We start from the raw sequence: 144,179 nt of genomic DNA, 5'->3' as shown, positions 1-144,179 counted from the left end.
TGTGCCACCTACTAACCACTCAAGGACAAATGCCCAGTACAACAAACTTCAAGAAGCCTTCAGAATATTTCCTTAAATTATTAGGTTGAACCATTTGATATCACTGCAGATGGAGTTTTTGATCTATAGAAACCGCCATTTCATTTTTTTGACATCATATAATATCTACCATTTAGTGAGTGCTTATGATGTACCAGACTTTGTGTCGAGCACTTTGGCAATGCTTCTTCCAGTTGACGAAATATTCAATGAGGTGGATATTTAGTCCATTTTATGTTGAAGAAATGAAGGACTAGAAAGGTTATGTTCCCAAGATTACACAGCTAGGGATAAAAAAACTCCGGATCCACACCCAGTGCTAATCCCAAGGGCCGGTGGTTGTCAGGATGTGAACCTCAGGCCACCATATGGGAAGTTTAAGATGTCCGTTTCAAGGTACCATACCAGACATATTGAATCTGAATCTCTAGTGTTAGGACTTAGGAACCTGTATTTTAGTAGCTTCCCTGGGAATTCGACATGCCTTATTTGAAAACTCTACTATTTTCAGACACTGCTTCCTTTCCAAGTAGATGATGGAAGGCTACTGGTATAAAAATCTAACTCAACCCAAGGCGGAGTGACCATATACCCAATTTCCCCAGGATAGTCCTGGGTAATGATGAACATTGTCATGGTAGAATTACTAAGAGCTCCTCCTCTGATTCCCAAAGTGTTTGGGAATAGATTCTATGGTTTGGATAATAGATTCTATGATTGCCCTGTGTTGGCAAGAAAACCGGATTGGGTTTCCCTGTGAGAGCATCAGAAGCTGTATCTCCCCATAGGCAGTTCTCTAGAGGTTCTCAGTGAACTGAGCAAGTCGGGGTCTACCCCTGGAATGAACAGTGCCCTGAGTCCCACACTCTCCCTTCTCTACCCTGGGCTCCCTGGGCCAGCAGAGGCATGCAGGATGCCAGGTGCACCCAAGGAATTCACCCAAATGTGCCCAAGCTGGCATTCCCTGGAAATCCTAGTTAGAAATCTTTGAGCAGTTGTGATCTGTCCTCTACTGAAAGTCTTGACTCTTTTCCATTTATTAACTTCTGGGCCACTGGGGCAGCCTTGCCTGAAACCCCTTCTCCCTGACCGTATTGGGTGTGCCCCTATTGGGCCACTAAAGTTGGCGAGGTCTGATTCTTCTCTAGACCCCAGTAAGTGATAGAACCAGGCACTGGGTGAAATTCCAACAGATGCCTGTTGAGGGTCTCAATGAACAAATTAATGTAGTTATCAGATTATTGCCCCTGGAGCAAGTTTTGACAGATGGGGAAGAAAGAACAACAACAACAAAAAACCTATCAGGCAGAGAATGTAATGACAGCGAGGCTGTGAGGGAGCTCAGGAAAGAAGCAGCATATTAGGTGTCTGTAGAGTTAGGACACAAAAAATAAACTTATCTTTAAAGAAAACATTAGCTTCATCTTCGAATAATATGTTCAACATATTCTCCTTCAACCTCTAGATACCTTTTCAAAGAAAGTGCTCCTAAATTTAAAACAATACGTCCAATTATAAATGTACTACAGAATATCCCCAAAGCCCGGAAACATAGAGAAAACAATCTATTCATTATACCTTTTTCAGATGACTTTTGGCCCATTGTTTTAAATTTAAATGCATTTTATCTGTACCTACGTCTGGAGATCGAAGACAATGTAATGTACAAACTGTTTATCCTGTGTGCGATGGTTAATTTTACGTGTTAACTTGACTGACACGTGTGGTACCCGGACCTCTGGTCAAATATTCTTCTGGGTGTGTCTGTGAGGGTGTTTCTAAATAAGATTAACATTCAAATGAGTAGACTAAGTAAAGCAGACTCTCTAGCGTGAGTGGGCCACATCGAATCAGTGGAAGACCTAAATAGAACAAAAATGTTGCACAAGAAGGAACCCCGCCTGCCTGTCTGAGCTGTGACATCAATCTCCTCTTGGTTTTGAACTAGAACTTACACCGCTGACTCTCCTTGTTTTCAAGCCCTTATACTCCTAGTAGACCTGCAACACTGGCTGTCCTATGTCTTCAGCTTGGGATTTCTCAGCCTGCATAATCATGTGAGCCAATTTGTTAAAATAAATTTCTACTCCTACATATAGGTATATGTGTGTATATATATGCGTGTGTTATGTATGTGTGTGTGTGTGTGTGTATATATATATATATACACACACATATATATATTAATTACATAATATATGATTACTATGGGGTGAGTTAAATTTTTATACCAGTGGCCTTCCATCACCTACTTGGAAAAGAGGCAGAATATTGCTGTATATGTATGAATATGTACATATATTCCTGCACATCTGCTAGGATGTGCAAGGTAGAATTCAGGGCCTTCAGGTCCAAGGTAGAATTCAGAGTTATTATGCTTCAGCCTCGTCCAGTATATGTTCGGCCAATCACCGTATTACCTACCGACCCCCAAAATGTTTTAGTGGTCAAATAAATGAGGGAAATGCTAGATAAAGGCAAAAAAATAAGTTTGGAATCAGAACCTTCAGATGATTGCATGCATTACATGCCTCAAAGAGAGTAGTTTTTCTCTGTGGTTGATCGTGTATTCCCCATTCCTCCACCACCACATTCTTATTCTTGAAAGACTGGTATTCTAAGAAACACACTGGGGAAAGGCTGCACCCAATCTATTCAAAGTGGCCAGTTGTGATCATAAAGAAGCCAGTGGCAGGTAGGGCTCCAAAAGAGCTTTCCATGGATGGTAGCCTAGGACCTTCCTGACTGTTTGTATTCAAATCCCAAAGATCTTACACCTGTCTGTTGGCTCCACTTTTGTCATCATAAAAGAAAGCTTTGTCTTGTCCTATAAAATATGCTTCATTTGGGACTGAAGATCAGTATAAGCATAATCGCTGTGATTCCTGGCTCTGATGCTTACTAGCTACATGACTTTAAGCAAGTTGCTAACCTCTCTGTGCCTCACTTCCCCATCTACAAAATGGACATGGCAATAGTTATTGTAAGGATTAAAGGAGTTAACACACATAAAGCCTTAATATAGAGTTGTGTTGTGTTGTCTAATAGAGTAACCACTAGCCACATGGGGCTATTTCTACTGGAATTAATTGAAATGAAGTAAAATTAAAATTCAATTCCTTGGTGGCACTGGTTGCATTTCAGGTGCTTGAGCGCTATGGGTGATTGGTGGCTACCATATTGGACAGTACAGAAGCGCTATTTCCCTTGCCGCACAAAGTTCTAGAGCCTGAGCACTTAGCAAGCGATGAATGGGAGCTAGATTTTATTTTCCAAGGCCCAGATAAGTTCAGGTGCACTGACCAGATCCTTAACCCCTCAGGCACATTTCCTCTAGGAGACAAATACAAACTGTAGTTTTCTCTTTGCCTTCTCTTCATCCTCCCTCTCCCCCTCCCTTCCTTCTTCTCTACCTCCCTTCCTCCCTCCCTCCCTTTCTTTTCCTCCCCCTGTTTCTTTTCCCTTTCTCCCTGCTTGTCTTTCCCTCAAATAGAAGGATCACCAGAGAATTTCCTGCCCCTTATATTTGATAACCTGAACCTTTGCTGCTGTGTTTTCCTAGTAAAATACCCTGGTTCTCCAAGTTCACCCTTCCAGAGTCACTGTCACATTTGAGCCTGAGGGTTAAGTTACCCTCCTCCCACCCTCTGGAGAGGCCCCAATTTTGTGAGTCAGAGAGCTGAGCCTGTCTTTCCACCAACTTCATCCTTCCTCTCTATCAAAGTGAAAGATCTTGACATAGATAAATGTGCACCTGCTAAATTATTTGTAGTAGCAAATGTCGCTGTAATGAGATCAACCAAGCTATTGCCATGGGCGGCCGCTAGGCCTTGGAGAAACAGGCTAGAGGGAACTTTCTGTGGCTAACGCTCATGGTAACAAGATGCGACCACTATTCCTTTCTAAAAGGATCATAATGGATATTGATTTTTAGTTTTGGAGTTTGGCTCATTAAAATACCACACAGAATTCTATGGGGGAATGGAGCTATATTGATTGGTTCATTTTGTTTTATGGGTTTGTTTCCTATGTAACATGTAATTGTATTTTATAGTTGCTATAATATGCAAGAATTAAAGACCTAATTTGGCTAAACAAGAATTGGCTTATAAATTATGAAACACACTCTCTCTCATCAAACTCCTAGATAATTAAACAAAATTTTAGCACATGCAATCTTGCTGGATTGTTTTGTACTGGCAAAGGAGACGGGAGAGTGCGGGAAAAAAAATCTTTTCTCTTCTGTCACTTTTTAACTTTCTTTTTTTTATCATCAGCCACCAGTAATTAGGTTAGGGATTTCAGGCGAGGCTGTTAAATTTTCTCGCTAAGGCCTATTAGACTGTCTTTTCTTTCACATTGTTTCGCTTCTATAATCTCAAAATGAGTTGCCATCGGCCATGTGGTGGAAAGAACACAGGTTCTGGAAGTATTCAGACTGGAATGCAAGGCCCTGCCTCCTACCTTCTGTTGGAACCAGGGCAAGCTGTTAAATGGGATGTTTTGAGATTTTTAGAAAGCTGTTTTTCCCCACACAGGTACGTTAAAAACCACTCATTCTGCCCTCCCTCCCCATTTCATCCACTAGATGGTACTTTCAGGCACTTAGATTTTGCACATGACCACGTAACGTGCCTTGGTGGATGGGAAATCGGCAGATATGGGACCAGCAACGGCTTGAAAAATACTTGAAATATTTCATCACAAAGCACTCAGCTGGCGAGTTGAGTGCTACCCTTGATACGCGCAACAATATAGATCAATCTCAAAAACATGATGCTGAGCGAAAGAAGCCAGACACAAGAGTATATACCGTATTGATTCATTTTGCCCCTGTTTTTTAAACTGTACCTAGATGATTCATATACTCTTATAGTATGATGTATTTCCCAATTTGAACAATTCTGGAGGTTCACTCTTGCAGTATTTCTGGAAGATAATAACTTCCACCTAAAAAATTCTATCATCTATAGAGATCATTAACATTTGCTGAAAACCTACGATGCCACACCTACTTTATATATAGCATCGTCTTAATACTAAAAGTCACACCGAATTGGTTACCATTGTTCTAAATTAAAGATTAGAAACTTGAGACTCCAAGAGATGATAGAACTTTGCCCAAGACCTAGACATGCACCCAGATCTATTTGATTCCAGGGTCCTTGTTGTTTTGACGTCATCAGATTGTGGCTAATTCTGTTCTTTTAAGAGGCATTTCTAAAAGGAAACGAGATTATTTGACATTGTGTGCAGAGTATTTTCAGGAAAAGCAATTAAAGCTCTTATCTCTCAGGAGTCTCGAGGTCTCCGAAAGATTGTTGCCTCCCCAGAGGGCACCTTAGAATCTACCTTACCATCACTCTGCCTTCCTTCGTCTTTCTTTCTTCTGGAGAATTAGACGACCTGATGTTTTGAGAAGTCCCATCCTAGCAATAAAGTTCATCAATGATACAGAAAGGCTTGCCTTTCCTGGTGGGACACCGAGAAAACAACTGATCACTGAGGAAGAGGAGATAGAAATTTACAAAACTTGCAAGTGAAGGTTCCATCTGCTGGATGCATTAGATGAATTATAGGATATTCCTAATGAGTTGCATTAGAATTTGACTCTTGCCAAAGAAACTAAGTAGAACCTTGGTGATTTATTTAAGACACTGTTTAAATTCACTTGATCAATGGTTGAGGCTCCAGAGGTGATATGACCTAGCCGGAATCGCTCCTCTTGCTGGAGTGAGAAATGAATAAAAGGAAAGAGAGGGAACTAAAGTTCCATTCTGATCCCAAAAGAATGTCTCACTCTGATTCTTTTAGAAATCTCCTTAGGTTGGATAAATGGCAGAATACAGAATCTGCCCTCACCCCAGCCAGTTTTCTTATAAAAAGCCTCAAAATGAAGCCTTTAGAAGGGAGATAAGTACTGCAGCAGACAGCTGCAAACAATTACTTCTTAAAAACAAAACTGAAAAGGGCTAATTAATTTACAAAGTGCAGAGTGTGCCAAGAGTGCAATAAAAATCCATCCCACTTAGCGTCCACTCGTGTTTCGGCAAAACAGAGCATTTGCAAAGTGCTGGAAATTGAATTATAAGGCAAAACTGTGCTGCATAATCCTCAGACACTCAAACCCATATGTAGGGACAATTGAACTAAAATCATTCTTAACGTAACAAATTCCTCGATATCTGATGGGTAAACTCCCACATAGCCCCTATTACTAGGCTGATGTCTGGAAAATTCTTAGTAGTTGGGCTGTAGCTAGCAGTCGGTGGCTCAGACCAGGGTGGTTGTGGTAGATATCATGAGAAAGTCAGATTCTAGATCTATTTTGAAGATAGAATCCTCCAAATATTCTGATAAATTCATGTAGTTTATTGGAAAGAGAGAGGCGTATCAGGTGACTCCGAAGATTTTTGACTTTGAAGAAATGGGAGATGGAATCACCATAAAGTGAGATGAACAAACCAATGGGGGGGGGCACCTGGGGAGCTCAGTGGGGTGAGGATCTGACTCTTGATTTTGACTCAGGTCATGATCTCATGGACGTGAGATCAAGCCCTGCGTCAGGCTCTGTGCTAATAGCACGGAGCCTGCTTGGGATTCTCTCCCCACCCCCCAACCCCTGCCTGCCCCTTCCCTGCTCACACTCACCCAGGCTCCCTGTCTCAAAATAAATAAATAAAACTTAAAAAAAAAAAAAAAGAAAGAAAGAAAGAAACCTATGGGTGGAGCAAATCTGCGAGGGAGAGGGAAGCTCAGTTTGGACACACTGAGTTCGAAATACTCACTAGACCTTTAGGTATGGAATAGACAGTAAGAAGAAATGAAGGAAAGACTGAATATTTCTTATATGCCTATTTGGTTGAAGGACTTTTTTTTTTGCATTACCCCATTTAACTCTATGGAGGCCCGTGTTAGATATCTTACCTCTGTTTTCTTTTATATCGTTCAATTGATAAATATTGAGTATCAAAGGATGCGAATAACTTTGTCAAGGTCATGCGGCTGCTAGAGGGAGAGGCTGAAATTCAAATCCAGGCTGTCTGAGGCCACACCGGAGAAGTCGGTGCCTTTTTTGCTAAGCCATGCTGCCCCAGGCAAATGCTCTCTGCATCTTTTCACAGTTTGGAGAAGTGAATATTTTACTTACTTTCATTAATTAGAATACAAGGCGCATGTTCTAAAGACTCCAACTAACAGTAGTTTCAACAAAACCATTGAAGCTCTGTCTCTTTTTGTGAAGCAGATTGGAGGTAGGCAGCGTAGGGCTATTGCAGCAGGCCCGGCTATAGAGCACCACTGTGGGACCTCGGTTCCTTCCATCTTCTTGCTCTGCCATGCCCACGTTTCCCTTTTCCGAATGGATCAAAATAGCTGACTTCCAAGGCCATAATCCGAGCAACAGGATGGAGGAAGAGAGAAAGGTAAGCCTAATGTGCAAATCGTATACATCATTTCTATTCTCATCCCGTTAGCCAAAACTTAGTCATGTGGCCATTTCTAGCTGCAAGGAGGACTGGGAAACATTATCCTTATTTTAGGCAACCAAACGCCAAGCTAAGAAACCAGAGCTTCTAGTACTTAGAGAGAAAGAGAGAGAATAGAGATCAAGGGATACCAAGCATTGTCTGCTCCACAGATTGGGCTAAACCTCTTCTTAATGCTTATGAAACGAGTTCATTTTATATGGATTTGAATTTTAAAAATATTATGAAAATCTCAATGCACTTGGAATTTTTAAAAGGGCTAATTTCTTCATATAAAACGCAAGGAAATGTGATGTTTCAAAGGATGGTGTGAGATAATAGAAAATATATACATTGATCTCTGGCCCTGGTTCCTGGCACAGAGCTCCTAATACCATTGTAAATTTCCTAAGCGGTAAGAGCATTAGTAGCCTCTTTTGTACTAATATTTGCTCTTTGACCCCAATTCCTGACATAGAGTTCCTAAATCCGTTGTAAGTTCCTGGGTGAAAGCAGGGTCTGTTGTTCTAAGGAGGTTAACTCTTGGCAGACTCCCGGATGGAGTCTGGTCACCAGAGAGACTAGGCCATGAGGGGCCTTGGCTGGCGCACCCCAACTCCACAGGGACAAGAACTCCTGTGTTCAGGATCCTTCTAGACCTGATCACCCCATGGATCTCTTCATGTGGTTGTTCCTTTGTACCCTTTATCATTTTCTTCATTATATAACAAACCAGCAAATGTAAGTATGGGTTTCCCTGGATTTTGTGACCTGTTCGAGCAAATGATAGAACCCGAGGAGAGAGTTGCAGGAACGTCCAGTATGCAGCCAGTGGGTCAGAAGCAGAGGTGACAAAGTGGGACGTACAACTGACAGTTGGGGTGGGGGAGGACGGTCTTGTGGGGCTGAGCCCTTAACCCGTGGGGCCTGCGCTAACTCTAGCTAGTGTCAGAATGGAATTGACTTATGGGACACCGGCTGGTGTCGCTCGTTGTGGGGGAAACCCACCCAGCTGGGGTCAGAAGTGCTCAGAGTGCAGCGGTGGTGTGCAAGGAGAGCTTCTTCTGCACAGATGGGGACAGGAGTTATAAACTGTATTTACACTATTGGCACACAGAGTCACCACTGTAGCTGGTAAACCAAAATACTTGTCACTCTTGGCCAGGATGACTTGAATGACATAAATTTTGAATTATCAGATGCTTTCGGTGATGCATCCGTAACATAAAGTGTGGCCATGCAATAATTCTCATTTGCCTTTCCGTGATCCAATATCAAGACAGGTCTTTACAGAAAAGGGACTCTTGTCAAACTAGCTGTTACTTCTCACATCAAACTGCCAATTTTAGGAAGCTGGGGCCAAAGCAAACAAGATTCCTTCTCTACTTCTCTCCACTTCTGTTATTAAGTAGAATAACAATGAGAGTAGTGATCGTGAGGAATGAGAGAAAAGATGTGAAAACGTAAATCCCAACTTTACATTTCTCGCTTCGATTTCCAGCCCAAACTGAGCTCCAAATTCATACAAGTCCTCCGCTTGGAAGTCTAATAGATACTACAAGCTCAAGATGTCCAAAACTGAATCCTTAAAATATTTGCATCATGCACACCCCCTCTCTGTTGACGGCGACTCCATTCTCCCAACTATCCAATCCTTCCACAGGACAATTGGGAACTTTTCTCATTTTCTCATGCCCACAGACAACCTGCCAGAAAACCCTTTGGGTTCCACCTTTAAGATATATTCATAATCTGACGACTTCTCACTGTGTCCACCATTACTGTCGCAGCACGAACCGCCATCTTCTTTCTCCTGGGCTATTGCAATATTCACTCCCTCCACCTGTGGCGCCTGTAGTCTACTTCCAGCAAAACAGCCAGGTGACACTTTTAAAAACATTACTCAAATCATCTTCTTCTGCCCAAAAGCCTCCAGCGGCTTCCCATTTGTCTGACAGTAAAGGCCAAAATCTTCACAATGGCCTCCAAGCCTTTGAGGACCTCACCTCCTACCGTGCTCTCCCTTGTCACTTGCCTGAGCCACACAGGGTCTGCCTGCCGTTCCTGGAACAGACAAGGCTTTTCTGCCTGAGGGGCTTTGTGCCACTCGGTCCCCTGCCTAAAATGCCCTTTCCTCCTTATCCCATTGGCATACCCCTTCACCTCCTTTAAGTCTTTGTTCAAATCTCACCTCCTCAATGAGGCTGACCTTCCCCTATTTCATACCTCAACCACTCCCTGACCTTGACACTCTAGATTCTCTTTTCTTCCATTCTACCATTCTTTCTTTCCTTTTGTTCTTTCTTTCCTTTTGTTCTTTCTTTCTTTCTTTCTTTCTCTCTTTCTTCTTTCTTTCTTTCTTTCTTTCTCTTCTTTCTTTCTTTCTTCCTCCTTTGCACACAGTGTTCACAGTGCACACAGTTGCACACAGTTGTACAGTGAGTACCTTTACTCATCTGCCTTGCTTATTCTTTCTCCCTACCTAGAACACCAGCTCCGTGTGGACAAAGGGATCTGTATCTGCCTTGTTCATGGCTGTATGCCAAGCCTAGAACAGTGAGAGACGCACAGAAGACCCTCAACACATATTTGTTGGCCAAAGAATTTTAAGTAAAGGTAGCTCATCAAACCAACCAGAAACATTTCACCCTCAAGACCCTCTTGGTTTTCAGAGCAGAAGCATGAAACATAGTGCCAAGAATTTCTGCTGAGTTCCAACCATGGACCTGACCTTATATCCTTAGTTCTGCTGACTCTCCCACCTACTAAGCTCTCCTTCTCCTTAAGTTCCAAGCAGCATAATTCCTTTGATATTTTGTGGGATTTCAGTTTAAATTTCTGTTGGTGGCACATTCTTCCTTGAACTAGAGGTACCTTTATACTTGTCACCTGCCCCTATTTCAGAGTTTTCAAATTCTGGGTCGCACTCCATTAGTGGGTCATGAAATCGTTACTGTTTCATCATCATAATTTTTAAAATGTGGAAGAGAAATAGATTAAAAATAGAATAAAATAGAAATAAAATAGAAATAGAATAAGAGAAAATGCCAAATTAATTCTATCAAAGAGGCAAATATTTATTTTGTGCTACTTTTGTTTCATGTGTATATCCACGTATTGGCTTGTGATATAAATAGTGTTTCTAACACTGGATTTCTGTCAAAAAGTTAGGAAAACACTCTCTTATTTGACTCTAAGGTCCATGAGGGCAAAGAACGGTCTCCTTCATTTTTCTCTTCATCATAGGGCCATCATGGTGCCTTATAAAGAGGCTAAGAATATGATTTGAATTGAATTGATCCTCTAGACTTCAGAAATTTTGTTTTTGTTAAAAAATGTTTACATACTAATATGTGGCCGACATAAACACCCATTTAAATGAAGCTACCACCCCCAAAGTGATGATGTGGAAGCAATTCCAGATACCAGCCTTTTATTAGAAGTCCTTGAGTCCTCACCACCATTGTTCCTTGCGTGGTGGTAAACCAATCATGGTGTGCAAGCATTTTTGTAACTAATCTACAAAGAGATCATTGAGAGGAAACATTTAGACATCTTTATACAATTAGATACAGTAATTACGTGTCTGCCAAATCTAAAAATAAACAATGGAGATTTTATTTTTAAATTTTCCTTTCATTTTTCTGGGAATTCATTTTTATTGTGTTTACAAAAATATGGGTTCATGGCGGTTGGGAAAGTAACAACAACAACAACAACAACAACCTGATGCTTCACAAAGAGAATGAGAAGTACCATTCAAAAATATAAGTGGAAGATGTTTATTTTCAAATTATCAAAAGCACGTATTTCTTGCCAACGTTCTGTGATGTTACTGACACTAAGTGTCTCATGTAGCCTGGCCCTTGTTGAAGTCACAATATGTATTTGCTATCACTTGGTAGGTTATAGTCATGTATTTTTTCTGGAATGTCCATGTCTCTTGTCTGTTCACCTACAAATCTGTGTTATCATGGCCTCTGTACTAGTAAAAACTTTTGAGAATCTGTTTCCATATATGTATATATTGAGATAAACCACATACATATTTACTGGGCTTAAAACATGCTCCGGTTAAACATTTTTCTCCTATACCCTTAGGGTGCATATTCAGAGATCCCTACTCTATACCTGTGGCAGCAAACTTTTTCTGGAACGGTCCAGACAGTAAATATTTTCCACACTCAGTCCATGTTGCAACTACTCAGCTCTGCCTTTGTACTATGAAAGCAGGCGTAGACAATATGTTACCAGATGGGTATGGCTGTGTTTCAAAGATCTTTATAAAAAAAAGGTAGCAACTCAGACTTGAGTCAAAGGCCATAGTTTGCTGATCTTTGTTCTGGACTCTAGAGAAAACTGCAAACCCAGATCCACTCTCCCAGGAAGTACAGGTTGCTCTATACTGAGCAGCAGGAGAAATAGAATCCCAGTTTCTGTTTTAATTTGCTTTAGACCCAAACAAAATCATTTTATACATAAGGAAGCTAAGGCCCCGAGAGATGACATTCCCTACGACCCCCATAAGGAAATTTCGCTCTGTACAAGTGAAGGTTTTGCCCACTAACCATGTCACCTTGCACTTGCCATAGAACTACGACACTTAACGGTAACCATATTAAATTGTTTTATTGATAAAGAACGTCCTGTCTCAGCAAATTGTGGCTTCCTAACGATGGTATTTTCCTCAGATTTTGCTTCATTTCATTAGAAAATACTACATTCATGGCTCAGAAAGCCTAGCTGAATTACTTCTAACTAGTTGTATGGTTGAAAGAACTCAAAAAGAGAGGTAAAAAGAACACCAGCCATTTGCTCTCAGGAACGGCTCAGAAACTGGCAAGAATTCAGACTACAAAGGGAAGAAATTCTCAGGAGCTTCATTTCAGTAACTGTACCTGGTATTAATGATCCGCCTAGGTGTTGTTTAAACATGCACGGTCAATACATTATGCAAACAACACCCTGGCCAACGACAGAGGGCTTTCACGCACGCTGCATTTAAGACACAAAGTCATGGTTAATTCATGGCCAAGGATAGAACTTATGTGAGCGGTAAATAAAGTCAGGCCCTAAGGGTCAGCAGATCAAGGATGATGTCGTTACACTGGCAGCAAGGACATAAGCTTGCACCTCTTTATGCGTTCGGCTTCTGAACCCAGGCCAAGATTTAGCACAGTGTGGACAGTCAATGTTTGTGGTATGAATGAATGAATGCCAGGGCCGCTAAAAAGGATTACAGAGAGTTCTTAAAGTTGTCCTCATTGTTTTCACTTTTACATTTCTTCTTCTATTTCATTAAGGTGATTAAAGAGGAGGGTGAGAAGGAATCTCATGGGAGCAATCTAAATAATAATCTGTGTCATGGAAAAGGAATTGAAGTCCAGAGACACAAAATTACTTGGCCAAGACTACATCACTTTGTAAAGACTTCACAGATAAATAAAATTTAGAGAGGTTTTCTCACAGTTTTGTAGTATCTTTTCAAAAGCCACACTCATTATCCTAAGCCTATATCCAGACTATGGAAGATTTCCGAATGCACTCTATCTTTAAAACCAAGACTAGGAAGCTTTGCTTTGTAACTCTATATATCAAATTCCAAGGATATGGGAAATACAATTCACGTGTGACCCATCTCCAAAGAGCTCATAGACTTTCCGGCTGGGGTACCCCATTCTCACCCTTCTCCGACCCTAAAAAATTCCCCAATGAGAACTGATTTTGAGTGGGTGGGAAGAGGAAAGACTCACTTGCTCCTATTTTCAATCTGTCTAATGAAGGATAGTTTCTTGAAATTCCTTTTAACCAAAGACCACAACTTTTATTCCATAAAAATACTTAAAATGCAAACAACTCTGGAAGAGAAAAAACCAAAACTGTTGACTTAGAGTCACTCTAAGGGGTAAATAGTTTATCAGATCTTTTCCAAAGAGTCGGTTCTCACAGCTACAGACTCCATGGAGAGAAAAGGGTACCGGGGGGAAAAGCAAAACAAATGTTGACTAATTTACATTTTTTTTGCTGGAGGCTGCCCTGTCTCTGAATTTAGTGGAGTCTCTACCAGCTCAATTTCCAGGGATTTGTTCTGAACACTCGCAACTCCAGCACCAGTGCCATTTCTGGGACTCACTACCTGAGTTTTCCTTTCTCCTCTACCAGCTTGCTTCATGCTCCCAGAAGTCACTCCCGCAAATGCAATTCTGGCTCTTTCACCATCTGTCTCAATGAAGGGGTATCATTTCTGGATGGGATAAGAATATTTAACAAAAATCTTTTCAGGTAACTGTAACCCAATTGACTACTAAAGGAGTCAGGCTTTCACTGAAACTGGTGGTTTTAGTGGTCACTGGTGGGTTGCACTGGCAGTTGGCTCTAAAATGGGTACCTACAGCAGGAGGCTTATCAGAGAGTATTCTCAGAACCATCAGCCCTGAGAGGTCAAGGGGAGCAGGGTTGGGCGGAGAAAGAAGCTGAGCTATAATGGAGTTATAGCAAAGGTCTCAGTCGATCTGAATCAATCTCCAGAACAAAGCTGGACCTTCAGAATTGCCCTGAATTCAGGCAGGAGATCCACTTCACTCATAACCCAGCCTTGACCAGTCATTGAATGAAGCCTGTGCCTGAGAAGGATGTACTATGTTGGGGAGATCTTGGGCAAGGTAGTGCTCTTCAGTTGAGGGAAAGTCCCAAAGAGACATATCAACTGAGGGCCATCAGCAATCGGCATTCCCAGCAGCTGAGGAAGTAAGTGCTTCCGTTCTGGAGGGGGATCTTTGTGGGGAGCCATGGCATCTGCTACAATAAGTCACTGTCCCTTTAAGTACATGCTTTGGACCAAGGCTCAGCAAAATGGAAAACCGTTCATTGTTTTTTTTAGAAATTTTACCAAGATTCATTCTTTTCGGCAAGTTAGGTCACTCACAGTAGTGTCATCCATGGTGTTTGAGTTACCAGTTCAACGCACCTGGATCAATCTGCATTCGGAATTGTCATGTAGATAACAACTCAATGCAAGCATCTGCCTGCTTCACTGTAAGTGTGGTCAGACCCACAAATTAAAATGTTTGAAATGCATATTATCATAAATTACTTTTCTGTTCTTCCTCCTTTATATTTCAGTTAAAAATATGTGCATGAGTAATAATATTCATATAAATTTTGTTTCAGGACAGCAAAGGAAGCATTATATTTGATATGAAAGGAGAGAATTAGATTTGAAAAAGCAATTTAGGATGAGAACTTGCCCTAGAGTAATTTTCAGCCCTGGCTACCCATTAAAATCATCTATGAAGCTGCAAAACATCCTGATGTCCAGGCCATACCCCAGAGCAATTAAATCAGAACCTCCAGAGGCAAAACCCAGGCATATCATTATTTTTGAAACTCCCCAAAGAATTGCAATGTACAGATAAGGTTAAAAACTCTGTGCCCTAGCACAGTGGTTCTCAAGCTTGAGGTGTTTCACAATCACCTAGAGAGCTCCTTAAACTACAAATTGCTGGACTCCACCTCCAGAGTTTCTGATCCAATAGCTCTGCGATGGGGTTGATAATTTGCATTTCTAATCAGTCCCTGGGTGATGTGAAAGCTGCTAGTTCCAGGACCACACTTTGAGAAACAGGGTTCTGGAGGCTTGGTCTGTCCAACCAGAGTTCCCACCACGTTTAGGAACTCCCCTCCACTAAACCCTGGTCCCCCGCCCTTCCCCCCTCCACTAAACATGTTACAAAATCTTTAAAAATTTCCCTTTATCAGCATTTGGGAAGACGCTTTCTTACCCTCTACACAGTTATTTCCTAATCCTACATATCTCCATTTCCATGAGCAGCATCCACTAGCCGTAAGGTAGGATGACCTCCAACTTCTTCCATTAGTTTTTCATCTCCTTTTGTCTTGAATTTCTCTATGATTATAGGTGTGATTCTCCAGATTACCAGACTAGGACTAGAAACATTCCTTTGAAACAGCAAGCTAATTGCTTCTATTGCACACTTCAGTCTCAACATCTACACTGTTGGAAAGCCCATGCACTCACCTGTGTCTTTTCACATTTGCTATTTTTTATCCCGAGTTGGGCCAGTTGCAGCGGTCCTTCTCTACTGCACAGCATTTTGCTGCCAGGACCTAGAAATGCATCACATTTGTCATGACTCACATCAAGCAACGTCAGTAAATGACACAAAGGCGGGCAGCAGGGATTTGGCTATAATCTTTTCTAAGTGCCCCTTAAAATCAGAATATTTCACAGGTGGATTTAAAATAAGATTTATTTAATTCCTGCCGCCTTGCAATTCTTTCAATAGGAGAGTTTCTAAAACTTGCATTAAGACTTGTGAAAGAAAGAAAGAAAGAAAGAAAGAAAGAAAGAAAGAAGGAAAGAAAGAAATCCAAAATGGAGCCACTTGTGCTAAGACCCAAGTCAGCAAACCAAGACTTAATACCTAACCTAACTGTAGTTTCAGCCTCTCCCAGGAATGTTACCTTCCACCAGTTTATCTGGAATTACCTGGTCAGCATTAGTGAGGTAATCTGCCTGAGAGACCCCCTGCCCCAGCTTCCTCCAAAGGAAGGTGAGCTTGCCACAAAGGATCCATTCTTTGTCTCACCCCTTTCTGCCTATAAAAGTCTTCCATTTTGCATACATTTTTGGAGCCCCTTTCTATCTGCTAGGTGGGATGCTGCCCAATTCATGAATTGTTGAATAAAACTAAGAAGATCTTTACATTTTATTCAGTTGAATTTTATTTTTTAACCAATTCATACCCTCCACTCCAAACACTAAATCTGAAAAAGCAGTTTGGAGGTTCAGATAACAACTAACTTTCTTCCTTAAGAAAGCCTGAAGAAAAAGGAAACCAAAAAAGCCCTCATTTTCTCTAGTAAAAGAAAAATATTCACACAATTTTTCAGTTTGGCTAAGATTAATAACTCATAATCTGAAGATATTGGCTTCTGTTGAAGTGAATATCAAGATTTATTGACCTGCGGAGTAAATATTAACAGAGGTGAAACTGAGGTTAATAACAAACCTCAAGGGATAATACATCTTTATATTTGCTGAAGTAAAAAGTCAGCCCATATATTGCTCATACATACATTCAAAAACCTCTTTAACCAAAAAGCTCTGGAAATCTCTTTGCTGTGACAGGTTGCTTAAATATATGACCAAATTTCCATTTGTATTAACATTCTCTGGGTATGGAGGCAGCCAGAAAAGCAAAACATTAATCACTTCCTCTGAGGATCATCAGTAACCAATCAAAGGGCAGCCACTTATTTACATATTAGATCTGATTGGAAGAAACTGATCCTAACTAGCATCTCATTCTCTTCAATCTTGCTAATGCAGGCGGTATGTGGATCTAACCGGCACTAATATTTGGTCACCTGATAAGCCCATCTTTCCCCTTGCATACAAAATAAAAATAATCCAAACTCCTCATTTCATACAAATCCAAATAAGTATGCTTATTATCAACAACAAATTTTGTTGACAAAATAAACTGTTTGTTAAAGAGGCATTTTTTTAACTTTATTTATTTTGAGAGAGAGAGAGAGAGAGAGAGAGAGAAAATGCATGTGCAGGGAAGGAGCAGAGAGAGAGGCAGAGAAAGAGGGAAGAGAGAAAATCCCAAGCAGGTTCTGGGGCTTGAACCCACAAACCGGGAGATCATTACCTGAGCTGAAATCAAGAGTCTGACACTTAACCAACTGAGCCACCCAGGCACCCCTGGTGAAAAGGTGTTTTTTTAATATAGGAAATATAATTTTACCTGCATAAAGAGATATTTCTGGGCTATGGTGTTAGAGGGCCAGTGTTGAATTCTGGCTTTATGACTTATTTGCTCTGTGACATTAGGCAAGTGATGAAATGAAATGAAATGAAATGAATTGAAATGAAATGAAATGAAATGAAATGAAATGAAATGAAATGAAATGAAAGATAAAAATAAATGAGGTAAGGACTTCCAGGGAAGATGATGGTATAGAAGGACCCTTGGCTCACTCCTCCCATGGATTCAAATAGATAACATTCTCATCAGTGTAAATAACCCAGAAAATGACCCAGAGACTTGCAGAATAAACCCCACAACTAAATGTAGAGAAGTGGCCACGCTGAAGAGATCAGGAGGGGCAGAGATACTGTCAGGAACTAAAGGGAATCAGAGGACTGCCCACAGAAGGGCGGGTGCTGCAGGCATGGGGAGGGGAAAGAAACAGACCTCCACACTGGGGAGCCTGCACAGGGAAGATGAATCTCTACGACATTTGGCTTTGAAAACCAGAGGGGCTGAACTTCATGAGTCCTTACAACCAGCAGGGCTTAAAATCTGGAATTTAAAAAATTCAGCAGGCTCAGTTCTGGGAGAGCTGGGAGGGGGAGAAAAAAAACCAAGTCTCTGCCCTTAAAGACAACAACGAATAGCCCATGAAGGTACAGCATAGAAGCAGCAGTTTGAAAGGTGCCTGGGGCACATGAGAGGCAGTGTTACTTACTAATCTCAGTGTCCTAGAAGGACAGAAGTCATGGGGAACTCCTCCAGGAACAAAGGAACTGGAAGGCACCATTTCCCTCCCCACCCCCCAGCATAAACACCCTGCCACCTGCAGGACTCACTAAGTTTTTAGCACTGCTGTGCCCACCCCTCACCTCCACCGTGCTTCTGCCAATCCACCCCTTTGGACATCCATCCAAGTGATGCAGGGCCCTTCTTGCAGAGGAATGAATGCACCCAAAGCTTGCTAGCCCCCCCCCCCCCACCCCACTGCATAACACCCTCTGCTGTGCTTCCCCAGACCCATCCAAATGGTGCCTCAGTCCAGGCACTGCAGGAGCCCTCCTGCAAAGGAACCAGGAATGGCAGTTCAAAACACAGCATGCCCCTGCCACTGTGCTTCTTGGGATCTGCCCCCTCCAATAGGCTCTTGGCCAGAGTTTATTTTATTTTTTTAATGTTTATTTATTTTTGAGACAGAGAGAGATAGAGCATGAACGGGGGAGGGTCAGAGAGAGAGGGAGCCACAGAATCTGAAACAGGCTCCAGGCTCTGAGCTGTCCGCACAGAGCCCGACGCGGGGCTTGAACCCAGGAACTGTGAGATCGTGACCTGAGCTGAAGTCGGACGCTTAGCTGACTGAGCCACCCAGGCGCCCCTCTTGGCCAGAGTTTATACAGGGTGGTGCTGCAGGCCCGGCAGTGTGCAAACAGCCCCCACAGTGGCCAGTACCACTCCAAAGTGACTCCTTCCCTGGAGAGAGGAAAAGTTCACCACCACCACACACACCAGTCAGAAGGAAGAACCAGCAGTGGCCTGGGTGCAGAAAACTGGTCTGATTGTAGGCCCTGCCCACCAAGGAAAGCTACTCAGGAGACAACACAGGGAAAGTACCTGCAGTTCCATGCTACCATATTTCAGTCAAACGCCTGGTCTGAATCAACTCAAGCCAGAAGTGTCCACTAACTGGCCCACTGACAACACAAGAAGCAAACACTGCTCACCACAGGCAAAGAGAGCCAATGCAGATAACAGGACTGAAGGGAAAAGCAGCCCAGGGGCAACAACAGGGTGCACACGTCATGCAAAGGAAACACTCCTGAGGTACTGGGTTCTGCTGAACAGGGAACACAGCACTGCAGGGCACTATAGGACCTCTTCCTCAAAGACCATTATTTTCTAGTGCAGGAGATGGTAGCTATCTTGCCTAAAACACAGAAATAGACACAGAGAGTTAGACAAAATTAGGACACAGAGGAATATGTCCCAAATGAAAGAACAGACAAAACCACAGCAAGAGACCTGAGTGGAATGGAGATAAGTAATATGCCTCATAGAAAACTTAAAGTAATGATCATAAAGATACTCACTAAACTTGAGGAAAAAGGGGAGGACAGCAGTTAGACCCTCAACAAAGAGATAAGAAAGAACCAATCAGAGATGAAGAGCACAATAAATGAAATTAAAAATACACTCGATGGAATAAATAATAGAGTAGATGAAGCAGAAGAATCAATCAGTGACCTGAAGGACAAAGTAATGGAAAGCTGAGCAGATGAGAGAAAAAAAATATGCAAAATGAGAATAGACTCGGGGAAATTAGCAACATCATCAGGTGTAATAAATTTTTTAAAAAACATTTATTCATTTTTGAGAGACAGGAGAGAGACAGTGCAAGCAGGGAGGGGGAGAGAGGGGAGACACAGAATCTGAAGCAGGCTCCAGACTGAGCTGTCAGCACAGAACCCAACATAGGGCTCAAACCCATGAACCATGAAATTATGACTGGAGTCAAAGTCAGACACTTAACCAACTGAGCCACCCAAGCGCCCCACTCTCAAGTATAATAACATTCACATCATAGGGATCCCAAAAGAAGAAGAGAAAGACAAGGGGCATAAAATTTATTTCAAGAAATAATAGCTGAAAACTTTCAGAATCTGGGGAAGGAAACAGAAATCCAGATCAAGAAGGCACAGAGATCTCCCAACAAAATCAACCCAAAAGGTCCACACCAAGATACATAGTAATTAAGATGCCAAAATATAGTGATAAAGAGAGAATTTTAAAAGCAGCAAGAGAAAAGGAAGCAGTTACATACAAAGGAAACTCCATAAGGCCATAAACTGATTTTTTAGCAGAAACTTTGCAGGCCAGAAGGGAATGGCATAAAATATTCAAAATGCTGAAAGGAAAAAATCTGCAACCAAGAATACTCTATCCAGAAAGTCTACCACTCAGAATAGAAAGAAACATAAAGAATTTCCCAGACACACAAAATTTAAAGGAATTCCTGACCACTAGACTAGCCTTACAAGAAATGTTAAAGGGGACTCTTACCGGAAAGGAAAGACCATAAGCAGGAGTAAGGAAAGTAGGAAGCACTAAAGCAGTAAAAATAAGTATATTTGTAGAAACCAATCAAGAGGCTCTCAAAATATAAGGATATAAAGTATGACACTATATACCTAAATTGTGGGCAGAAGAGGAGTAAAAGATGGGTTCAAATTCAAATGACCATCAACTAAATATAGACTGCTATATACAGAAAATGTTATATACAAACCAAATGGTAAACACAAATCAAAAACCAGTGATAGATATGCAAAAAATAAAGAGAAAATATCCAAGTATATCACTAAAGAAAGCCAACTAATCATGAGAAAAGAGAGCAAGAGAAGAAAAGAACAGGAAAAAACTACAAAACAAGCATAAAACAAGTAACAAAATGGAAATAAATACAGGCCTATCAGGCAAGAAAAAGAAATAAAAGACATGCAAATCAGTAAAGAAGAAGTAAAACTTACATTATTTGCAGGTGAATTGATACTATATATAGAAAACCCTAAAGACTCTACTACAAAACTACTAGAACGATAAATGATTTCGGTAAGGTAGCAGACTACACAATCAATGTACAGAAACCCATTTCATTTCTATACACTAATAAAGAAGCAAAAGAGAGAAAGAGAAAGAGAAAGAGAAAGAGAAAGAGAAAGAAAGAAAGAAAGAAGAAAGAAATAAAGAAAGAAAAAGAAAGAAAGAAAGAAATTTAAAAAGCAATCCCATTTACAATTGCACCACAAACAAGAAAATACCTAGGAATAAACCTAACCAAGGAGGTGAAAGACTATAAAACTATAAAACATTGAAACTATAAAACATTGATGAAAGAAATTGAAGACAATACAAATGGAAAGATATTCCATGCCAATGGATTGAAAGAACAAATATTGTTAAAATACCCATACTACCCAAAGCAATCTACAGATTTAGTATAATCCCTATCCAAATACCAAGAGCATTTTTCACAGAACTAGAATAATTTTAACATTTGTATGGAACCACAAAAGACCCTGATTAGCCAAAACAATATTTTCTTTTTTTCTCAGTTTATTAATTTTAAAAAAGAGAGAGCATGAGTGGGAAAGGGGCAGAGAGAGAGGGAGAGAAAATCCCAAGCAGGCTCCACACTGTCAGCATGGAGCCCAACACAGGGCTCAAATTCATGAACTGTGAGATGATAACCTGAGTCAAAATCAAGAGTCAGACGCTTAACCGACTGAGCCGCCCAGGTGCCCCCAAAACAATCTTGAAAAAGAAAAACAAGGCTGGAGGTTTCAAGTTATACCATGAAACTGAAGTGTTCAAAACAGTATAGACGTATAGACATACAGATCAATAGGACAGAAAACTCAGAAACAAACCTATGAGTATATGGCCAATTAATCTTCAACAAAAGAGGCAAGAATATACAATGGGAAAAACAAATCTTCAACAAATCATATTGGGAAAACTGGATAGCTATACACAAAAGAATGAAACTGGACTGCTTTCTTACACCATACACAAAAATAAACTCAAAATGAATTAAAGACCTAAATGTGAGACCTGTAACCATAAAAATACTAGAAGAGAGCACAAGCAAAAATTTCTCCAACATATGGGGCACCTGGTGGCTCAGTCGGTTAAGTGTCCGACTTCAGCTTAGGTCATGATCTCATGTTCTGTGAGTTTGAGCCCCACATCAGGCTTTGTGCTGATGGCTTAGAGCCTGCTTTGGATTCCGTATCTGCCCCTCCCCTGCTCATGCTCTGTCTCTCTTGCTCTTAAAAATAAATAAACATTTAAAAAATTTTTAAAAATTAAAAAAATTCTCCAACATAGACTATGGCAACATTTTTCTAGATGTGTCTCCTGAGGCAAGGAAAATAAAGGAAAACTAAACAATTGGGACTGCATCAAAATAAAAATCTGCACAGAGAAGGAAACAATCAACAAAACTAAAAGACAACCTACTGAATAGGAGAAGATATTTGCAAATGACATATAGGATAAAGAGTTAATATCCATGGGGTGCCTGGGTGACCCATTTGGTTAAGCTTCTGGGTCTTGATTTCAGCTCAGGTCATGATCTCATGGTCGTGACATGGAGCCCACGTCAGGCTCCACACTCAGGGTGGAGCCTGCTTAAGATTCTCTCTCTCCCTTTCCCTCTGCCATCACATGCTCTCTCTTTTCTCTCTCTCTCTCTCTCTCTCTCAAAATAATAGTCTGTTTATAAAGAAAAGAGTTAGTATCCAAAATATTTAAAGAACTCATACAACTCAATACCCAAAACACAAATAATCCATTTAAAAATGGGCAGGAGACTTGAACAGACATCTTTCCAAAGAAGACATACAGAAAGCCAACGGACACATGAAAAGATGCTGAACAACATTCATTATCAGGGAAACACAAATAAAAACTACAATGAGATAACACCTCACACCTGTCAGAATGACTAAAATCAAAAACACAAGAAACAACAAGTGTTGGCGAGGATATGGAGGAAAAGGAACCCTCATGCACAGTTGGTGGGATTGCAAACTGGTGCAGCCTGTGGAAAACAGTATGGAGTTACTTCAAAATATTAAGAATAGAACTACCCTACAATCCAGTAATTATGCTAGTAAGTAGTTACGCAAAGAATACAAAACACTAATTGAAAGGGATATATGCACCCTTGCATTTATTGCAGCCTTACTTAGCCAAATTATGGAAGCAGCCTGAGTCCATCAATAGATGAGTGGACAAAGAAGATGAGGTATATATATATATATATATATATATATATATATATACACACAATGGAATATTGCTGAACCATAAAAAAGAATGAAATCTGGGGCACCTGTGTGGCTCAGTTGGTTAAGTGTCCAACTCTTGATTTTGGCTCGGGTCATGATCTCGTGGTTCGTGGGATGTAGCCCCCATGAGGCTCTGTGCTGACAGTGCAGAGCCTCCTTGGCATTCTATCTTCTCCCTCTCTCTCTGCCCTTCCCTCCTTCTCTTTCTCTAAAATAAATAAATAAACTTAAAAAAAAGAATGGAATCTTGCCATTCGCAACAACATGGATGGAGCTAGAGAGGATTACGCTAAGCAAAATAAGGCGGTCAGAGAAAGACAAATACCATATGATTTCACTCATATGTTGAATTCAAGAAACAAAATAAATGAGCAAAGGAAAAAAAAGAGAGAGAGAGAGACAGATCAAGAAACAGACTCTTAACTACAGAGACCAAATCGATAGTTACCAGAGGGAAGGTGGGTGGGGGGTGAGTGAAATATGTGAAGGGGATTAAGAGTACACTTATGATGAGCACTGAGTTACGTATAGAATTGTCGAATTACTATATTGTATATCTGAAACTAATATAACACTGTATGTTAACTACAATGGAATTAAATTTTCAAAACTCAATTAAAAATAAATGAATAAAGAGAATTGATATGAAATCATAATAGTAAATGAAGTAAAACAAAGATAATAATAGCACCTATTTCTTAAAGTTGTTGGCAAGATTAAACGAGTTAGAACATGTATATAGTGCCTTAAAATATACGCTTAGAATGTATCAAGGGGTATATAAATGTGTGTTGTGACAAAGAAAGTTCCAGGGAAAAAAGAGCTTCAGGGTCATTTGGCCCAAAGTCTTAAACCTTTTAGTGCATGTGATCTAGCTTGTTTGTTTGTTTGTTTTTTGGTTCAGCCTGATCTATTGAGAATATTCAGTGTTACTACCATTGATATTTGTTTCAATTCAGTTGCCAACATATAAAATTCAGGAAAATTCCATGCATAATAATCAGAATTTACAGCTTTGACAAAACCTCGGGAGACACGCCTGTACTGGACTCATCCTCAGAGGCCAACAATCAACGGTGCTGAGGGGCAGGTGCCTACTGTGGAAAGGGCAGGGGCCCCTGCCTGCTTCACAAAGTGCAAGCTGTTGTCCATTTGCCACAGTCCCCACCGCTCTCTATTACTCCCCATCCTGAGGCTAAGTGTCAACTCGCAGGTATTATCCCATTAACACCACTGGCTGCTCCTGTAGTAGGATAAAACCGAAAGAAAATTGTATCCTCACACCAGAGACTTTTTCCAAAATGGAAAACCAAACCAAAGAGCCACGTGTTTTAAGAAAAATGTCATCCAGACATATTTTCTCGAACATTAAGAGGATTTCTGGGTTTACTATGCCAACAAAGTGTGTCTGTAGCAAAAGAATACAACTTAATCTGCCATTAGGAAAACCAACCATGAGAAGAAGCGTGGCTAGCGTGTGGAAAGGATGCTGAGGGAAGGCTTAATGATCTGTAAAAAGAGCCTGAAATTTCAACAGTTGTTTCTGGGAGCGTGAGGAAAATAAGTGGTGATGCTCTGATAGGCAGTCATGTGCACTTTTTGCATTCACTACCTGTCCTGTCCAGGTGTCTGTCCTTTGACCCAAGTCAAATGCGCCATCGTGCAAATGGAGGAACGGATGCCGGGGAAGTGTAGAGATGTGACTCTTTGTAGCATGCTAATGAGAGGCGGAAATAAGACTGCAACCTGGTCCCTTGGCTCCACTCCACATCTTTTCTATGATTCAAGTCCAAATGTAAATGGCTTCCAGTGTGACTTCATAAGGACATCAGTGTGAATACACACCTTCCTGTGACTCGAATTTCCACTTTCTCCTCCTCTCAGGAGACTATGGGGAAAGGGAGTTAAGTAAATGCGAGTGTTAGCTCTCCAGTGAGAAAACACTAACTGCGGTCCTAGAATTGTAATTGTCCAGAGGGTTTAAGAGATGGAATAAAACATTTGATCCGCTGGTTTCTGGATGAACAAACTATATAAATGAGGTTAATACTCCTCTAAGCCTTAATTACCAAAATGAAAACCTTAAGAGCAAAAATATAAAACAAACAAGCAGTAAAGATACATTTGGTGACATGACATCTCATCAGTTGCCAGAAAGTTCTCCATTTTCATACCTTAATGCAATAGAAACAGTCTTTTTTTCTTTTGAAGAAAATGTAGCATCGTTTTACTTAACTTTTGCCAAGTCTCTGATTGACCCTAATTTGTTATATTGTTTCATTTTCTACAATCCCATGAGCCCACTGGTCAGATACCTTCAGAAAGACTGCAAGATACATGCCTGAAACTATAAAAATAAGAGCTGGGACCAAAACACAAACAAACAAAAAAAAACTAGCCCTCCCATACAGACAGTCATGCAATTTATTAACTTCAAAGGCTCCACTATCAATATCTACAATTATTTACTCCAAATGCTTTTTGTTTTCTACGCCTTTGCTGTCCCTCCTTCAGCCAATGGCTTTCCCCAAATAGGACGAGAAAATTCTTATCCCATTGCTTATTTGGTGAGGTGAGTTTTTTTTCCTTTGTTTTAAGATAGTACCTGATCTTTTTCTTCAGTATTGCTCTCTTCCCAGGCCCCCTGCTCCCATTCAAGGTAATGAGGCTTTGAGAATTGCCTCAAGGGAGAAATCTAATGCCTCAAGGTGGAAATCCCTTAGATGGTGAAAACCAGTTTTTCAGACTTCGGTTTCCAAAATTCTAAACTTTGTTAGTCAAACACTAAGAGAGTTTAAGGAAAAGTACTGAAGAGAGGGAGACTGTCTTGAGAGAATTAAGTAAGAGACAAGATGTGACGTGAGGACTTTAAGATCCCCCAGGAAAAAGACGTTCTGCATCTTCTGGGAGAGATCGAGACAAAACCCCAGGGAGGAGGTATGAGGAAAGTCGGGGCAGGTGGGATTCCAGGCTTTCCTCAGAATTCCATGTTATTCATCTGAGACCTCCAGACAGAGAGGAGTGTGAGTTCAAGAGAAAAGGACACCCCAGCTCTCCCGAGTGTAGACTGATGTCCGAGATGCATCTTCATAGGTAGACCATCCCCACTCACTCCCAGTGCCTTGGCCCTAAGCAGTCTGCATGGGATTACAACCCCTTGCACAGGTTAGAACTTTGGAGAAGCCAATGGGAGCTTCCAAATGGACTGAAGAGAAGGGAGGGATAGTCCAAATGCAAATAAAATTGTGAGGCTTTTATATTGTTTTTTTTTTTTCTTGCATATGTAGTTTGTGAACTCATTTAAGGACAACCCTCAAGCACCAGAATTATTCTGACTCAAAAATAAAGTGAACAGCCCTATTGGTTTTCAGTTATGAGCTTAACTCCCTTTCAACATCTCTGAAGTCCCCTTACTAAAACCTGTCTTACCACCAGTGACTCAGGCATCCAAACCAGAAACAAGGGTTTCTCTTTGCTTCTTTGGTTTCCTTTACTCTCCAACCCACCTATCGCTACCCTCTCCTTTTTCTTCATCAGTGTGGCTGCCAAGTCCTTCAGATTTTGGCCCTTAAGTTTTGCTCTGGCTTATCCTCTTGTGATGCTAATTTTATATGTCAACTTGACTGGGCTAAGGGATGCCCACATAGGTAGTAAGACATTTCTGGGTGTGTCCGTAAGGGGGTGGCTGGAAGACATTAGCGTTTGAACCAGTAGGCTAAGAATGTCCTCCCTCACCTATGTGGGTAGGCATCATGCAATCCCTAAGAGCCCAGATAAACAAAGGGCAGAGAAAGGGTGAATTCTCTCCCTCTTTTCTTCAGCTTAAGTGGCAAATTTCACCGACCCTCTGATATACAGCTCCTGCCTTCCTCTTTCTCCAGCTTGCAGACATTAGGCTGATCACTGGACTTCTTGGCCTCTGTGACCACGTGAACCAGCCAATTCCTCTCTTTTGTCTCCCTCTGTCTCTGTCTCTCCCTCTCCCTCTCCCTCTGTTCCTTGGAGGGATTAAGGGATTGCTCCTGGAAGATATACCTTATTGACTAGCTAACGCCCCAGTTGAATTGATACCCATGCCTGCCCAGAAAAGAACTCAGATTTAAAGGGCTGGATGAAGGAAGAGCAAAAGGAAATTGGAAAGTGACATAAGGTTATTTGCAGTAGCAAAAAAAAAAAAAAAATACAAACAACATAGAGTCATGGATTGTGTAGATGATGACAGAAAGGGAGAGAAATTGGCATTTATTGACCTTTTTGACCACCCAGCCAGGTAAGTGCTGTATCCCTTAAGTATATTGACTTCTTTTTAATATCTCTAAAGTTCTCCTGAAGTAGATATTATTGTCCCCTCTAAATGAGGACACTGAAGCTGAGGGAACATAAGATACCCTGGTTTGAAGAGCTGAGGAGAGAGGGAACTTGAACATAGGTCTGTGTGACTTTAACGCTGATGTCCTTGTTGCTTCTAAAGATACAGAAGAGAAATTCCTGCTTTTTCCTCAGTTCTTCCTGGGGACAGAGAAAGGGAATGGAGGTTTAGTCACCATCTCCTGACTACTATAATGATAACAGTATCAAATACAGCCTTTAAAGTATACTCTGCATTGTTGTAAATGCACTAGATACACTCATTTTATCCGCATCACCTTCCTGCGAGGGAAATCTTGTCACGTCCCTCCCCATTTTCCAGATGAGCAAACAAGGCACAGAGAGTTTACAGACATGCCCAACACCATGCAGCTAGTAAGGAGCAGATCTGGGATTCAAAACCACACACGGCTACTGGATGGATACCTTTAGTTATTCTGCCTCAGTTTCCCCCCCCTCCCCCCACCATGGGACACAGAAAGACCAATAGGGCTTGGAAGAAAAGAAATCCAGATTTCTCCTAGCCACTCCAAGGGTTTTCTCTGCAACTGTATGAAGACAAGGTTTGTATCAGTACCCCATTACGTGGGTGACCTTCAACGACCTTCAACTCAAGGCTAAGTTTTACCCTGGAAGAAAGCTACAAGTCATGCCATTTTAAGTTAAGCTCTTATTTCCTACAGATAAAATGGGATACATTAGGTCCTATTTCTGGAAAACCATTTGATTCCACAAAAATACACAAATCACAACAAATCCACGAATGGAGCAAAAATATAAGCTTTTATAAACACTTCTTATGTTAAAAAACACTTAATGCAAGTTTGGTTGCTGCATGTACTAGCCTCCTTGAAGTTTGTTAAAATACAAATCAATGAAGTTTGGATTGAAGATAAATTATTTTTCCTAGCAGATTTCCCCCTAGCAGGCACAGGCATATGTCACTGCTCTAGGCATCTCAGACTTGAATTCAAAATTAGAGTGATTTGTCTCAAAAATTTTATTCCAAGCCAGTGTGAATGAATGGAAAATTTTTGCATAGTAAAAGCTGGAAGAGAGACCGTTTCCATGATGTCATTTTCTTCAATGATCTCTTGTTCTTCTATGGCAGTAGGTCTGTTGACAATGACCTCTGCCTGATCTGTCAGTATTGCTAATCATTACAGTCATTATTGATTACCCTCTTGGTTTTGCTATTTTGGTGTTCGTATATGTGTTACTAAAAATTCAGGCATTTTCACTGATGTAACAACCATTGTTTTGGAATTTAAATAAATCTGGAAATTATTTGCATATTGATGGCATATTTAAAGAGCTCTCTGCTGCATTCAAATTTCATATCGAACAAAGCTTTCTTGTTGAGAAAGCATTTTTCTAAAGCTCCAGAATCCTCAAGAAGAGGAGGAAAATGACAATTGATAAAGTAAAGCTTCATTCACAAGAATAATTCTTATCTAGTTCAAAGGCTTTCTGAACAAGAGGGATATAAATCTGACAGTTTTGAAACTGGAACAGGTAACTCTGCTTTGGAGTATCACAAGTACAAGATAAAACCAAAGAAGACATAGATAAACCTGAAATGCTTTCTCTGAGACAAAAAAATACTGCACTTTCTCTCCCTCTCTCTCCTACGTTCCTCTCTCTCTCTCTCTCCACCTTCCCCCTCTCTCTGCCCCTCCCCTGCTCACACTCTCGCTCTCTCAAAATAAAATAAACTTTAAAAATCACTTTATGAATCCTGCGCACGATTTTAAAAGATAGTAAGAACGCCAGTATTATGCAAGTTAATTGCCAAAATTAATCAACCAGCAAAAATCAGAAAAACTTTATCAGTACAAATTGTTGAGTTTTTAAGATAAGCGATCATGGTGATGTTATGCTTACAAATAAAGCTGCTGTCATTTGTATGTCACTTAGAATTAGACTCACACTATCTCTTTAGAACCATTTCCCAATTTAAAATGCACCAGAGTCACCTGAGGATCTTGACCTTCAGGTTCTGCTTCAATAGGTCTGGGTTGGAGCTTTGGAATTTGCACTTTATAACAAACTCCCAGGTGATGATGGTACTGGTCCAGGGATCACACGTTGAGTAGCAAGGTTCTTTTGGTCTACACCACATCCTACCATGTGTGTTCGGTCATTCCCAAACGAATGCCTGTGATCACTACCAAGTAGGATCGTTTTAATGCCTGTGATTTGAATGAATGGAAGGTGCATGCTGGGAGCTAGTCGGTAGGAGAGGTGGGATGATGATGGCCTTGGAGATTGTCAGAGGGTTAGATTTATGTGGAAGAAAACTGGAAGTCACACGTTCCCGTGAAGAAGGATCCAGGAAGCATCCTGGTCATATGTGTACAATGCGTTGAAGTAGAGGAAACTGGTCCAGACTGTTTCCAGTCCTCTTTCAATCAATGGCATCAAAAAACCATGAAGGTAGAGCCAGCGGTATCTTCCTGGGATGAACTGCCTGCCCCTCTAGTCCCGGAACCTGTGCTCACTGCCTGCTTCGCCATCTCTTCCTCTAGGGAGCTCCTTCTGAGTGTGCCCGGCTGGATCAGGCGACCGTTCTGCATGCCTGTGTGGCCTCTGTGCCGCCCCTTTCAAGGCACTGACCCACAGCATCCAACCGTCTGGTCACCTTCCATCTCCCTTTTGAACCCAGTGCCCTCTGAGGGCAGGGACTACTCGTGCCTGTCTGTTGTGTATCTGGCACATCGCAGACTGACTGTCCAGCCTCCGGGGGACACTGATCGCTAACTATTGGCTCAGTAAATGAGACTTGAGCAAGTCTCTCCTCTGAATGTCTTTTTCCCACTGTTCAATTGGTCCCACTGTGCTCCTGCAGCTGCCCAGCTGGTTTTCCTTTTGCTTTGACCTCTATGTCGAAACAGGGGGTTTTAAGGCTTTCCCTCCACCCAAGACTCTACTTAATCCGCCCTGGCTCGCCCTGGGCTCTCTGATTCAGTGCAGGTCTTGTTCCTGGATTACGGGACAGATTCTATGCAAGTGATGACAGCAGATAATCTCCTACCTTTTCATTGTCTTCATTACGCATTTTGCTCAGGTAGTGCTCAGGTTGCCGAAGGGAATGTGGCTTGGTGTAAGGCAGCAAGGGGAGGTGAGGAAGTCAGGAACCTTCCTGGGCAGTGGCAGGCACTCTGGTCCCTGAGTTTCCCAGTAGAGACAGTCTGCAGCAACATGGCGATGCTCATAATCCCTCAGATGCGCCATTAACTCCAGAGTCCCAACTCACTTGCTGCACCCTCCCAAGCAGAGCCCAGGGCTCCTTGCAGCTTTTGCTGTGTTCAGTCAGTGGCAAGGGCAGGAGGTTCACCTAGCATAAGGAGTAGCCCCTATACGCAGAACCACCTGATAGTCATGGTCAACATTACTAAATTAAATCATTAGTGTTGTAATGAGATATGGGGCACAAAACCCACTCAGTGGCCTTTCAGATTGCCAATGGCTCACCCTCCAACCTGTGGGCCTTCCTCATGCCCATCCTCTTGCTCCAACCAGCAGGAGTCAAAATGGTGCTTTCTTGGGTATTCCAAATGTCCTCTCATGGGCAAATGCACCCTGCACAGGTTCCCATTTCGTGGGACAGAGCTACGGCCTCCTATCAAAGAATGTGCAGACACATTCTCTGGGGCCTCTCAGTGCTCTACGAGAGTATTTTAAATGAACTCTAATTATTATACTTTCATTTTGGGGTGCCTGCATGGTTCAGTCAGTTAAGTATCCAACTGTCGATTTTGGCTCAGGTCGTGATCTCAGGGCCATGAAATCGAGCCCTGCGTACAGCTCTGTGCTGACATTGAGGAGCCTGCCTGGGATTCTGTCTCTCTCCCTCTCTCTCTATGCCCCTCCCCCACTCACTCTTTTCTGTGTGTGTGTGTGTGTGTGTGTGTGTGTGCGCGCGCTCGCGTGCACATGCACGTGGGCACTCTCACTCTCAAAAAAATTTAATTAAACAATATTACACTTTCATTTCAATGAAACTATGTATGTTACAGATGATTTGCTTCCTGAGGATGGCTACAGCATTTAAGTGCCTGTGTTTGCATTTTGGTTTATCATCACAGTGGTACCAAGATGAATGCCTTTCATTATTGTGAGCTAAGAACAATAGCAGAGACCAATTATATGTAAACGCTAAATAATTCCTTCCTGCCCAATGAAGGTTAGGTAACCTCATGACCTCTACAAATTAGGGTTTGCAGAAGTTCTATTACAGAGGAGTGGTGGGAAGTTGGTCGTTCAACACAGCATCTTGTAACATAGGCTGTGTGGAGCAGGGCAGACAATCTGGGAATGCACAGTCTCTATTTATCTTGAAATGGGAACTTAGTTTCGGCAAAACACCATCACCCATCACACTGAATTTATGTTGCTTTGATTCTTAATGGTCTTAGGCTTTTAAAATTTTAATTTGTAATTTGTTATGATTTCATGCCTTTTTTAAAAAATTTTTTTTTCAACGTTTATTTATTTTTGGGACAGAGAGAGACAGAGCATGAACGGGGGAGGGGCAGAGAGAGAGGGAGACACAGAATCGGAAACAGGCTCCAGGCTCTGAGCCATCAGCCCAGAGCCTGACGTGGGGCTCGAACTCCGGGACCGCGAGATCGTGACCTGGCTGAAGTCGGACGCTTAACTGACTACGCCACCCAGGCGCCCCGATTTCATGCCTTTTTAATAAATGGGAGCATAAGAAGTTTATTGAAACTTTTAGGTTTATGTATATTTAAGTAAAGTTATTAAAAACAATTTAAGCCGGTGTTGGAAACTAAGAAAACTTTCCCCTCTTAGGAGAGTCCGTATGTTAGTTGAACTTGAGAAACAATGAACATCCTATTTAGAGAACCTCCTCTTTAAACTCTCTGTTCCAAATAAATTTAGTCAAAGCAGCATGAAGAGGAACATAGCTGACTTCAAATGAAGGCATTATCTGTAAGAGATACCATTGGTCCCTTTTTTATTATACCAGTGCACCTGCCCCAGCTGGAGTGAATGATAGCTGCTATTGGCTCATAGCTACCCCCTCCTCTGGAGAATTGCCCTCAGACAAAAGAGAGCCCACATGAAAGATTTTGCCTTTCACTCCCAACTGGGGACACCCCACAAACATTAACTGGCTGACTTGTAGGTATAAAAGTCCAGTCCTCTTGCCTCAAGATGGGCTCAACTCTGTGAGACACTTCACACTCCAGAGCTCTCTGTGGGATCAAAGAGATCAGACTCCAGATGAGACCACATCCTTGCTTATCATCTTTTATTCTTTCTCTTGCTTCTTTTACTCTTTGTCCACTGAGGGCACAACCTCAACACACAGCCAAGCTCCTGTCTCAGTCTCTGTTTCTAGAAACCCACACCTAAGATACCCTTCCAATCCATAAGAAATGCACTTGGCACAAATACAAGGTCCGCTGTTTGAGCACACATGAACTTCCTGTGAAAATTCTTTTTTCTTCTCTCCTTATTACCATGAATAGGAGACATATATCTTATTCTTGAAAACATGAGATTGAATAACCAAAGAACTCTGGCAGATTTAATTTGGAGATTTTTGACTCATAGTTTGTGTGAAAATACCCAAACCAAAATGATTCTTTTAACATATTTCTAAATTTCAATTTTCAGGATCCAATTATATGAAACTTTTTTTTCTGATCTGAGAACTCGGCATCTCCCCAGGCACTCACTGCTATAGCTGACTGAACCACCTCTCGACCCTGGAACAAATATACCTGCAACCAGTTAACCATCTTTATCCACAGTGATAACTTCTCTCTATTTGGTAGAAGCAACTTAAGTCTCCAAGTATGGAAAATGGAGTCTTTGATTATCAACCTCTCCTATATGTGTCATTTTATGAAGCTTATAAAATTAGACATTTTTATGCTTCCTGTCATTCTATAGCATCCCCACTCACCCCCCTGCCCTGGCCTAGAAGAAAAAAGAAACTCATGCCAATTAATCAGCAATACTGATCAGCCACTGAACATTTACTAAGTACCAACTACTACATAAACAACTTTATGATTATTACCTTATTTAACTCTCACAAGTGCCCTGTGAGGTGAATATTATCTCTATTCCTCAGGTAAATAATCTGAGACCTGGAGGGATTAAGTAAGGTGTCTAAGCTCACATGACTAGTAATGACCTCCGGTCTTTTCAGTCTATGCCTTACTTTCTCCTTGCTGGGACAAATCCTGTGAAAATGTTTGGTTTTTAGCCAAGATTTCACATGGCCCAGCATTACCTAGAGTCAATAATCTGTGAATCAAACGCTCACTTCTGATGATGGTTCCTTGTTACCGTAGCAAATTATTTACAAATTTTCTTTCTGTCTCTCCAGTTGTACATAAGAGAGGGTATTACCCCATTTGTAATATGTATCCTTCAATAGAATGTTAATTTGCTTAACACAGAAACAAACCCACAATAATAATAAAACAATAATTACTGAAGTTTGGTTATGGGCATATCAGGGTTTATTCCACTATTCTGTGTACTTATGTGTGTGTTTGAAAATGTCTATAATTTAATAAAACACTACCAAAAAAATACTTAGAATGTCTTCTCAACCAATGTAGTTTATTTACCACAGAAAAGGAATTAATGTGTTTGCCATATAAGCATACTTACATTATGGCTCTATGTCTCTTTTTAAGATTTAATTTTAGTAATCTCTGCACCCAACGTGGGGCTTGAACTCATGACCCTGAGATCTAGAGTCGCATGCTCTACTGACTGAGCCAGCCAGGCGCCCCAATGGCTCCATCTTAATACAAGCTAACATTAAAAAAAAAAAAAAAACCACATATCAGCAAAATTTGCACTTGGGTCTGAGGTACAGAAATCCTATTCTAATCTATAGAAATCCTATATCTAATCTATATTCTAATCTATATTCTATATTCTATATATAGAATCTATATATTCTATATATAGATCTATATATATATTCTATATATAGAATCTATAATCTATATTCTATATTCTAATCTAATCCTAATCAATCTATTGACCTAAACAAGTTAGGGTTATTTTTTTCCCTCTTATAAGAAGTCTGGAGGTGAGCAGACCAGGCCTGTTCAGAAGGCCCATGAAATCATCACTATCCCAGTTCCCTCCATCTTTTTCTTCACCAACCTGGCCACCGGCTTCCACCCTAATGCTCGCACAATGGCTGATGCATCTTCAGATGCATGTAGTCCAAGCAGGAGGAGGGGGACAGAGCCATTGTTCTCCCTAGTGTCAATTTAGCAAGGAAGGTAAGTCCTCCTCAGGGATTCCTGCCACCAAATCATAGATCACAACTCTGAAGCCTGACCACCATAGCTGCAAGTGAGGCTAGGTGCTTGCATACCTCACTTTCCATTTTTATCGCAGCTTTTCTAACTAAAATTTTGTATCAAATATTGGCATGAATCTTATTTTGCCTGGGGTAGTCCTGGTTTACACAGGCAGCACCAGCATAATCATTGCTAGGGTCCCCTTTTAGTCTCCAATGTCCCTGTTTGGATGACAAATCATATGATTCACCTTTCTCTAATAGAGAATGGCCAAAGAAGTGCTGAGCACACCAACCCTTAGAATCTGTCGTCCTCCAGCAACCAAAATACCTGAAAATCCATGTAAATCTTAATTTACAGTCATTCATGAAAACACCAAAGGAGTGTATATTTATGACAGAGCTAAACTTCTTTCATATTTTCCTTCCCATTTCTCTTGCTGTCAATATCTTACACATGCGTGGCTGATGCCCAAAAGTGCCCTTCCTCTTCCGTTCTAAGTCCAGGAAATTCTCTTTCTAACTCAGTCTGTGCTGCCTCCCTTCTCTCCCTTCCCATCCCCTCTCTGGCCCAGGACTTTATTGGGCCAGTTCTCTTAGCCTCTCCACCACCTGGTATTTCTTTTTGCCTCACCTCTGTGGTACTATAAGTAGAACTTTCACCTCACCTTCACCCTTCACCAAAGAAGCAATTGCCACTGTCACTATTGATAACCACCTTGTAACAGTGAGAGTCGGTCTGCAACAGGGCAGAGAAGATCCCAGAGGGATGGTGCTGGAGCCCTGAGTGTCCTACCCTGGAGTCCAGCCTACCCACAGAGCTCCAGAAATGGGAGATAACAAATCTTGTTCAAGCCCGTGTGAATCAGGTATCTCCTCCTTGTAAACAAAGACATCCTAACAAATACATGGGATTCCGTACGACTGAGGAAGTCCCACCACAGCATCTTCATGGATGGTAGAGGAAGGGAGAAGAAAGATTCACAAATTTGTAAGCCAATATTTTGTATTCCCATGACATAGCTCAATATATATTTTTTGTTCTTTTTTTTTTTTAATTTTTTTTAACGTTTATTTATTTTTGAGACAGAGAGAGACAGAGCATGACCGGGGGAGGGTCAGAGAGAGGGAGACAAAGAATCCAAAACGGGCTCCAGGCTCCGAACTGTCAGCACAGAGCCTGATGCGGGGTTCGAACTCACGGACCGTGAGATCATGACCTGAGCCGAAGTCGGACACTTAACTGACTGAGCCACCCAAGGGCCCCTCTTTTGTTCTTTTTAAAAATGTGTGATAGGACTGTTGGTGGGAATACAAATTGGTGCGGCCACTCTGGAAAACAGTGTGGAGGTTCCTCAAAAAATTAAAAATAGACCTACCCTATGACCCAGCAATAGCACTGCTAGGAATTTACCCAAGGGATACAGGAGTGCTGATGCATAGGGGCACTTGTACCCCAATGTTTATAGCAGCACTCTCAACAATAGCCAAATTATGGAAAGAGCCTAAATGTCCACCAACTGATGAATGGATAAAAAAATTGTGGTTTATATACACAATGGAGTACTACGTGGCAATGAGAAAGAATGAAATATGGCCCTTTGTAGCAACATGGATGGAACTAGAGAGTCTTATGCTAAGTGAAATAAGCCATATAGAGAAAGACAGGTACCATATGGTTTCAGTCTTATGTGGATCCTGAGAAACTTAACAGAAACCCATGAGGGAGGGGAAGGAAAAAAAAAGAGGTTAGAGTGGAAGAGAGCCAAAGCATAAGAGACTCTTAAAAACTGAGAACAAATTGAGGGTTGATTGGGGGGTGGGAGGGAGGGGAGGGTGGGCAATGGGTATTGAGGAGGGCACCTTTTGGGATGAGCACTGGGTGTTGTATGGAAACCAATTTGACAATAAACTTCATATATTGAAAAAAAATGTGTGATAGGAAACCCCAACGTAACTGCTTTTTGTTTTGTTTTAGTGCTTGGGAGCAGGGCCCTTTTAAGAAATTTGAGGAAGGAAGCAAATGTGTTTGCTGTTCTTTAAAATGGATGGACAGGGGCGCCTGGGTGGCGCAGTCGGTTAAGCGTCCGACTTCAGCCAGGTCACGATCTCGCGGTCCGTGAGTTCGAGCCCCGCATCAGGCTCTGGGCTGATGGCTCAGAGCCTGGAGCCTGTTTCCGATTCTGTGTCTCCCTCTCTCTCTGCCCCTCCCCCGTTCATGCTCTGTCTCTCTCTGTCCCAAAAATAAATAAACGTTGAAAAAAAAAAAATTAAAAAAAAAAATAAATAAAAATAAAATGGATGGACATTAGCCCTTCTATACTAGACCATTTTAAAAACAAAGCCAGTGCCTCAGTATGTTGATGCTGATGGGGGGGAACAGTCTCCCTCCTGGGGAAAAATACAAAGTTGTGTATGTGCATGCTAAAAATGTGATATGGGAATACACATACATGTGGACATGCGGACCCGTGTACACATGTACAAGGGACAAGCAGAGCAGAGTGGCAGAATTTGGTCTCAGAAATATGAAACTTTGGCAAGAGGCCCCTGTGGAGGCCAAACACCTTTGTAGGCAGCGAGTAGCGACTACAGCTCAAGGAGGGATTGAAAAATCATCCTTCTGATAAAGCAAAATAATGGAGGGAAGGGGATCTGGTGCCCAGAGGTCACAAGAAAACAGCAGAAACATGAGGAATAGAGCCCAAATGACAAATCCTCATAACCGAACAGGTCTTTTGACTGTGGACAATCCTTCAGAAGCCATGATGGCACAGGGATGGAACGTGAACCTTGCAAAGAGCACTGGAGAAAGATTATGGCAAACTTCGAAAACACAATCAAAGGTAGGTTGGGAAGGGATAAATCCCAGCGGGTTTTTGGAAAGACCATGTCAGCCTGTATCCAGGGCTGTGTTTCTTTAAATCTCTTTGTGTATTGTAATGATCATTTTTTTTTTTTTGCTATAAACATATGTACTAGTATATGTTTGGGTTCTTATGCTAAACTTCCTTTTTCTATAACAAGCAACACCGATGGGACCTTCTTCCTTACCTGACCTATATATGATTTATACATTCCAATGGGTAGCACAGCTATGAAAGCTGACAACCAGAAACCAATGCCTAGTTCCCTGGTAGTGCTCAGCTGAGGTGCTGGCATGGGACCTGCCCAGTAAGTCAAACCCTATTAAAGGAGGCGGCTGGGGTGCCTGGGTGGCTCAGTCAGGAGTCTGACTTCGGCAGAATGGCTACCATTAACAACTCAGGCAACAACAGATGTTGGTGAGGATTTGGAGAAAGAGGATCTCTTTTGCATTGTTGGTGGGAATGCAAGCTGGTGCAGCCAGTCTGGAAAACAGTATGGAGGTTCCTCAAAAAATTAAAAATAGAACTACCCAACAACCCAGCAATTGCACTACTAGGCATTTATCCAAGGGATACAGGTGTGCTGTTTCAAAGGGACACATGCACCCCCATGTTTATAGCAGCACTATCAACAGTAGCCAAAGTATGGAAACAGCCCAAATGTCTATCGACAGATGAATGGATAAAGAAGATGTGGTATATATATATACGATGGAGTACTACTCGGCAATCAAAAAGAATGAAATCTTGCCATTTGCAACTATGTGGATGGAACTGGAGGGTATTATGCTAAGTGAAATTAGAGAAAGACAAAAATCATATGACTTCACTCATATGAGGACTTTAAGAGACAAAACAGATGAACATAAGGGAAGGGAAACAAAAATAATATAAAAACAGGGAGGGAGACAAAACAGAAGAGACTCTTAAACATGGAGAACAAACAGAGGGTTACTGGAGGGCTTGTGGGGGGGGTGGGATAAATGGGTAAGGGGCACTAAGGAATCTACTTCTGAAATCATTGTTGCACTCTATGCTAACTAATTTGGATGTAAATTTTAAAAACTAAAAAAAAAAAAGGAAAAAAATGAAAAAAAAATTAAAAAAAAAAAAAAAGAGTCTGACTTCGGCTCAGGTCATGTTCTCACAGTTCTTGAGTTCAAGCCCCGCGTCAGTCTCTGTGCTGACAGCTCAGAGCCTGGAGCCTGCTTCAGATTCTGTGTCTTCCTCTCTCTGCCCATCCCCCACGCACACTCTGTCTCTCTCAAAAGTAAATAAACATTGAAAAACATAATAAAGGAGGTGGCTGTTCCAAAAAGAAAACGACAAAGGAAGATAGGAGGAAAGTGAGTAGAGAAAAAGTAGGAAAGTTAGTTGTGGGAAGTGGGGGGCTAGAGGACAGTCAGGAATGAGGAGAAAAGGTCAATGGAGAAAAACAGAGGGAACTACTCCAGAAAGCAGGATTATTGTGCCAACCCAGGGATGCTGAGATTAATGAAATGCACGTAGCTTGCTTTGAACTGACAGCTCAGGAAAACTGACACCATATAAGCACAACATTCTATTTATTGTATTTCTCACAGGGCACGTGAAAAGGGTACTTAGTCATTTCATCGTTGAACAATGCTCTATTATCCAAATGAAACTAGCTTTAAACTATTAAATAACTGCATTTACCCAAAGCATTTCTAAATATGGCAAAGCTATTTAAGCCAATGGGTATAATGTTGAATGGGATTATTATGTTAATTATTTCACTTTTTTATTGTGAACGGCAGTCGGATGGTGAAAGCAGCAAAGCCAGTGACTACTTGAGTTCTAGGTCACAACCCAATGCTCCAAAATGGAATGTTATTTTTCATTTATTGAACACTGGCAATGTGGTCAGCATTGAATGCAAATTTAGATAACATTCATGACTGACCACTTTATAGTTTAAATAGGCAGAAACAAGCCTTCCCAGGAGAGAAGGGCCGGTGCCAACCAGCAACAGGCAGAAAGGTATTATTTTCTCCCCATGTCATTATGTACACAGAGCCCACTTTGGTGTGGCTCTGCTAAGAGGACTTGAGAGGTCAGCTGTCTTCAGGCAACCAGCCTTCATCTATCGGTCTGAATTATGACTCCCAACTAAACTGGAAAAGAATAAGGCTTTTATTTTAATACCTAGAGAGAACCCTTGCTGAATTTGTATGCAGTTACTAGAAATATTGCCCCCCTCACGATGTGCAAGTATCCACTGGGGACAATCAAGGCTCCTGCTCGATGTCAAGGACATTCCTGTAACATCTGCTTCCTGTTTCATTCTCCTCTGTCCTTCTAGCAGTCTTGGAAGAGAGGGCCCTAACAGAGAGGCATTCCAGGTGAACTAAGAGTCACTTCCAACTGGGTGGTGTTTTCACTTGGTATTATCTGTGTGAGACGTGTTTAACATCAGTCGGCCTGTGTGTGTTTTATCCACGGGAGGTTAGCACAATCCCCGATCTGGCAGGCTCAGAGTTCCTCAATCAACAAACAAGAGTCAAAAGGCCAAGGAAGTCCTGGATATTTGGACTGGGAATTTTAGTTCAATAATACTGAGTACCTGTTATGTGCTATAGAAGTGAAAGAATCAGATGGGGTTCCCACCCAGAAGAATCTGTCTTGAGAGGATGCCAACACGTCAACTTATGTCATGGGTGAGGAAGAAAGGGTAACTGAGATACGGTGAATATATGAGATGTGTCAGACCATGTTCTTTTCCGTTCAGTTGTACCGTAATAGCATGAGGTACACACTCGTTGCCCCATGATACAGATGATAAAACCTGAAGCTCAAGGGGAAAATTCCTTTGTCCCAGGCACTCTGCCAACAACTTGTGGGAAACCAATCATACTCAGTTTGAAAAGGTTCCTCAAGACATAAGGAATGAGGAGAGAGAGAGGGGTTGGGGGGAGGTAATGTCAGAAGAAGGGATGAACCAGACAAGGAATCCTGTGTCTTAATCCCCCTTCCACCACCTGGATCCCTATCATGTCCCTGCAGGCTGAAATCTGGAAAGGGAGTGAGGGGATGGTAGAAAGGAAAAGGAAAAGGAAAAGGAAGGGAAAAGGAAAAGGAAAGGAGAAAGAAAAGAAAAAGAAAAGAAAAGAAAAGGAAAAAGAAAAGAAAAGAAAAGAAAACGAAATAAAACCAAACCCGGAGATGTTTGAAGAGCCAACAGCCCTGGGAAGAGCCTAACAAGATGACAAGATCCCACCATGAAAAGAAGCGAAAAGAAATGTCTGAGAATATGCCTCAGAGATGGTATCTACCAAACATTTTTACCATGATTCATAGTAAGAAACATGTATTAGGCAACAATTCAGTATGTGTATATATGTATGTGTATATACATGTATATATACACATACATACATACACATAATTATACACACACACAGTATATATATATATATATATATATATACACACACAATGAAAATATACCATATATATATATATATATATACTGAACATATATATATACACTGAACATATATATATACACTGAATATATATATATATATATATATATATAATTAAAAGCACAAATTCATGAAAGAACAGCTACTGTATTAGTCAAGGTGCTACAGAGAAATGGAACTAATAGAGTGTGTGTGTGTGTTTGTGTGTGTGTGTGTGTGTGTGTGTGTGTGTGTGTATCAAATCTGCAGGGTAGGCCCAGTTGACATTGCAGTTTGAATCCAAAAACTGTCTGCTGGCAGGATTCCCTCTTCTTCAGAGGAAGTCAGTCTTCTTCTGAAGGTCTTCAACTGATTGGATAAGGCCCACCAGTTAGGGGGTAATCTGCTTTGCTCAAAGTCTAATTATTTGAGTGATAATCTCATCTAAAACTACCTTCACAGCAACATCCATTACTGACCAGGTGTCTTGGCACCGTGGTCTAGCTAAGGTGACATACAAAACTAACCATCATAGCTCCCTTAACTACTCTGATAGATTCCTTTCAATTCTATTCTGCCCTTTTAAAATTTGTTTTAATGCTGGTTGCAAGCTACCGGATTGATTTAAGGACTCATCCAGGGGATGCAACCCGAAAATCTGAAAAATACTGGCTTCGGAGCCCATCTGGAAGAGTCACGCAGACACTCTTGTGCCACACCGCATGGCAGGAACAGCAAAAATGACCTTCTGCACTCAAGAGACACGGTGCTATGGAGTTTCCAGAAGCCCTAAGTGGAGTGGTTAAATGTGTCCCCTGAGCCTGAGTGTAGCACAGATACGGTTTCAAAAGTTAATAGACTAGAGAGCTCTTATGTTCACGAAGAAGGAAAGAACAAAGTGACCAGTGCAGACTAGACAGGAACAAGGAACCCCAGTGGACACAGACTATGTAGATGGCGGCCTCAAGGGCAGCATGACCAGATAACCCCCTGACAGCATGACAACGTAATGTCTCCCAACTCAGACAATTCCATGGAAAGAATAGCATGGGTGAAATGGCTGAGCCCTATTCCTATCACCCAGTGGCACGGGAACTTGGTAGCCGTTGTTCAGTCGTACATTCTGCCTAAAAAGCCACCCCAAACTAGTGGCTTGAAGCGACACCAATGATCTCGCTTTTACCCCATACCCACCTGGGAGTTTGCTGGCCTCGGCAAGGTGGTTGGCATTTGTATCTGTCATGTAGTTGCAGGCTGATAATGGCTAGAGCCGGAGTCATCAGAAGGCTGGCTCACTCATGCGACTGGTGCCCAGGCTGCAGGACTCCAACAGCTGGCAGCTGGCAGGGCTGGGGCTCCTGGGACCTCTCTGTCTCCACGTGGTCTCTGCAGCACAGAAACCGGAGTGAGAGAGCCAGGCAGAAGCTGTTCCGCTTTGAGGACTGGGGCTCAGAAGTCACTCAGAAAGTTGAGACAGTCACAAAAGTCTGCCTCGTGCCGCCAGGAGGAGACAGAGACTCCACCTCTTGATGGAGGAAGAGTAAGTCCTGGTACTGTATATGGAACCAGAAACATTGTTGTAGTCACGTTTAGCAAATAAATTCTGTCCAAAAAAGTTCACTTGGAGGAACAAAACAATGTCTTGCAGATCCACGCGGAAGTAGTGAAATGTGCGTCTACCATACTGATAAACACTTGGGGCTTATTCTCCATACAGAGGCTGCAGACCACTGATGTGGCCCAACGCTCTCATTTACAGCTGTGCTGTGAGTGCATTGACGCTAAGGCATCAATGGGGTCCGTGGCTTGCACAGGGTCCGACAGTCAGATACTATCAGAGCAAGGCCAGATCCTAGACCTCTGTGCCTCAGCTTAGTTCTCTTTCCCCAGTCTCTTTGCCACCATGTTTGCCAGTGACCTTCACATGTTCATTTCCTGAGCAGAGCTAAGTAGGCAAGGGCGTATGGAGTTCTTGCTCCTACATAACCGGCGAGAGTGGCGGGAGAGGTCTCTGCCAACAAGGGCCACGCTGCATCCAGACATGATAAAGAAGGAGACACCACGAGGTTTTCCAAGTACGAAGATGGCCAAGTTCCCGAGCAATGATGTTCTAAATATGGCGGGAGAACCCACCCATCAGAACAGATACCACATAAATAACTGTTAACAGTACTGGGGCGTGCCAGGTGGAAATTACCTTTGCCTACTTTCTGAGCCAAGTTAAGAAGACCTTTTGCTCTGTTTAAACCCAAGACCAAAGCCCAAGCTTTCATAGCTTTGGGCTAGACACTTAAGTTTAAAATCCATTTGTTCTAGGGTAAAAAAAAATAAATGTGATTTTCTATTTGCTGGCAAAAAAGAATGTCGAAGTTACTTCTTAAATACTTTTTGGAAGTTAAATCACTTCTGCTGAGGAAAAATGATGAGTCAATAGAAACTAAATCATGATCAGATGGATTAAACTGTTCTCAAGAAAATACTTTTTTAAAGGAAGGGCAAAGTGTTCAGAAGAATGGGTTTCCAGTAGATTTTATATTAACAATAATTACTTTTCTGTATCTAAGGCTTATCCAGTCTGTTGTTATGGAAATACGGGACATGGTCCCAAATGCAACAGGATAATTTCATTGCGAGATTAACCACAAGGGCAGTGAAAACGTTAAAGTATAACCCTTTGGTGTTCTGTTAAATACAAGAAAGTATAAAGTATACAGAAAGGAATTTACATGAACATCTTACATTTCTAAAGTTTTGGTTCCAGTTGGGAAACTGTTTGGCTGCCTCTCCCTTCTAGATGGGCATTTGACTGAACAATAGGGGCATCAGAGAATCATGGCATGTTCGAACTGGGAAAGGTCTTAGAAGAGATTGTGTCCAAATGTCTCATTTTATAGATCCCCCCCCTCTGAGGATCTGAGAAGAGAAGGAACTCACTCAGTTACAGCTGGTGCGGGAGGACAAGAACCCAGGACTCCTGATTCCAAAGCCAATACACCGTCCACATTATCCCCCATTTAAACCTCGCTGAAACATTTTAGCAAAAGCACAGACCATAGTTACAAACCAGAGACTGTCAGAGGAAAAAGGGATTTTCAGAGACATGTGCTCTCTGCCCCTCTAGCATCCATCCCACCTGCCAGCAACAGCCTACTTTTTTGGGATGATCGCATCTCCCTCACATCAGCCCATGAGGTTATGTAGGGCAGTCCTACTAGCCTGCCGGCATGTGACCGGGTTAAGCCAATCACACATTACAATCACTTCCACTGTGATTGGTTCGCGGATGGGCACATCAAGCAATCAGAACCAATGGGAAAGAATCAGATTCTTCTTCTTCTTCTTCTTCTTCTTCTTCTTCTTCTTCTTCTTCTTCTTCCTTCTTCTTCTTCTTCTTCTCCTCCTCCTCCTCCTCCTCCTCCTCCTCCTCCCCCCCCTCCTTCTTTTCAACTTGGAAAAATGTTTAATTCTCTTCCTCTTTCAACTTAAAAGGGAGAAAACATTCAGCTTGAGGCCACTGCAGCCATCTTCCTACAACTTGGATATTGAGAAGAAAGCCAGTATATCAGAAGGCAGAGAGCAAAGATGAGAGAAACCATATACAATAGACATTGTTTGAACCCTGAATCCAGTCATGTCTGAAACCCGTTCTAACCATGTGCCTTTTAGTTACCTGAGCCAGTAAAGTTCACTTGATCATTCCAGAAAGTAGTTAATTTGGAAGGTGATCTCAGGAATCATCAAGAGAGGAGTGGAGAGAGGAAGTAGGGAAAGAAGAAAGCCAATAAAAAAAGTATGCTATCTTACAAGTTACCACTGTGGACGAGGCAGCTTAATCCTATGGTAAACAGCATAGGGCTCTTCCCCTTCTCTCCCCAGAGTTATCCCACCTAAGGATCAAGGGAGCTGGGGTATTTATATACTAATCCTCATAAGTCATTGTTTGAGGAATACGAATTAGTTTGGGGACACTTCTGGTACTTTGACACATGTGGGCAGAGCAAGCTCAGGGGGGGCCAGAGAGAGCCTCTGGAAAGAGGTTCAGGTGATGGTTGTGGAAGCTGAAATTGAATTGGTAGGAAATAGAAGGGGCCAAAGGGACATGGGTAGGGCCCTGAGGACACAGCCATATACCCTACAGACAAAACCACAGGACTGGATCCCAATATGACCACTTGGAAGGCTGCTTGCTGTCCAGGAACACCCAACTGGACTTTCCATTAGCAAGACAAACAATTGTGCCAAGCCACCCAAATCCGGGGATTGTGTGCTATGGCAGTTAGCCTACCCTAATACAGGGAAAGCAGATATTTTTACAGCCAGCCATACTCGTGGCTTAAATCCTGGGATCAGTAGGTGACAGATGATGCTGCTAGATCACTACCTTGTTCATAAAAATCAGTGAGATGCCAGGTGAAAAGCTCTTGAAGCTACAAAGACATGACAGGCAGGCAGACAGAAGAAAGAGCCTCTGGCTTATACACCACAGAAGCCCTGACTCAGAAATGTGGAGGGTTCCTGGGCTTTGGGCTTTGTCTGAAACAGGAGCTTTCTCTCCAAGAGGAGAACAGATCTGATTGAGTCTTTCAGGCACACTGGCCTTTAGGTGTCACAGACCCATCTAAGATTGCAGAATGAAACTCCCCATGCGGTAGAAACCGGTACTGAATTTGTACCTAAGTTCTGAGCAGTCACATGGGAAGGGCACACTGTCGTCAATGGCTCCTGCTCAAAAGGGAAGCCAGCCTCGTGGTTACCACCCCAGGGGGGGCCAATGAGGACAAGGGTGTAGGGAACTCCAAGAAGAGAAGAATCAAACGGCATTGATTATGGAGGGTTACCTGATACCATGAGAAGCCACCAGCCTTCACAAGAAAGGACGTTAACATTTGTTGACTGCTCATCGCTTACCAAACATGGTACGGAAGTCCCATCCGGTCCCCTGACGGCCACAAAGTATCATTACCCGCACTGTTCAGATAGGAAAATTGAAGTTTGAGGAGGAGAAGTGCCAAGGTCAAGATCCAGGGCAAGACAAACAAACAGACACCACAAACAACTTTACCCTGCCACATCATGCTTCCTCCTCTGAACTGTCCTCTGCGTGGTGCACAAATGCAAGAAACAGAATGTCTTGGGAACTTGTGAAGTCGGCAAACTTAAAGTAAAATCCCGTATTTATCTTAATTTTCTAAGTATCCGTCTAAACACTTTATTTCTATAGTTAATCAAATTAATTTTATGTCAACAGGTATCTAAATATTCTGTTCTAGTAACTCATGGGCTATGCACAGAGCAGGCATCTAAAAACATTTTGTTGAAGGAATAAATGAAGGCCTGACATGTACTTTGGCAAAGATGTTTTTTTTTTCCATTCTCATATACAATTGGCAAGATTTTACTGTCTTAATAGCTGTGCTTTTTCATCTCTGGTGCATCAGTCCAGCCTCACTATCCCGCCCTGTCCCAACAGTAATGACTGCAACCAAATAGCACATCTCAAAAATCTTTCCCAGCAGCTGCAGTCTTCAGGAACCTATCTACCCCTCCTCCACTGTGCAATCCCCTTCCTATGTGGCAGCCTTGTCCCTGAGGGACACCAACCCTGCTGATCATCCCTGATAAAAATGACCAACATTTTGTCAAATTTTACACTTCACGGAGCAATCTCCCCCAAGGTTAAGTCATTTGATTCCCACAGTGATCAGAGAGGAAGGCAAGACAGGTATCATTAAGTCCTGTTTCAAATGAGCAAACCGAGGGTCAGGTTTGCCCAGGATCATGCAACCAGCAGACAGCTGAACGAAGACTCATGGCACAGTCCTCTCTCTCAAAACCTCACGCTCCTTACGGCTGACAATGCTGCACCTCCCCTCCTCAGGACCCCCAAGAAATGGCCAAGGGACCACATACCAGCTGGGCCACCTGCAGCTGCCAACCTCCACAGCAGTAACAGCTGGGCTCTCACAAGGGGGAGCCACCTCAACACCCTCTTCTAGGCAACAAGACTGTCATAGAGGCAGAGAAGCCCTGAGGGGGAGCTGGTGGCCAGAGTAGAGCCTGTGGGGACAGAGGTTGCACATACAAGTACTGTCGGAACTTCCTCCACTCCTTACGATTACGTCTCGAGTCAGAGAAAAGCTCCAGGCTCTTAGAAACACTGGAATCAGTCATGAGAGTGTTCGAACCCCGCTCTTCTGCTTCTGTTACCTTGGGTAAAATTTTAATCTCTCTGAACCCCCCACATGGGGAAGAGAGTATTAACATAGCAGAGTTTCAGCATCAGCTGAGGTGGGTAAAGTGTTTAGGACGAGACCTTAATAATAGAAATAATAGAAGCTCTCATCAATGTTTATAACTAAGGTAACTGTTCATGGTCATAATAATATACATATAGTATACGATCATAAATACAAGTCAACTGAGTACCGTAAACAAGACATGAATGGGACAAGGAAACGAAAAAGCTACCTAAGGAAGCTTGGCAAATGGCTCCTATTTTCTGTGTCACCACACAAGCATCTGGTATTGGTCCTGCTTCATCCTGCCTAAAATTTTTTCGAAATGGGATGGGAGGAGTCCTCACTCAGCGTCTTGCCACAATGCACTGGCCAGCGCCCTTCAGTCTAATTGCGACTGCAAACTGTGTTTAGGGACATCTCAGATTTGTTCTCTAGTGAAGCAGCTCCAGCAAATCTTCAGGGTGTGCTGGTTGCTAGGGTGCCATTCAGAGAGAAGGGGAAGAGTCTTGTGGCTTCCGAGGTAAGGAGCTATGTGATTCTGGGGAAAGTCAAGTCTGGGGTTTCAATACAGCAGAGTATCTAGACCCGCATTGCCCTGGGGAAGCCTAGGTTCTATTAAAACTTTAACCCTTCAAAGGATGCTGATATGAGGCGCCTGGGTGGCTCAGTTGGTGAAGCATCCAACTCTTGATTTCGGCGTGGGTCATGATCTCACGGTTTGTGGGATCGAGCCCCACGTCGGGCTCTGTGCTCACAGCACAGAGCTTGTTTGGGATTCTCTTTCTCCCTCTCTCTACCCCTCCCCCCACTCACACTCTCTGATTCTCAAAATAAATAAACTTAAAAACAAAACAAAACAAAAACAAAGGATGCTGCCAGTTTTCATCTGGCAGGCAGAGTCCTCAAGGTGGAGATGTTTCAGCATGAGGAACCAAAGTACTTAGAAGGACTATGTGAAAAAAAAAATCAATTTTGTGTCCATGTCAAGTTTCTATGCAACTTTTAGAAATTTGACTTTGACAGCTAAAAAAAAAAAAAGCCTACTGGATACTTAGAAAATTTGTTATTTTGAGAAACTAAATAACCCTTGCAGAAGTATTCATTATCTTAATTAAAATAATAGATAATAATTTCTGTTTATAGAATTCAGGATTCTCTGAACCTGGAAGAGAAAAAAATGGAGAACTCATTGATTAATTCCATGTATATACTGAGTGACTTCTCTCTTCCAGATGTTGTGCTGAGTTCTAAGAATAAATAATAAGACCTAATTCATGCCTTCAACAAGCTTATGGTCTAGAGAGGGAGGTGGGCTTGCATTAAAGTTTGGCAAGTACTAGAGGAAACCATGGCAGTCTTTATTTTCCAAAACTGATTGTAATGACTTCTCCTGTGTCACATGCTCTTCTAGAACTTTTTATTCTCCCATCAAGAGGTAGAGCCTAATTCCCCCGTTGTTAAATCTGATCAGGCTGGTGATTCCCTTCTAACTGAGACAATGCAAGAAAAGTGACTGTGCAATTTCTGAAGCTAAGTCCCAAAAGGCAATATAACCTCTGCCTTGCCTTCTGGAATACTCACTCTGGGGGTCTTCAGATGCCATGCAAGCAGTCAGACTGCCCTGAGGATGGCATGCTGAGAGGAAGCCCAAACTAGCCCATGCAGAGAGACCATACAGAGAGGCTCTGAGCCCACATTAAAGGAGACAGATGCTTGGCAAACTGATGTGTCCCCACACTCTGCCCTCCTCTGTTGTTCCAGCTGCAGTCACCATTTAACCGCAACTCCACGAGGACCCCAAGCTAAAAGTACCCAGCTGGAGCCTTTCCTGAATTCCTGACCACAGAAGCCACATGAGATAAGATGGTTGGTTGCTCTACACTGCTAAGTTTGGAGGAGATTTGTCATGCCGAAATAGTACCTGGAACGGGGGCCCCTTGAGGCAGAACCCTATTTGCTCTGTTCACCAGTATTCACTCTGGGGATCACAACACCTGGCTCACAGCTAGTATTTCGGAAAGATTTGTTGAAATTTTGTTAAGTAGCAGGAAGTGTTAGGCACATCAGTAGATAAAGGGAAAAGTGACTAATGGCATTGATGAAATAGGAAATGTTTCCCAGAGGAGGCAGCAAGTCAAGTGAACCTCAAGGGATGCATCAGTCCAATAAGGGACAGGAAGAGAATGTCAGGTAGAAGGGAGAGCAAAGGCTACGACACAACGGCATAGAGTAGCTGAGGAGATTTAGGGAAGCATCAGTAACTTACTGGGGCTGAAATGAAGGCAGATGATGGGGAATGTGTCAGGGGAGGTAGTCAGGAACAGAGCAGGAGATGCCTTGCGTGCTCAGCGGGCCTTAGACCACGAGTGAGCACCGCCATACTCTCCCCCAATCCCAGACAGAAGGGGCCAGTGAGGCCTCTCCTCCACGCGCCTGTGTTAGGCACATGGGTCCCTTCTCTTGACCTCCTGTCAGTGAATGGGAGACAACTCCATGAAGCGACGCAGCTGTAGACACATTTCAAAGACCTTATCTGCTCCTCATTGAGTATGTGCAGAGTTTTTCTAGACGGGGACCGGAATCCCACCAGCTCTTACATCTCCAAAAGCATCTACGGGTTTGCGAGAGAAACTGCCCACCTCGGAGAGGCACGGGCGGGGAACGTGGACCCAGGGATACACTGGGGTCTGAGCTCTTTGCTTCCTCCCTGGTTTTCCATATGTCGTTTCTCTAGGTCCAGAGGAGGTCTTGTATCTCCAGCTGGTATCTCAAATGCATTGTCTGCATTCCTGGGCTTTAGGCTTCGGAATAGAAAGCCACGATTAACTCCTTTGTTATCTGTGCTCTGCAGGGACGTCCTGGAGACAGGAGATCAGTCAGAACAGGCCATGTAGCGCTGTAGAAACAAGTATCCCAACACTCAGGGGCATAACACCACAAACCTCTCCCTGTCTCACGCCACACATGTGACCCGGAAGGCGCTCTGCTCGTCTGGTCACTCAGGACCCAAGGCAGACGTAAGCCGCTTCTCCACACGGGCTTCCACAGTTGGCCTGGCAGGATGAAGAGGAAACGGTGAACTGTGCACTACCCTTCAGAGCTTCCACCCAGAAGAGAACACATGTCACAACTGGGGCCGAAGGGCAAAGCTGCCATAGAGGTTACCGGACAAACACCAAGGGAAAAAAGCCTTAGCTATTGTCTTTGTCTACTCAGGCTGCCGTAACAAAATACCACAGACTAGGTGGCCTCAACAAGAGAATTTTATTTCCTTACAGCTCTGGAGGCGAGAAGTCCAAGATCAAGGTGACACCGTGGTTGGCTTCTGATGAGGACCCTCTTCCTGGAAGCCAGCTGCTCCTTGTGTCCTCACACGACCTCTTCTTTGTGCAGGTAAGGGGATGGGGGTGGGGGTGCCGTGTCGAAAGCAGTCCAGACTTTGAGGTTATATATTGTATATATAATACCTATGTTTGTGCATGTGGGTGCACATGGTCTCAAGCATCTCCATTTAAACCTAGGCTACACGGCAGCTGATGTGCGGCCATAGCTACGTTTGGGCACTTTCTCAGGCTAGCACGGCTACCTCAGGAGAAGCCAACTTAAGTGAAATGACTCCGATGAAAGCTTTTATCTCATCTAAAAGGAGCAAGAGCAGGTTCAGTCCTGACCAACCGGGTAAAGAGATACGGAGCAGAGAGCGAGTCTTTCCCACCTGGCCTCGTGGACCATAGGCTCCGTGGGAAAAACATTTTCTTCCTCTCCCTGAATTCCTGGTGGCCCATAGCATAAGCTCTTCTCCTCCCCCAGAAGTATTTCTCTCTGGGCTCCTCCTCACAAGAGGAGAGGTGCCGTGTCCGGTTATTGAGATGAGGCGAGTATCATTGCAGCTGCATGAAACCTTCCGGGTCTCTCGCTGTCTCCTCACCTGCCCTTCTCTCCATGCGGTTTGCCCCGTAGGGAGGACCCACTCCTGCCAGGAAAGGTCTGAAGATGTGCAGGGGTTTGACCTACGACCAGATGTGTAAGTTCAATTCAAAGGAGAAAGTATGGGAAACCCATTTGGCCCCTTGTCTGTATCTTACACTCAAATCTAGCCCTACAACAATTCTGATATTCTTGACTTTTGCTTGAAAAATATCAGTAGCCGACTCTTATATAATGCTCAAGATGTGCAAGACTCTGTTCCAAATGGTTTACATACATTAATTCATTTAATCATCATAAAACCCTGTGAGGTAGATGGTAGGCCTCACAAAGATGTCCACACCCTAAGCCCTGAAACTAGGGAATATGGCGGTGGTTACACAACAACGGGAAAATTAAGGAATTAAAGTTGTGAATCAGATTATCCCAGATTATTCAGGTGGGCCGGGTATACTCATAAGGGTCCTTTAAAAAGGAAGAAGGAAGCATAAGAGTTAGTTGAAACAACATGAGAAAGGCTGGGCTTTGAAAACGGAGGAAGGGACCATGCATGAGCCAAGGGGTACAGGTGACCTCCAGAAGCTGGAAAAGGCAAGACAGTCGATTCTCCCCTAGAGCCTCCCGAAAGGAACAGAGCTCCCACCAACACCTTGAGTTCAGCTCAGGGAGGCCCATTTCAGACTTCTGACTCACGTAACTATAGGGTAATCAGTGTGTGTTGTTTTTAACCACCGAGTCTGTGGTAATTTGTTACAGCAACAGTAGGAAACTAACACAAGGTGGGTGCTATTATTAATCCCACTAAGCCACCGATGAAACGGAGACAGGGAAATGTTAGGTAACTAGTCCCAGGTCACAGCCGGGCCCCTTGCTCCTAGAGTCTGCCTTCTGGATCACTGTGCCTTCTTGATCTCCAGTGCTCTCCTCAGTTGAATCAGAAATGGGTGAGAAGAGGGATGTAATTAATTATTACCTTTACAAATCTCAATGCGGTGAGAAGACAGTAACCAACATTCTGTAAGTATTTACAGCTCTGGGCCTTTGGCAAGCATTCTCTCATCTGATCCTAACAACAACCACGTAATGTACACAACCGTTATTCCCATTCAGCCGGTGAGAAAACCGACTTCCGCAGAGGTGAAGCAGCTTGTCCAATGTCATGACGGGACCAGCAGGCTATCTGGGACTTGTCTTTTTCTGCAACAATAGTAGATGGACAAGGGGAACTAGGATGCCTCTTCAGGATGAGGCTTGGAACTTGCATGTTGCAACTGCCACCCTCTTGAGCTGTATCAGGTCATGTGGCCCAACCCAACACCCCCGGGACAGTGAAGTGTGTTCTTCCCAGGGAAGTAACAGGAGAGATTGAGGATGGTTGCCCCCCAATCATCAAATCTGTCACAATTGTTGCAAATCCAAGCCAGGGAAGAGACACAGGTACCCTTAAAGTGAGATCTGCAAACCTCCTTGCCCTGCAAACACACAGGCTCTTGTTGCGGTTCGACACGCACTAGCGATCTGTGCTGTCGGAGAAATGCAAGATGGCAGCCTATACCTCAACTTCCAGTACGTACGGGGGTCCGCTGAGCCTCTAGTGCATCTGCATCCCAATGACACAATGTCCCTGAATGGGATCTAAGCTCCCAGCTGGCGTGGAGTCCACTCACAGCGATAGGAAACCCTCATATGGAAATGGTGCTGCTCTAATACGCCTCTGAGCCCGTCCTGCTGGGCGTCCTCCAGCTACCCTGGCTGACGCGTGCAGCCCACTTGAGCATTGCAAACTCGTTCCCCGGGAAAGAACTTTCGAGGTGTGCTGAGCTCGAAGGGAGAGAAGGGAAATGTGTTTTCGACTATCCCCCCTCTCAACCTAAGACTGAACAAAACAGCCGAGGAAAGCTGCAGCTGTCAACTGTATCGTTCTCAGAATAAGTTAGAAAAATGTAACTTAACAAAAGTTGACAAAGGTAGAGAGTCTGATCTTTGAGAGAGGAAAACAAAAATCAAATGACGATTTTGCAAAGCACGGACATGTTCGTCACCTATGGTTAGAAAATACATTATCGGAAGTAAAATGTTGGGTTTTCTAGTTTGTTGGAAGCTGTTGGAAGGCTTCACTCTCCTGACTCCCAGGAACATCATCTGAGGAAAGAACTGGAATTTCTAGAGCAAATGAAAAGCATGGCTTTTGCAGCTTTGTATTGCTCTGATTTCTTCTCCCCATGTACTGTCTTTTACCTTCAAATTAAAAACAAGTGAAAGTAACAGTAGCCTTCGCCCTGGGATTTTCTTCGAATGAAGAAGGATGTCTCTAATTCTCTACTAATTAGTTCTACTAGTGCCTATGTTCTGCACCCATCCAATTTCTGCTCAGGAGGGTACAACAGAAAAAAGAACATGCTTTGGAATCAGACAAACCCTTAGCCTCAGTTTCCTTTTCTGTAGAATTTAGATGTTTATTCCTCGTTCAATTCAAGGAGTTATTATTTTTTTAATGTTTATTTTTGAGAGAGAGACAGCGAGTGCAGGAGCGGGGGAGGGGCAGAGAGAGGAGACAGAGAATCCAAAGCAGACTCCACACGGTCATCACGGGGCCGGGTGTGGGGCTCGAACTCACAAACCGTGAGATCATAACCTGATGGGAAACCAAGAGTCAGATGCTTGACGGACTGAGCCCCTCGGGTGCCCCCCCAGAAGTTATTTTGAATGTTAACAACTAAATTCCAAAAAGGAATGATAACACTGGGAAAATTTTCTTCTCTCTCTATGCCTATTCTGCAGGGTAGACCCTGACTTAGAGAGAACACACACTTCACCCATTTCCTGCACGTGTCAAATAACAGGATCATGGCGAATCTGTAAATCCTTTGTGTTACAATCCTTAACCAGGCCCCCGGCAGCCACCCTCCATGCGGAGATTCAACAATGCCATCGGCAGTCACAGACGAAGGGGAGGAGAGCTGGGGCTGGGCGCAGGAGGGGATGCACACTGGCTGTACGTGCTTCCCCGGGGAAGTGACACGCATCACTTGTACTCATAGACCATTGGTCAGAACTAGTCACATGACCCAGACGCCCTGCAAGGGAAGTGAGGACTGTGAAGGAGCAGAAGCCTATCAACTAACCTAGCAGCAAATATCTCTGCCACACATGGGTTCAAGAGAACCAAATCCAAGTCTTAGATCCTCCTGACCACACATGACTCTGGGTAAACCGAGAAGACAGACACATCCTAACGCCTCCGTCCGATGTGTCACCATATCAGAAGCTCAACAACAAGACTGATACTAGAGTTCAGGGGCAACTTTCGAGCATTAAGGATACACACAAAAGATAAAGCACGGTGCCGTGGGCTGAGATTAAGGGAGGAACCCTGAAAATCTGGTGCCTGGAAATCCAGTCAAGAGGATGCCAAGAAGAAAAGAAATATTGAACAGCGTGGAGGTTTTAAGAAAAATCTAGAGCACAGCCATGAACTGGTAGTTTCCAAGGCACAGCCATCCCACAGATGTGTTTTGTTTCACTTACACAAGGTCTAAAAAAACGTTTTAATTAACCGGCAACGTTTCAAAATGGCACGTTGTACACAAAAATCGAGATTTCCTGCCTCTGTTGAAAACTTGGAAGCTGTGAGTCAGCACCAGTTTTTCCGCAAAGGCTGGCAACAATTAGCTGGAGGTGAGGGGCAACTGTATCCTGTGGAAGCCTGTGTCACTCACCAATCCCTGCGAGCCCTTTTCACTCATTGGTGGTTCCTGAGGACCCCAGAGGTGTCTGGGTTCCCAACTTCTGGTCTCAGTGAGCTCATGCAAGTTCTTCCCAGCTCTGTGCACGATCATCCCACGTAAGTTACAGAGAAATACACAGACAGAGCTCATCTCAAACAAGAATCCCAGGCAGCCGTCTCCAAGCACCATGATGGGCCAGCACAACTCGTGTGGAAAGCAGTTTCACAAGGCGTCAGGACTTTCCAGATGTCCACACTCCTTGACTCCTTTCACCCCAGAGACCCTCCCTTAAAGAAACTTTCCCTTCAGTGCTTTACGTAAAAGTTCACCATGACTTTATTTATAGTGGAAAACCACTGGAAGCCACTGGAAAGTTTATGCCGAAATCTTTAGGTAAACTATACTCAGCGCACCTAGTGGGCTCTCAGGCATAGATACAAGTATCAACCGAGGGTCATGCTATTAAACCACAAGCCCCTACTCTGCAAAACGTTCATTCATACGAATCAAAAGTCAACTGAGGAGCTGTTGTGGAAGGGCGTCGAGGGGACATGACTGCCGGTTGACCTGTGAGCCATATGTGGGCACCAGGAGCTCCTGGCTTCTGCCCCTGTCCTTGGAATGTGGGTTCCACTTGCCTTTCCTGCTCCCAGAGACTGTTCCAAGGACATCGCCTTGAGATGGTGACGTGCTGTTGAGAACACCTGCACGGTATACATGACTGAAACCAGTTAAGGATTCTTTACACACTTTTAAGGTTTGGGGGGCTGGTGTGGGGCTCCGCTTGTCTTTCAGATGCCCAAGGCATGCCTTGTGTATAAGGTCCCTTGTTCATTCTGCCACCTACCAACTGGGAATGGCCTGCATTATCTCCCCTCATATCTCTGCTCTCTGAGTACTGCCTGGTTCCAGACTACACCCAGTATGCTTCTGAGGAGCCCTTTAAGATGAAAGGAAACTCAGGAGATATGTCTGCTACGTTTAATATATTACCCTGGATAGAATCTAGTTTGGAAAAAATATTGCTCTATAAGACATTGTTTGGAGCAAAATTGGCATAATTTGAATAAGATAATCCAAATTAGATAATTCTATTGGATCAATATTAAATGCCCTAAATTTGATCATTTTGTTGTGATTATAAAAGCGTGTCCTTGTTCTTAGGAGATACTCTTGAAATACTGAGGAATAAAGGATCATAAAATCTTTGACTTGATCTCAAATGATTCAGAAGAAAATAGTAATATTATTAATATTGAATATGTAAGACAGGGGAGATAATACAAATGTGGCAAAGTATTAACAACTGATAAAGCTGGGTAGACGATAAATGGGTGTTCATTGTAGTATTTCTTGAATTTCAATTGTCTTGAAAGTTGACTGTGGTTTAAAACTTTTTCAGTTAGAAGTTAAAGGGTGCTCATCTGGAAAATGCTATGGCATCATGACAAATAAAAAAATTCAAGCTAGATAATCATGTATCCAGTGTGATCTTAATTAAGTTAGAAAAATCCCTCCACATAGAAGACCAGACTGGCAGGAAAATATTGAAACATTAATATCTACACTTGGTGGGTAAACTGGACTGGGAATGCTTTTATGCTTCCATTTTTCTATATTTTCTTCACATTTTTAATAACCATCTATCACTTTTATAATGAAAAAAAAACCTTAAAAAAAAAAAAACTAACTACCAAGCACCATGGGCGAAAACAAAGTCATTTTTTCTACCTCCTCAACTGTGAGCCGGAAGCCAAAATCCAGAGCAATGACAGAAAAAAGGGGTTCAAGCTCTCAGCTATTACGGTGTCAAAGACTGTGTTTCAGGGGTTGCCGAGTGACCTTTAATGAACACCTGTCTGAGACAGAAAAATCATAGTATTCCAGGCTTAGGACTCAATGTATAATTTAGCTTTAGTATCACAGTGGGACCTCTGGGTATATCCCCAGATTTAAGATTTGTGACCAAGCCGAGGAATATTTTTTAATTTGGCTGATTCTCCATGGACTTCACTTCAGATCGGGGGCCCAGTGGGTCAGATGGAACTGATTCATTAGCCCACAAGCCTTTTTCATTGCTGGCAAGGTCAGCATCCTCTCAGTTCCCGGCCGGGGTGGGGGGAGGGATACTAGCCTAAGACACCCCAGCGACTCTCCCCCACCTCCTTCCAGCTACCTTCTTCTACCTGGGCTTCTGTTCTGTGCCTGTTCTCTGGCTCCTGTTCTCAAAACCCCACTTCCTCCTCCAGACTTCTAGGAAGGGAAGCTGTCTCTTGTCTGTCCAAACTATCTCTGCACTCTTAACAGCCCTCTTCCTTCCTCTGGCCTTGTAAGCCTGCAGTAAAAGTCTCCTTGCCCTCTGTTCCAAGGTCTCCAGGAATTCTCTCCAAGCTCCATCCACTCCTGCCTCTCCCCAACCCTGTCAGTCAGTCTTGCTGGAACCACATCTGTCTTTGGAATCACAGCCAGCAACTTGCACCCACATAGGCTGACATTTCTTATGGTCCTCTCACTGTCACCTTTACTGGCTGCAACAAGGGCTTCCATTCTGACCCTGAGACCTTGCCTTGGCAGAGTCTAGGTTCGAGTTGCCTAGACCAGAGAAGCAGCTATCAACATCGCCTAGTCCCCTCCAGGAGATCAGAGACCTTCTCATCCCCCCTGGTGGTTATGATGATCCTTAGTATTCCTCCGGTAGAACTGACTACTCTTAACACTGCCGCTAAGCCCTCGCCTTGCTGAGCTGGCAGAAATATCAACCTCAGTCATGCTAGAAAGCTCCCCACTCCCCAGAGGTTTTGCAGAGGTCCTACATGATGCCAAGGCATTACGTTGAAAGCCCGGAGTAAGACTCCTTGAGATCAAATCCTGCCTCTGCTACTTATGAGCTGTGAGCACTCATGGGAGCTACTCACCCTCTCTCTGCCTCAATTTCCTCATCTGTATAGTGGGAATAATAGTCTCTGCCTTGTAGGGATGTTGAGAAGATGGCATGACTCGAAATGTGTAAAATGCAAAAAACAGTGCCTGGCATATAACAAGCTCTAAGAGTTTGTTTTTGCTACTGTTCGTGCATCTGTATTGATTATGGCCATTGTCCTGGACAAATCACCTTGGAATCCAATTGTCCCATCACTTCCCTGATACATTCGGGGTTTAGGAATTCTTGGAGAAGCAGGGGGCTCCTGTGCCTGCGGCCCAGTCCCCTGGGAGGCATCTTCAACCTTCCCTGCTGGAGTCCTGCCACCTCCTTGAGGGACTCCAGGGAGCAGGGCACAACCCTGGGTGCTCCAGGAGCCTCAGAACACCAAGGTACAGAGCAGAAACTCAAAGCTTTGCTGAGTAAATGAATAAATGAATCTCTAATGACCGGGAATTCACACTGCAAAGGGATATGAGGGGATATGGGAAAGAGAAAATGTCAAAAGACAAGTTGGTTTGACAGAATGGCGGTCCTATTCCATTCCTTCTGCTCAGTGTGAATTTGTGAGAGTTGGGCCTCAGGGTTTAGGGGAGAAAACATAGAGGGATGCTTCCCTAAGGAAGGCTTTGTATCGGGGCGCCTGGGTGGCTCAGGTGGTTAAGCGTCTGACTCCGGCTCAGGTCATGATCTGACAGTTGTGAGTTCGAGCCCCGGTTCAGGCTAACTGCTGTCAGCACAGAGCCTGCTTCAGATCCTCTGTCTCCCTCTCTCCGCCCTTCCCTCACTCTCTCTGTCTCTCAAATAAATAATAATTTAAAAAGAAAAAAGAAAGAAAGGCTTTGTCTTCAGCCAGACCCTGGCCAGCCTTTGCTTCTTAGATGGCTGCTTATAGATTCTTGCTGAGACGAGGGCTACTGGCCAGGCTCACCCGTGGGCACCTGCCGTGGGTACCTGGTGGACATGCAGGGCGTGGGACATCAAAAGTGGTACCCTGTTCCATTCACATGTGAGAAAGTTGTCACTTGCTTCTAATTAACCCCTTTTGCTGGCACATCTCATCCTTCATGCTTGAATCCAAGGAAGATCCCCATAATGGATCTGGAATCATACTGGAATCATAAACGGAATAGGAGATACACTTCTGGTTTGGAGGCAGGGTATCTCATAATCCTCCCCAACTAACAACTACCATGGAATATCTGTAAGTTAGTGAGATTCCTAAGAACATGTATACAATTTATTACTTACAATAGATTTTTAAAAATGTTTATGATAATTGTATTCCATATACATGACAGCCACATGCTATGTGACTTCAGGAAGGTTACTCAGCCTTCTTGTGACTCTGTGTGTGTGTGTGTGTGTGTGTGTGTGTGTGTTCATAAGATGTGGCTAGTGGAGCACCTGGGTGGCTCAGGCAGTTAAGCATCCAACTCTTGATTTCGGCTCAGGTCATGATCTTGCAGTTCGTGAGATCGAGCCCTGGGCTGACAGTGGGGAGCTTGCTTGGGTTTTCTTTCTTCCTCTCTCTCTCTCTCTATTCTACCCGTGCTTGTTCTCTCCTCTCTCTCTCTCTCTCTCTCTCTCTCTCTCAAAAATAAATAAATAAACCTTACAAAATAAAATGGGGCTTGTAATGTCACTCAGGGAAGATATCCCGACTCCTACTCAGAATGTGAAAAGTCCCAAGAAATAATTGATGCTACCACTCGAATAGGTCAAGAGAAATGACCAGACTGAACCCCATGGAGAAAAGACATTGAAAAAGTAGAAAGATTAACCTAACATCTATAAACCAATACCAAATGTTCTAACCTGCATGCAGCTGGAGTCTCAGAAGGTGAGGAGAGAGCGAACAGGGCCAAAGAAATATTTGAAGAGATAAAGGCTGAGAACTTTCCAAAACTGATAGACGACACCAAACCACTTACGAACCAGTACAGGAAGCTCAGAGAACCCTCAGAAAAGAAAGACAAAGAAAACTCCACCTAAGCACTTCGGAGTCAAACTGCTGGAAACCGAAAACAGAGAAAGATCTTACAAGCAGTTGAGAATAAAAGAGAAATGACATCAAAGGGGAAAGGGGAGACTTACTGGAGACTTCTTAATCAGAAAAACTCAAGCCAGGAGGACAAAACATAGGCCGCGTGAAAGGAGCAAAGTGAAAAAGAAACCATCTTACAATTTTGTATCCGGTTTTGCTCCAGGACATCTGGAGGTACTTAGCCAATAGCAGGTGGTACTTTTACTGTGTACTCCCGCTGGGGGATGCAAGGTCCTGGGGAGCCTTCCTTTCACATTTGCAAAGCCCGCTGGATCACCCACAGGACCACCTTCAGCAGCACGAAACTCAGTAGAACTCCCAGGAGGAGTCGGGGTGCCTGGGTAGCTCAGTCGGTTAAGCATCTGACTCAGTTTCAGCTCAGACCATGATCTAGCAGTTCATGAGTTCAAGCCTCGCATTGGGCTCTGTGCTGGCAGTGTGGAGCCTGCTTGGGATTTTTCTCTCTCCCTCTTTCTCTGCTCCCCCCACCCCGCCCGCCCCCTTGTGGCTCTCTCTATCACTCTCTCTCAAGAAATAAACTTTTAAAAATTTAAAAAAATAATAAAAAGAACTCCTAGGAGGAGTACGTCCTGATCAATATGGTTTCCAGCCTTGTTGATATCACCTGGGAAACCACCTGGGGTCCTTCAAAAAACTAGGCACATCCAAGCCCCGGACCTTGAGATTCCTGTTTCATTGTTTTGGGGTGTATCCTGCCATTTTCTTTTTAATTCAGCAAGTTAATTACAGTGAACAGCCAGGTGGCTTGCAACCTACTTTTTTTTTAATTTTTTTGATGTTTTATGTATTTTTGAGAGACAGAGAGAGACTGAGCACGAGTCGGGGAGGGGCAGAGGGAGAGGGAGACACAGAATCCCAAGCAGGCTCCAGGCTCTGAGTGGTCAGCCCAGAGCCTGACCCAGGGCTCGAACTCACGAGCTGTCAAATCACCACCCGAGCCCAGCTTGGATGCTCAACCGACTGAGCCACCCAGGCTCCCCGCAGCCTACCGTTGAAATAAGACTGTTTCTCCTTTAAAGTCAGATGTGATTTAACTACCAACACGATTTCTTCTGTTGAATATTAGCTAACCGTCTCCTAATTGTTTTAAAAATTAGTAGCTAGAACTGTCTCGGGCAAGACTCCTACACAGCTGACTTGCTCCCAAATTTGGATGCACATTGGTAACACCTGGAGAGTTTTAAATCGTTCTGCCTGGGTCATGGGAGATTTGGATTTATTCGGAATAAGCTACCCCCCCCCCCCCCCCCCCCCCCCCCCCGTATCTGGAGTTTTATAAGCGCCACTGCTCTTCGGATTTCTAGAAGGCCCCAGTTCCCAGTAAGAGGTTGAGGAACTTGGGCCAACGAGAGCTTGCTGTGGAGAGCAAACGAGAACAGACGGAATCAGGTGAACTCCCAGGCCTCTGGCCTGCAGACGCTGCCCCCCTGTTGGCTCAGCCACCACTTTGCTCCCTCGAAGGGGCACCCTGGGACCCCCTTTGGCCCGCTGCACGTCAGCGTCCAGCTGGCTGCCTGCCTACTGCCCAGAGGAGCGCCCTGCAGGGACCTCACACACGCTCCCCTGCTCTCTAGTGCCCGGTCCCAAAATAGAAACCTCGTTACCTCCACGTTGAGGGGGGGGCTGTCCGAGATGGTCGCTGCCGCCTGGGTGCACGGAGGGCCCGGGGGAGGGCGACTCCTGAGCAGCTACAGTGTCCGAACCCTCAGCAACTGTTACTACGACAGGAAAACCGGCCACCTGACGGATGGCTGAGCTGGGCCGTCCCCCGGCCCGTCCTCTCCCGGCCCTTCAACACGAATGTTGCCTCCTGGGTTTAAGCAGCCTCATTAGCAGGTTCATAGCATTCAGCCACGGGGAGCATTTCGTGGCTGTGCGATTTAAATGCCACGTTCCACTGACTTCTGTGAATCCAGTTTCTGTTTTCTGATATTAACGCTTCTCAGGCTGAGCATGCAGCCACAATGCTCACCTGTGTGTTTTTGCTTTTTCGTTAGTGCCCATTTCTTCTTTTACTAAGGTTCAGAGTTTCTCAAAGAATGCTCCCTGAATCATACATGGCTGTCACCTGGGGAATCCGTGAAACTCTCAGATTTCTAGACCTACCACAACACCCCCCCTCCCCCCCCCCCCCGACCCTGATGAATCTTCTCTAAAGGAGGAACAGTTACTGTATTCTTACCAAGTACCCCCAGGTCATTGTGAAGATTGAGAAGCACTTGAGTACCCTGGGAAACCAAACTTTGGTGCTGGTCCCAGTGTGGCAGTTTACTGGTTCATTCCGTGGCCTTGAGCGATCTCTCCGGTTTCCGCACCCTCCTCTGGAGAGTGGAGCTGACGTGTTATCTGCCCTGCAGGACGGCTGTGAGGACAAAATGAGCCAGCATGGGTAACATGCCCAGAAGGGTGCCCGCACACAGTAGGAATTCACCATCACCAGTCCGCTCAGTAAGAGGAGACTGACCTCACGAAGCATCAAAGAATAAAGCTGGGCAGATGTTGTCAAGTGCCAAAAGTATAACAGAAATATGACCAGTAAAGCACTGCAGAGGTTAATATACCACCAGCTCACCCGAGGGAGAATGAGCTGCAGTGTCAGATTGGGATGGACACAGACTTCACCTTCACCTGAGAAAAATTCAATGCACCCATCTAGAGATCGGAGTCAATGGAACTACATAGCTGATTATTATTTTTCCTTTCTCATTATATATGTGATATATGAATGTTACACATTCTATATCATGTGTACCATATCATACACATAATCACATTTATACGTAATTGAATGTGGAAAACGAATAAAATTATTCACATGCATTAAAACAAAGGTGTATAGAAAAATTGAAGAGATAACACAGAGTTCCCACACACCTCCTGCTCATATACAGTTTCCCCATTGTTAACATCTTGCATTATTGTAGTACCTTTGTTACAATTCATGAACCAATACTGATATATTTAAAAAATGTTTTTAATGTTTATTTATTTTTGAGAGAGAGGAGACAGAGAGAGAGAGAGAGAGGGAGAACATGAGTGGGGGAGCGGCAGAGAGAGAGAGAGAAGGAGACACAGAGTCTGAAGCAGGCTCCAGGCTGTGAGCTGTCAGCACAGAGCCTCAATGCGGGGCTCGAACTCACAAACCGTGAGATCATGACCTGAGCTGAAGTCCGACGCTTAATTCACTGAGCCACCCAGGCACCCCACCAATACTGATATATTATTAACAAAGGTCCATAATGTAGATTAGAACATTTTGTGTTTTCAGTACTTTCCGCTTATTTTTTGATTGGGTAGTTTGTTTCCTACTGTTTTGGGTTTTATTTTGGTTTGTTTTTTTGGTTTTGAGAGAGAGAGAGCGAGCATATGCGTGTGAGCTGGAGAAAGGCAGAGGGAGGGGGGGATGTGAGAAATCTGAAGCAGGTTCCATGCCCAGCCCAACGCAGGACTCAATCCTCCAACCCTGAGATCATGACCCGCACCTAAATTGAGAGTTGGATGCTCAACCAACTGAGCCACCCAGGCATCCCTATTTCTTACAATTTTAAGGAATCTTTATATTTCCTTCATTAGGGATGTATTTGGATACAGGTCCTTCATTGGGTATTATATTTTCTCCATATTTTCTCCCAATCTATGGCTTGCCTCTTCATTCTCTTCACAGTGTCTTTCAGAGAGCAGAACTTTTTAATTTTAGTGAAGTCTAGCTTATCAATTTTTTCTTGAATGGATTATACTTCTGTTGTTGCACCTAAGAACTCACCACCAAACCCAACATCTCCGATATTTCCCCCATATTATCTTCTAAAGATGATATAGTTTTACATTTAGATCAAAGGCATATTTTGAGTTAATTTTTGTGAAAGGCGTAAGGTCTGTAAAACCAATATGCATTGTATTTCTGGGGATGTGTTCCCAGGATTGAAACTTCAGGGTCAGAGGCCTATGTAATTTTCATTTTCGTGGGCATCGCCAGAATGCATGTTCAGAAAATGTATTAACACTCTATTTTGGCATCATAAAAGCATGGGAAATTTTAGCCATGTTCCCGCTGCTAGAAATTACTTTCATCACTTTTTCAATCATTTTCTCAGTCTGATGAGCATGAAAAAAGATTTCTGTGTTACTTGTATTTTCTTTCCCTATTAGTTGAATTTGAGAGTATACTGTATGTTTATCAGCCATTTGGGTTACATCTTCCATTAATTATTGATGCATATATTTGGAATTTTTTTCAAATTGTTTTTTGTTGTCGATTTGTAAGAACTCTTTATATATCATAGATACTACCCTTTGCTGTCTTCCTTACAGTATGTTTTCCCCCCAAACCTACCCTTTTAATTAATTTTTTTATGGGCCACTTATTACTGACTTTGTTTCCACTTGAAAGTATCAGGCATTGGCTAAAATATGTGGGGGAATATTTTAACTAGAGAAATAAGAGTCAAATGAGGGGCACCTGGGTGGCTCAGTCGGCTAAGCATCATGATCTCAAGTCATGATCTCACAGTTCATGGGTTCGAGTCCCACATCGGGCTCTGTGCTGACAGCTCAGAGTCTGGAGCCTGCTTCAGATCCTGTGTCTCCCTCTCTCTCTGTTCCTCCCCCGCTCACACTCTGTCTCTCTGTCTCTGTCTCTCTCTCTCAAAAATAAATAAACATTAAAAAAAAAAAATAACAGTCAAATGATTTACTGGACAATTCACTCTTAGAAGGCGATAGATACGAGAAAATCACAGAGAAACTAAGGTCACACCGGCTAGAGAAGAGAATATTGGGCAGGAGGTTGGCAGGTAGAAGGAAATAAAAAGTTGTTTCAAAACATGAATGATTGCCATGTGGGAAAGGGGTCACATTAATTCTGAATGGTCACAAATGATAGAACCGCATCAAAGGAGAATGACAAGTAGGAAGAACTGGGCTTGATATAAGGAAGAAGCGTCCTCACGGTCACGGCCGCCCCGGAATTAAATGGTTGCTGAAGATTTAGCGTTCCGTGAAATTTCCGAAGATGGTCGCCATAAACATGGAGAACTGGGGGAAAGTATCATGCACAGGCTGCTATCGTTCAGAAAAACTGAAACCAAGCTCCAGTGCTTCAAAGAAAATGGGGCTTTAATACAGACAATTTGGTGATCACAAAACTGTGGGAAGGGTTGGAGAAGGTAGAGGCAGGAAGCAGGTATTAGCCTTCAGCTTCACGACTACAGTTACAGCCTTGTAAGACGGAGAAACGCTGCTGTCACGCAGGGGTCAGTGACGTGGACCTCACTGCTAACTTCCCATGTGACCCCTTTCCCACATGGCTCCCCTGTAGCCTGGAGTCAGGTGAAGACCAGGAAAACTCAGAAGCCACTGAGAAGATTAAATTGCATATATACAAAGCCCGTGTCTGTCTACTGTCCATACTAAAGGAAGGAGAAATGGCGTCTACCTCTACCCCACCTTTGTGTGAGTGCCTTTCATTGACAGAATGTAAATGACATCCATGGGGCTGGAAGCAAGAGGTTCTGAGAAATCCAGCTCCTAGACTTCTAGACCCTGAAGTACAGAGGAGAGTTAGAAGGATGGGGCAGGCAATAAGGTTGTCCAACAATATCTAGTGCAGGGTTCCAGCATCTGTACAGCCCTTTGGTTCTGAAACTGTTTTTAAAAGTCTTGTCTACTCCAAAGAGCATGGGTGGCACCTCCTTTCTCAACGAGATGGAAACCCACCCACTCTATCGCTCTTATAGATTTTTGTACAAACTGTACCTTAAAGAGATGTCATTTCATTGAAGATGACCGTCTTGGCGACTGCTGAAAACTAACCCTGTTATTTAATTCAATTAGGGCATATTGAGTATCACTTTCTGTGAGCGGTTGGAGTGGTTCGAAAGACCAAGAGGCCCAGTGGATCACTGGTGCTGTAGTCACAACCATGTACTTGCGGGGCCTCTCCTACCCAGACACCGCGGTGTCCTCCGGAGAGCAAGGAATTGAGGACCCGTGACCTTCCTACTTGGGCCAATCACATCATTATACGTGGATGGGCCTCCCGTTTACGCACCAAATATCAGGACTAATTCTACAAGGTCACGTCGTGAAGATTAAGGAATAGATCTTATTGAAGAAAGGCAAAGCTCACAAAGGCAAGGTCAGCAATACGGAAGTTCATGGTGTACTCCATCTTTCGTTATCCCATCGAAAGTCACGCCAGGGCCAGTGAGGCAGCCAGGGAGGGCCACCTCTCAGACCTCATTCAAGAGTGATTTGCCATGAGGAGTGCAGCTAGCTGGCAGCTTCCTCTTTGAGGGCCTCCAGAATCTACAGTAAGGCCATGCTGTCCTCGAGCAGCCTCCAGCCAATGATGGGCATTACATAGGTAGTAGGGCCTTGCCACTTTTGTCCAGCATGGAACCCCTCTATAGGCAAGCTTGTCCTGGCCCCTTCCACTGGGCTGGCCAAAAGTATCTCAGAGCCTCATCAGGAGATGCTCAGAACAATTCTTCTTATGCACATATGCAAGATCTCTGGGGACCTATGCATAAAATGCACATTGCTGAATCGAAAGGAATTTCTTTACATGGCTTCCAAAGCTCCCCTTATAGGTCACCTCATTTGTTCATTGGGCATTACAATTTAAATCCGTGGTATATCACAGAGTTCATTTGGACCCAACTGTATAGGGATTTATAGTACTTCTGAAGCAAGATGAGCCTTCAAGGACCAGCCTCCCACCACCATTCAGAAATTACAAATACGATAAAGTAAAGATTACTCACCAAGCTTACAAACCAGACGAGTGAACTCATGTGGAGTTTGGGAGAAGATGACAGATTCCTGTTTGAAAGCAGACAGGACTCTAAAAGCAGCTAGAATCGCCAATGAAACTGAAATTGCATTCTTTTGTGAAGAAGATTATCAAAACTACAAAGCTAATTCCATTTAATCCTGGTGAAAACCTAAGAGGGGCTTCCTTTTTGCATACGATGTTAAGCCCTTCATTCCACTGCTGAGTACAATGCACCTGCCTGAGGTTCTTCCCCCCCCCCCCAAACATGACCACCTTCCACCCCTCTTGACACAGGAGTCTGGTCCAGAGTGTGGCCTGAGCTTTCCCCACTGACTCCCTTCCACTTATCTCTCAGACCTTATCCCCAATAAGTATTTTGCCTTATAACTGTGTCTCAGTGTATACTTTCTGGATGACCTAACAAATACAGCTGTGACATCTTCTAGACACAGTGTGGGCTTTGCTCCAGAGGAAGCAGCCCTTCCCTCTTGTCAGCTCTCCATTTTCACGTCGCCAGAGTAGCGGGGAAGGAGGTAAAGAGTGCTTATCGCCAAGCAGTCTGGATTTGGGATGCAGCTGTTTATAAGAATCTTCTGAGACAGCCAGCCCCTCTGATTCTGTGGGAAATTTGGTCTGTGAGATGATCAAAAATCCTGATCCTGTAGAGTACGACAGCTGATCTTAGATGTAGCTTCGTCCACTAGGAAAAAGGAGGTTCTGCTCCCAGGGGAAGTAGGATAAACTCCAGGGCTACTTGGAGATGTTTCTGCTCATTGAATATTGTACAATTAATATCATACATTTTATTCATATGCCATGATGGTCCTTTGGAGCAGGAGTTAATTAGGAGATCCTGGATTTTATAGCTCTCAATTCCTAATTTAGAGCTGGGATATATAGGCATCCTTTGATCTTAAAAACTTCCAATTAAAAAAATAATCCCAGCTGGGGAAACACACCGTCACATGGGCACCACTCTCTGCTCCAATTCAGAAACAAGTGTTGCTTGTGAATCACAGGGCTGTTGGGTTTTGCAGGGATTTATTTTCCTCCATTTCCCTCCCAACATTCAACTCAACCCCTTTCCACCCCTAACCCCATATAACCATCCTTCATCTCTCACCCTCCTTTTGTTCCTTCTGATGCCAAGAAGAAAAAAAAACTAGCACAATTCCTTGTTTTGAAAAGTTGATTTATTCCAAGCAGCAATGTGGAGTTCACGTATCTATACCTCTTTGAGACAGGAAAAGAGACAGGAGAAACTGAGACGCAAACAAGGTAAATTGTATTAACCAAAGTTACATAGCAGCTTTTTGAACAAGAGAATCCAGTAGTTGAGTATCTAATTTGGGTACCTCTGTCCCTCGCCCAAAGTCTAAATGCACAGTTGCAAACGGGAGACAGAGAAACATGGTGGCCTCTAGGTTAGCAGAAGTCACCGGGGTCATGTAAGGGCTTACTTGGATCATAATACCTAGAAGGCAGCCAGACATTTATTTGGTCCAACATTTCCACCCACAGATGAGGAAACTGAGTTGCAATAATACGTCCTTAGAGTGGTCCAACCAGTTGTGGCCCATCAGCAATGGGACCCAGCTCTCCAGACCCCTAATCCAGGGCTCTTTCTTCAATGCCTGATTGCCCCTTGGTCATTTACTGTTTGGCTGCCTCACTTTTTCCAGCTGCTTTTGTGTAACTCTCACCAAGGAGAGACATAAACAAGGTGGCCTCTTTACTCACAGTGAGGACATGACCTAGTCCGCTGGCATCACATGGATTGTCAACAGCAGTGTCACCTTCTACCTGTGGGCATATGTCTTACATTTTTACCGCCAACTTGTCCTCTTCGGTCTAGCAGCCCCGCTACAATCCACGTGAATTGCTTTTCTCCAGAGAGGAAAGAAGTACAATTCATAAAGCTGATGAAGGGCATTGCACGCTTCCATTTCAATAAGCAGGAACTGGTTGTGGCAGACAACTACTCCTCACGTGCACTGAGTCAGTTTCTCTATGTTATTACGTGTGGTCATTCGCATCATGGACCCTGATATTTTATCCCTTCCTGAAACCATGCCCTTTTCCACATGCCGTACCTTTGTTTTGTCATCGTAGCTAAGCTGAAACTACATTTCCCAACATATTCTTCTCTGTCTAGTCCCGCATTAAGTTTGCCAGAAGAAAATTTCTGTGAGTTTCGGAAAAGGGAAGGAAAGCAGCCGCTATTTTTTTTTAATGTATTGAAGGTTGGGGTGTGGGTTGGCACTGTTGAAACTCCTGTGTGTTCTTGTTGACCTGTTGGCTCTCCGTGTTGACATGGAGTGGCACCTGCCCCACAGAGCCTCCAGCTCCTGCTGGAGATTTTCCTCCACCTTCTGTAGCTCTCGAGCCGGGTATGTGTGCACCTGGCCAGACACATCAGCAGAGCACCAGCTTCTCCTGCGGGCCACCCATGTCTGCATATTTGAAAACAGAGACCGACGTGGGTTCCAGGTGGCTCTTGCTCTCACCACATTGTGTCCCAACCACTGGCCCTTCCCAACCACTGGCCCTGATTACCCTAGTCCCAGCCTCAGATACAGACGCAACAGCCTTATGGTGACTTTTTAAATAGCTCCCATGACTGCATAAGGTGTAATCCCTCTAATAAATCCTTTATTCTATATCACTCATAGTACTTCTGCATGCCCAGTTAAAGTGTGAGCGATATGCCATAGACTTGGCAGTTACCCCCCACCTCCACTGGAACAGTAAACCTGCTCACCTCTTGACTTTGAGTCTGGCCAGGTAACTTGCCTAATATGACACAGACAGGGACTTGCCCAGTAAGTCTTTCCCCTCAGCAGGTGTGCTGTCGCCAGGAGAAGGGAGCATGCTCTGGCTGCTTGCCCCCCCCCCCCCCCCCAGGAAGATGAGACCCACGTGCAGCATAGCGACCCCAGCCACAGCAGCCTGAGGCTCAACCGTCCAGGCAGCTGCACACCCACAGGGCAAAGTAGAACTGTCCATCCCAGCCCCACCTAAAACCCTGGCTGACCCACAAATGCAGGAATAATAATAAAAAAAATTACCTCTTCTTAAAGTCACTGAGTATTGAAGGGCTTTGTTATGCAGCAATAGCTAACCCATATACTGTTACAAAACGTCTTTTACCAAAGATACACTTAGATGTGTTTTCAGGTAACTTTAGCAACACTTCACTTAAAAATCACCCCACCCCACCCCACCCCCCCCCCCCCGGGGCACTTGAGTGGCTCAGTCCGCTAAGCGTCTGACTCCTGGTTTCCGCTCAGATCGTGTTCATGAGTTCCAGCCCAGCATCCGGGCTGTCAGGGCAGAGCCTGCTTGGAATTCTCCCTCGCCCTCCCTCTCTCTCTGTCTGTCCCCTGCTGGCTTTCTGTGTCCCTCTCAAAATAAATAAATGAAAATAAATAAATAAAAATCACCCTCCTTCCATTTTGATTCATTGATTGATTGATTTAAATGTTTATTTTTGAGGGAAAGAGAGAGAGAGAATGACTTGGGGGAGAGGCAGAGAGAGAGGCAAGCACAGAATCCAAAGCAGGCTCCAGGCTCTGAGCTGTCAGCACAGAGCCTGACACGGGGCTAGAACTCATGAACTGTGAGGTCATGACCCGAGCCAAAGTGGAACACTTAACCGACTGAGCCACCCAGGCACCCTTATTTATTTCTGTAAATTTTATTATTTTTTAAGTAGCACCACACCCAATGTGGGGCTCGAACTCACGACCTAGAGATCCAGAGTCACACACTCTGCCAACTGAGCCAGCCAGGCACCCCTCATTTTATAATGTAATTGTAAAACGTTGGAGGTGGTTTGGGTGTGAAATTTTGGCTCAATTCTTATGACTTTTAAAAAAAATTTTTTTTTCAATGCTTATTTATTTTTGAGAGACAGAGAAAGACAAAGCATGAGCAGGGGAGGGGCAGAGAGAGGGAGACACAGAATCCGAAGCAGGCTCCAGGCTCTGAGCCGTCAGCACAGAGCCTGACATGGGGCTCGAACTCATGAATGGTGAGATCATGATCTGAGCTGAAGTCAGACACTTAACTGACTGAGACACCCAGGCACCCCATGGTTCAATTCTTCTGACTTTAATGAGAACTTATTTAACTTCTATAAACTCAGTTTCCTCATCTATACAATGGGGATGAGATATTACCTACCTGGTTGTAGTGAAGGTACAGTCCTTAACAATAGCAATTGCATCTAATAATCACTAGCTATCACTCTGTGTGTGTGTGTGTGTATGTGTGTGTGTTTTGCTAAGTATACTGCCCCCAAGTATTCGTATTCATTTAATATTTTAGTTGTCATTCACTCACCAGCCGCAGAATATTGAATATCCATCTAACAGTATTGTGTAACAAGCTTCTGTGATGGGCTCAGAAAACATCTAGATGAACAAGACCCAGACTGTGCCCTTAAAGATTCCTATCACCTGTGCTGTATTTCAAGCTACTCTCTAAATAACTAAATCACTCCTGAAAGGCAATATTTCTAGCTTCTAGGCTACTGAAGCTATAGTAGCCAAGAAGATACACATTTTATGATTCTGGAGACGATTTCAGGAGGTGGCCAGAAAGATGAAATGTTCAGTGACAGTGGCCGGGGGGAGGGGGGGAGGGGAGCTACTTGTTCTGTTTAAGTAAATTATCATTATTGCCATCATTATTTCTATTTCATTTCAAACCTTTCGACTATTATATGGAACAATGGTAGGATTTGCATTCTTATTTGTGGCTTCTATTTTACCCCAACTATAAATCTTTCTTTTGAATGTGTGACCTGAAAAAAATAGCAGGGGCGCCTGGGTGGCTCAGTTGGTTGGGCTTCTGACTTCGGCTCAGGTCCTGATCTCACGGTTTTTGAGTTCAAGCCCCGCGTCGGGCTCTGTGCTGACAGCTGAGAGCCCGGAGGCTGCTTCAGATTCTGTGTCTCCCTCTCTCTCTGCCTCTCCCCTGCTCGCTTTCTGTCTGTCTCAAAAAATAAAATAAACGTTAAAAAATATTTAAAAAGACAACAGAAGTCTCAAGTTGTATTTTCCTAGGTAGTGGGACCATTTTATTTCTGAAAGGAACCTCCCGAGTCTTGTAATTCATAAAGCGAGATTAACTCTTTGCTGTGCACAAATTTATGTTACTGACGTCATTTTAGGCTAATAATAGCAACAAATATTTATAAATGCTTGCTATATTCCTCCCATTATTTTGAACATGATATTCACTTATTATGATAAAGTGATATAAGCAGATTTTATAAATCTTCCCATTTTGTGGATGAGGAAGTGGAGGCAGAGAGGTTAAGTAACCTTCCCAAGGCCACACAGTTAGTCCATGGCATAGGCAAGATCCATCTGGCTCCAGAATCCGGGAGCTTCACCTGCAAATTCTACTGCTTCTTCCATCTGTCCCATGAAGCAGGGAGTCTCTACAGACAGAACATATTGATGCCTGATACAAATCCCCCCACACCAAGCATTCCTCAGAGTAATTCCTTTGTTCTTCTGAACCCTTGGCCTTGAGGGATGCTCTCTGCTGTCTTTAAGCACAATTTCCATTTAACAAGTGTCCTTTCTTCATTGACAAAGGATTGCATTAATTTGGTCCTCTCTTGGGCCTGACAGAATTGAGTATCACGGTCAGGAAATTGGAGAGAAATGGGTTATCACTTTGGAGGCAAACAGAGCAGGGAAGAAAGAGAAAAGAGGAAAGGCGAGGAGAGTGAGGTGCCCAAAAGGTGCCAGGAGAGAGAAAGGGGGAAGTGAGGGGTCGGGTGCAAGCACGTTTCTCTGCTTCTGCCCTCCCTCCCTGGGGCCAGTGGTCAGACAATTACCAGAGGGCCCATGACATCCCATCAGGGAGCAATGAGACAGCAGCAGCGACTGGGGATGGGGATGGGGGGAGGTGAAGGAATGTGTCCTGTGTGTTTCATCTCCAGGCTCCAGGAAACTTCCCTCTGCTCTGCATTCCTCCCAGGAGCCCAGGAGAAAGACCGAATGAAAAGCATCCTTCAAACAAGCCCAGGAAAGAAAGCCAAGTCCTCCCTGTGGGGTCCCTGGGAGCAGGTGCGCTTCCCAGAGACACAGCATTCCTCCTGGTTACGTGGTGACTTTCTGTGAAACTGTTTGACACAGAAACACCTTGATTCAAGTCTTTCCAGCTGGAGAAGACTGCTTCCTTGTCCAAGCCACGGGGGCCAACCAACTTCTCCCCTGCTGCGTGAGACGGTTCTTGGCAGCCCTGTCCTGGCCTTGTCCAACTGCCCCTCCCTGGCTCTCGGGATTCCTTTATGCCACAGGGAGCTGATGCCCGCAGCTGCCTGGCTGAGCAGCTACAGCCCAGCACGTACGCTTCAAGGGCCTCCTAGCTGGCCTCCTCATATTTTCTCCCCTCCCTCCCATCCATTATCAGTCCAGCAACCGGAGTGGCTATTTTAAAAACATAGAGAGGGGCGCCTGGGTGGCGCAGTCGGCTAAGCGTCCGACTTCAGCCAGGTCACAATCTCACGGTCCGTGAGTTCGAGCCCCGCGTCAGGCTCTGGGCTGATGGCTCAGAGCCTGGAGCCTGTTTCCGATTCTGTGTCTCCCTCTCTCTCTGCCCCTCCCCCGTTCATGCTCTGTCTCTCTCTGTCCCAAAAATAAATAAACGTTGAAAAAAATAAATAAATAAATAAATAAATAAATAAAATAAAAACATAGAGAAAATGATGTCATCCACTATCCTTGCTGAGAACCCTTTTAAGATAGTGGGCAAAGTAATTCACACGGCCTATAAGGAGGTGCCAGGAAAGGTCCTTACCTACCTCTCCACTCTTGTTATTGACCCGTCTCGCCGTTGTTCTCTGTCTTCCTGTCACACCAGCCCATTCTCCCAAGACAGCATGCTGCCTTCCACCCAAGGGCCTTTGCACGTGCTGCACTGTTAGCCTAGAACTTACTCCCTTCACAGCTCACTTTTGCTTATCTTTTTGGTCTCTGAGCTCAGTAGTTTCCCGCTGCACCACCCTATTTTCTGCCCCAGGGGACTAATCTATATGGACTCCATTAATGGTCTTTTTTTTTTTTTTTTTGCCTTCTAGCCTCTGGAAGGCTCTTGAAGGGAGAGAAGAGAGTGAAGTCAAGGCATTAATTTTCCTGGACCGTTTCTTGTGAAGGTCAATTCTTTGCAACTATCGAGGTTACTCTATTGGTCAGCTGTGGTTGTGTAACAACCCCAAACTCTCAGTGGCGGTACAACCATGGCACCCATTTCTCAAATACCTTCAGGGGGCCTGCTGATCAACCCTGCTGTAATAATAAGTCCTGATTTTCCGTAATTGATGTTTTGACATCTTCCAAGCATGGGCCAAGCTAATGGCTGAAGCTGTTTACATCCGTATGACCCCTGTGTTATTGCAGATTACATAGATAACATATTATGAACCCTCTCATGCCAAACCCCAATATTGCATTTTGCTCCTACCCACTTAGAGGATGTCCCCACCTCATGACTTTTCACGGCTATAGTATTAAAGATTCTCACCTACGCTTGCTCCCTCTGCCTGCCGACTGACCCTGCTCCTTCCTCGTGTGGCCCTTCGTGACATAGCATATCCCCTCCTCCTGGAAACTGTAAGTAATAAACTCTTCTTTTAATGGCATTGACCTCTCCATGTTGTCACTCAGTCATACCTATAAATGAAATCCCAGGTATAGTTTCCAATAGCTGTGCTCAGCTGGACAGCTGGAGAGCAAACCCAACCCTTTATGTCCTTTGATAATTTAGTTGCCTTTCTCTCCTACTACGTTGTTAGTTCCATGTTTGTCTTGCTCATCTTTACATTCTCATCACCTAATAAAGTGCCCAGGGCACCGTAAATCCTTGATAAACATTTATTGAAGGAATGGATAAAACAGGCCGCCCACATTCGATGCAGCCTGGTGCCCTAATGCAAACGGGGGCAGCGGAGCTAAAAGAGAGGCTGTTCTGTTCTTCAGGTGGAAGAAGAATTCTGAAAGGACATCGATTTCCCGTGAAGGCAGAGGCGACTGTGAACTGTCACCACACGAAAGTGACGATTTCTGGCTAAAAGCAGCCAACCGAATGGGTACAAAACCACCCTAACACCATCAAAGGCCGACCCAGGCAGTGGTGACCAAGGCTTCAAACACGCTGAGGATGCTTTGTGATGCTCAACAGATTCTCACTGATTGGGAGGGGGATTTGGAATGAAGTGATCGGGGGGCTTTCTGTTTGTATGACCTCTTTGAGCCCTGGTGTTCTTCTCTATAAAAGGCGATGGCATTACCTGCCTTAAGAGCTGCTGTGACAACAAAAAGCCCACGTACGAATGAGCTGTGCAAAAATTTACACACCGTGATTCATGCGCATTATTGGCTGGTTTTGGTGGTGGCTGTAGACGTGTTAGCTGTTATTATTCACTGCTGTGACTGAGGACGGTTTGAAATAAAATAGCTCATCATTCTAGTTGTGTGGAACTCTCTTAACAGCGTGTAAATGGTCTGTGCATGAAGGAGGAAGAAATGAGACGATTTGGATGAGCACAAAGTGTGCCTATGCCCTCTGATCCCTCCGCCTTAGGGGTCTCCAGTGCTCATAGAAGGGTGGGATTTGGGGCAGAAGAAAAAGAACCAGAGGAAAAGGCAGAGCACGCCTGCCATTTCAGGATACCTGAGCTGGGAGAGGCAGTGTGGCGTGTCAGTCAAGGTCAGACTTTCATGTCCCAAAGACCCAGGTTTGAATCTCAGCTCGACTACGTTCGAGCTGTGTAATCCAGACGTGTGCTTAAGCTGTTTGAGCCTGAGTTATCTAGAAACAGGGCTCCATGACATTCCCCTCACAGAATTATTGCATTGATTTAGATAATATATAAGGTTCCTGGCACACAGCAAACTCTCTGGCAATGCGGTGGCTACCACTCGTGCTTCGAAGAGGAGTTCGGAGAAATAATGGAGTCTAAAATAGGTTGGAGAGAGTCAGCCAAATTGAATCCACCCTCCTACCCTCCGTGCCCACCCAATGAAATCTAGCTTTCATATGGAACTCATTCATATTTAGAAATCTAAAAATTGCCGGCAAAGGATGACTGCAGAGGAACTTTGAATCACGCCAGACACCTTCTGCTGGGTTCCTAAAACTAACGCCTCAGAGCTGGGTTGTCTGCTTTCCCACCTCAGCACCTGGGGTTCCGTGGCCATGACCAGGTGAGCTGCCACATGGTCCATCGCTGTTTTGCATGGACCAAAAGTGGGACCTCTTTCGCTTTTAGGTGTGATCCTTATCATCTCTTCTCCCTTAACCAACCAGTCAGTCCAGCCTCTGTCGTGCGGTTGGCCGTATCTGTGAATACCCACCATAAGCCTTCGCCAGTGACAGGAATGTACAAATTGGAACTAGGGGCAAGAGCAAAACAACATCTCCACACGAGTCACGTGACAGTTCATCAACCGTCTGGTACAACTTGTCAAGCCGCTTCGGCAGTTTCGGGACCTTGCATTCACTGTTTCCTATTGGCCGCTATAACAGATGACCACACATTTAGTGGCTTTAGAGGACACAAATTTATGCTCTTCCCGTTCTTGAGTTTCAGAAGCTCCAAATGAGTCTTACAAGGCTAAAAGGGTCCAACTCTCGATTTTGGCTCAGGTCACGATCTCATGGTTCACGAGGTGGAGCCCTGCACCCACAGAAAGGTAGACTCAACTACAGCCAGTCATTTCCTTCCCTAGGGAGGGATACCACATCACTTCTCACTCATACCCACCACCGCCCGTCTGCTTCAGTTCCGAATGCTCAGCGACAATCAGCCCAAGTCTGTGGCTCTGTTAGGTCCATTTAGCAACAGCATGATGGGAGGAAGGAGAGAGCACACAGTTCCCCCGTTGAACCATTTCAAACAATTGGAAAGAGTTCCCTGGAATCAGGTGAACCAACGGAGGTTATTAACCCCAAAAGCATTAAAGAACAAAAGCAGAGGGGAATTTGTACTATATGGGCAGGGCCATGTACATGGCTTTATGTGTCTAGAAAGTAAGGAAGATGACGTTTTCAGGAGAGAAACATGACTTGCAACTAAGACGAGATTCTGCTTAGACAGTAGTCCCCATTGTATGCATATTTAACATACATGATTTCAACTGTAAGCAGAGAACATAGGAGTGTGAGAAATGCCACCATTCTTTTAAATGCGTCTTTAGGGGGATTCTCGCTAAGTATACCGTGAGACAAGGATTGGATGCATGTAATTTATTTAGGTGGTGATCCCAGAAAGCATCGGTTGTGGAGTAGGGAAGCAAGAAAGGCAAGCAAAAGAAACTAACAGAAGATGCATTAATCGGCCAATGTTGCTGTGAGCTAATGGGGCTCATTCCCCTGGGGTTCCTCTGGGAGACTTGTCACAGACGTTTCAGAGTGTCTCATCCAAGCGAAGAAGCACTTGGGATATTGATCCTCCAACCTTGGTCCATAATCGGTACAGGGCTTACTAGGAGGGCATGAAATCTTCAGTGCTTCCAGCCTCTTGCAGTGCAGGCTGAGTTTGCTCCCACCACCAAAGAGAGCCCTTGGGCAAAGAGTCCCAGATGTCTGCAGAAAAAGTGATCCTTGGGCACAGAAACTGTGAGCGATGGAATTGGGAATTGGGAGGGCACGGTGGCTACCCCAAAGTTAGTGAGAGATGGGAGGTAAGAATTAGTTATTTACTCAGCTTCTCTTCCTGGGGGAAACCCATTCACATGTTTAAGGTGCATATTATTCCATAAGTGCAAAACATTTACTCTATCTACTGCCCGACCGAACAAACACAAACTGTCTTGGCATTTGGTGAGACCCTTCATACCCAGACCTTTAGGAAAGCCTCGGCACCCTCAACTTCCCTCGGCCAAGAAATCAGGTGAAAGGCCGGAGAGAGCCAGATCAGAGGCGGTCAGTAGAGGAAAGTAAATGTTGTTTTAAACAGATTAATAAAGGAGACCTGAGGCTTCAGTCGTGTTACTCGGTAGAGAAACAGAAAGAGCATATTTTGTAAAGTAAGAAAGAATCCCAGAATTAACTTAACAGAAGACCATGGGGGAAGGAAAGGGGAGAAAATTAGTTTCAAACAGAGAGGGAGGCAAACCATAAGAGACTCTTAAATGCAGAGAACAAACTGAGGCTTGTTGGGGGGGGGGGTGGCCAGGGAGGAGGGCAAAATGGGTGATGGGCATCGAAGAGGGCACTTGTTGGGATGAGCACTGGGTGTTGTATGTAAGTGATGAATCATGGGAATCTACTCCCGCAACCAAGAGCACACTGCATACAGTTATGCAGTTAACTGACAATGTTAGCTAACTTGACAATAAATTATATTTAGAATAAATAAATAAATAAATAAATAGAATTAATATTACTAGATATATAACATTTAATAGTTGCTTTACCTTTTTAAGTTTTCACCTTATCATAATCCTTTCTTTTTGTCCTTGTGGGACTTCTACAAGCCAGAGTGTATCCAGAGCTAACATAGTCCTGGCACGTGGTGGGCACTCCGTGCACTTTAATTCTTGCTTTCAAAACTGGGATTTGCTGGATAAACTAATGTCATCAGTGTGGACATCCTGGATCCTAAAAGTCAAAGCACATCTGGTTTGGATACCTGACATTGCCTCCCAACTACTCCCAAGGTCAAATCAATCCTGTAACGATCTTTGCCCTAAGAAACACTTGCTAAATCTGGGACTAGATCCTGGACTACAAGTCCTCCCTATGCCAGGGAGCAGTTGAAAAAAAAATGTGGGCATAGATAGAACTATGAGGTAAGGAGAGTTGTGATACAAGTATCTTGTGTCCCAGCCCCTTGACCAGCCTTCTGAGTTTTCTCATCCAGCACTAAGAGGGACCAAGGTGGAGGAGGGGAACCTGGAAAGGATTAGGATCAGTGTGGCTGAGGGAGGCTCACTCCTGTCTGAAGGCTGCCATAGTGGCATGGTGCTGAAAGTTTAGTCATCCTTCATCTCTGCTCTTGCCCAATCCTTAAAATCCAAAATCCGGATGGTAATTGCCTATAGAGCTTCTTGACTTGGGTGTTTTATAGGTACCTAGACAAATAGCAGAATAAATCCCTTGACTTTCCTTCATCTGTGCACCTCTGATTGATTGATTTTTGTCACCCTGCCATTGTAGTTCCAGTTGATAGGAGCTAGAAACCATCGGATTGCTACTTATTTCTTCTTCTTATTCAAAGTCCCTTTCATATAGCCAGTACACATAGCCTCTTTCTACTAGGATATTCTTATCTGGCCAGTATTCCTTCGTGCGCATGAGTAGCAGAAAAACAATTCAGCCATGCTCATGGCCAACTCATTTCTCCTTGTCGCATCAAAAGTAGAGGTGCAGGACATTCTGTGGCTGCCCTCTCTCTTCACCCTGCAACCTCTAACTCTCTTTTCTGCTTCCTTGAAATAACACAGGATAGCAAAATCAGCAAATGGGCTGCAGACAGACTTTCAACTGCACATCACCCTAATAAAGTGTCCTGCGGGTATGCGAACGCACAGCAGTTGTGTGATGAGGCCAGTGACTCATGCATGACTTCAACGACTCTTCCTGTCCCTGTCCCAGTTTCCTGCTTACATAGGATTCGCAAGAAAACATGGGTGGAGAGGAAGGCTGGGGGTATGGTTGAGGGCAGCAGAAATTTTTTTAAATTTGCACACAGTTAAATTCGCTTTTTGTGGAACATACAGTTCTATGGTTTTGACAAATACCTAGAGTTGTATAAACATCAAGACACTCAGGTTCAGAAGAGCTTCATTACCTCCAAATATTCCTCCATGCTTCACCTCTATACGCAAACCCTCCCCACCTTTAATCCCTAGCAACTAATAATTTGTTCTCTGGTCCTGTAGGTTTACCCTGGAATATCACATAAATGAGATTGTATGTAGCCTTTTGTATGGAAGAAAGGCTTCTTCCACTTTGCATAATACATTCAAGATTCATCGACGCTGGTGATTGTTTCAGTATTTTGCTCCTTCTTACTGCTGAATATGATTAGACCACATTTGTTTACCCATTCACCGGCTGAAGTGCATCCGGGTTGTTCCCAAGTTTTGTAAATTTTGAACAAAACTGCTATGATCATTCATTCGCAGATTTGCAGGGGGTGGGGCGCAGATTTTTAGGTCAAATGTAAAGATAAGTTTGCCTTATAAGAAACTGCCAACCAAACTACTTTCTAAAGTGGCTGCACGACTTTTCATTCCTACCAGCAACGTCTTAGGATTTCACGTGCTCCGTATCTTTACCGGCACCTTATACTTGATAATATTGTCAGTCCTATTTTTTTTTTTAATTTTAGAAATTTGTATAAGTGTATAGTGGTATCCCATGATTCTAATTTTCTTAAATTAAAATTACTAGCGATGTTAAGATCTTTTCATGTGTGCTATAGCTCACCTGTAATTGAGGTCAAGTCGAAGTCCTTCAGGGTAACCTCTCAGTGGTTTGTATGGATTTGTCTGCTTTTCATCTCAGTTCCATTCGTTTTTGTCTCATGTAGTTTGAAGCTCTGATTTTAAGGACGTATGTATTTAGGGTTGTTTCTTTTTAGTAAATTTGTCATTTTATCATCACGTAATGTCCCTCTTTATCCCTAGTAATTTTTCTGGTTGTGAAGTCTATGATGTTTGATATTAATACAGTCACTCTAGCTTTCTTTTTATTAATATTTTCATAGTATATTTTTTCCATGATTTACTTTTAACCGATTTCATATCATCCTATTTGCAGTAGGACACTTGTGCATAGCTGAAAGCTGGGTCTTCATGTTCTGTTGGCTTTTTGCTTGTCCAATCTGACAATTATTATCTATTAAATGTGCTTAGACCATTTGTGGTTAATGTGATTATTGACAGGGTTTGATTTGGAACTACATTTTTATTATTATTTTCTGTTTGTCCCTTATGTTTTTTTGTATCTCTGTTTCCCTTTTCCTGCCTTTTTAAGAGATTATTGCCATATTTTAATGTACATTTTTATTCATCTATTTGCTCTTCACCTACACCTCTTTGAATTATTTTTTGTTACAGTGGCCTAAAGATTAAAGTACACATACATATTTTCTCACAGTGAATTTAGTATTAATATTTAACAACCTCCATAAAATAATCTTTACAACATAAAGTTCACTTTATCCTCTCTCTTCTATGCTATAGTAGTCATATGTATGTATTGCATCCATATACCTTGTACATAAACCAGATGTTGTAACATTTGCTGTCGATAATTAAGGAGACGAAAATAGTCTTATATTTCCCCAGATATTTACTATTTTTGTTGCTCTTCTTTCATTCCTGAAATTCCAAGCTTCCCTCTGTATCATTTCCTTTTCATCTAAAGAACTTCTTCTAGCGTTCCTATGGCCAAGTCTCTGGCAACAAATTCTCCTCTTCTTCATTTGAAAATGTCTTTATTTTGCCTCCATTTTTGAAGGACATTCTTTTTTTTAATTTTTAATTAAAAAAATTTTTTTTAATGTTTATTTTTGACAGAGAGAGAGAGAGAGACAGAGCATGAGTGGGGGAGGAGCAGAGAGCGAGGGAGACACAGAATCCAAAGCAGGCTCCAGGCTCCGAGCTGTCAGCACAGAGCCCGACGCGGGGCTCGAACTCACAGACCGCAAGATCATGACCTGAGCTGAAGTCGGATGCTCAACTGACTGAGCCCCCCAGGCGCCCCAGGTGAATGTTTTTAATTTCAAATACTATGCCTTTCATGTCGCAACTTTATGTTAGCTTCTTTGTATAGCTTCTTATTTTATGCGGAGATCTTTTTTCTTTCCACTCATTTCGAGTGTGTTTGGCTTTACCTCATTGAGTATGGTTATAACTGTTTGAAAGTCTGATGATTCTAATTTCTGGGTAATTTTATGTTTGACATCTGATCGTCTTCTTTAAAGTTTGGCAAATCTTTCTGGCCCATTTTTGTGGAGTCATTTTGGATTGGATCATATCTGGACATTTTGAATGTTATGTTTAAGACTGTGGGCCCTATTCATATTTTCAGGGGACAGCGGAAGGGGACAGATGTTACAGCAAAGCAATCCAACTCAGGTTTAGACTGCAGGTTCTTCCTCACCTTCTGTGTATGGCGGTTTCAGTGTCGGCTGACTTTTCAAAGACTTCATTGTGTTTTTGGGGTCTGACTCACTCGTGATTGATCTGGGACTCAGGGATTTATACTGCGTCCAGGCCTGAGAGGCTTTGCTTTGTTTCTTTGGGTCTATTCTACCCATGTACTTACTCCTTGAGGAGGAACCTAGGATTTATGTCAGTTTATACGCAGAATTAGGGAATTGCCTTCTCTAGCAGTTTCCTGGAAGGAATTTCCCACCCTCCAGGTCTCCAAGGGACATCCTTTGGGCCTGGGAAACATGTTTAATCTCCCTACATTTCATAATATATAAATAATTACAAGCCAAGAGAATAACTATTTCTAGTGGTTTCCTAGCCCCTAGCCCCACATTTCTCCTCATCTCCACAGAAATGATTCATCCCAGCAGAGTGTGACAAAAAAGGGAAGGATATAAGAATAAATGATAATTCCGGATTAGAAAAAAAAATGCTATTTTACCTTGACCACTGCCAGAGAATGTTTCCTAGACCATAAACATAGTAGGCAAATTCATCTGTGACACAGTTATTGTCTCCACCTGCCCAAGGCCCTCAGAAACACTCTGCTAGAGGCAACTGAACAAGACGTGTGAACAAATTTATATTATCATTGGAGAGGTCTGCTCATGATCAGCTAAAACAAGGAGCACAAATATCCTATGCATTGTTTTCAGTTTCCTGTTTGCTTAATGCTATAAAACAAATACTGTGCTTCTAAATACGGGTAAAATAAATTCACCTACTACAAACAAAATGGGCAGATCTTTGGAATTTTATAGAATGAAAAATCACTTCTTATTGAATATCCTTGTGGATTTTTCTAGAATGTTGGTTTTTTTTTTTTCCCAGCACCCAGTTCCACATCTTATTGTACTATGACCTGAACTAGAACTCCCTTAGACAACATTGAGATTTGTGATATGGGATATTACCCTTAGCACTGATGAGCTTCAGGTTAACGGCAGAGGGCTTGCTAAGAAATTTGAAAAGTAATGGTCTTTGTAACATTAAATCCAAGAGCACTGAAAGGCCAATGGACTTTCTTCAGAGTTCCTAGACACCAGAAACCTTCCTAGAAATGAATATTTGTATCAGTCACCTAGCACAGACATCTATTCACTGTGGAGGGAAAGGAAGAAAATTCAAGGTCATGGCATGAAGTGCTTTTTTAAAAACTCAAAAACCAGTAGTTAAGAAGACAAAGAAGGCAGTACAGAAAATTGTACGTGTCCACACATGGTCTTTGAAGTATTTTTATAGTAGAGAAGAAATTGGAAACAACCTAAACTTTTAATTACAGGGAAATAATTAACTTAATTATGGTACATCCACACAAACAATTAGTATGCAGCCAGTAAAAAGTAGTTACAAGAGGCTTTATTGGCATAGCATAGTCTTTATTTTCTAATATAAAGTGAAAAGGATACATATATACATGTATACATATAAGATGTATTTCCTACGTACACATCTAGTGTGTGTGTGTGTGTGTGTGTGTGTGTGAGACGAGCTTGCTTTACAAAATAACTGGGGAATAACTGGCAGCTTGGTGATATTTTAAGGGCTTTATGAATCAGCTACTTAGCTGAACTTATCCATTTCGTTATGATATCATAAAACACAAAAGTTAAGTGTAGGTAGCCAAAGAAAGATTATTAAATGAGTCACTTAAGCTTTGAGTGAATAACTGAGCTTGACTATAACGCAATAGATAGCAACCCAGAATCAATGAAACCGCCTGGGGTGAGCAGTGTCTATGAGTTCACATAAACCAACAGCTCTGGGAGCTTAGGAAAACAGATGGTATGGCTGGGTCTTTCCCTTTTATGTCAGGAAGAACAATTTGACTAGGTGCCCAATCACTACTAAGTATGTTACGTGAACCCAACCCAGGAATTCATAGAAAAATTGGGGTTCTGGTGAAAATATCACCTTCCCTGTTTTCACTAAAAACTAGCTATAGGAGAAAAAAATGCAGAAAGAAGTACCAGAAAAAATGGTACCAGAATTAGGTGAACGGATAAACAAGTGGTAGTATATTCAAAGACCGGATTACTGCTTAGCAATAAAAAGAATGAACTATTGATACATACAACAACATGGATGAATCTCAAACATGTTATTCGTGCAAAAAAAGCCAGACACGAAAGGGTGCATAGAGTATAATCCCAAAACTAATCTATGACGACAGGAAGCAAATCATTGGCTTCCTGAGACAGAGGGTTGGACGAGCAGGAGGGTTGACTCCAAAGGAGGGCACAAGAGAACTTTCTGGAAACGTCCTATGTCTTGATCGTGGTGGTAGTTACATCCGCATTGTAAGGGAGGCAACTCATTACCTCTACCTACCACCTTAGGGTTTTTCAGTTAGACATGAGAATTAAATTGACGTAAGACAGATTAACAGGAGAAAAGCGTACAAATTTATAGAAGCTTTACCTGACACGGGAACCCTCATAAGGAACGAAGACCCAAAGAAGTGGCAAAATCTGCAGCCTTTTACAGTAGGTTGAACAAAGAAAGCAATTATGGAAAAGTAACTAAACTATGTGGGGAGGCCAGAGGAAGATAAGAGTAATTTTAACAACGTCTGCTTGTATAGAATTCTCTAGGCCTCCACATCTCATCTTGGTAAGAAAAATTTACTTTGCTTTTGGAGCTGGGAGAACACCTCTCACGTGGGAATCTCATCTCTTGCTTTTAAGAAACAGAAAGAAGATTAGGGTGTTTTTCTTGTATTTGCCATTTTTCAAGTGCCTCTAACTCAAAATAACACTTGGACCAAAGTGACATATTTTGGGGTGGCATATTCTGCCACTCGTCAGTGTGTAGATGTATTTGTTGAAAGTCATCGAATTATGCATTTAAAAGACATGCATTCTTATTCTATGAAAACTAATGCCACCATAAAATTTGTTAGAGTTTAAAAATACTTGAGTGGCACAAAAAGTCAGAACATGATAGCACGTGTTAACTAGAATTATGAAGTTCCATTATATTTGAGAAGTAATGGTCATTTTATCTAAAAAAGCATTCCCCTGTCATGTGAAGGTCTGAGTGGAGTTGCCTAAGGTGGTTGTTCTCAGTCTTAACCGCACATCAAAAGCACATGGATTTTTTTTTTTAACTCTGATTTAATTGTTCTGGCACGCAGCCTGGGCACAGGAATTTTTCAAATCTCCCAGGATGATTCCAGTGTGGAGCCATGGTGAAAGACCCACCGAGGTCATCTGATCCCCCTTCATATGCTCAGGGCTCCTCCAGCAGAGAAGGTGGCTCTATGGCTGAGCTTACTTAGCAGGTGTCACATGTGCTTCCTAAGGTCGGGGAGGCCCCTGAGTTCAAACCATGCGGGGTCAGATGAGGCGGTGGCTGGGACTATCCTATTCCAGGACAAGGTTCTGAGAGTCACCCCCACAAGTTTACCTGGGCACATAATGTTCACTGAAATTAATTAGCCAGACTCAGTGGTCCGGAGAGCAAAGATGGTCACTTCAACTCCATGATTTGAGGGTTAGTGATATGTTAATCCTTCCCCAGAAGAATTAGGTAGGATGGGGTCCAAGGGAATCATGGATTTGATCTCATTTTATCAAAACAGGGGAGGAGGAGAGTGAAATGCGTCAAGGACAAAGAAACAGCTGTAAAGATGCAAAACCCAGTGTCTCTTACTGGCCCTCTAAAAATGGAGGAAGAAGCTGATATGTACTGAGACCTGCATTGTATACATTGTATACATAATCTTATTCAGTCCTCACTTTCCTTCTCAAAGATCCTGTACGGGGAGTATTGTTTCACCCATCTGGTGATACAACTCCTGGGCTCCTTTACCTCACCCAAGGTCTCGCAGTAAGTGGCACAGAGCCTTAGCTTAAGAATTCAGTTTCTCTAAAACTTGTGTGTGTTCTTACTACTATGCCATAAGGCCCTCTAACTATCTTGAAAACTGAAAACAATAATAGTCATGGTAGCAGTCCTACCAAAAATAATATTTATTAAAAGTTTCCTAGGAGGGCACCTGGGTGGCTCAGTTGGTTAAACTTCCAACTTCAGCTCAGGTCATGATCTCATGGTTTGGGAGTTTGAGCCCCATATCTGGCTCTCTGCTGTCATCACGGGGCCCGCTTTGGATCCTCTGTCCCCCTCTCTTTCTGCCCCCCCCCCCACTTACACCCACTCTATCTCTCTCTCAAAAATAAACAGACATTTAAAAAGGGAAGAGTTTCCTATGTGCTGGGAACAGGTCTAAGATTCTATCTATATCTATGTAACTATATCTGCATCTAGACTTACACTTGTACCTAGATAAAGATTTATAAAAGGCCATTTAACCTTAACGACTCTAAGAGGTAAATGCTATTATTATCCTCATTAAACAGGATACAACTAAGTTGCAAAGAGGTTAAATAATTTTCTCGAGGGCACCACGCTACACGAAATAGAGGTTATTTAACGATAATCGTCTCCTAAAAATCACCCGACCTAACAAGGCAGCCAGGAAAAAAAAGAAAATTTTGCTAACTGCTCAACCTCGACACTCAGTACAACTATGATTTTTTTTGTTTGTTTTTTTCAACGTTTATTTATTTTTGGGACAGAGAGAGACAGAGCATGAACGGGGGAGGGGCAGAGAGAGAGGGAGACACAGAATCGGAAACAGGCTCCAGGCTCGGAGCCATCGGCCCAGAGCCTGACGCGGGGCTCGAACTCACGGACCGCGAGGGACCGCGAGATCGTGACCTGGCTGAAGTCGGACGCTTAACCGACTGCGCCACCCAGGCGCCCCCAACTATGAGTTTTAAATCGCGCCTCTTTTCCTTCAGACTTTGCACACTTGTGACTGTCCATTTTGACCTGAGTGATTACAGTGTATGGGAAAGGGCTAGTTATTGCGAACCACTATTTGCAAGATCGATGGGAGTATATTATGCATCATTTTAAACATCGTGGATTAGCAAGCTGGAAAATAGTTCTGGCAGCTTCTTCGGGGGGGAAAAAAAGAGGCAACGCATTGTGTCTGACATGGTGAAAGGGACCAAAGAAAGTAGAGCTTAGAGCAAAGATTGTCAGCTGGAATCGACTATGGAAAAAATGAGCCCTCCCTTCTGTATCAGATCCGCGACAAGCAGCAACCCATGCGTCAGGCCTCCCATTTCACCGACATATGCAAGTTCTTACCTCGCTAAACCCTGCGGGGCAGATGCAAGCGTGGAAATGTGAACGGGGTCCCACCCTCCCTCGTACATCATCAGCACAACGGTCGGCTGAGTTTTCACCGAGGAACTTTTATTCGTAAGAATGCAATCAGAACTGGAAGAGAATCATGGAATCCATCACACTGAAGGCATCTGTACGTGAATGTATTTTTATGTGCATATACTCCGTGGTATTGAATATAAGCAGAAATTATTCCAGTACCAAAGAGAGATGGTTTAAAGGATAACTGGTCCAGTTTACCAATTTACACTTTTATTGTCTAGAACCCTCATTTAAAAGTCAACCATGGGGGCGCCTGGGTGGCGCAGTCGGTTAAGCGTCCGACTTCGGCCAGGTCACGATCTTGCGGTCCGGGAGTTCGAGCCCCGTGTCGGGCTCTGGGCTGATGGCTCGGAGCCTGGAGCCTGTTTCCGATTCTGTGTCTCCCTCTCTCTCTGACCCTCCCCCGTTCATGCTCTGTCTCTTTCTGTCCCAAAAATAAATAAAAACGTTGAAAAAAAAAAAAAAAAAAAAAAAAAAGTCAACCATGTTCGTTCGGTTATTCACACACTTCCAAAGCCAGACCCAGGCTCAGTCTGAGGGGTGGTCTCAGGGAGATCTTCCCCCGCCTGGTTAGTGCATGAGGCTGGGCCTGGCAGTGTGCCTTCCAGAAGGAGAACTCTCCGCGTGTCTCCAGCCTGGCAAGCGTGCCCTTCTCCCTGCCCGGCTCGCCCAGCATGCTCATCAACGCTCTACCCTCCCAGAGGCCCAGCTGTCACATCACCAGGTGAATCTGCCTTTCTGGGGATTCTGCTTTGCTAGATGGCATTGGTTTAGGAGCATTTTTATACTCATTGGAGTTAGGCCTAAAAGAGTTTTTTTTCTTGTCTCTGCTTTTATCCCCACTTTATCAAATCCACATTTTCTCTTAACATCTTTGGGAGATTCCAAAGTATTTAGTCAAGTTTCATTATTAAAATTGGTTTGGATGAGTTTTAAATTTCAATCTTATGTGCCATTCAAAGCTCTCCACCCCCCACGCCCAGTTGGACTTTTGAATGAAGACACCGTGGGTGTGGGTGTGGGTGTGGTTTACACACGCCACTCCCCCTCTGTCCTAGGCTCCACCTCTTCCAAGGAGGCACACAGGGAGCAAGAGGAGGCAGGGAGAACAGAAACTCCATTACCTTCTTGGCCATTGAGGTGCGCTCTTCCCGCTGGCTGTGGCTGCCTCTCCGGCCTTGACCTTCTAGCCCTCGGGAGCTGAGTGTGTTAGGGCTCCAAGTGCTGGTTGGCACACGGGTGGGCTATCACGGAACCTTGTGACTCCTCCCTCCCCCACAGTCCCCTGAAGTGGGGGAGTCCAGCTCCCTCTCCACCCTACCACAACTCCCCTGCCTCTGACCAGTGCCATTCCGCATGGCCCCTGCTGTTACCATGTCCCCTTGCCTAGCACGCGTCCCTCGAGGGGGGTGTATCAGAACACCAGCTCAAGCCCAGCTACCTTGTGCAGCATCCCCTGGCTGCGTGGGCTCGTCTTTGCCAAATGGTGGAAGCCCCGCCCTCTGCTCCCTACTCCCTTTCCCCCGCTCAGTGGGCACGGGGCTCGTCAGGGAGATTCTACCCAACCTGAAAACCAACATCTCCTGTCCTTGCGGGGCGTGTACCTCCAATCTTTGCAAGGGCACTGGAGGATTTGCATCCTTCTTGCTTTAGACAGAAAAGCACAACCCTCCCTCCCTCCTCTGGGGGGAGGGAAGGAGACAGCCTCGCTCCCCAGAATGCTCTCTCTCCTCCCAAAGACTCTCTCCTCCCCCAGCCTTCTGAGTATGTAGAAGGGGGAGGCAGTGGGGCTGTGCTGCTAACAGGTGAGAGCAGATCTCCACCCCATCTGCCTTCTTCAGAGCAGGACTCATTCCTCTTAGGGCAAAGCCATACCACCCATGTAAGCCGCCCCGATGGGACGTGTTAGACCTGAGGTCGCCAGATAAAATACAGGACTCCCAGTTAAAGTTACCTTTCAGATAAAAGGCAAATTGTTTTTGTAAGATTGTGTCCTAAGTATTGCACGGGACATACTTAATTAATAAATAATTATGGGTATGCTGCAATATTTAGGACCTATTTATACGACAAGTAATTTATTATTTGGCATTTAAATCTGGTCCAGCACCGCATCGGGCCTTCCGCGCAAGGCCTTTTTGGGATTCTCTCTCTCTCCCTTTCTCTCTGTCCCCCCCCCCCAGCCCCACCCTCTGTCTCTCTCTCAAAATAAATAAACATTAAAAAACATTTAATCAGATATCTTATATATTTTTTAATGTTTATTTATGTATTTTGAGAGAGGGATTGAGAGCGTGATGTGGGCTGGATTCCGCGAACCTTGAGATCATGACCTGAGCTGAAGAAATCAGGAGCTGGACACCCAACCGACTGAGCCACCCAGGCACCCCAGATGTCCTACAAATTGACTTAATATTTTATGTGTCCAGGGGAGCATTCAGAAGGAAAATGAAGAATTTAAGACGCCATTAGACTCAAAAGCTTATAGCTCTTTTTACATTAAGAACAGTTACGTTGAGGGGATGTCACCAGACAGAGGGGCTCAGGCTGGGGCAGTAAATTGTGGGGTGGTGACCAGGAAGTATATGGGGGCAATTAAGGGAAGGGAAGGGTTATTTTGGTAAATTTGCTTGTACAGGCCCATTTTGGTATTGGCCCCAGTATCTGGTGATAAGAGTGTTCTTATCTTCCCGGTACAGGAAGGGCACCTTCCTCACAGGAAATTCTATGTCTGCTTTTCAGTCGAAAAGGTGAGGGCAGAGAGCCCTTCCTGTATCTGCTGTTTCTCAAGTGCCTTCAGCTTAAAAGAATCAATATGCCGAAGCGGCACATTTAAGGACGGCATGACCTGGTTCCTTTGGTTCACAGCTTTGTGAATCTTCAGCCTCTCGCAGGGACACTCAACCACGGTCACAAGCATCCATGCCTACAATAGGTGTGATTTGTCCACCCGCAACTGACTGTAGAGAAACCCGATTAACTGAGAGCTGTCTGACAACGGGCCCCAAAGGAGTTTGGCCATCGTCACCATAAGCAAGCAGGGCGGGCTGGGACATCCAGAAGCTGGCGTGCAGCACAGAGCACGTTCTTTGGCCTAAACGCCTCAAGTTAAGATCTTCTTGGGCCAAACACCCTACCTTTCTGTATATTTTCCTCCCTGAGATGGACTCTCTCATGCCTGCACCCGGATCTCCTCGAGTCCTTTTATTGTTTCTCTGTGTCTCTCTCCCGGGTTCTGATTCAGTTGACTTTGAACACACCAAACCTATGACTGATTTCAGACGCCTACTCAGGCTGCTGGAGCTGTTTTGCCCATGTACCAAAAAAAAAGCAGAAATGTCAGTTTCCACTCTGCCCTTGGCTATGAAGCCCTCGATCAGTGACTGGTAGGTGAGGAGACTGGATCTCAGCCCTGTCCACTCCTAAATATAAAACTCTGAGGTCCCCTGAGCATTGAGATGAAGCTGCCCTCTGTAGGACTTGGCTTCCTGTCACCTGTTTGACTTCTCCTCCCTGCACTTCTGTTCCCACTGCCTTACTGTTTCTCATCATAGGACTTCCTTAATAAGTCATTTGCATATAAGTTCTCCTCTCAGGGTGTGCTCCTTCAGAAGGAGCCCAATCTAAACATTTCCTTTTGAGCAAGCGACGGAATAATACGGAAGGCATAAAACTGGAGAAAGCCACTGCCCCTCGAATGTTTCCATTTCCACCAGGATTTTCCACTCGTGCACTCAAGCTCCCTCTCACTCGTGTCAGATTAAACCACTTGGAATAAAAGCCTTACAGGAAACGAAATAAAACGTGCTCATTTTTTGAAACGTTTGTGTGGATAGATTTTTTGCAAAGGAAAGGGTGCTCTAATACGCTTACAGAAACTAGGATAATGAGTTCTAAGAGGAAACTCAAGAGTCTCAAAGACACGATTTTGGCAGAAGGAACTGAAACGCATGGGGCGAACATCAAAATTGTAATTTTCTAGAGTAGTTAGATAATTGTGGACGTATATTGGGGGAGGAGAGTCACTTTCTAATTAGTAGGAAAGTTCCAAGAATCCGGTGCTATACTGACTAAGCATTCTTATGAAAAAGTCCAACTGAGATCTAGTGCATAGGCAGTGAAGGTTTGTTGCTTTTAATTTTTTACTGAAGAAGATCATACTCAGGCAACCAAGAGAGCCATCCTATGAGGAGCCTCCATGTGGCCACAATTTAGCTGAAATCTACGCAGAGGGCCTTGTGGGAGAGAGAACGGAGGGTGGTACTTCACATGACCTCTGACGAAGAAGCCAGTCAGCTCTCAGGTTGCCTCCTCGATAAGCCAGGTGTCTTACGCGGGGTTCTGCAAATGCAGAGCCTGAGGCAGGGATTCTTAGGCCTGGATTTAGTGAGGGAGCACTCTCAGGTGAAACTCGTAGCGAAATGAGGGACACGGGATAAGGCAGACGAAAAGCCTAAGCAAAAGTGTGGTTTTAGACGAAGTGTAGTCCCAGCCAATCCCACAGTGAGCTCTGGGAAGGAAACTGCACCATGGCTGTCCTACCGAGAAGCTGGGATTTTTACCCTCAGTGACAGTCATTTGTTGCCAGGGGCTCCCTGGTGGGGAGGGGGTGGGGTGGTGGGTCTGATCACCCATCATCACTGGGCATGCTGCTGCAGGTTACTTTTTCACCTCAACAGCCGGGATTGATAGTCTCACCGCTTTGAAGAAAGAAGGGGTAGACACAAAATAAAATGAGTGGGCAAAAGTTTATTAGAGTATAAGATTCGAAAGGGAGAATAGTATGAAAGCTCTCTTTACGGAGAAGGGGCATTCGAAGGTGAATACCCGTGACAGTAGGCAAGGGCCTCTGTTTTATAAGGTTTTGCCCCCCCCCCTTCCCTCCCTCCTTGTTCCTTCCGGGTTCTACCTTCATTGGCTTGAATGCTGGGGTTGTCCATTCCCGACTGGCTCCACTCCATTGTGTGAGGAGTCAGACTACGGTCATACTGTGCCTCGTGTAACGTAAGTTTTATGGTTTATTTTAGTTAGGTATGTTGATTGTCCAATGCCTGAGGGGACCCTGAGGGGGAGTACGAGGTGTCTGTTATATTCTTAAGAGGAACCTTAAACCCCAGGGAGTTTGCTGTGGTCAGATGCTCCCAGCATTGTTCCCAAATCTGTGTTTTCCCCCACCCAGCGACCTGAGGTCCTGATCTTTCCCTCTCTGCCTATGTGATCCTATCTTTTCCCTATCATAATGGCGGCAACAACCAAGGAGAGACCTTCTGTGGAGAAGAGGACAGCTGTGCCACCCACACCCGCAGCAGCTGCGGGGGTGAGGTAGGCTGGTCTCCTAAAGGAAGGGGCTGGGGAGACCAGGAATGCCTACCACACGAGGTTACCTCAAAACCGTGGTGTCCCAGAGGAAGTACCACTGTAAGGCGCCTCCCTAAGCTACACTGGCCTACAGCGTGCCTCCACATTCAGTGGAGTTTTCCAGTAATTTTCTAGAGAAGGAAACCAAATCCTCAAATCGTTCTGTTCTATAATTACCCAGTGCTAGCACCCAACTGAAACAAAATGATTTTTTTTTTCCTCTTTTGCAGTGTAACATTTCAGCCTTTATTAAAAGATGTGTAGCTCGTCCTCTCCAAAGTCCTCATCTCCGCCCACTGGAAACCTCACCTGGGCGGCTACGTGTGCGGTATGGTTTTGCCCTCAGTGGTTGGAGTCCTGCTCTGAAGAAAGCACATGGGGTGGATTAATGAAATCTGCTCTTCCCCAGTTCACCTGAGGGGCTAAGTCCCTGAAGACAGAGATGAGCAGTCCCAGGGCTTTGCCATTTTGATACGGAGGAGATTTAGGAGAGGCCTTTCCAGCGTTTGGGGATTTCTGTTAAGTATCTGAAATCACGCGGTTTGAGCCTATGGGAGACGTTTAGTCCCAGGAGGTCAAGTTTGAGAGCCGCAGCCCTATGGCTGCCTCTGATGAGGAGAGGAAAACCGAGGGGCTGTGCACACCCGTCCAGCCTCACTAGCAGCCCTGGGGGGGGGGGGGGGGGTGTGCACAGTGTGGAGGCAGGTGTGAGGACAGGTGTGAAGGCCCCGTAAACAGCTTACCTCTGAATTGGTCCCGGATTAACAAGAAAGCCTCAGGCATACCCAGAGAGCCCAAGAAAAATGCCACATGAAGACATCCTAGTCAATTCAGAGGCTTTTTCAAACTAAATAACCACTCTCTGAAACACTGCATTGTGAACTGGCCAGCTGAGGAATCAGCCAGCACAGACTTCAGAACGGAATGAAAGAGGGTGTGTTCCCTTTTGTCATCCTTGCCAGACAAGACAATGGTGCCTATTTAGCTCAGGTCTGTGTTTAAGGATTCACATCGCCATCCTCCCCACTGAGCGGCTGAGCGGGGCAGGAGTTGTGTGTGTGCAGGACCATTTGCACGGTCAGGAGCATGAAAGGGAGGCGAAGTGGGTGGTGACTTTTGTTTGAAATCAATTGTGTTTGGGAGCCTTTTGAAGAGCGAAAAATAGACCTACTTATTGACCTAAAGCCATCCATGAAATGGGATATGATCTCTGGCACAAAGAATAGAATAGAAACTCCCCCAATATTGTAGCTATCGAGAGATGAAAAAAAATTTGTCCGGAGCTGAGAAGATTATTTCTTCATCCACAATCCTAATGCCAAGCTTCCTGCAGAATCCTGAACAGTATTACCTGTTTCTAGGCCTCAGACGGATAGATAGTGAAGGGGAACAGAACGTACCATTCCCAAATGTGCCTCCTTGCTGTGAAAATTATTTTAGGCTGATTATTTTTAAGAAACAGCAGACCTAGATGAAGATCTGAAAACCAAATAGAAGTTATTCTTTTGTGATGGCCATTCATACCTACAAGGGAAATCTCTTTGTGCAAGAGTGTCTCCATCTCTGTACCAGGAAGGGAAGGACAACACTAAATCTCTAGAAGCTCTTATCGGTAGAGAAGCAAGGACTTCAATCTGCATAACAAACTTATCCTTGCTTACTGTGCTTTTCCTGGTCGCCTCCCATAACTGGCCTCCCCAGGCCCCCATCTTCTTTTGCCTTTAGCTGGAGGTGGTATTTAAGGCAGTGGCTTGGGCCACTTCAGGGAGCCACTCAGTTTTCCTGGGTCTTTCCCAGGTAGACAGGCAGTACACATGCTCTTAAAGTTCTGTTTTGTTTTCTCCTGCCAATCCGCCTTGTATTACATGGGGTTCTCAGCCAAGAACCTAAAAGAGTGGGGGGAAAATTACTTCTCACAACAGGGATACAGACATTGATATCGATATCAATTTTGTTTCTTTACTTTAATAGTCCTCTTTTCTTATGGCCACTGCAGGGTGAGACAATTCATCCTACTTTGATAGGAACAATCAACACCATTTTCTGAGCACTGACTGGGGTGCCCTGCGCCATGATGGCCCCGTCCACGCATCCTCTGGTTCAGTCCTCCAAGCACCCTCATAAAGGAAAAACTCCTATTATCCACGTTGAGAAGCTAAGGAAACCGAGGCTCGGGACAACACAAAGCTTGCTCAGGGCCTCAGTAGTAAGATTGAGCCCTGCTCAGTCTGACCCCAGCCTCAGCTCTTCACCACCGGTTCAGTTAATTAAAGAAAAGTGCACTCGGGAGAGGAGCTGCCATTCAAAAGGAGCTCGGCGTGGCCTTCGGAAGGAGAAGTGGAGAGAGCCAGAAACCGAGTGCACTTTAGCATTGGAAGGAATTGGTTTCTGTCAGCCTCAGCAGCCTGTCATTAGTGCTGCTCACGGCTCGAGGCGGAGGGCTTGTGGGCTGAAGAGAGCAAGTCACCACTGACTCATCTCGCCCGTCCTTTGTTGCCAGTCAGCCACTAAATACAACCGATTCTCCTTTGAAATGACTCACGGTCCATCATCCTCACTGCGTTTTTCCCCCCACGTTAGGTTCAGCCGTCCTCTCTTCCTATTTTGATCACATGGACGTCTTCCCACTGGCTTCTCTGACTCAGCACCCTCCTTCCCGGTCCTATCTGCCTGCTCCCGGCCAGACACAGCCTCCAAAAATAGTGCATCCGACGGTTCCCTGCCCTGCTCAAACACCCGGGATGGCGCTCCGTTCCCCGCTGACTGTGATCCTTTCCCTGCGTCGGCCTGATCTTATCACCTGGGACCAAATTCCACCCCTCATTTCGTCGCCCACCCCCCCTGCATATCTGCCCACCTTCGCCCGCCCTGTCTTCCCCTCCCCACCAGTTATCCCTGTGGACAACTGTAGCCTGATCCCGTGGAGAGTGGTGGAGCCATGATGGGACACACACTTATCAACGATCCCACCCAAGGGGCGAGGGAGTTGGGGTATTGATACACCAGCTGTCAGTCTTCGTTGCGAGAGAGAGCTGCCAGGTGACATGAACTCCCCAGCTGTTGGCAAGGTCAATGACAAGAGAAAGCTCCAAAGGAAAGAAACGCAAGTGCCTCCGATGGTGCACCCTGGGATGGCAACTGAGAGGATGTGAATGGGGCTCTGCCAGCATCTGCTACAATAACCAAATAGTTTACCATCCAAACCAGGGCACTTCTGAGAGGGAAAGTGACTACTATGAATTCGATGCGGTCCAGTTGTGTGTTCTTGGTTGAAACTAGTGCAGCCCTTAAGACACGTCCGCAAAATACTGGGCTCCCAGACCTAGGATGGGGCAGCCAACCAGAAATTCACAGTCTGGTGCTCTGTAGAGAGCAAGGACTCTGAAGTCAGACAGTCCTGAGTTAACCCCCAAGCCCCACTGACCCATTGCTAAACCTTGGCGTAGATATGACGCATCTCTGAGCTATTTCTTTACCTGTAACGTCAGGGTGATGGTAATACCCGCCGTGCAGAGTTGGCGAACATCAGAGATGACCCACCAAAAAAATCCAACCTGGTTTTTAGTAAATCCAGCTACGGTAAATTGAGCGTCAATTAAATGATGATTACACAAGCTAATAATAATTTTATTGGTATCATCTCGATCATTACGCCCCAGGCACTAGCTTGGGACTTGCACTGTGTTTCTTTCTCCCATCTAACATTCTATTTTCTTCTCTGTGGCTGTGGATCATTTTCACACAGTGATGAATTGAGCATTCACATCATGCACTTCCATTCACTGAGACAAGAAAGCTGGAATCGAAGGGACATTCTCTAAGGCAGGGGTGGATATGAATTTGGAAAGGGGGCAATATTCACCAGCAAAGAAGTTGAGAGGATAAATCTGGCAGGAGCTATTACCTGGACCGGTGAAATCAGAATCTCCAGATTAAACATCACTGTTTTTGTACAGTTTAAGAGACTATGAATTAAGAGGAAAGTCACAGTAGAAAGATGCCTAGCTTCCCAAAAGGAGGTGTCTAACACCCTGGAAGCAAACAGATCTTATTTAAGCTTCTGAGATGTGTCACTGGTTTATTGCCATTATGATTGCTTTTGATGTCTACTGGGAAGATTTTCTTTGTATTCATAGGAAAGCAAGAAAAGTAGAGTAGATACAGGGAAGACTGCGTAAGCCCAATTATTCTCTCTCTGTAATTTGGAATCATAATTTTTCAATTTGCAATGAGGCTTAAGAATGACAGATTCACGGGGCGCCTGGGTGGCTCAGTTGGTTAAGCGACCGACTTCGGCTCAGGTCACGATCTCACAGTTCGTGAGTTCGAGCCCCGCGTCGGGCTCTGTGCTGACAGCTCGGAGCCTGGAGCCTGCTTCGGATTCCGTGTCTCCCTCTCTCTCTGACCCTCCCCTACCCATGCTCTGTCTCCCTCTGTCTGTCTGTCTCTCTCTCTCTCAAAAATAAACATTAAAAAAAAAAAAAAGAATGCCAGATTCACTTTATGTTTAGAAATGAGGAAATAAATATGAGGGGAGAATGGAGAGAAATATACTCCCAACCTGCACACCCTGCTATCACACCCCATGCCGGACCCCTTATGGTTTAACTTTATCATCAATATAATACATTCATATAATTTCTTAAAGAGTTAAAAGAAAAAGGTACCAAAATTTTGTAACAAAACATTGAAAGATTATGCATCACCCCTCTGCATTCAAAAGCTTCATTCTCCAACCAGTAACTAATTTCAATAAATTTAGATATTTCTCCTGGAATTGACTCCCACATGTCCAAACAATATGTGTGGAAGAAACAGCCCGTTTTTCCATATCTGTTCTCCCATTCTCCCATAGAAACACAAACCCCAATTCTTAGCTGAGTTCATGATTTCCGGAATAAAAAGTATTTTTTCAAGTCCCCCCTTTCAATGATATATAGTAATGCAATTAAATCCAGGTCGAAGGGATGTAAAAGGATTATTTGCAACTTTCAGGAATCTTCCTTAAAATACAGCTGACACATATCCTTTGACTGCTTTCTCCTTCATTCTTTCTTTCTTCTGGATGGCTGGAATGCAGACATCATGGCTGGAACCTAGGCAGCCACACTGAACCATGAGGTTAACTTGGGAACGGAAGCCGGCCTCATCAGAACCATAGTGTCGGACACTGGGTTACACTGAGGCTATTATGGAACAAGCTATCACGACAATCCCGGACTGTTTAGTTACACTGAGTGAGAGAGAAATAAAAATGTTCGCCCAGTTTAACTCATTGTTATTTCATGTTTCTGTTTTCCGCAGCTATGCAAAGCGTATATTTTATTGCTATTTCTTCACTTGCCAGTTTTAGAAATTATCTACCGATGACTTATAATAATAGGTAATTACTTAGCTTTCTTATAAACTTATCCCTCTGCTTACAGGTCCTACATCTCATTATACTTCTATTATAACATGATAACTATGTAATAGTCACTGCCAAACTGAGTCGTATACCAGTAACGTTTCCCTTCTCGTAAAACTTTCCATTTTATCTGGATTTAATTGTTGCCTTATTTTTTTTTCGCTTAGTTCCTTTTCTCTATAGCTATTGCTAGGTGTTCTACACCGTCCTATAGCATCTCAATTCATGTTTCCCCAGGGAAACATATCCAGTGATCTAGCAGTTCTATTTTTATTTTTTTAAACTATTTTTTAAGCTCTCATGTTAGAGTCCAGGGCCCTAGGTCGCCGTACAGCTGTCATCCCCAGGGCTTCCCTTCACGCTGACGCAGGGGCTCTCCGGCACCACAGTCCTCTGTGGGATTCTCAGTTTCCTTACTGCCAAACCTTCCCCTGCCTTGGTTTCTCATTCCTCATGGAAAATTGCTTCTGGTAGCTTCCTAAGAAAGGATGCTGAAAAGTAAATTACACTGAACATCTGCTTGGTGGGATATGGACCCAATGGGTGGCCTTGGACTTTCTGCAGGGCTTGCAGGACCCATCAGAAGCCCAAGAGGAAGGGACGCTAGCAAAATGTCACCTCTTTTCTCCCCTTCAGGTATAGCTGTACTGCCGCACAGCAGCCTGTAAAAGAATATAAGCAAGGCAGGGAAACCCACTCTCCACAGAGACCTTCCCAGCAAGAGAGAAAGGCACTACCAATACACCTGATGCAAGAAATCCAAGAACTCCAGACGCTCCTTTCGTGAACGTGCTGCATTTCAAAATCCGACTCTGGCTCTGTTTAACTCGCTCCCCAAGGGCAGAAGATGTTAGGTGGCCCTTTTTCCACTTGTCACCTAGAGTGAGGGAGTCTGAAAGCCAACTCCCCAGAGCTCATTAGCTGTATAATTAACCGCCTAGCATCTTCAACTCAAAATCCTCCAGCAAGGCGCAATGAAATCAGCAGATAGAACAGTCCTGCAGGGACAGGGCAGCCTGTTAGCCCAGGAGATGAGGGGCAGGTGCCTCTTAGAAGCCCAGCCTTTGCTTGCTCCTACGCAGACTCCTCAGCCCTTGACTTCAGACTGCCAGTGAGCTACCTCACCGAGCCATGAGAACTCCAGCCCGGGGTTTTGTGCCATTTCCTGTGCGAGATCGGATGGGTAGCTTGGAAAGCCGGTTTTGCTGCAGGTAGAAAAGCAGCCATGATGCATTAATCCAACACCCTTTCTTGTTTTGTAATTTGAAATTGGATCTCGAGGTGTATTCGCTGAAGGCGAACACACAGGGATCCAGAGAGTCAGGGGAGAGGCTGCTCCCCGACTCCTTGGCTCTGCTCGACCCAGAAAATCAGGCTCATGATGTTACTGCAGTGTCTTAGTGGCATCAGCTGACCGACGGAGAGGTCACTCCTTAGTGGCCACAATCGCCCTAAGGATTCCGTCAGCAGTGAGGGACCCGCGTGCTTCGGCCCTAAGGAGTGTGCAGGAAATAGTGGGACGTTTTCACGGCCTTTGGGCCTCTGCCTGTTTCCAAAGGAGGAAACAGTAAACGGTTTTTTTCTCTTTGGCTTTATCTCTTCCTCTTTCTACCTCTCTGGCATCCCCTTCAAAGCTGGGCACTGCCCGGGTGCCAAGGTGGTGTTCCCCCGGAAGCTGAAGCAACGGTTCTCGTAAAGACAACGTTATGAGTGTGAAATACATGTGGAAAAGGTGGGCTTGACCTAAGTAGTCTTCATTGTTGGAGGTTTTTAGGTCTTCCATATGCTAATGCATGATAACTCTCCAAGACCGGGCTACTAAAAGTGGCTTTTCCAAAAGTTATTTGACCACAGAACCTGTTATTTGGGGAGAGAGGAAGGGTGTGGATGTTACCGATGCATCACAGACCATTGGTCCAAGGAATATAGTTTAGGAAACTGAAGGAAACGCTGGTAGGATCATCCTTCAGTGCCTGCAGCCCCCGTGGTATATTTTTGAACCAGAGTAATGCAGGCTTTGGGGAAACCAAGAGACCAGGATATGAAAATGCCGTTCACCGTATCCTCGCTGTTTTACCTCGGTCCACTTACTTAACCTCTACGAGATCCATTTTCCCATCTGTATAATGGGGACAGCTGTACTTAGAGTTTTAGTGTTATTTAGAAAGAATGAATGAGATACGATACATAAAGCCCCCCACCAAATGCCTCACCCTCGGAGGGCTCCAACAAGAGTTAATAGCATTTCTATTTTCTTTTCAAGGTCTCTTTTCCTGCACACATCCACCTCGTTGCATCAAAGACAAGACGATGGCCAGGAAGTGGAGAAAATAGTAATGTGATCAAGGGTGAAAGCAGTTTGGAGGCTTCTGAGGCTCACTGGCAGGACCCATCGGTCAGCCATACACTCGGACTTGGTAGGTAGCCATGCTCTTGGCCCCAAAGTCATTTCTAGTTCTGCCAGTACCATTAACCATACCAATTACAGAAGCCAGGGGTCATGACCAATAGTCCCTGACAAGAATTTTTAGGGACCTAGGAAAACCTAACTACTGAATTACCTAAAACCCCAAGGTCCTTAATGACCAGGTTCGACAGTTTCCTCTCCTGGTATCGTGCCAGGCTTCGTGTGTCTATCTTTTTGTGAATGAAGCCACCAAATGGCCCTCCCATTTTGCTAATCCAAACCTAGGGTGCCACTGTCCATGAGAATGGCCTGAGAAACGAGGAGAAAATCACAGAAAGAGGAGCAAAGGGGCCAAAAAGTAAAAAAGCTCGCCTCTAAATTTCAGGATTTGGTAAGGATTTAATAACTGATATATAGTGTCTGTCAGGATGTGGCCCATGGTCTGGAATGTATTTTTAAATTTAAATTTATAAATGGTTAATAGTTAACTATTTTTAAACTTTAAAAAATTATTTTTTTATTTTAGAGAGAGAGAGCGCGCACGCACACACTCAAGGAGGGGAGAGGGGCAGAGAGAGAATCTGAAGCAGGCTCTATGCTCAGTGCAAAGTCCAATGTGGGGCTCGATCCCACAACCCTGGGATCATGACCTGAGCTGAAATCAAGAGCCAGATGCTCAACCAACTGAGCCCCCCAGGAGCCCGGTACTATTTTTAGAATCAGGCTGAGAATATCTTCAGTCCAGGGAATATGTTTTTACTTCCGTCTCTCAAGTAGGCCCAGGGCATCCCATATCATGGGAACTCAATAAACTTTAGCTAGCCGACTAGATAGCTGATACAGATTCTAGCAGCAACCATCAAATCACCAGGGTTTTATGACATATTTACTGTGTGGCTCCCCCATGGTGGCTCGAAAGAGGCAATAGATCTCATCCCAGCTTAGGTATTTATAATTTTGCCCAGCAAGATGAGTGCACACACACACACACACACACACACACACACTACACTATACTCCGAATACTCTAAATAGTATACAATCAAGTAGCCTTATTAGGGAAGAAAGACTCTTTGTGAGGTAGTGGAGGAAATACTAGCTTTGGAGTCAGACAATTACTGGCCCAAACCCAACTTAGTTTCCTCTTCTGTCAAATGAGAATAATAGCACTCGACTCCTAGGGTTCTTAGGAATATAAGGAATTAGAACATAGAGCAAGGTAATATCTTGCGATATTTTTAATACATTTTTTTCATTTTGGGTAGTGTGGCAGGCTGAATAATGATAACCCCCCCCAAAGATGCCCACATCCTACTCCCTGAAATCTGTGACTGTTACCTTAAATGGTAAAAAGAGCTTTAAAGAGGTAATCGAGTTAAGGGTCTTGAGCCGGGAAATTATCCTGAGTGTTCCATGTGAGCCCAATGTAATCACAGAGGGTCCCCATAAGGGGGAGGCAGGAGGGCAGAGTCTGAGAAGGAGATGTGAAGACAGAAACAGAGGTTGGAGGAATGCAGGCCACAAACGAGGGAGTCCAGACAGCCCGTAGAAGCTGATGAAGTTAGGGAAAAAGATGCTCCCCTACAGCCTCTAGAAGGAATACAGCCCTGCAGACAGCCGAGGCTCTAGTCTAATAAAACCCACTTCAGGCTCCTTGTCTTCAGACCTGCAAGACAACGAATAGGCATGATTAAGTCGCGACACTTGTGGCCGCTTATTAGAGCAGCAGCAAGAGACTCATACGGGTGGTTTTTGTAGAGCTGTTGCTCTCCAGCCTGGAGGGTGACGCGTCCACTGCTTCAGGAGGACAACAGAACTCAGATAAGGACAGAACGCCAGGTGGCCGGCTTTGGACGTTCCGAATAGACTCCCCAAGCATATTGGGAGATATGTGAAAGCTCTGACTTTCATTTTGTAAAATTTGTGACTTTTGGAGAGCAAAAGGAAAAAAGAGATTGCTGCCTCTGAAGGTCAAAAGCTTATAAACTTTTGAAGATGAAGGTAGAGGATGTGTCCTAAGAGAAACTCAGCCACCCCACAGGGAGGAGATAAAAGCCTCGGGGTATGGGGAAGAGGGCAAGATTACACGTAAGGTGTGGTCCTCCTGTCCCAAAGGGAGAGTGGTTCAGAGATGTGCGTGAGATACTAGAAAAGCCAGATGTGGTGAATCCCGGGCACGTTAAACATGAAGAGGCTTCTACCTCAACTCACTTCAATAGTTCTGGGGGGAAAACCCCTTGGGACCCCACAGGAGAGTCAGCAAGAACACCTGAGACAGTATTTGCGGTTCCCATAGAGATCCATAATTCTTCGTGCTCCCGCGGAGGGACCCGGCACAAGGCTAAAGGATCCGTGTGCTGAGAGGGGTCTGGGGTCAGGAGGAGGAGGAGGAGGTCAAGTCCACAGACATCACGACTGCAGTCCACGACTCGGTCCACGGACAGCGGTCAACACAGCCAGCACGCAGCAGGAATTAAGGGCCACTCCCCATGATCGAGAATGTGTGGGCTCAGGGGAGGCCCGTGGGGGCAGCCAATGGATTACACCCTTGCCCTGAGGCTGTGATGCTACTGTCCAAGCTTTCCCTTGCACTCGGGCAGCATCCTGGAGACAGAGGGGGGAGACCGAACCCCTAGGAAGGGAGATCAACCTTGAAAGGGAATTTCGACTTCGCATTAACCTAGTTTAAAGCCCGAATTGATTGAGGACTGACTCCAAAAGAAATTAAATTTTAAGCCAGAAGAATCTGAATGATCTTGATGTGACAAATATTTCCCCCCACCACAAAGAACAAGTTGAGTTTGATTATGGAGCAATAAATTGAATTCCGCTGCTGTTCTTGCAAGCTGTGACTATGCATTTTAAATCCTGTAACACGGATATAAAGCCCTTGGCACACAGTAGCTGCTCAGTGATATTAATTATCCCACCTACCTACCCTTCTTGAATGAAGGAAGGGATTTGCCTAGGGAAACATGAGGGGGAAGAACATATTTTTACAGAAAGAGTTAGAACCCAGTCTTTAAAAAAGGAGCAGGTTATATGTTGTTTTTGTCTGCCCGTTATAAGAACCATCCTGCTGATAACAGTAACGTGAGTTTTCTTTGAGGTGAATGCCCTTCCCTGTTCTTTCCATGTGATTTGAGTCTGCTGACACCATCACCAGCCCCAAGACTGGCACATTACCCAGGCCCGTTCCGTCAGAATATTCTAGCTCCGTGACTGCAGTCGTCAATTCAAGGAAAGCAAAGGGACCCAAACTTCATCCCATCTGGGAACTCCGAGGGCTTTTCTTGGTACCATGTAGGATGAGAGTCTCTTTCAATTAGGATTGGTAGGCTGAAAAAAAAAATGTAAGAAAGCCTGGATTTCCAACCCTATCTTTCCATAAAACGAGAGGTCTTACCTGAAATTAAAGACCAGTGCCAAGAAGAGTCAAGAGACTCTGAAAGCCACCAGGAAGCATTATTTGTGCTTCTATCCATGCTTGAATCCTTTTTTGCTTAAGCAAATGATATTTCTTTCCTGGGTAAAACATACAGGTGTGTCCGTCCTGTGTTTCAAGATAGCAAAGCAGTCACCCAGCCAGGGAGCAGAATCCAAGGTGAGTGATGGCACCAGAAAAGTCTGGACAGGTAGGGTAGCAAGTATTATGAAATTCTCCTGAACGCCAGGCTCAGTAATTTGATTGTGGTCCAATAAGCAACAGACCATCAGAGCAGGTCGAAGGAAGAAGTGACACAGTGAAATGATTGTGTGCAGAAAACTGGCCTGGCAGCGCCACACAGGACTGATTAAAGCGGAGGCTTCTAACCTGGGATCCCCGTACCTAGGTGGAAAAAAAATTAACCCTTTTGCTTATACTAATCTTTGACGGGAATGTGGCATTTTCTTCTACTTTGAAGGTAGGTACCAGATGGCAGGCGTATCATTATTACTTGTATATTCGCCAGCGTAAAAGTTATGGATAACTTCATATCCCAGTACAACTGTTGCAGATATATAAAAATATCATTTATGTTCCTTACAGCTTTAAAATTACATGGGGCGCCTGGGTGGCTCAGTCGGTTGGGTGTCCGACTTCAGCTCAGGTCACGATCTCGCGGTCCATGAGTTCGAGCCCCGTGTCGGGCTCTGGGCTGATGGCTCGGAGCCTGGAGCCTGCTTCCGATTCTGTGTCTCCCTCTCTCTTTGCCCCTCCCCCGTTCATGCGCTGTCTCTCTCTGTCTCAAAAATAAATAAACGTTAAAAAAACAATTTTAAATTACAGTTGTTCCTGAACCTGCCACTCTTATTGTCTGAGGCATTAGAGAAACACAGGTAGGACTATAGTAGATGCTTGCATGACGGGGGGCGGGGGGGGGGTTATGTTTCAGTGGCTATATTTTAATATAATTGGTTGACTTTGTAATCCTAAGTATTCTACTTTGGGCATCTAAAATCCTTATTTGGTGGAACCCGTAAGTGGTGCCGAGGGGACACCAAAAAGGAAATGCCACAAAAAGTATGACGAGTCCTTGCATTAGAGGAGGAGGAGAGTCCGGAAGCCAGAAGGCTAGCGGTGAGGCTCTGACACAACCCAACACAATCCAAAGCTTCGAGTCAGGAGGAAGCTCGGGAGGGAAGAAATATCTCCAGGAAGTTTTGGAAGAATTTCAGATGGACGCCACGGAGAAAATGAACCTGTGCAACTCAGGCAGTAGAGGAAGATCTGTGAGAATGAGGACACCAAGTTCTAGGTTGAATGAATGGGGTAAAACAAGTACCCGACAGAGGACAAAATGATAAAAATAGAATTTTAGGGCACAGAGCTGGTGTATGGGCAGCTTTGTGATCTATTCCGACATAATGCTGGGACTTTCCAAAGGAAATATTCCATGGGAAAAGCAATACATCGCCTAAGAGCTCAGCTCAGGGGTCAGGGTGGGGCAGGGCTACAGGAAGGCTTCGGTGTGGAGGAGAAGGTAGGACAGAAATGTCCTCTCCTGTGGACAGGGTGTGGAGGAAATTGGGGGCGAGGGTCATGGCGGCTCCAGCTCTGGTTCCCTGGGAATCCCCCCTTCCTTCTGCCCTCCTCTGTGTGTTGGCTTTGTCACCCGTAGGGAGCAGATGACAACACAGACTGTAGCAATTTCCAGCCCGACGCCCTCACGTGGCATCAGGCAGAGAGAGTGCTCATCTCCTCTAATAGTCTCTGGGGAGAATGCTGCTCCTTTTCCAGGCATTCCCAGAAGCTCATTCTGCTCAGAAGGCCTTGGCTTAGGTGGCCCCTCTGAACTAGGGGAACCACATATCCAGGTGTTTCTGGAAGAGTCCCCGTCTCCCTGTGGTCCCAGCATAATTATTAATAGTGCCCCCTTTCACTGAAAGCACTTCAGTTTGGATGACAGAGAGTATGGCCACCCAGTTACCGGACAGTCACAGGGCTAGGGGAGCAGAGAACAGATTCCATTGGTCCCGGGTAAGGAAGGATTCCCAGAACAAAATCAGGATCAGTACCAGAAAAGCACATGGAAGCTGGATAGAGAAATCCACAGGTGCCCACTTTGGCAGGTGCGATGCAGCAGATTCCTTCAAGTTGGACAGGAATATTTACAACAAGGCGAAACTTAGAAAGCTGCTGAGGGAGGACACGCCGAAGCCATTCCGTCCTAGAGATGGAAAAGAGGGGCCCTAAGAGAGGTGACTAGCTTTTACTAAGTTGTGAATGGTCTACCGCCCTGGCTTATTTATCCTGTGTCTCCTGGCCACCTTCAGCAGAGTGCCTGGAAGTTTTGAAACCTTTTCACTGCAAATAAAACCTCAGAAATGATTGGCCCTCGATACAGAGAACGCTTTAACTTGAGAAGACTTTCATTTTTCAAAATCGATCACACAATGCAGTCTGGGTGGTTTGTGGTGCAAGATGGCAGGCGGCTCCTGCAGACCGCCCTTATCTGGCTTCTCCGGGAGAAGGCCTGTGAGGCCACACAGATGCTGACGTTGGCGCCTCTGCCCTCAAAGAGCCTGCACGTGATCGGCTATAAACGTCATAGGAGCTGGGGTACAAACGTCTCACTTTTTTTCTCTGTTTCTTAATTTAACCAAGTTTCCAAGCCATCACTGCTGACCAGGAAAAATAACGTCTTCTTTTCCACTCAAAAGTAACTCTGAATCTCCTGGATTTGAACATGGTCAATTCGGGATTTAAATCTAGTCCGTTAACCATCCCTATTCAGGGCCGGCTGTGTCATTTTCGGGCCCTACTGTGAAATGATCATGCAGGGCCCCTTGCTCCAAATTATTAATAATTGCAAGACACCAACAGCAGAGTATTGAATCAAGCATCAGCCCTTCTGAGCAGGGGACCTCATACAAATCGCCGGCCGCGAAGCCAGCCCGGATTCTTCTCCGCTTCCTCCTTACACCCCTTAAGTTAAGACCTGTCACCTGTTCCTTCTTTTTCCCTTTTCCCAGGTTGATGAGGACATTTTGATATTTTGACTTACAGATCATCACCCAGGCAGAAGGCATTCTCTACCTCAGAATCTCCACGTAGAACTCACGTCACATATTCCCGTTCATTCTATCATTGTCCATTGCTTATCACTCTGGGGGCTGCTCATTTAGAGCTCTGTCAGTTGTTTAACTCGTAGGTACGTTTTCAGACTTATTGCAAATCCAGAGATTTCAATCTTTCCCCCTGGCAGGTGAATAATATCCTGGCTTCATAGAAGATTCTGCAGGCACAGATCTTTCCTCTTACAAATGTATATAGACATTCTGCTCTCTTCTCATATGCAGTGTTGCCAAAATACAGTCAAACGACAGTGATTCTTTTTCCTGCATAACTTTTTTTTTTCTATCTTGCAGCATAGAGGATTTTTTCTCTCTACCCTTTAAGTTCAGGAATTATGCCAGGATATACTGAATTATACTGCTTTTTTCCTGAACGCTGCTTGTTACTCAGAACATTTTTACTCTGCAGACTAAGGGTTTTCTTTTCACTTCAATTCTCTCATCGGCTCACATAGATTTCTTTTTATTCTGTGTTTCCAAACAAGCCCTCCCTCACGTGTTCCTGTGCCTTCCAGAGCTGCTGTTGATCATACGTTCGGTCCCATGAATCTGTACACAAACTCACTCGAGCGCTCCCTCTGTGATTGCCTTCACTTTGCAATTTGGTTCCAAATTCCTGCCCTTGAAGTGTGGGTTAGGTTCCTGCCTCAATAGCCACCAGCCTCTTCCCCATTCATCGATAACACGTTTAGATGAAAAGATCATGGGTTTTATTCCAGAGAATTTTCTCTGTGCTGTGATCAAAACACCTCTTGTGTTCTTACCACCTTTTCCACTTGACGTCGTGAAGGTGTTCTCCAGCACCTTCTTTCCTCTGAGGAACTGCCACCATGGAAGAAGTCTGGGACTGGGGACAGCTCCATGGAAAGAGATAGAAGCTTGGGCAGTCCTCACTGGGCCTGCTCTCAGCTGTTTGCCTTTGCAGCCCAGGAGTTTAAAACAAGCCAATTCATATTTAAGGCAACCCTGGTCCCAGCTACTATCTGCAAGCCGTGTCAGAGACCCCGAGCAAGAATGGCTGAGCTGAGCCCAGCTACCCGCTGCCCCAGATTTGTGAGCGAAACTAATGGTCGTTATGGGTTTACAGTTAAGCCAACATTTCAAGGCGGATTTTTTGTGTGTAGTTAACAGATAACTGGAACACAACATTTGCTGCTGCACCTCACCACTTAACTCTCCCGGCAGAAGCAACGCTCGGCAATCGATCCAGAAGCTTCACGTCCTCTCTCCGTGGACGATGCTCTGACACTTGGCTATGTTCGCCACTCAGTGTCTGGCCGGGGATAAGCAATCCACAGCTTCTTTACGAAGTGCCCTCACTTAGTGCCACAGCAATGCCCTGGCTATCCTGCCAGCTCTCAGCTCTCTGCCAGCTTCGTTGTCCCCCCCCACCAACATGGGAGGTAGGAGAGCTACCTCCCAGCCCTTCTTACCGACAGGTGGTTGCCTCTTGTTGACATGAGACAAAAAGCTGCCTAGTTCCAGGTGAGAAATAGAATTCTAGTCCCCTGAACCCTCAGATTCCCAAATAGCTGAGGGTCTCCATCATTCCCACCTCCTAAGGAAGATGCACTAGGCATCTTTGAGAGACAACAGTGTTTAAGCTCAGTATCATTCCTGTCTCATTTCTTCCTCTTGCTAGATGGTTTCTCTTTTTGTGTGGCATTCCAAGACTCCTATGTCACCCCATATTTTCCCGCCTCTATTGTGTAAGTACTGTATTCTCAAAATCCTCCAACCATATGGTTTAGGCTTGCCGCTTAGCCATGTGGGATTTCATGACACCTACCCCAACAAAGTCTGTCTGTTGAAAATAAAATCTATTGTATCTTTCAAAGTATTGAGAACCAAAATCACCTATGCCCATCCAACTTACTGTCTATGTTAACATGGCTATTCCAGGATTCTCCTGCCCAGGAAGATGAAATGCTGAATACCTTTTATTGTTCATTTCAGAGATTTCCTGAAAGTTCTCAACAGACAGCAATAGATAAGTCAACTAGGCTCATCAGTAATGAAGACCAGTTTTGAACCCCTTGCCTTGAAATTCTCACCTTGTTGTGTCAACCAGTCCCAAACTACTTCATCATGAACTTTGCCTACTTATCATGGAATCATACATATTCTGACTTTACCCACACCTTCCTGAGATGGTATTGAGGCCCTGTCAAGGTGGCACACCTGGGTGGCTCAGGTGGTTAAGCGTCTGACTCTCGATTTCAGCTCAGATCATGATCTCATGGTTCGTGAGACTGAGCCCCATGTCAAGTTCTGCGCTGACAGCACAGAGCCTGCTTGGGATTCCCTCTCCCTTTCTCTCCCCCGCCCCCACATAAACAAACAAACATTAAAAAAAAAAAGACTGTCAAGGTAATTATCTCTCTTATTGTAGTAAGCAATAAATTCAGACGTGCTTCATCAACAGGTTGTCTTGGGTAGCATTTTGAGAAGTCAGCATTCAGCACTATTATTTCTGCTATAAATTTACAGAAGCTTATTTAAGAAATTTAAAACTAGGGGCACCTGGGGGGGTTCAGTCGATTAACCTTCAGACTCTTGATTCCAACTCAGGTCATGATCTCACAGTCTGAGATCAGGCCACATGTCAGACGCTGTACTGGGCATGGAACCTGCCTAAGATTCTCTCTCCTCCCTCCCCTCCTCCCCAGCTCACTCTCTCCCTCTCTCTCCCTGAATACAGAAAGAAAAAAAGAAACGTAGAATGAAAAAATCAATGATCCTACTCTGCTTCTACCATCCCCGAGGGCAGTTTGTATACAGGGGAAAAATACTAGGCATAGAAATGAGGTATATAGGGGCACTTGGGTGGCTCAGTTGGTGGAGCATATCCAACTCTTGATTTGGGCTCAGGTGATGATCTCACGGTCATGAGATTGAGCCCCACATTAGACTCTGTGCTGAGCATGGAGCCCGCTTGGGATTCCCTCCCTCTGTCTTTCTCTGCCCCTCCCCACTCAAAATAAATAAATAAACATAAAAAAAAAAGAAATGAGGTGTAAAAAGGCAGGAGGAGAAAGAGGAATAATGACAATTCACTTGCTCCTTAACACCAACGTGCGAAGCACGTAGGATCATTATTCCCCTCATTTCAGAGATGGGGAAACTCACGTTTAGAGACCAGGTAACTTGCCCAAGATTACACAGCTAGTAAGTGATAGAAGTGGGACTGAGCCTAGGCAGCCTTGCTTCGGAATCTCTGCGCTTAAGCACTGAGACTATCCTATTATGTAAGAAAACAAGAACTGCAAAATGGTATCATAACCACGGCAACGTAGGTACAAATAGAACTTAAGGAAACAATGGCAGCTCTATCTAGGGGTGGTATGAGATGGAAGGGACAAGCCTCTGCTGGGCTCGATACGGGGGTTGAGGCTCGACCTGGGTATTGAAAGATGGTCACATGTTTGTTTCCCCACGTAAACGGGCCCAGAGAGCAAGCGTGCGAAGGCCCAAAGGGACCAACCAGCATGGAGTGTTCGGGGAATGGCGAGGAGCTTCTGTATGGCCGGGCCAGGGGGAAGTCTGAAAGGGGAGGCAGTCACTGTAAGAGACAGGACTGGTAGGGATGCAAAGGCTAGATCCCCAAACATCTTATGGGTTCGGCCAAGGAGTCTGGTCCAGAATAGAAATTCCTGGATATAGCCACCAGCAACCTGTTTCACCATCCTTCCTGTTTCACAGCAGAGGCTGTGAACTCACCGAAGAACCGGATTCAGGAGCATTTGCTCCCCGGCAAAAATAGAACACCTCCCACCCCCCACCACCCAAATGAAGGCAAAAGGCTACTATTGTGTGGAGGCATTCAGAGGAAGCAGGTGGAATTCCATCTGGAGTGAAACTCCTCCATTGAAACAAACACCTCATTGCCAAATGCCAAAAGAGCACATTATAGGAGGTCATTGCTGTCTGTAGGTAAGTAAAGTTTTCCACTTCACCGTTCTCCATCAGAATTCCTCCCCTTGGGCCTGAAGCGAACAGAGTGACAGATGAAGAGCTAGCATGTGTGACGGATGAAGTCAGCAGAAGGCGAGGTCCGAAACACACACATTCCCCCAGGCACCTTTCCCTCTCTCGGAGTGCCATCCTGTGTTACCAGGTATGAGCACAAAGCAAAAGAGCAAAGAACAAAAAGCTGAATTGGAAGAGAAAGAAGAGAATCCATTATCATCAATTCTCAGATCTAGGACCGAAGAAAGAGTCATAAGGGAGGAAAGCAACAGGCAACATTTCCAGCACCTAATGAATACTTCTCAAGAGACAGAATAAAACTAGGACAGAAGTCGTCGAGACTTCGGAAACTTCATTCTCAGGGTGGGAGCCTACCCTGCTTAAACGAGAAAGGGGGGGAAGAACAGAAGCTTCTATTTCTGAATTCCAAAACCACTACGGCAATCCTTCCCTTAAAAATTAGCAAGGACCTTAGCTCTCAATATTAACTCAGAAATTAGCATTCATTTGCATCCATTTCTTACGTCCCCAACATTATGAATAAAATTAACTTAATGAATTAAATTGCAGAAGTAGCAAAACTATTTATTATTTGGAGCATGACAGAAAAGAAACTCATAACATACACCCACACCACCACCACCACCCCCCCCACACACCACATTGTGTGGCACTCAGATGTAGCTTAATAGGGCATATCAAATAATAGGGTGAATGAATGAATGGCCCCCTAGTGGCTCTATGACATAGTCCTTACCTGCCCTGTGACTCCATTTCCGGCGTGTAAGAAGAAGTGTGAAGGAACTGACGCAGTTCAGCTGACTCAACCCAGGTGTTGAATCAACGGCACGGTCCACTCGTATCATGTCAGGTCAAGGTCTTGCATGATCACATCATCACCCGTGACGCATCGCCTCTTCTCCACTATCCCAGAATCCGAGCCCCGCTTTTCCCCGGTGCCATGGTCAGCGTGCTGAGGGGAAATCGCTTCCTGGGCTTTGGTCTCAGAGGGGCACCTGCAGAACCCTCAGGGACTGAACCCTGCGTTTGGAGGACCACGCATGAGGGAGGACTTTTACCTCTTCCCTTCCTTTTGCCCGTGACAGGGAAGGAAGCATCCTAGACACCAACAGACGCCTCATAAAACTGAGAGTGAGCAGGACTGCAGCTAAAAGGCCTTCAGACACCTCACAAAATGGTGATTTCGGGACTGCAAACAGACATTTCTTTCACTTCCCCACACTGCATATGGAGAAAGAGCGAGGAGGGGGTTTTACGTTACGCTCAGCTGAGAGCCAGAGAAGTAAACTGCCTTCCACCAGCTCAGATTTTATTTTCAGCAAATGGGTGCCTTCACATGTAGACCAGTGAGTATGAGACGCACGTGTCACAGATTCACCTGGAAAGCTGGTTAAGACAGAGACTCCTGGGTCTCGTTGCCAGAGTTTTTGATTTAGGAGGTCTAGCAGGGGCCTCAGAATTCGGATTTATAATGAATGTCCAAGAGCTGCTGCCGCTCAGGACGCCGCACTTTGAGATCTGCTGATTTAGATGGTCGGACATTGTATTTAGGTGCTTGGTCTATGTGCATTGCAGGCGATGCACGCTTCTATGTAAAGTTCTATTGCCAGGCAGGGAGATGATGAGCGAGGAGAGAGGCCAGGGTAGAAATGGAAGGAAGGAAGAGGGAGAGGCAAAGAGGAGGAAGGATGTGGTCACTATGGAAGAGGGTACCATGCTTATAGACTCTAACTCAGGGCTCAGAGAATCAATGATGCATGGGTTCCACGGGACCATATAAATGAGAAATGGCCAGTGTACGATATGAGTGAGACAGCAGTGGGTGAGGTGGCTTTGGGGACTCGGAACTCCATGCTCTCTCTAAAGGAGACAGTCCCCACCCAACTCCAGCTGCCTGTTGTTACTCAAAGAACGGGGCCCGGAGTTTGCCAAAGTTGTTAGTTTTTCAAAAGAATAAAATGTTTGGATTTTTGTAAGATATACCTAGCAAGTAATGATAACCAAACTCCTAATGAAAAAGACAGCATTCCGTTTGCTACCTAAGGTGACCCCGGAAGAGACCAGGCAGGATGAAGCAATTTTCCAGAATTCTCCTGTGAATGGAGGATCCGAAATTTGGGCCCTTGGCCATAAGGCAAGCAGATCTTCTTAGATTTAGTAGCCTGCCAAGGACATTGAACCTCCCTGAGATCTGGCTTCTACAAGAGATCAATGCCTGTTTGTGCTGAATGACAAACATCGTTCATACCAGGCCAAGAAACCGTGTGGCATTTTCACCTCACTAGAACTCTAGAAACCCAGTGGGTCTCTCCTGACATGGTCACAGTTGGGACAAGAGGCCTCAGTGTGGATTTCCAGTTGGACCTACCCCAATGCTACCCTCCCAGTTGCCCAAGGTTGGAGTGGAACTCACACCCCAGACAGTGGCCAGGAAAGCAGGATGAGGCGTTCCTAGAAGCAGGGCTGTGTCTCACTCACCCAAGTGTCTTGGGGCCCCACACAATGTGGAATCTCAGTAGTGTTGACCTAAATATATGGCCTTCAAAATGAGACCCTTTTAGAGAATTGGCCCATTTTCTTAAAAATCTTTATTTTCTTGGGGCACCTGGGTGACTCAGTTGGTTAAGCATCCTTAGGTCATGATCTCACGGTTCATGAATTCGAGCCCCGCGTCGGGCTCTGTCCTGACAGCTCAGAGTCTGGATCCTGCTTCGGATTCTGTGTCTCCCTCTCTCTCTAGCACTCTGTGTGTGTGGGTCTCTCTCTCTCTCAAAAACAAATAAACATTTTAAAAAGTGGTTTGTTTTTTTTTTAAATCTTTATTTCCCTTTCCCTCTTCCTTGGTCTCCACAAACTTCTTTGCTTTTCTTCCTCCCCAGGCCTCTTACCGCAGGCTCCTTGTCTGTGTCTATAAAACACTGCCATTGTAGATGTTGAGAGTCATTTTTAGAGCCATTATAGCAGGGGACCCATCCTGCCCTTCACCTCTTCTCTTCAGGGGATTCCAGAAAAAGAGAACAGGTACAAGGGAAAAAAGCCAAATGAGAATTTCAAAAAAATTTTGTTCCTTAAGTAGTACTTAATTAATACCTGAGGCAGCCTCCAAAATCCCCAACACAAGACACCCCAGTAACAGTTGAATTGGAATATGCAGCTTAGTTTGGAGGACGAAATGGGGTCCAGGGTGAACAACTGTGTCTGTTTACTTGAGACTGAGGGGGTTCTCGAGGTATTAGACTTTGGTGCTAAAACCAGGATTTCCGGGGGCCAACCAGGACAAGTTGGTCATCCTAACCTCCTACTTCTCCCCCAAACCTAAATATTTGGGATCAGACAAGAGGGGAGAAAGGGATACTTGGGAGAATAAACACCTTGACCAAACCCATGCTATTGGAGACACAAGATAAAAGGAAAGAAACAAATCCAGAAGCCTTTGTTGACCTTTAAGTCACCGTGGCCCAACCACAAGTTAAATCCAACCCAACCAGATCAGGAAAGTGCCCTCCCTTGGAAGTGAGGAGTTACGAGGGGAGTAAGGAGGGAGGCAGGAGACTCCTGGACAGGAGTGGGCCCTCCACCCCAGGGGAATTCATTCTGAGGTGAGTTCTTTCCTTTCACTTTCTAGAATCCCTTCCCGCCCGGCCTTTGAGACTCTTGTTCGGGGACCTGCTCCACAGATCCCATTGTCTCTGTGCTCCAAAACAACAAAGAAATGGAATTTTTGCCAATCCTTTCTGGAACCTGGTTGTTTTGACACAGTGAACTTCAGCTTTCGACCAAAGCGGATTTCTCTGCCACTTAGGTCATTTCAACATGAAATGACTCCATTCAGCAACAGCGTGTGAGATACCACGCAAAATCACCACAATCCCCATTGACTGTTGGGAAATGAGGAAGCAGAGAGAGGCTGCTCAAAATGGAACAGAAACTCTATTTAAAACAATTTTCTGAAAATCAGTGATTGCAGAGGCTCTGAGCCAGGACAGCTGGGAGCAAGCCATCAGATCCCCCTTTTAAGGCATAGCTCCCTATTGCTGTCAGCAGACCACATATTTCTTAGCATCTCTGAAGAAATGTTAAATCAATAAACTACCTAGAGATTGCTGACACGTCAGATGCTGTTCTATAAAAAGATGCAGCCCATTGCCAGAGAGAATTTGAAGACCTGGAGAATTTTTAGAAGGAAAAGGCCATTTTCCATCAACATCCCACCCTATATTCTGGCCTCTGAGACATCGTAGCCCACGTAGGGGCACGGTCATCGGTCCTGTAGACTCAACCAAGCCTTCAAGGTATGAGACCCCTGGGAAAACACAAATAGAACTTGAGCTTCACAAACGCAGTGTTCCATGTCAATTTTGAAAATTATTTCTGACTGCAAAGTAATCCTTTTAGTTGGGTATTGCTTTACAGTTTCCAGAGCATTCCACACCATCATGTCATTAGCTTGCCACAAAAACCCTCTGAGTCTGGCTAAGCCAGTATTCTTATACTTAACCCATAGCTGAGAAAGGGGATCAGAAAGCCCTCTGTAACTTGTTTAGATCACAGGGCTACAAAATGGCAGATCCAGGTCTAAAACCCAAGGCTTCTCATTTCTAATTTATTTCCTTACTCTTCTGGGGAACTTAGTACCTTCATCAAATCCACCCAGAATTTTCTGATACCTCCTGTATACTATGTGATAACAACTCACATATTCGGCCCCAAAGAACAAAATTTTTGGTTTCTCCAACAGCTGTCTCTACTTGTATTTCTTAATGTATCAACTCCTATGTTAATAGCTGTATGAGTTTATGTTTTATCTCCAAAATTCACTCAATCACTTCACAAATATTCATCAGACTCTTCCATACAGTGTGTGAGACACTGACAATAGGGACACAAAAATAAGTAGGACAACCCCTGCCTTCACCGGTCCCACAGCCCAGAGTAGGGGTTGGCAAACATTTCGTATAAAGGGCCAGTTAGTAAATGCTTTAGACTTGGTAGCCGTATCCTCTTGGGCACTACTACTCAACTCTGCCATGCTAGAGAGAAAGCAGCCATGAACAGTGAACGGGTGTATCTTTGTTCCAATAAAACTTTATTTACAAGAACAGGCAGTGGGAAGGATTCAGCTCACAGTCTTAGTCGGTCTACCTCTTGATCCAGACGGAGCCTCAAGGCAGAAAAATCCAACAATGAGGCAATATGGTACATGTCATAATTTTATATGTGCTTAGAATGTATGTTGGCAAGTTGGCAGGACCACTTTCATCTGTGGTTGGGAACCACATCTCTTAGAATCACCTTTCCTTATGCCTCTCCATTAGAGTTGACTAGAAGGAACCCGTACGAGAATTGGAAAGCAAAAGGAAAGCAGAGGCCATTACGTTAGGAGGTTGTGATGTCAAACATGAAGAGAAACAGAGATAGGCCCAGAGGGCCCCTTAACTGCACCCACCTCCTATTCCCAACTGCCAGTCCTGTTGACCACCATGACCCCAAGTTGACCACAGGCAACAGATTGCATCTTGTCAAAATGACAGATTCCGTGAGGACAATAGCTTTCACACAGGTAGCAAGTTCTACGCTGCTCTCCACGAGTATCTACTTCGGGGTCACACGTCAGCAGCCAGCCACACAGAGCATCTCAGATTTCCCTGCAAATTCCAGCTCTCTACTCAAGCCTGTGCTTCAGGCAAACCTGAGAAGTTACTATTCATCTGTTGCTCTGACTCCTCACTTCCAGACCTTCACCTCCTTGACGCCTTCCATTTTTCTGTAAGAAAAAGGTTCTGTATTGAATCCCATATTTTCATGCTATGATCCAAATGCTTGTGTCCTCCTCACCCCCAAAATTCATATGTTGGAACCCTTATACCCAAAGGGATGGTGTTAGAAGGTGAGGCCTTTGGAAGATGATTAGGTCATTAGAGCAGAGCCCTCATGAGTGGGATCAGTGCTCTTACAAAAGAGCTACCACCTAGCTCCCAACCCCTTTCCCCGATGTGAAGATACAACAAGAATTCTGTGACCTGGAAGAGGGACCTCACCTAACCACGCTGGCATCTTGATCTTGGACTTCCCAGCTTCCAGAACTGTGAGAAACAGATTTCTGTTGTTTGTAAGTCACCCGGTATGTGGTATTTTGTTACAGCAGCCCCAACAGACTAAGATATTCCATAACATTAATAGTAGCTTTGTTTTCCTAACCGAACCCAACAGATGCACCGTATGAACAGAGTACCTTGGGTACATAGAGGAGGAGGTGATAACCTGATTGAGTCCGTTTCATTCTAACCTGTGGGGGCAGGGGCTGGGAGGATCTGAGAAGACTTGCCAAAGCTGGATAAGGTTATCTTAGACCCTGCATCTCCGATATTTGCATGTAGAAGGTTGATTGAGAAGCATTCCCTAAGAGTGAGAAGAACAAATTGGACCAGGGAAAATGTAAACTGTATTGTAACTGCAGCTGAGATCTCAACTAACCCCACAGGAGGCTCTGGAGCTGGGATGGACCTTAAGAGAGATCCAATTTGTGGTAAAAAGAGTTGGGACTCTGTACCTTCAGCCTCACCCATCAGGCCCCTGAGGAGTGGGTGCTATGGGTCATCAGCCACCAATACCCCCTAGTAGTGCAGTAAATTAGTGCCTTGGTCCTGCACTGGGGGCTCTCTGTGGCAGACCACAGCATCCATCAGAGGTCTTCACTCTCAAGATGGCTTTGAGGGATTGATGAATATATAGAGATAGAGATAGAGATAGAGATAGAGATAGAGATAGATTGATGAATAAGAGAATACTGAGTGGATGGCAGGTATGTGGATGTGTGGTAAGTCAATGACTTGATGGATCCACAGGTGGTTACTAGATAAGTTGATGGGTGGCAAATGAATGAGTGAATGGGTCATTGAAGGTACTGTCATGCATTCGGTCACTACCTGGTGGCAATCATTCCTCCTGAGGCCCCCTGGGATGCAAGGACTATATCTTGGGAGGAAAGAATAGCTAGTAAGCTAAAGTCTTTAGGCAGAGCTCTTGAATACTGCATATATTGGTATAGGGTACACTCAGGAGAGGAACGTCATTTACCACACCTGCCTGGGCCCTATAGGCACCTTAATCTGCACTCCTTCTTCCATACCACCTTGAAGCCAAGGGTTATGTCTTCAAGGATTCCCCCAAAAGCAGACTCTAAGACAAGGATTAGAAGTAAGCCTTTTAGGCAAGGGAATTAAAAGCAAAAGTGAATTACTGGGACCTTATGAAGATAAAAAGCTTCTGCACAGCAAAGGAAACAACCAACAAAACTAAAAGGCAACCAACGGAATGGGAAAAGATATTTGCAAATGACATATCGGACAAAGGGCTAGTATCCAAAATCTATAAAGAGCTCACCAAACTCCACACCCGAAAAACAAATAACCCAGTGAAGAAATGGGCAGAAAACATGAACAGACAGTTCTCTAAAGAAGACATCCGGATGGCCAACAGGAACATGAAAAGATGTTCAGCGTCGCTCCTTATCAGGGAAATACAAATCAAAACCACACTCAGATATCACCTCACGCCAGTCAGAGTGGCCAAAATGAACAAATCAGGAGACTATAGATGCTGGAGAGGATGTAGAGAAACGGGAACCCTCTTGCACTGTTGGTGGGAATGCAAATTGGTGCAGCCGCCCTGGAAAGCAGTGTGGAGGTTCCTCAGAAAATTAAAAATAGACCTACCCTATGACCCAGCAATAGCACTGCTAGGAATTTATCCAAGGGATACAGGAGTACTGGTGCATAGGGGTACTTGTACCCCAATGTTTATAGCAGCACTCTCAACAATAGCCAAATTATGGAAAGAGCCTAAATGTCCATCAACTGATGAATGGATAAAGAAATTGTGGTTTATATACAAAATGGAATACTACGTGGCAATGAGAAAAAATGAAATATGGCCTTTTGTAGCAACGTGGATGGAACTGGAGAGTGTGATGCTAAGTGAAATAAGCCATACAGAGAAAGACAGATACCATATGGTTTCACTCTTATGTGGATCCTGAGAAACTCAACAGAAACCCATGGGGGAGGGGAAGGAAAAAAAAAAAAAAAGAGGTTAGAGTGGGAGTGAGCCAAAGCATAAGAGACTGTTAAAAACTGGGAACAAACTGAGGGTTGATGGGGGGTGGGAGGGAGGGGAGGGTGGGTGATGGGTATTGAGGAGGGCACCTTTTGGGATGAGCACTGGGTGTTGTATGGAAACCAATTTGACAATAAATTTCATATATTAAAAAATAAAATAAAATAAAATTTCTTTAAAAAAAATGCAACTGAAAAAAAAAGAAGTAAGCCTTTTATTTTGCAAAGGGATCCCAGGTAGTCCCAGTAGGGCAATGGGACAGAGAAGGGAAAGCAATGACTAAGGGTTGTATTTATCAAATCACTGCCACCTGGGCAAATGATTTTTAACCCCAGGGGGTAACTCTGGGAAACTGTAAAACACATGCTACAAGGGTTTCCCCTCAGAAAGGGGAGAGAAGAGGGGTATTTATACACTAACTCCTATCAGTCATTGTTCGAGGGTGGCTGGTGGGGGTACGTGATTTCTCATCACCTTGGAGAATACCCTCAGGAAAAGACACACGGTGCTGGTGGTTGGAAAGCTCACAGGCTAGGCTGAAGTTTCAGGAAATGTGGGCAAGAAGCCAACGGCCCTTACAGTCCTGTTCACTGCTGGAGTGAGCACCTAGCAGATGGTAAGCACTCAACCAAGTATACAGAAATGAATGAACAAATGTGAGTCAGCGAACGGGAATGATCAGCCCAGTACTGTCAGCCTGGTTTCATACAGGGGGCGGGGCAAGTGTAGAATACAGCTGAGGCAGAGTTTCCCATGTGTACGTGGTCAGGCACAGCAACGCAACTGCACCCCGCCTTGGGGGCTGCTCCTACAGGAAAATTATTTAACGCTCTCAAATTGCTTTAAAAGAGCCAATTCACTGTATAATTGCAACAGTAACAATCATCATAATAATTCCTTGTTCTTAATAATACATTGGAGTCAGTGACAATAACAATTACACTTTAATGGGTTTAGCTGGCAAAAGAATTAAATTTGGGTAATCCTGTGTACATACCCGTCTTTTTTTTTGTTGTTTGGGGGTTTTTTTTTGTTTCTTTCTTTCTTTCTTTGCTTTTGTTTCCATTTCTTTGTTTTGGACTAAAGATGTCTCCATCACAGTTTTCCCAAAGACCATATTCAGGAGGTAAGGTCTAGAGAGGACATGTAATTATGGTCTTGTTTGTCCACCAGTTACGTCTGCCTGCATCATCTCTTGGCCACTGGCTTTTGTGTCCCAGGGTTATTTCTGTCACCCTGATGGCTGTCATTTCACATTTTTCCTCCATCAGTGAACACACCTAGCGTTCCCAGAAGCTTTTACAGTTTTCGAAGTAGTCATAGATGCTCACGTGATTCTTGGGGGCAACCCTGAGAGATGGTCATCTGTAGGTATTGTCACAGGATAACTCTACACTGTGGGATACATGGGGCCAAATAATTCGATGACATAAAACACGGAATTGCATCATTGTGAAGTTAGTGAACATATAATTTTTTAACTGTTCTTCCAGTTACCTTTGGGGAAAAAAAGAAAAGATGTCCTCATGTATTAGATGTGAAGGAAGTAGGCTGATTATTACAAGAAACAGTGCACCAAACACTGGACTTAAACGTCCCTCTGTCACAAACCCCATTCTGCAAAAGAGGAAACTGAGGCTTGGAGAAATTAAGTGATGTGCCCATGGTGACACGTCTAGTATTTGCTCCCAGCAAGAACCAGAAGCCGAAGCTATTTTTCCTGCCTGGCATACAGCCTTTTCATCCAGGCTGACTCTAACCATTCATCACTTGGCAAACATTTCCCTTCACATAATCAAGTCAAACTTATCATCTAGCTCTAGTCCTTTCTAGTCTTTGCTATTATGTATATTCTATTTTAATATATTTACAATGAAAGTGTAGATAGACAGTTATAATTGGCATTCCCATTCAACATTATACGACATAATCTGTTAGGATTAGGAGTGGCTTAACGAAGACAGAAGCTTCTTTTTTCTCAAGCAAGAGAAATCTGGAGGCAGGCAATCTGGACTGTTATGGTGGCTTCACAGGCATCGGGGACCAGGCTCTTGCCTTTCTCCCTCACTACCCTAGAACTTGGCTTCTATCCCAAAGCACTTCATGATCCAAAGGGGGCCACTGATTCTCTGGTTTTCCTCTGTGAAACTGGAAGCAGGAAGAAGAAAAGAGGGAAGGGCGAAAGGGGTGTGTCTCTCAGCGAAGTTAGGAGTTTTTGTTTTTTTGTTTTTTTTTCCCAGAAATCTGATCCAGCACTTTATCTCATTGGCCAAACTTAGTCACACAGATACATCAAGCACTTAAGAAAGCTTAAAAATGTATTCTTTTTAGCTGGGCTCAATCTTGCCCCAATAAAATTAGGATTTTATTTTCATAGAATAAGGAGAAAATCAATCAGCTATTTTCACAACAATGCTGCGTAAGAAACCACCCCAAAACTCAATGACTAACCCCAAGTATTTCTTTCTCATCTGTGCCTCCTGGATGAATCAGGATTTACCGAATAGTGAGTGATTCTGGCGGAAGATGTCAGGAACAGAAACCTGGCTGTGGGCTCCCAGACTGGCAAAGTGGGGACAGAGGCTCTAGCGGATGTTGTCTGTACTACTGGTGTTTAGTGGGGAAGTCTGCCTTCCTCCTGTGCTCCTACTAGATGACCTACCTAGAGCTGTCTTGAAAATCCATTTGGGGGACCACCAAGAAAGAGAACCCTCAAAGTCCCTGGGTGACGCAGTTGGTTGAGGGTCCGACTCTTAATTTTGGCTCAGGTCATGATCCCAGGTTCATGGGATCAAGCCCTGCATCGGGCTCTGTGCTGAGCATAGTGCCTGCTTGGGTTTGTCTCTCTCCTTCCTTTGCCCCTCTCTCTGCTCGCTTGCTCTCTCTGAAAAAAGAAAGAAAGAAAGAAAGAAAGAAAGAAAGAAAGAAAGAAAGAGGGAAGGAGGGAGGGAGGGGAAGGGAGGGAGGGAGAGAGGGAGAGAGAAAGAAAGAGAGAGAGGAAAAAAGAGAGAGAGAGAAAGAAAGTTAGTCCAAGGGTATATCAAAAGAGGAAAGGGGGACTCACCAGAGATCAGCAGAATATGCATCACCTATATCAGTGCAGCCAACAGGACTTCTGCATCGCACAATCTCAGGGATGCCAATCACGCTACAGTCTATGGAGTTAGCAGAACAAAATCTACGTGGCCTTAAAGCATAAACACTCACAGTGCATACCAGGTACAGTTCTCTGAAACGTGTCCTCTCCTAACACAACAAGACATCCTTCCATGTCAACAGACACAGACCTAACTATTCCTTCTTAGGAGGTGTCTAATGGCCTATATCTGTAATTACCCTTCTAGTAAGAGACATAGACTTACTTCCGGGTTTTTTTTTTTTTTGCTGTTGCAAGCACTACTGTAAAAAGCATACTTCTTCATATATCTTTTCCATCCTTATCTCACATCAGACACAAAAACAAATTCTGAATAGATAAAAACAAGCAATCAAATAAAACTTAGATGTAAAAGAAAAATAGTATTAGGAAAAACATAAGATCGTGTTTTCCTACTTTGGGGTATGGATAGCCCTCATGAGTATAAACACAAAACCGCCCCCTGGGGGGTTTAATTTTATAGACCTTCTGTGTCTATAAACATAATACAAAGTCAAAAGACATCAACTTGAAGCTAATGTTTGCAGTGCGTGTTACAGACTAAAGGCTAAAATACATTTTATTTAGAAAGCTCCTACAGGGGCGCCTGGGTGGCACAGTCGGTTAAGCGTCCGACTTCAGCCAGGTCACGATCTCGCGGTCCGTGAGTTCGAGCCCCGCGTCGGGCTCTGGGCTGATGGCTCAGAGCCTGGAGCCTGTTTCCGATTCTGTGTCTCCCTCTCTCTCTGCCCCTCCCCCGCTCATGCTCTGTCTCTCTCTGTCCCAAAAATAAATAAACGTTGAGAAAAAAAAAAAAAAAAGAAAGCTCCTACACATTGATTTCTAAAATGAATAACTCAATAGAAAAGTGAGCAAAGGTGAATTGGTAATCCACAAAAGAAGAAATACAAATGGAAAACCAGACACTTGGTCTTGCGAATAAGGAAATGCAAGTTAAAACAACAAAATATAACTTTTAAAAAATGTTTATTTATTTATTTTTAAGAGAGAGAGAGAGAGAGATAGAGAGCAAGCAGGGGAGGGCCAGAGAGAGAGAGACAGACGGAGAATCCCAAGCAGGCTCCTCACTGTTAGTGCAGGGATTTTCTCTCTCCCTCTCTCTCTCTCTCTCTCTCTCTGCCCCTCCCTCCACTTGCATTCTCTCTCTAAAAATAAATATATAAACTTAAAAAAAAAAGAAAGAATCCCTCATGTGCATAGAAATACACACACATACACATACATGCACATCATGATTAATAGAGCATTATTTGCAGAAGCAAAAAATAAAATGGAAAACAAATGGAAAAGAGCTAACTGGCCATTAAGAAGACAGGACTGTGGTGTACCCTTAGTCACTAAAATGAATGATATAGATCTGTATGATCTAACTTGAACAAATATCCACAATATATTCCTGTAGAAAAAAAAAATTCGTATTAAAAAACATCCATTTATCCAAAAAAAAATGTTGTTTCTATGTGTTTGTGTAACTGTAGAAAACTTCTAGAAGGCTACACTCCACAGTTACTTCTGTAGGAGAGGGGATTTGGGATTGGAAGAGAGAGAACTGTTATTTTATATTTCATTCACTCAGTTCTTTTGAATTTGTTGTAACAAGCATGTATATACTTTTATGATTTAAAAAATAAAGGTGTAAAGAAATCGTGTGTTTTTGTATCTGACTCTTGCACTCCTGAGAAGAAGAGGTTTTCTGCAGGGTCGGCAGTGGTGTGCTGGTGAATCAGCTGGGTCAGGGGTCGGGGGTGGGGAGAATGGGGAAGGGAGCCCTAATTTGCAGCGTTTGTCAATTTCCACTGTATAACGATTTCCACTATGTTTAATTTCAAGTGGCTCACAAAATTCTGGAATATTTAACATAATGGGGGTTCAATAAATCAATTTTTAAAATCAGGTGTTGAACAGCACCGAACTGCCAAGGTCCTGAAGAGATAAACAAGTCAAATCAGCATTCTGTTCCCGTGCAATGGAAACATCCCTGCTGGCTGGGGCAGGTCTCAGCCTGATTCACTCATAGTTCATCCATGTCTCTCCCCAACTCACCACTAAGACTTCACAGTTCAAGTCTTCTTAGGCCGCGTGGTCTCATTACAGTTTTGCAAGGTCAATTTAGTTCACCAATTCTCTAAACAAAGCTCCACTCTTTAGAAATAGGTCAGGTGGTAGAGGAGACCCTGCCAGGAAGGATTCCTTATTCATTTCAAGCCCAGGCACCTCCAAGCAGGGGAGTTCTGCAGATGGTGCACGGAGGGAGAGAATCTGGGTGAACTTTCAGCCTTCACAAAACTATTTCTCCAGACGGGAAGACACAAGAGCTGCAGCATAGCCCCATTTCCAGGTGCTTCTCTCCACTGCAACAATTAACAAGGCACCTGGCAATTTACCCAGCTGAGAACTGAGACCAGTGTCTGCCCCCGATTTGTTGACAATCTAATGGCACAAGAATCAGAGTAATATCACGGAGTAAGTGCTGTGATGGCCAGGCCCACTGCTACCATTTGCAGAGACTATGAAACCTGCCTCCCTTCCCTCCTCACCCCAGGCTCCATCCTACACATTAAGGATTCAACACCAATGTGTCCAAACTGGATCCACCATCACCCCCGACCCGAGTAGCTGCCCTGTGGCCATTTTCTAGAACCAGGGGTGCTAAGCTATCTATCCTCTGTAAAAAGAATCTGGGGAAGACGTTCTGTAGGCAAATGGCAATGGACTAAGGCCATTTGGGATAGAAATTTCAGGGTCCTGGCTATTCAGAGAACGATCTAGAAACAGGGCCAAGACTGTTCACTTCACGGAAGGAGCACAGGCCACAAGAAACCTGAAAGGAATCCTCAAGAGCATAGGACCCAAGGCAGGACCCCCATTTGCCTGGGAAGTACCAGTAATGGGAATAGTATATGGGGCGAAGGGAAGACGCAGCCCATTCTTGGCCAATAAGGGAAGGCTTCCTAGAGGAGACCAGCCTAACCTGAGCCTTGACAGACGCATAACGTTTAGCCAATCCGAAAATACAGTAGGAGACTCCAGGTGGGGCAACAATGCGTGGCCGGAACTTAAGAGCAGAGAAGTACTCACAAGAGCTGATGTTAAATTGCTCATGAGGGCCGTGCCTTTGCGTTTCCCCAAATCAGAGCGATGCCGTCGCCCTTCATCCCCCAAACCCTAAGAGCAGAGACTGGCAATTTAGTTGGATCCGCTCACAGAAGAGTGATTATGGATGCTCTAAATGGAGCCCAAACTCTGACGCAAGGGATGTTGATTGACTCCATTTGCCACACTGACCAGGGGGTGGACGGAAGCCTCTCAACCTTGCCCCTGGCCCATCCCCATCTCTTGCCTGCCCGCCCTCCCTCCTTCACAGTTCGGAGATGTGCTGGAGACACACAAGACTGCAAAAGGAATTAGTGCCAAGGTGTTAACTGGGGTAATGAGTTAGATCATTCATTTGCATTTTTATGGGGCCCTTTGAGGCCTTAATTTAACTTGAAAATGTGATTAAGGAGGGAATTTTCAGACACAACACTCCCCCCCCTTATCTACAGGGGTTATGTTCCAAGACCCCTAGGGGATGCCTCAGACCACGGCTAGTAGCCAACCCCATATAGACTGTATTTTCCTATGCATACATACCTGGGGTAAAATTTATAAATTAGACACAGCAAGTGATTAACAATAATAAAATACAACAATTATAACAATGTACTGTAATGAAAGTTAATGTGACGGTGGTCTCTCTCTTACTCTCTCTCTCTCTCTCAATACCTTTTGGTGCCGTACTCACCCTTCTTGCGGTGATGCGAGATGATAAAATGCCAGTGTGAGGAGACGAAGTGAGGTGAATGGCGTCGGCATTGCGACATAGCATTAAGGCTACCGCTGACCTCCTGACCACATGCAGAAGGAGGGTCACGTGCTTTGAGACCTCGGCTTACCCTGGGGAGCTGAAACCGGGGAAAATAAAACCAAGGAGAAGGGAGAACTCTTGTAAAATCGGGACCCTTGGAAAAATGAGAAAGGCCCTTCGGTGTCCATAAGGGAAAGCCCCTTACCTCCTGGTCAGTCTTTAATGACCTCCTGGTCATTCTTTTAGGTCAGGGATTGGCAAACTTTGTCTGTAAAAGGGCCAGTGAGCAAATATTTTAGGCACTGTGGGCCATGTGGTCTCTGTTGCAAAGCCTCAGCTCAGCTGATGTAGGGCCAGAGCAGCCATTAACAAAACGCAGTTGGATGAGCAAATGAGTGACTGAGAGTGTGTCTGTGTTCCAGTCACCTGCTATATTTTAATTTGCTCTCCCTTCCTCTTTCCCCTCCTCTTAGAGAAGATAGCCCTGCTTCTTTGGTGAAGTATTACAAAGATCCCTTGAAATCCTGCCAAGGGGAATTATCATCGATTGCCATGACTGACTTTGGTAAGTCCAATGCTTGCGGTCAGATGGGATTCACCACGATACCTAGATATCTTATGTCTGTCTTTGCTTCCTTACTTCTGAAGGGCAATCACGTACATTATTTTGCCCTCGGGTCTTCCTTCCCAGCCCCCTGCCACTCCGCAGAGATGGCATAGCTTGGTGGCTAAAAGAAGATCGGGAGCTCCACAGTTAGACCAGCATGGGTTGTTTCGGTCAAGATGGGCCAGTTATGCTAGGGTAACCAACAAACCACAGCAGAATTGAGTATTTGCAACAGAGACCACACGGCCCACAAATGAACCAATCTCCACATAAAAGAAAAAGATCAAATTCTTGCTTATGTTGTATGTTTGAGGAGGTGACTCTGCTCCACACAGGTACTCAGGGACCCATGCTGATAGAGCCTCCACCCTATGGAACACCCTTAGGTCCTGAAGTAAGAGAAGAGAGAATATGAAAACTTCACATACACCCTGGTTTCCACAGTGCCTAAAATATTTGCTCACTGGCCCTTTTACAGACAAAGTTTGCCAATCCCTGACCTAAAAGAATGACCAGGAGGTCATTAAAGACTGACCAGGAGGTAAGGGGCTTTCCCTTATGGACACCGAAGGGCCTTTCTCATTTTTCCAAGGGTCCCGATTTTACAAGAGTTCTCCCTTCTCCTTGGTTTTATTTTCCCCGGTTTCAGCTCCCCAGGGTAAGCCGAGGTCTCAAAGCACGTGACCCTCCTTCTGCATGTGGTCAGGAGGTCAGCGGTAGCCTTAATGCTATGTCGCAATGCCTCGCCATTCACACATCACTGCTGCTTAGAGCCCACTGTCACATGGAGCCCACGGGGAGTCACATGTCCACAACGAACTAACCAACCCTGGGAGGTATCAGAGAGCAAATGCTATGTTTACCGAGCACTCCTATCTCTGCCACAGGTGGCCTTACCGGTGAGTAGCTAGATGACCTTGGACAGGGATTGAAATATTCTGTGCCTCATTATCTTCCAAGGTAAAGCAGGAATAACAACAGCCTCCGACTCAAGTGTTGTGGTTATATAAAATGCTAATTTGCCTCTAAATTACAGCGCCAGGCACATAGTGAGCGTTCAGCAAAAATAAGTTATTATTTTTATTATTACTAACTATATGATTATGAGAAAAATGCTTTGTCCCTCTGGGTCTGTGTTCCCTCTTCTGCAAATCAGGCACGCCAATAACACTGTTTACACTAGCAATTAAATTAAATGGCACAATACATAAAAAGATCTTAGCACTGTGCCTGACATACAATAAACACTTAATAAAACTGATTTCCCCTTGCTGTATGCAAACACGAATTGATAATTCTTTCTGGTTCTGGTTGCAAAGGGCTTATTTGCGGGTTTAATGGGCCACGGAGTGTTTAAGAGGCTGGCCAGTGGAAACTCAAATACAGAGCATTTCCAAACAAAAGCGATTTTAGAGACTCTCTCTTTGCAGAGGCAGCTTGACACCCAGAGATACAGTGTTCTAGAGTGTGCCCTATGGTTCTTTCAGCAACTTAGTTATGTGGAACCATATTTCCCAGAACCTCTTTTCTTGTATGGTCTGGGTTCAAGTTGCCAAAAGTGAAATTGCCTGGGAAATGGACGTGAAAGTGAAGCAGCAGCCATTGTGCTCTGAAGTTCAGTATTGGCAGGAGGTATTAAGAGGGGGATATTGAGGTCCTCTTGGGGTCCAGTTCATCCTTGAATTTCTTTGCTACACATCCAGCTTTCCTTTTGTCCTGCCGGTGCTGATGAGCAACAGTGAGCTCAGGCTCACGGCCACTGGTTGCTTACAAGATGAGGGTCATTGAGAGCCGACGACTTCCGTGAGCTTCTACGTCAGCTCCCTTGTGGCTCCACTCCAGCAGCTGGATGAGCGTGTGCTGCATTTTCCGGAAAACTCTGACTCATTCACCCACACCAAGCTCTGTGATGGACTGATTGTGTCCCCTTAAAATTTATATGGTGAATGCCTAAGCCCCAGTATCTCAGAATATTTGGAGATAGGGCCTTTAAAGAGGTTATTAAGGTTAAAATGAGGTCATGCGGGTGGGTCCTAGTCTGATCCTTCAACTTTTATTTGTGGACCTTTACTTCTCCAGCTCTTCCCACAACCGGGCAAAGTCTAATTGTTTTTAAAATAAATCCTTGATTTCCTAATCCTCAGGACGGTTCTGCTCCCCTGATTGAGCCCAGACTTACACATGTAGAAGTCAACAACATGGGCTCTAGATTTCTGCTCATGCAGAAATCCAATCTCTAATTTTGTTCTCTGTGATCTTTGAGCTATGCTGAATTTCTCCGTGTCTCAGTTGCCTCATCTGGAAAATGGGATGATAATAGCACTCCTCTGCCCCTGCAGGGCTGGATTAAATGACCTACTACGAATAAAAGATTTAGTACAATCCCGGCACACAGACAACACTCAATAATTGTTGGTTAATATTATGATTTTGATTACAGCTGATGCTTGAACAACACGGGTTTCAACTGCACGGGTCCACTTACACGTGGATGTTTTTCGATAAACACAGTACAGTCCTATAAATGTATTTTCTCATATGATTTTCTTAATACAGTTTTTTCTCTAGCTTACCTTATTGTAAGAATATAGCATATGATACACAGAACATAAAAAATATGTGTTCATTGACCGTTTATGCTATCGGTAAGGCTTCTGCTCAACAGCAGGCTATTAGTAGTTAAGATTTAGGGGTGTCAAAGTTATATGTGACTTTTCAACTGTGCAGGGGCTTACGATGTCCTTAACCCGTCATTGTTCAACAATTACAATCTGTTACACAGAAATAGAGAAGTAATATACCATCTAAAAGAATACTGTCTGCAGAATATATCTCATTTCATCAACAACGATGGTTAACATCAACCATCAACGATGGTTAGACATCAAATACTAACTACCTATTGGGTGTTATGCTGAACACTTATTTAATCCTCGTAACCATCTTACTTGACAAATGATCGAACTGCATTTATACAATTAGGTGTCTTATTTTTCAAATAAGGAAACTGAGGCCTAAAAAGGCAACTGACTTGCTCAAGTGACCAGCTAGTTGGCAAGGCAGTCAAGACTTGCTCTACATCTCCAGAATCCCAGATGTCGGCTCCCTTCATGGCTACCCTCTTACGTCTCTCTGGCAGAGCTTTCCAAGACCTCATAATGCTGTCGGTTCCCTGAAAACTCAAGGGAACCAAGCCCCGGGCGGTGAACGCACCTTCCCTCACTGTATCGCCTGACCCGGATGACACACGCTCTGTAGTTTCCTACAGAAGGGGTGCAACTAGTCTCCAACTAGTGGAGGCCAGGGAATCCAACTAGTTACAGTTTGTGTGTTGACGTGCCCCTCCCCGCCCTCCTCCCCCACCCCCACGTAATTGCAATTGAAGAGTCCACAATTCCTTCCCATCGGAAGCGGATTTCCCTTCCGGCTTTGATTTCCCTCCTGGCTTATCGGTGTTCCGCTGGGGGAGGAGGGAGGGGATTGCTTTAAGAGCCATTTCATAGTTTATTCAAGAAATCTATACTGCTCTTCAGTGGAGGGTACACTGAAGAAAATAATTAGCTCAAAAATTATAGATCTTATTATGAAAACCAGTTGCTTTTGGGTTTCAGAGCTGCTTCTAGTCTCTTGAAGACCTTCTACGTATAAACCATGGTCTGGCTGGGATTTCTTGCTGGTACAGTTTTTCCTTGCTTTTAGGGGAAACAGTTTCATTTTGCTTGCATGATAAGCCAGTTAGTTCCTATGAGTAAACCTCCTTGACCACAAAATGTCTAATTAATTAAAACATGCTGTTCTTAGAGCCTGTTGCCTCAAGTCCTATAATACTTAGTACAGGAGAATGGAGACCATTTTAGTTTTAGACTTCCAGCCCCTTCATTGTTGTTTTCTTTCAAATCATAAATACAATACAGCTGTTGACATACAGCTACTTCATAAATACATACTACTTGGAACTCGGAATACTTGCAAAATAATGGAACTCCTTCTCCATTCTCATACCATAAAGATTATTGTTGTACGCTGTTCAGAGTATATGCATTCAATTTGGTTTTTTCTTTACATATGCTGAAGTACTTTATTTTCATTTCCTTCTTTAGAAAACAAAACTTGTTGGGGTACTTGGGTGGCTCGGTCAGTTGAGAGGCCGACTCCTGATTTCGGTTCAGGTCACGATCTCACAGTTTGTGAGTTTGAGCCCCGCGTTGGGCTACATGCTGGCAGCACAGAGCCTGCTTGGGATTCTCTCTCTCTCTCTCCCTCTTTCTCTGCCTCTCCCCCACTGTGCTCCCGCTATCTCAAAATAAGTAAATAAACTTAAAAAAAAAAAAAGAAAACAGAACACATGTTCGTATTAGACATACTAGTGTCCCCAATTTTTTTCTTTCGGCATTGTCTCTTGGAAATATTACATCTTAGATGTTTCTACACCAGTATGTATAGATTCTCATTCTTTTGAATAGTTATTGATACACCATAATAATCGCATGTTCAGGATGTTTGGGTTGCTCCCTTTCTGTTTTCAATGACAATCAGTGTGGAAATGGCCACTCTTATACATGTTTCTCGCCCATTCATAAGACTCTTTCTGGAGGATAAATTCCTAAGGTGAAATTTTCAGATGGGATTTATTATCTCTCTTGGGTCACATTCCTACCTACGGTGTCTGAAGCTTCCTGTTCCTCTGTACCTTACCAACACTGGATATTATCTTTTCTTCTTTTATATTTGTGATAGGCCTAATGCTTATTATACCTAACAAAGGTGAGGAGAACAACAGGTTCTTTCCCTCCCTTCACAGGTGGATTGAAAAGGACATTTACTAAGAGGTAAATAGGAAATTAGTTTGCCAGGAGTAATTACCGTTTACATAGATAGTACTTGAAGCTGATTCATAGTTACACACACACACACACACACACACACACACACACACACAGATTTGGCAGTAGGAGGAATTTTGCTTGCCCTTCCCAGGAGCTTGTGTTCTGCTGTTCCTGGCCTAACCTGGTGACCTAGACTCAGGTGGTCCCTCTTTTTTTAAAAAAAACAAAACAAAACAAATGGTATTTTTTTTTAAGTTTACTTATTTATTTTGAAAGAGAGAGAGAGAGAGAAAGCACAAGCAGGGGAGGGCAGAAAGAGAGGGAAACAGAGAATTCCAAGCAGGTTCCAAGGTGTCCACGCAGAGCCCAACGTGCATCTTAATCCTGTGAACCATGAGACCATGACCTTAGCCAAAATCAACAGTCGGACGCTTAACTGACTGAACCACCCAGGTGCCCTAGTCCCTCTTAAGACAGATGAGATTTTTAGTGTTTCAGAATCACTTGAAAAGACTTGGAAAACACATGGAAATTCCTACCCTCTCCCCTTATTTCCCATTTGATTTAGGGAACTTCCTGCATGGGACGTTTTTGTGTCTTTTGGACCTGAAGCATGAAAAGTGGAAGTGGTTATACTCCTAAGTTCAGCACACTAACATTATTACTCCACGGAGGCCATTTTCCTGTTTTATTCAGTGGCTCTCTTTCATTCCCAGAGCCATCACCAACCCCCTCCCCACTCTAAGCAGCCATGTCAATGCATTGGATATATTTTCTAGAATTTTAAAGTGTCTTTGGAAAATACGTCATGAGATTTTGTATGAATTTATGTATACATTATATATACTAAATAAAAATGTATTTAATTTATAATGTATCTAATATGTATATATTATATATAATATTTATTATATATGATATTTATTATATATTATATAATATGTATTATATTATATAATATTTATTATATATTATATAATATTTATTATATATTATATAATATTTATTATATATTATATAATATTTATTATATATTATATAATATTTATTATATATTATATAATATTTATTATATATTATATAATATTTATTATATATATTATATTTCTGCTTCTTACTTTTTATCTTAGCACTCTATTTTTAAGGTCTGTCCAGATTGCTGTAGGTGCATCCCACAGACTGTTGCTGCTGCTGATTGGTGTATCCCCAAATACTGCCCTCCCTTTTCCTCACACGTTCCCCCCGAGATCGGCAAGTAGCTTGTGTTCAACTCTAGCTCCTGCTACTACGAACCAGGTTGCAGGGAATAACCGTATAGAAGTCCTGAGTGAGAACTTCTTTGGGTTTTATGGTCAGGAGTTTGATTGTTAGGGTTGAGCAGTTTCGTTTCCCTTTGTTTCTTCAACTTCTTATCATGACAGTTTTCAAAAATACACAAAAGTACAGAAAATGGTGTGATGAACCCTCATATGGCCATCTGCCAAACCTTCGAATTATTAATATTTCTGTGCTTTCATTCTCCTTTGTTCTGTTGCACTATTTTATTTTTAAAAAATTGTAAATGTTTTATTTATTCTTGAGAGAGAGAGAGTGAGAGAATGAGCAGGGGAGGGGCAGAGAGAGAGAGAGGGACACAGAATCAGAAGCAGGCTCTAGGCTCTGAGCTGTCAGCACAGAGCCTGATGTGGGGCTTGAACTCATGAACCGCGAGATCATGACCTGAGCCGAAGTGAGACACTTCACCTACTGAGCCACCCAGGTGCCCCTGTTCTGTTGCACTACTTTAAAGAAAATCTCTGATATTATGCCATTTTATTCTAAAGATTTCCAGATGCAGCTGTGGGAAGAGAAGATAATTTTTCCTCATTATATATATTGAATATATATTGGAAATCATATATTTCCAGGTTTCCTCAAAAACCTGTCTAGGTTTTTGGCTGAGACCCCCATAATAAAAAGACAGATTAACAGGAAAGAAACAGATTTAATTTTGTATGTATGGGAGCCACATAAAAATATGAAACTCGAAGAAATGCCCAGAGCAGGAAGCTGTCTTAGAGACAAAGAAACAATACATCTATGAAGAGTTGACAAGACAAAAGAGTTTGGGCTTTGTACAAGATATTGATGAAGAAGTAACAAGATGTGTTTATAGAGCCTTCTTGGCTCTAAATTTCCTGTCTCTGATGACGAAAAGTAGTTCTACCTCCCTGTGCAGGGAGGGGACCTTTCACATGGGAGATTTATCTCCTGCTTTCAGGGGGACAAAGGAGGGTCAGAGTGTTCTTGCAATGGCTGTTTCCCAAGTATCTCTAATTCACCATAAGCAGTCTGCTAAAGTGGCACATTTCAGGGTGGACATTCTGTGCCCCCTCACATCTCTAATACATATGGACATTTTTTACATTAACCCCAATAGCAATATCACAACTACCAAAATGAACAGTATTTCCTTGAGAGCATCTTTTTTAAAGCTTCATTGAGGAATAATTGCCAAATAAAAATTGTCTACACTTAAGGCATAAAGTGTGATGATTTGCTCTGCATATACGTTGTGAAATGATTACCAAATCAAATTAATTAAGATCTTTTTGGGGGGGACCCCCCTGCCCATAACATTTAATAAAATGCTGACGCTTTTTCTCCTGTTAATCGGTCTTTCGCAAGTTTAATCTGCAACCCCCAGTCGCTTAACCTAAGAGAGTGAAGGAAAAGTTTATCCTTCATCTACAATGCCTACGTATAACTGTGCGACACTGGCAGGGAGTCAGGAGACAGAATGAATGAGGTTATATTTACTTCCTTACAGGAAAGGATCTGTTGAATACCAGGATTGCTGGACTGGGTCTTGAAAGACGATTCACCATCCAGTAAAGAGAAATTGGAAGCTGGGGTAGAAGGTAATCACACGCGGCTCTGCTTAAGCAAAGACTGGGGCAAGAAACAGATTAAATGTGCTAATAGTGCCTGGCATAGCGTAGGTTCCAGTAGAGATTTTCTTTCTCTGGCAGTTAACCAAAATGATGCCGTTAAGTATTCTTTGCCAAAATTGAGAACATCTATAGGCGCTTAGCTCCAGGTGTGGTTCATGAACCAGAAACTTCAGGATCACCCGAGAGCTGGTTAGAACTGCAGATTCTCGGGCTTCACCCCAGACCTGCTGTGGCAGAATTTACATTTTAACTATATCCCCAGGCAATCTGTAGGCACAAAAGGTGAGAGCAGCATTGCTAGGGGATAAGAAATGGGAATGATTTCACTGACAGATGGAAGGGAGATTCCAGAAAGCCGAATCCTGGTGGGAATGATTTCATTGACAGATGGAAGGAAGATTCCGGAAAGCAGAAACCTGGTGGAGAGACCCTAAAATGCAGTGGTAGCAGCGACTAGTCTCAGCCTGCCGGTCCTATTCTCAACCTGGCTGCCTCTTCTGACAAGCAACTTTTTGCAGTTTAGGAGGCACAGGTCTGATGCCAAGACCCAAATAATGGCAGGCCTTCTTTAAACAGGATTATCAGCCCCTACCAGCCCCGGAAAATTGTTCAAGGAAATTCCTTTGTTGAGACGGCCGGGCTGCTTTTTGATCTCTTCGAAACACCATTGCAGCTTGGAACAACCAGAGTTGAGACCCGGCTTTCATGCAAGAAAATTGTTAGAACCTCCCGCCTGAGAGAGCAAAGCTGGTGCCCCCCACCCCCCGCCTCCCAAGCAAGGTGGAAGGAAACAGCGGTGAACTTCCAGTTCCCACGGGCAGGGCAAGGGGCCGCAGGGAATCGATATCCAGCCCAAGTACGCACTGGTTCTGGCCCAGATTTTCTGTCTCTCTTTATCACATTCCACTCCTCTCCAGCCCCTCATTTATCCAAGTTAGATAATTAGGTAAATAATTCGGTAGATAATGTCAGGAGGAAAAATATTTCCTTTACCCACACAACGTTCAGTAATTGAGGGCTTGCAAATTAGACTGGCAAAAGACAAATGAACAGGAGAAAAGACCAAGTTTATTTGTGTAAGTGCCCAGGAGCCTACAGAAGCATGGCTCAAAGAAGAGGTTAGAATGTGGGGCTTATCCACCATCTCAATAGGAGAAGGGGAGGGGAGGGCACTTATGGAAAAATGAATGACTTTCAAAAAGATAGATGGGCCTTTAGGGGGGGTAGTTGGGAGGTATGACAGTTTTGTGACAATGTCTGCTTTTGCAATTTCTCATCTTCCAACTTCTCATCTCCTTGAGATTGTGGGAAAACTCCTCTGAAAGTGATGGCAGTTGAATTTTTTTGGAAGGTTCTGCTTTTAGGCAGATAAGAGGGGGTCAGAATTTCCTCTGTATCTGTTGATTCTCAAACGTCTTCAGCTCAAAATAATTTTTATGCCACATTGGGGTACTCTGGGTCCCTTCAATGATTAGGAAAATGAGGGGACATATAAAGAACACATACATCTACTATCCTTAACACACACACACACACACACACACACACACACACACACCACCCACTCTCCACACCAACTGGAAAACAACTGTTAACATTTTATTATGATTTGTTTTTCACTTTCCTTTCTCTTCATTTTTGGGCACATGATAGAGATCATACTGCCTATATGGTTTTGTGTCTTGCTTTTCAACTTCACATTTTCAGTTTAGCATCTGAGAAGTGTCGATGAGGAAAAACTTTAAAAAAATTTTTTTTATATTTATTTATTTTTGAGAGACAGAGAGAGACAGCATGAGCAGGGGAGGGGCAGAGAGAGAGGGAGACACAGAATCAGAAGCAGGTTCCAGGCTCCAAGCTGTCAGCACAGAGCCCGATGCGGGGCTCAAACCCAGGAACCGTGAGATCATGACCTGAGCCGAAGTCGGATGCTTAACTGACTGAGCCACCCAGGTGCCCCAGAAGAAAAACTTTTTAAAACTTAATTTAAAAATTGTGATATTTTTCAAACATAAACTAAAGTTCAGAAAATAATAGAACAACCACCCATGAGTCTACTGTCAGGATTTAAGAGACATGAACATTTTGCTATATTTGCTTTGGATCATTCTGGAAAAAAAAAAGTCCCAGATGCAGTTAAGGTCTCCTCTCCTTTCCCCAAACCTCACCATGACCCTCCCTATCCCAAGGTCACCACCATCCTGAGACGGTTTCATTCTGTTTCATTCTTAGACCTATTTTTAACTTTTTTTCCAGTAAGATGGGGCAATGTTTCTTGGGGTTTTAAATTTTACACAAATGATATTACATTGTATATATCCTTTTGCAAATTGCTTTTATCATTCCAATATTAGGTCATCACAGAGAAGACATTCTTTTTTCCATTTTGTTATACAAATGAAAGTGCGTACCCATTGTTTGGCTAGAAAATGTTTTAGCAACTGGAAGGTATTGTGCTGAATGAAATAAGTCAGTTGGACACGGACAGTTATCATATGTTTTCACTAATATGTGGATCTTGAGAAACTTCACAGAAGACCATGGGGGAAGAGAAGGGGGAAAAATAGTTACAGAGAGGGAGAGAGGCAAACCATAGAGACTCTTAAACACAGAGAATAAACTGAGGTGGATGGGGGGTGGGGGAGACGGGAAAGTGGGTGATGGGTGTTGAGGGGGCACTTGTTGGGATGAACACCGGGTGTTGTATGTAAGCGATGAACCACAGGAATCTACCCCAGAAACCAAGAGCACATTTCACACACTGTATGTGAGCCAATTTGACAATAAATTTTTTCAAAAAAAAAAAAAAAGAGAGAAAATGTTTTAGCTTTGCAAAGTCCCAGAGCTTAGAGATAATGGCAGAAGGAATCAGGTGGTGTCTCCTTACCATGTGTCTATTTGAATCCAGTAACTGACGGGGAACTTACGAAGCCTTCTGGAAGAAATACAAGCAAGCTCAAGACCCCCTTCCTTTTAAGCTCCAAGTTATTTAGACTCATTTAATGGCCCTCAGTAGGCCTGGCAGAGGCCAGGTAGCGGGGAAAAATCAGAAAACTCTGAGAGGAGTCACCATAAGAGTGAGGAATCTAAACTGAGATTCAGATTCCAAAGCAGGCTAGGGATTCCAAAGTCCTGGCTCATGGGCAGGACGTGGAGGTGGGGCTGGGGGCTGAGGGAGTTGTATACATATGGCAAGATGTACTCCTGCGAGCAAACTCCCTTGGGATCAGCCTGTGTATTTGTGACCCTGTAATGGAAAGATCTTGTCTCCTGTGGCCAGATGGACCATGTGGGACACACGGCAGCAGACAGCATCTCAAAAAGCTGCTCTGAGCAGGATTATATGGACATGCTACACATTCTGCTGTTCCTTTGCGAGGTGATAGGACTGAGTGTTGATGTCTTTGAACTTACCTGGGCAATGGTATCTCAGAGAAGCAAGGACAGATTTTTTAAATCCGACTCTGTCGGTTCTGTGCCGATAGATGTAAACATGTAGTGAAATGTGACCTATCCTTACATTCTCCAAAAATCATGTTCAAAAACGATCACAGCAGCACTGTCTCAATCACCCAAGCCTGAAAACTATTGCAACGTCCTTCAACAGTAGAAAAATAAATCAATGGTAAAAAAATAATAATAATAATGACTTAGAGGATGAAATTCTCTACACTAATGGGAAAGAGCATTGTACAACAATATGAACGATATGGATGAACCTTACAGATACAGTGTGGAGTGAAAGAGAACATATACAAAGGAGCGCATATTGTAAGATTTCATTTAAATTAAGTGCAGATTAACGAAGTTCGAAAACAGGCAAACCGAATCTCTGCTGTTACAAATTGGCTGGTGGCTGCTCTTTGCAGGGGCTAATGAGTAGAAGGGGAGCCGGAAGCACTTGGGGAACCTGGTAAGGTTTTCTTTCCTGATTTGGGTGCTGGTTAAAAAGGTACATTCACTTTGTGAAATTTCATCCATATTTACACTTACGTTCGGGGCACCTGGTTGGCTCAGTTGGTTAAGCGCCTGACTTCGGCTCAGGTCGTGATCTCACGGTTCTTGGATTCGAGCCCCGCGTCGGGCTCTGTGCTGACAGCTTGGAGCCTGGATGGAGGCTGCTTCAGATTCTGTGTCTCCCTCTCTCTCTGCCCTTCCCCCGCTCACACTCTGTCTCTCTGTCTCTGTCTCTCTCTCTCTCTCTTCCAAAAATAAATAAATGTTAAAAAAATTTTTTTTAAGATTTACACTTACATTCAACTTTCTATATGTGTAATTTCCAGAATTTTTTTTAAAAAGTGATTTTATTTTGCATCTCAAGGTGCTTCAGTGAAGCCGCACATTAATGATATTAAAGCCTTACTTTTATCAATCACAGCCCATGACCCTTTTGTTCCTCTACCTGATACGGTTCACTCTCTTGAGTTAAACATCTTCTAAACATTCTCTCAAAGACAATATTGTGACTTTCTCCTTCTCCACACCCCGCCCCCGGCCTTCTCTGCAATTTTATGAGAAAACACTAGAAATCTGTTAGAAGAGATGAGCAAGGACGTCTGGAAAGGAAGGAGTCCTCAATCCCCAGGACATGACTCGAGGAGCAAATTGACAGATCAGAGAGCAGATGGTCCCCACCATGCAAGTATTTCCCAGGGGAGATGAAGCCCAGCTTTGGCATTGTTTCATCCATATTTGGCAGCCTGAGGTTTGCCTTGTTCAAATGTCAGGGAGCATTTTAAGAAGTTTCCTATTGCTCATGCAAGGAAGTATCAAACTGAGAGCCCCCTTCTCAGCATTCAGGCCCCGCTTTTCAATGGACACTGTACTTCCCATTGCATGCTTTCAATTTTCTCTGCATTTGTGCCCCGGGATCTTGCCTCTAATATCCCTGCGCATGTGTGTGTGTGTGTGTGTGTGTGTGTGTGTGTTTTAAGGCACTCTCTTTAGATACTTAATTCTGTTCCAATGCTTGCCTCTGCCAGTCCAACAACTCCAAATCTGCCTAATAAATTGCTGTTGGCTAAACCTTTCTTGTCAATCCCTCACTGAGAGACTTGAAAACAAATTGAAAGGGTTCTTTTGAACGCAGAGAAAAATACTTCCTTCCCTCATGAAACATGGGGCCAATGGCCATGCCCAGTGCCTTCTTCAGACGGTTTGCTGACTTTGACACGTTCTAAGTGTAAAACGTATCAAGATGCGAAGATTACTACACATTACTGAAAACATTAAGCCCTAGCAATCCCTTTGTCTTTTGTGTGGCATCCACACTATCACGTTGTTTTCACGCGGTGTCTGACGTTCTCTGTGTCGGCAATGTAAGATGAGAAAGGAAAGCAAAAGAAAGAATGGAAGGTGAATATGAGACAAGTTGTCTAACTGTAGTGCAAAAGACTTTTAGTCTTTTTTTCACATTTGAGGATCAACTTGTTTGGTAAAATAATCTGTAACATAATTATTCTAAGGTTAAAAAAGGAGTCAAACCCTGAATACCTATGGCCTCTTTTGGATAGTCATAATCTACCCCAAGAATACTAATGGTGCTAGGAAGTCCTGCATCCGAGAAATGTGTTTAATTTGGGTGTTCCCAGAGTATTTCTCAGAATCTTCTTAGTACGCTCTCTTAGACCTTTTACACCATCTATTCACGTCCTACGGGACCAGCGTGCTTCAGAACATACTTGAGCAAATGCAGCTTTAACTCAACTGGATGGGATTCAGAGACTGCCAATCTGAATTGTTCCCACGCAAAGAGCTTCTGAAACCATAGTTATCAACTAAATGAATGCATCTGAGACTTCACCAAGAGCATCCTGATTAAAATACTTGCTCGTGTGAAGCCAAGGGCGTATGATTCTCTTCTACTACCCATATTGTGCATTTTAAAGAAACTCAGAGCCTGTGTTAGGAGGATTCCCTTGAGTCTCAGTGCTTTACAGATAAAGCGACAGTAGGCAGTATGGCTGTAATAACTGCGTGTACAACTGTCCACTCTGGGGGTCATTACGAATGAGTCAGATGATGGAGAGAAACATCTATTTGTGTGTCATCTGATCCTGGCATTCAGTTCCATCCTGTGTCATTAATTTAACACAGCAAAACAAAGCATTGTTTACTCTCTTCGATGGAAGATGGCCATGTTTAACAAGGGGAAAAGAAAATGACTACTGAAAACAGAGCTTGCAGATGTCAATACCCAAAGATGAAAGGGATCTGAGCCTGTCCTCTATGAAAAAGAATGGAAAGTTGACCCGGCTGTGGCATCTCTCATACTAGTAAGAGAGAGGCAGGATGTGATGATCTCTCATGTAAACAGATTTTTTTTTTTTTTTTTTTTTTTTTGTCACCAGATGGATACTCTCCCAATAATTTCAGGATGGGAATGCACTGACATCTAGTGGACAATCAGGTGACCGATCTTTTGGCCACAAATCACACTGTAGGGATTAGTAAACTACATAATAACTTAAGTAAACTTCAGAGTAATTTAAAATATTTGAGAAAATTCAGTTCAAATAAAATTCAAAGTATAAATGTAGATTTTTTTTCTCATGGTTGAAGCCAGTTCACTGAATTCGTATTTAAGTCAATATTTATATTGGGAAGAATTTTTCTTATTAATAACACCACCTCACTCTCTTATGAAATACTGGTGCATAATTGGATGCATACCAGAATTAACAAGTTTATAAGGAGGTAAAGACAGAGACACCCAAAAGAGGGCATGGAATGCTGTCTATTTTAGAGGTTTGGGGGGGTTGGGGAGAAATGTGTCTCATTATCAAACACACATGAATTAGTAGGTTCTAGCTGCCTGCTGGTCAGGAATTTGAGAATTCTGGAAGTTTGATTTAAAAAATTCCAGAGCAAAGTACGAATACCCCAGATGCTGCTCTGTTAGGGGGTAAAGGGGCATTTCAAGTCCAAAGAAATGTGTATACCCAGTTTCTCTTGCATCGTTGATCAAGAGAGTCTGTGAGATAGATCTTATTTATCTAGTTTATCGAATGATATTTTGCAAAAAGTAATTAATGTTGAGATGTGAGGAGGAAAGTAGACAATATCTGTGTCTTCAACTCCTGGATTGTGAACCAACTGAGAAATAGAGTACACGAGTAAGTCAGACAAAAGTGTTTAATATTTATGTTTGTTTATTCATTTTGTTTTGAGAAAAAGAGAGAACATGAGGAGTGGGGTAGAGAGAGAGGGAGGGAAAGAATCTCAAGCAGCTCCACGCCTAGAACAGAGCCCAACATGGGGCTCGATGCCATGAACCATGAGATCATGACCTGAGCTGAAATCAAGAATCAGAAGCTTAAGTGACTGAGCCACCCAGACATCCCTGGACAAAACTTTTTATTTTTATTAGTTTTTAAAATGTCTGTTAATTAATTAATTGAGAGAGAGGTGTCACATTGGCATGCACAAGTGGGGGACAGGGAGAGAGAAAGAACCCCAAGCAGGCTCTGTGCTGACGGCACAGGCTTGATCTCAGGAACCGTGAGATCATGACCTGTGCTGAAATCAAGAGTTGGAAGCCTAACCAGCTGAGCCAGTCAGGTCTACCAAAGGTTTTTAAATACAAGTTTTATACTAGGTAAAGCAGATTAGAGAATGCTGCTCAACCCATAACTGACACAGATCTATTATTGCCTTTCCCTCCTGGATTAAATTTTTGCTGATATAATTACCATGCTTCTGTTCAATTCTTGTATAGTTCCTACCTTTTCCAAAACTGTAGGATTACTCATAACTTCCTGTATCTATCCTTCCCTATTATACAATGTTAAGGAAAAATTATCCAAAACTTAGAAATAGAGTAAAGGGGAAGTGGGATTCTTTTCAGTGTTATACCAGGATTTTGTTTAGTAGGCCTACACAAAGGATTATTTAATTTTATGAGATAATGTACTTGTACTTGACTTGCAATTTATTATTTGAATAGAGCTCAACCTCTGTGGAGTACATGTTCATGTGCAACATTCTGTACTGAGAAACTAAATATACAAATGGACAGTGGCCAGACCATAAATAAAAATAACACTTATCCGTGACTTGCAGGAACCAGCCCAGGAAACCAACCCATTGTCTATAGTAACCAACCCGGGGAAGCCAGCCAGTTTATAAGTCAGACTTGTAGGAAGTCAGACCACCATCTCCGGTAATGATCCAGGAAGCCAAACACTTTCCGTAAACGATCAGCCTGAAATGTCTAGGACTGGATCAATAACTGCCAACTTCCCAGATTATCATCCTTGTCTCCAACTTAGGACCAACTGGAGAAAGCCAAATATACACCCCCAACCAGTCAAATGCAATATCCTGCTTCTTCATGCCAACTGCCTCCAATCAGAGCATACCTGAAGCCTCCCTGCTAAGCTTGCCTACTCTCTTGTCCGCTTTAAGTCTTTTCCAAAATGCAAGTGATGGCGTGGGTGGTTCGGTGGTAGAATTTTCACCTGCCAAAATGCAAGTAATGTGGGCTGACTCCTTTGCTCCAACAAGTTCTGAACAATAACCTTTGCTTGCTTGCTTGCTTGCTTGGTCTTCACCTAGTCCCACAGTCCAGCAGTCCTTCTACAGGGGAACCACTGCAAAGTCGTGTGTCAAATATGGTGCAAGTATACACCTCCAACAGGGAAGCAGTCATTTAATCCAATCGACAGCAAATGCGGCACTGCAGAGGAGGAAACAGCATTGCTGATCCGTTCTCAGAAGGGCTGGCATCCAGTCACAGACCAGATGTGGAGGGTGGCAAGCAGGAATGGGACTTGTTTCCCACAGTGCGGGCCCTGAGCTGATGTAATCACAGACCTTGAAGATCTTTGGAGCTTTCAGGCAGAGAAAAAGTCACAATTTCAGGAGCTATTTGCAGGTAAGTATGAATCAAGCTGCCTCTGTAATGCAAATTGCAGACTGTGTCAGAATAATTAGGCATTTGCCCTGTTGTGCTCCAGTTCCCAGAGGCACTGATTGAGTTGGAAGTAAACCATTGCCTGCAAGCAAAGCCTGAGTCCTTGGGAGTAAGGGACAAGTATATTCTGAATATACTAAATAAGTACACTAAGTACGATTTCTGTAAATCTTACTATGTGACCAAATTCTGCATAATATTCATAAAGCCCATGAAATTGAAGCTGAAGTCTAACAGCATGGATAGGTGTATGTATGTGCATGCCATACTTGTCTTGCCATAGTAGGCAAGAATTCTTGTCTACTAAAATATCAGTAGCTCATTGATGGTGATAGATTATTCATCAGGCTTTATTAGATTTTATTTTTATATGAGTAAATTTAATCAAACTTTGAAAATGCTCTTACATAACTGAAGAGATCCTTATTTCGACTATCAAGTAAGCTGTGATCATCATGTTTTCCAGCGTGGCTTACTCAAAATATCAGTGTCCAAGTTCACGGCCAGTTGCTGTAAAACTTCAGATGCCTAGTAGAGAAATACTTTGGTTTGCAACTCAAGCTGCTTTTTTCAGTCAACATTATGTTTGTGAGATTTTGCGTTAATACACGTAGTTTTAGTCCATTCATGTTCAATGCCAAATTGTATTCCATTGACTGTGTATTCCATTTTTGAAATTCATCCTTGTATTAATGAATTTTATTTTCAGTTATTACTTCAGTTTGCCATCCCCAAAGATCCTTTTTCCTTACCTTGTCTTCTATTCTTGAAGGTATCCTAATATCACTCCCTAAGAGACATGTATCATGGTTGGAGTTTATTCCCAATTTGTTAGGTACAGAGAAGGACCCACAGGGGTGATCTGCTGCTTC

At 43.9% G+C, this 144,179-nt stretch overlaps 1 long non-coding RNA gene across 2 annotated transcripts; it reads right to left on the bottom strand.

Annotated features, from left to right (window-relative positions):
* Positions 1-42,302: 42,302 nt before the first annotated feature.
* On the bottom strand, positions 42,303-67,001 carry LOC125175512 (uncharacterized). 2 transcript variants are annotated; one of them, XR_007155850.1, is made up of 3 exons: positions 66,749-67,001; positions 62,167-62,346; positions 42,303-42,488 (listed from the first exon to the last, which is right to left on the bottom strand). It is a non-coding gene; the product is annotated as an uncharacterized LOC125175512 (long non-coding RNA). The 2 variants fall into 2 exon arrangements; XR_007155851.1 differs by lacking the exon at positions 42,303-42,488 and adding an exon at positions 52,411-52,465.
* Between the last annotated feature and the right edge of the window lie 77,178 nt (positions 67,002-144,179).

This window comes from Prionailurus viverrinus, chromosome C2 (assembly GCF_022837055.1).
Source record: "Prionailurus viverrinus isolate Anna chromosome C2, UM_Priviv_1.0, whole genome shotgun sequence".
NCBI lineage: Eukaryota > Metazoa > Chordata > Mammalia > Carnivora > Felidae > Prionailurus > Prionailurus viverrinus.
The sequence above is the reverse complement of the archived record's forward strand: the minus strand, read 5'-3'. Positions and strand labels throughout refer to the sequence as shown.